General features: G+C 45.1%; 2 protein-coding genes and 1 long non-coding RNA gene across 9 annotated transcripts; all 3 read right to left on the bottom strand.

Annotated features, from left to right (window-relative positions):
- Positions 1 to 2226: 2226 nt before the first annotated feature.
- On the bottom strand, positions 2227 to 8130 carry LOC149361446 (uncharacterized). The gene is made up of 3 exons (XR_016288412.1): positions 7889 to 8130; positions 6900 to 7080; positions 2227 to 2825 (listed from the first exon to the last, which is right to left on the bottom strand). It is a non-coding gene; the product is annotated as an uncharacterized LOC149361446 (long non-coding RNA).
- Positions 8131 to 52204: 44074 nt separating this feature from the next.
- LOC149361445 (uncharacterized) lies at positions 52205 to 120911 on the bottom strand. 7 transcript variants are annotated; one of them, XM_089572682.1, is made up of 6 exons: positions 120660 to 120911; positions 119676 to 119757; positions 119030 to 119104; positions 114654 to 114784; positions 56159 to 56267; positions 52205 to 52272 (listed from the first exon to the last, which is right to left on the bottom strand). In XM_089572682.1, the coding sequence occupies exons 1-6, from the start codon at positions 120673 to 120675 to the stop codon at positions 52227 to 52229; spliced, it is 459 nt and encodes a 152-aa protein (XP_089428808.1). In that variant the 5' UTR covers positions 120676 to 120911; the 3' UTR covers positions 52205 to 52226. The 7 variants fall into 7 exon arrangements, 4 of the variants coding, with proteins under 4 accessions (XP_089428808.1, XP_089428810.1, XP_089428809.1 ...); XM_089572684.1 differs by having other exon boundaries at positions 119676 to 119754; XM_089572683.1 differs by lacking the exons at positions 114654 to 114784; positions 119030 to 119104; positions 119676 to 119757; positions 120660 to 120911 and adding exons at positions 61868 to 61998; positions 66257 to 66331; positions 66901 to 66982; positions 67885 to 69289.
- Positions 120912 to 123790: 2879 nt separating this feature from the next.
- LOC149361444 (uncharacterized) lies at positions 123791 to 133738 on the bottom strand. Its single transcript, XM_089569514.1, has 4 exons — positions 133576 to 133738; positions 125683 to 125780; positions 124743 to 124963; positions 123791 to 123911 (listed from the first exon to the last, which is right to left on the bottom strand). Exons 1-4 carry the CDS (start codon positions 133619 to 133621, stop codon positions 123791 to 123793), a joined length of 486 nt encoding a protein of 161 aa, XP_089425640.1. The 5' UTR covers positions 133622 to 133738.
- Between the last annotated feature and the right edge of the window lie 10441 nt (positions 133739 to 144179).

The following is a 144179-nucleotide window of genomic DNA, read 5'->3' as shown; positions in this document are numbered from 1 at the left end:
TCCATCCTGGGTACTCCGGCTGAGTAGACGAGTGCGTTAACTAATGAGCCACCGCGGCGGCTAGACACGAAGGATCGGGACGCAATTTGTACATACCCTTACAAAAATGTTTAGTAACATTCATTAGAAAGTCTTTCGACAATTGTAATAGAACCTATCAACATTGAATAGAAAGTCTTTTAAACGCCTTTGTACATTGTACTAACAACCTATCAACTGTCTTCCGACAATTGGCCACCGATATCCAAAAGACTCAAGTACATAGAAAGTCTTTATACTTCCTATCATCCCCTTATCGAGTTTGTATACACTTCCTACTGACCCCTTACCGACAATGTCTACCAACACCCTATTAACGGTCTTCCGACAATTGGCCACCGTTATCCAAAAGACTCAAGTACATAGAAAGTCTTTATACTTCTTATCAACCACATACTGACAATGTCTACCAACACCCTATTGACGGTCTTCCGACAATTGGCCACCGTTATCCAAAAGACTGAAGTACATATAAAGTCTTTACACTTCTTATCAACCACATACCGACAATGTCTACCAACACCCTATCAACGGTCTTCCGACAATTGGCCACCGTTATTCAAAAGACTCAAGTACGAAGAAAGTATAATTCATACATCAACTTTTGGAAAAGTGTATGTTAACTACACAGTACAACACTTTTACCAACATAGTTTTATCACTTCAAAATCATTGTGTGAACACTATCCTGGAGTGCTTAAAGAATAATAGAAGCAAAATGCAAATTATTACATTTATTGTACACAAGTGTACATACGCGCTACAACACATGCATGATGCATCAAAATAGTTTATGGAGAACAATAGAGGAACAGAATATTGCCTTCGGCACACTTCCCCTCAGTTCCCTCTGAGTAACAATGACTGACACACAGCAATTGAAAAACATAACAGGTTTTAATTCACGATGTTTCGGCTGGAGGACCAGCCTTTTTCGAGTATAGTATAGCATTCGAAACAAAAGCTGTGTGCTGGAAATGCTGTAGTACACTTGAAAACGGCTGGCCCACCAACCAAAACGTCGTCAATTAAATCCCGTTAGGTTTTTCGTACATATATACGAGGTGTTTCAGGGAAGACTAAGTAATTTTCAAAAAACAGGTATTTTGAGATGAATGTATGTCTTTTTCAGCATAGTATTAACAGTGTTGGCAGGCACCAGAAAACTTGTGAAGAGTCTTACGTAGTTAGCTGGTTAGCTAATTTTTATTAATGAACCTTTTCACTATCAGAAACTTTGTTAAAACATTAATTTGGGCTAGTTGGCAACGGCTTGAAGGAATCATACTCTTAGCGGTAACAACGCACACAACACCAAGACACACACACACAGGACACCCGCTAGACTTCAACTATCTTTCACTTGTAAGACATAAATATGTATCACTGAGCACACGCAGGTGCCTCGTCATCGGCATCAGGTCTAACTACGCCCTCCCCTCTCCTCCAAGGCATACGGTTGCGCCGATAAACAATCCGTTTTTCTGCCAATGCCAGGGAGGGAGTGCTTACACACATGTCACCCGCCTCTTGAATACGAAAGGCCTGGGAGCCGAGAAAAAATAAACAGAAATTATCGAAGTCTTTCGTATTCAAGAGGCGGGTGACATGTGTAAGCACTCCCTCCCTGGCGTTGGCAGAAAAAGAGATTGTTTATCGGCGCAACCGTATGCATTGCAGGAGAGGGCAGGGCGTAGTTAGACCTGTTGCGGATGACGAGGCACCTGCGTGTGCTCAGTGATACATATTTATGTTGTACAAGTGTCCAGTAAAGATAGTTGAAGTCTAGCGGGTGTCCTGTGTGTGTGTGTCTTGGTGTTGTGTGTGTTTCTTACTGCTAAGAATATGATTCCTTCACTATCAGAGTTAGGCGTCTAGTTGCCATTAGAGATTTGTAGCAGTTACATGCACTGGAGGGGTTTCTTTCCCTGTGTGCTTTCAAAAGCGCATGTATTTTCGCACGATGCAGCCAAATTTTGTCGAGCCACAGCGGCGAAAGTAATCACGTTTTGTACATTCCAGAAACTGATATGGCTACTACGAACAACTGACTAAAAGTCTCTAACTGCAACCACTTGCAAACCTATGTTAGTTAAAAAGTTAATTATCAGAAATTAGTTAACCAGCTTACTAAATACACCTCACCGACTTTCTGGTGTCTGCTAACACTGGTAATATTATGCAGCAAAAGCCATATTTTTGAAAACTACTTGTTCTTCCCTGAAACACCTGGTGCATATATATACTGCTCACTTTCCTGTACAACACAGAAACGAAATAATTTCTTCTGTAACATGAAAGTTCCATGAGCCACATAACAAACCCGTGGAAAAAAACAGCATGCATACACACAGATCTCTTCAAAACAGCTAAAAAATCCCACACAGTAAAACAATGCTTACACTGTCTTAAGACCAACATTAAAGGCTGCAAACACTAGCGAATTAAAAGTCAAACAGATGCCAAACATATGCTAAATGTCCCCATGGATGTAGATATTAAGCTATAAGCTGATTTTAATAAAAATGCATCAGCACAGAAATGCTTAAGCGACTTTGTTGGTGCACTATCCTGACACTTGTCCTCAATATCAGGCAGCCTGCTTGTTGTTCATCATCATCATCAGCCTGACTATGCCCACTGCAGGGCAAAGGCCTCTCCCATGCCTCTCCAATTAACCCTGTCGTTACTTGTCTGCATCACCAGCGGAAGAGGTAGCGTCCTAGTGATGAGACGTGTGCACGAACAGGTAGCCTCCTCCATGGCAGAATGCAGGAGCAAGAGAACTGCACAAGAAAACATTCAAAGTATACAGTTATAGTAACTTCTAATAGAATCAAACACGGAGAAGCAAAAATCAGTTAAATGTGCACTAAAATGCAGCACTCCGAGTGAGTTTGATAAGGCTGCTGAGTAATAGCATAAGGAGCAGTCACAAGACTAGAACTAAATGTAATGCGTCCTTGAACAAGAAAAAGCTATAACATGCTGTTGTGTTCAATTCTGCCCCCCCCATTCGAAGACTGAATGATATTCACAGGAACTGGCATTAACCTGTTACACCAAATTAGGCTACCACGAAGAGATATTCAGCCATTCCAGTCATATGAAGATAACATGCAGGCCATCAAATATAAAAATTATTTTGTGTTTCTGATTTGTCTGCACAAAAATTCAGGCAGCTTTTGTTTTCAAAAGTGATGGCACAAAGACATTGCAATATAATGCACATGTTGCTGTAGATAATGTATCATTTGGATCTATACCAGGTGTTAGGGGAAAATGTATGAACAAAGAGTACAAAGGTGAGCAAGTTCGTCAGGGCAAGAGTGGCACACTCTAAAGCAAATGAATCAAAATATTAAGGCACACACTGCGTCAGATACAATACTTGTAAGTAAAGCTGCATAGAACTACAAGCGATAAAAGCCTCAGAAACGTGCCCCTAAGGGCGCGTTCACACTACACCAAAGTTCCGGCGAGCGAAGCGGACTCGCTTCGCTGGAAAAAAAGGGGCTGTTCTCATTACCCCACCCGCGACGGCGGATCCGACGCGGAACTGCGGCTGCTTCTCGCTTTTTCACGAAAGCAGCGAGACCTCATGGCAGTTTCTTTTCCGGTATCGGGAATTCGCGAACGAAGCGAGAGCGCGCGTGAGCCCCGCAGACAGTTCGCGCGCTTTTGTCGCTGGTTGTTCGGCTGCACACTGTCTTGCGCCGTTTTATCGCAGAATGGCGAGCATTTCAGAGGAGGAGGAGATTGTTTCGATTCTTCTCTGCAACTCTGTAATGGCTATGCTGGAAGAGTTGCGAAAGGCAGAAGAAAGACCAGCTTCGCGGCGGAAGCGGTGGTGGGAGCGCTCGTAAGAGCAATATAAAATTTCCACCACACCTGATAACCTGCGCCAGGCGCTGATCTACGGGTATCGCCTTACGTAATCTCGTGTCTTTTTTCTGAATAAGAGCGCGAATACTGGAGATTTTATAAAAGAATGTTTATAGAAATGAAGTGTTGGCATTTATTTCATTAGTGCGCCTTTCGAGAATATGACCCCATGTATCTACGAAACGACATCTGTAGGCCCAAAGGAAAATTGAAACTCCTTTGCTTGGTCCTTTCCTACAAGGTGATTAGGAGAATTTTTTATGAGCTTTACCTCCCACGAGCAGGAACCAAGTTTCATCTCTAAACCTTCGAAGAACTGACTGTAATTGGTTTCCACATAACCGGCGTGGAACTATAAATCACATCTGTTCCGCTTAAAACCAACCAGTTCCACTAAACGAGATGAAAGGAAGCTGCCTGTTTCACATAAATTAAGCTGGTCCATCTAACATGAAGTTAAACTCAAATTTAGATGTGCGTATCACAGGACACGCGCGCGTTACTAAAATTGTGCACAATTGAATATTCATCACATTTCACTATCTCAATACAAACATGCATGCTACCTGCAGGGAATAAAAAGTTAATTACTCCATTGGTTAAAGACGTGTCACATAAGGAGGAGCTCTGGGAAAAGATCGGCAAAGAACTGGGAGTGAGCGGTACGTACAATTGCTTTTATATCTTGCTTCACGCCGATACACGCGAGAATCGTTTTTTTTTTCGGATGCCAGTGTAGTACGTTTCGCGTTATTCTTTTTTGGGTGCGCCTCCTAGCATCACATGATGTTTAAATAAAGGCATTTTGTATTTGTATTTTTGTACAGTTCAGATGTGGTAACTGGGCGCTCACATTTTCCTCGGTGTTATGAAGGTACACGCACGCTCGTAAGCGCACACAACCAAGCTGGTACAGGAATCAAACTGATTATTGAGAGGATCCCCCGGCGGAGCCACATCAAGATCCTTGGCTTCACTTTTCAACAATATTTGGGATTCGACTTTCGCGACACGAAATAAATCGCTAAAAATGCATCGCGCTCACGGTCCGCCCCAGAGCTTGTCACGCATCGCCCAGCGTTGCTACCGTGATGATATACACTCCAAGATATTCGTACGAGCTGAACCTGCATGGGACAGGAGCTGGCAGTGGCACAAGCAAAGTAACGAAAGTACGTCGCGCGTGCTCGCACGAGCTGTGCGTGCATGCGATAGATGCAAAGAGCGGCATAAGCAAAATAAGTGCGCCGGTTTTTCAGTGCGTAATGCATGCGTCGTACGATCGCGCGAGTCCGAATGCGTGGTATAAAAGCTAGCAGCGGCGCGAAAACAACCATCCTTCCCGTATGCTCAAAACGGGAAGACCACGCGAAACGTATACTGTATACGCCAAAACGTATACTTTACTGGCACTCGAAAACAGAGTTCTCAACAGCGGCATGAGCATGCGTCGTACACGATCGCGCAAGCTCCGCATGCAAGGGATAAAAGTTCACAGCATAACGAGAACAACGCGAAACGTACTACACAGGCATCCGAAAAAAAAAAAAAACGATTCTCGCGTGTATCGGCGTGAAGCAAGATATAAAAGCAATTGTACGTACCGCTCACTCCCAGTTCTTTGCCGATCTTTTCCCAGAGCTCCTCCTTATGTGACACGTCTTTAAAGTTCAGCTGCCGCTTGTCGTAAAGGATTTGGTGTTCCTTTATAGCGTCTAGTAGCATCTCCACCGAGAAAGCGCTAGCCCGGCCCGCTGGCATGCTTGCCGCCATGCTAGAATTTGTCCGGACATGACGTCAACGGCCCGTCGTCGCTTCCGCGGCGAAGGCGGAAAAATCGGTCCCGCACCGATCACCCTCTCCGCGCCGCTTTCCGCCTTCGTCGGCGTCAAAAGCGGCCGAATCTGGCCGAATCCGCTTCGCTCGCCGGAACTTTGGTGTAGTGTGAACGCGCCCTAAGGGAGCAGCTGGACTGGTAGTTTTTTATTTGTCCCGCAACACATCCCTCCAGTGCTGAGGCCTGTTAATATCTGTTTAAGTTCAGAATACAAGGGAAACAAGCAAACAAGTGTTACAAAGAAGATAAAATTGTGCACTTAGGTTGTTCTTTAAGAAATTACCTGTCACTAATTGGAGCAATAAATACCTCGAGAAAGTAAATTAAGTTATTTACACAGCTTATTACAAACCTTGATGGCACGGGAGAAAGGCAACATCAAATGCATCAGTTCAAGTAAAGCCAGGGGTCTTGTTAAGGTCGCAGCAATATTTGTTGACTTAGGCTCAGCTAGTGTAATGCAATCAGTAACTGAACGTCGGCATGAATAAAAATAACAATGCACCAATACTCAATTCGAAATGCATTTCAACTGTACAGTGCAGTCAGTTGTGACAAAGGGAGTGTGAAAGAAAACCTCAGCAATGCTCATGACATCGAATAAGCACATTTCTTCTGTACAGCTAAAATATAAGCTTTACAGGGTTTCATGTAATGGAAGGATAACCTGGTAAGGTATCAATTACTGATGCTAGCAACACCTATGCTTCTAAAGCAGAGTGCTACACTTGAACGCCAATATTCAATTATGCATTGCCCGTTAGGTCATGCCTATCACATCACTGGTTCACTTCAAACATGCCATACCTTGTAAGAGGTAGGTACTGCTGTAGTAAACCTATAAAATTTATTTGCTGCTTTTAGACTGCTGTATAAAGGTCATGAAGCAGATAATTGTTTTAATTTGGTCTATACTGTGGTCAAGATTTCCAAGCACGAGAGGCATGAGGGAAAAAACTATAAAAAGCATTTCACACTATAACACAATGCACTTGACTAGGGGAGTGCTTTCATGATGCCCGCAATATATTTTCCCTTTCTCTTGGTCCCCATTTAAAAGAAAAAAAAACGAAAGAGAGAGGGAGCCTGGACCAGAAGATTTTTGGCAGGCTAAAAAAGATAAGGAAAATATACCCACTTGTCTACCTATCCTTTTACAAGTGGCACATGCTTGATATCCAGTGTCAATGGCTGATAGGCTGAACCAGCAGGTCTTGATGTCATTTGCCTCTGGTTGAGGTAGCATTGGCTCGATGACAGATGAAAGCTGGTGCAAAAGTAGCGTGATGATACCGGTGGAGCAGCTGTACAGGGCTTGACTGCGGGTGCATTTGAAGAAAGGCTGCATTAGAGCCATGCTTTCATAAACATCATCACAGAAGCCACATCCCATTACAACCTCTAGCTGTTCAGTCCAATGTGTTCATGAGTGGAGGCTAATGATTAATTACCTATGCCTCCAATAGTTAGCAAAAAATGGTTTACAAAGCTTGTCATACTTTTCTTAAAGCTATTACTCGCGAATCACGTTATACTTTTATCGCTTCAGACTGAAAATGGGGAAATGACATAAATGTAGTGAACGTAAAAAAATAAAATGACAACAAACCTTCCATTGTGCGATTACCTGAGCTGCACTGCAATGGAATGGTTCTGCTATTTCTATTCGTCGTTTCGTTGACCAGAACTATCAAGAAACACAGCACTTGATGTGACTGCGACGTAGAACGGACAATGCTCCTTATCCAGTAAACACTCAGGCAGCAGAATCAAAAGACGCACGCCGCTACAAGCACTTTTCGTTCTTATGGTCTCCTTTCCACGCGCTGCTCCTGTTCAGTCGGAATAACGAATCAAGCAGCACCCCATAGTTCTCGGCGTGCAACCAAATTCTATCACATAACTCCTGCGCCGAGGAGCTGACGCAAAGAGCGTGAGGCGGCGGGTTAAAAGTTGCATAGTTGGCAAGCGAGCGTGTCAGAACACCTTCTCTCGGCAAACTATCGCGTGGTGCCAGCATTTTGCACCTCACTGCGAATAAGACGTGAAGACCAACCCAAATGCATTCGCAGCCCTCAATCATACCCCCGACACATCGCAGAAGTCATTTTCCAGTTCTGTACTTACATTTGTCAACGTTCACGGCAAGCCGTTTCTTCTATCGGGCATCGGGCGCCGGCCGCTCTCGGCGTGGTTGCGTGCAGTACGTCAGAGCAGTTTTTGAGCACTGCGTGCGCGTAAGAACGTCTTCCGCAGCACTGGAGCCATCTGTCACCTTCCGAGTTCGGTCACACTACCTCAACACTAACGAGGCCGCACATTTAACACAAACAAACTGAAGAAACGCACCCACAACTTCACAACCGTCGCACCCCGTCAACAAAGAGTCGTTTCAGCGTCCTAAAAAAGATAGCGTAGCGCGCGGCCAACATGAGACTCGCAATCCGCCGCCAGCGAACGGAAAAGTGGCGCTAATGTCGCCTAACTTTGCACGCGTTAAAAAAAGAATTGATAAAGCCCTTTTTGCCACAAACTTGTTGCATTAAACGACAAAATATTTTGTTTCAATTACAAAGTCAGCAAATTGGAATGATTGAGGTGAAAACAGGAACGGACGCCAAAGAGCTGCGCTCTAAAATGCGACTACTCACAACCATCGGTTCCTGGCGGCGCTGCGAACGAAAGCTTGGAAAACCGGGCAGCATGCCGGGTAAAGCCCCTGGAAATTTTTAAAGTAGCGACAACCTTTGCAGAACGCCGCCTCTCCCTGTCCTGCTCCCGTCGCCTCTTCCCATTGGTCGATGATTTCGCGCGCAAAAGTCCTTTAAACCCGCGCTTTTCGCGGCCGCAGACGCCATATTGTCCGCTCCAACCGCGTACTGTAGGTTCGGCAGGCGTCGTTGCGGACACTGCGCTTTTGCTTGCTGTGAAGAACAGCGGCTTTTGTTTTGCTCGGAACGTGTGTCAGTCACCTAACTTCAAGCCGTCTATCTGTGCGGCATGACGGGCTGCTGCGCCTTCGGGTTCAAGAACCGTCACGACGGTGGAGAGCGGTTCTTCGCGATCCCATAATCGAAAACCGACGCGGGCCGGAGGAAGGTTTCGTTACACAGAATTGGCCGGGCGAAATTTAACGCAACGCCATCGATCAGACTTTGCGAGGTCAGTGACGTGCTTTCAATAGCTGCTGAGTTTTCCTTTTTTTTTCAAGCTACGCTGTGCAGTGGTTTGTTCGCAATCGAGCGTATGGCCGCAGTACGCTCGACATAAGGGCGCTTGCGTTGAGCGCATCGTGATTGCACGCACGCAAACGTGTAACTGACGCGAGGCACACGTCTAACTGTAGAGTGACGTTCATTAAATTTGAGCGCATGCTGCAGTTAGACATACGTGCGTACTATAAGCGCAGATCAAACTGCGCTCTGACATGGTGAAGCGCACGCGTTACATTCTGCAGTCGCGCGCGTGCGCGCGTGCATATTATATACAGATATATTACAGAAAAAGACAAGAAGAGAATTATCGCGCCGATATGCATCGTCAAGGCACCGTAGGCACCGTTGGTGGAAACACCAGCTACCTAGCGCGCGCAGGCTTGCGTTTACTCTCGAAATATGACCAGTAGCTATGGGTATGCGTGATAGTGCCCATCGTAAGTGGGTCGCGCGTTTCCTGACGCATACTTTGTAACATCACTTCCGCGTTTCGCTTCACCTTGACGCCTAACTAGTTAGGAGGAGGCTACGAATGCGAGCAAATCTGTGATAACCTCTTTTATTAATGCTAAAACGTTTTTTTTTGTTAACGTTGCCCACAGTGAGGCCCCCATTATCTCCGTTTTGTAGCCGCTTTTTTTTTAAAAATGAGACCCGTATAACAAAAGGCTTTGGCTTTACCGATGTGCATTTAGTACTCGGGCTGTTTCCGAACCTTAGCCGGGCATGTCTACCTCGCGGGCCGGGCCGGGTTCGGGCCTATATCGAAAAAATCGGGCCGGGCTGGGGCGGGTAACGAAAAAGGTTGACGGGCTCGGGACGCGTGAATAATTAAGGCCCGTGCAGTGCTCTAATAGCGACTATACGAATATGAAAGATTATCGGACAGATGTGTTAAAATCGAGGTAGGTTTTGCTTCTCACTAAATGCCTGATGCCGATGAAACATTTACGTAGAACTTTATTATCCCTTTGCTGGCAGGCGAAGGATGTTTGCGAGGTAGGTTTTGTCCTTACTAAGTAACTATTCCAAAGAAAATTTCAATGCGGGAGTCTATATCGTTACAGTTCATGCACGCGAGAGAACATTAGGGGAGGCACAGATAAGTACAGACGTAGCGTGGACTTCACACCGTATTTCGAGCACTCCCTTAAGCGTCTAACCTGGTCCGCGATACACTGCAGCAGACCAAAACCGAAAGCCACTAGAAGAGCGGATGAACTACAGGCATTTATAATGCCTTCACTTGCAGGTGTCTTTTCGAATGTGAAACCTCTGCATCCGTAGTAGCACGTCCAGCGTTCCGGCGGGGACGGTCGTTCTGTTTGCATACCCCTCTTCACCAAAACAGATCACCGCAAATTCATTCTACGGCCTCGTGATTCACGGTTACGTTCAAAGCACGCTCCACTCTCGATATCAAACTTGGCACTCCGCATAGAGTCCGGCGCTCCCGGACATGGTGCGAGTGCGGCTCGACCAAAACGATCCATCTATGCGTGCTCATTTTTACCTTTAGACGATTCAGTGAAGCATACAAATTTTTCTCCTAAGTCACTGATGTATTTATGCAGCGGAACGCACGGTTAATGCGGAGACATAGAGAAGAACTCGGCAAGCACGGTAATCCAGCGCAACCTATTGAAAAGGGGCGTTAGTTCCGTCGGAGCGGGCTAGAGGTCGCCACTGCAGTCACATGAAATCACAAAGAAAACAAAAGTCGTTCGCCCGGCGCGCGGGGGAGGAGGAGAGAAGAGGGAGGGCGTCTTGTCGGGACTTTAGTTTTTCAGGGGCTTTAATGCCGGGCAGCTACAGGCGACGCATCTGGGGCCAGAAAACCCGCAGCCGCTGCACGGCTGCACTGTCTGCCTAGTTCTAAGGCTATAACTCAGCTCCCCGTAACTGCGTCGCAGAATAAGGAATGATGATGATGTTGCCAAACGCTACTGGTTTCGGTTTTTATTTTCGCATATTGTGTGGCTTAGCGTACTCTACACAGCTTGGCTCATGCCATTTAGTATAAGTACGTATGTGTGCCTTGGGAACGCGAGCATTCGCACGCCGCTCTAGCATGACATGCGAAACTTTCAAGGCCGCGCTGCAGCATCGCCTCTGTTTTGTGTGTGTTTATATCACGTCACTGGACACCTTGCACGCTCTTTGCTCGAGCGAGCCCCGCCGACAGTCGCGCTACCGTAGTGTTTTTGTATGCTTCCTTGATTGCTTTTTGCCTCTGCCTTATGCGTCCTCGGCTCGGCCTCACGTCCGCTGATGGCAGTAAGAAAAGGCGAAGAATGAACACATACTTTCGCGCGTCTACTCCGTATGACTACGTTAAAACCCAACACTTTATTCCAGGATTCCTTAGTCATTGCATTACGGGAAGATAGAAAATACAGCTATCACCACGTTTTCCCTCGCCACAGCTTCGTACCGTGTTTGCGTTGAAGGAGATGCAAGTGAAGATGCGGAAGAGGCACTGCGCCTGTGCTTTAGCGGTGCTCAAAGTGGGGGCTGCTCTCACCCTAGCTTTTTCCATACTGGAAGCTCCTCTGTGGCTCAGTACTACCGAAAAATGTAACAAGTCAAGAATGAGGGCTTATAGTGTTCCAATTGCCGTGCACCTTCCTCATGCAAAGCCCTTGTTACCGCAGTTGAGTGCCGCGGGCCGCTGTTACCTGTTTTGTTTCTCTATACTTCTCTTTATAGTATCGGCCGCCGAACATGAATAAAAATTAATATTGCCTTGCCTGAAATTTCGCATGTACAGTCGCTGAGGAACGAAGCAACTTGAGTTCTCGAAGCTGTAAGCCTGCACACGTTACACAGAATTTACTCAGAGCGCGAAGCGGTGCCGCCCTTTTCGCGCGGGGTTTTTCAGTCCCGTGCGATCAGCCATTGCTGGTCGCTCGAGGAGGAGGGTAGTGCGAGAGTTTAAATTGGGCGCTCCCACGTGGAGTGGCATAGTGTACCGATCACTTTTGCATGGCGGGCAGGGTGCAGGGAAAGTGTGCTTGCGGTGCAGGTTCAGGAAGCTGGTGATATAATTTGGGCGCCATTTGGGCTAGCGAGAACGTGTCATTCAATGAGTGTGGAAACACATCGGTGCAATGCTAAACTTGAATTTTTTTGTAGCTCGCAACAATAATCCCTCTGAAACCTCAGAGCGAAACGCTCTTAATGCTAGTGTGTTTTAGCACCGTCGTACGGTACATCACTGTTCAACTGCACGTTAAAATATGACCTATCAAGAATTACAACAATAGCAACACCAACGTGTTTCGCATTGGCAGAGTTGTTGTACAGCTCTGCTGAAATTCTTTGTTAGTTGTGAAATGTTAAATCTGTTTAATGACTGCCTGAGTACAGAATTTAAGGCCGAATACGCAGCAGAAAGCATTGTTTTCGTGTAGAATGAGCCATCAGCGTAACTGATTCGCTGTAACGAAGTCATCATTGCGCTTATGTAACGCAATATGTCACTAGCTTCTATTTTTTCTTAAGTTCTTTTAATTTCCTTGAAGTGCGAGGCAATAATACTTGAGTATTCTATGAATTCATTCACTTTGTACCAAAATTATTTCGTTTGCTGGTAACTTTTTCCGTAGACTTTATACAATCAAGAACTGTCACTAAATGTCTTCAGTTCAAGGCACGTTTCTGAATTTCGGGATAAATGTTCTGTTATGAACTTTGCCCTTTTCCCCGCACTCGAAAATGCGAAAGCAGTAAAGCTAGTATTGAGAAAAAATTGAAATTTCTAAAAATCCACAGCGTGCTCGGCTATGGGAATGTGATTGCAAATTTTTGTTTCGTCTTCAAGGTTAGTTAAGTTGCCGCTTTGAAGTTGTCGGCTACAGTACTTGATTATTTTAGGCTTTTATTTGTTTATTCGCATCACCAAAATGCTTTCTCGGTTCGTAGTATATTTCTATTGACAGCAGTATATAAGCAGTAAGAAAATTGTATGAACTTTCTATCAACAAATGTTGATAAAATACGCCCTAAGAAAATGTGACTCCAAATGTTTGTTTGGTGTTCACGGTTGCTTTAGTTGCATTGACATGTTAGGCTAGAGTACTTAATTAATTTAGGCATTTATTGTCATTATAAAACGTTCTGTCGGTGTCTAGTATGTTTCTACTGACAGCAGTACATAGAAAGCAGCAAGGAAATTGTATGAACTTCCTATCAACGAATGTTAATAGAATATGCTCGGCTAAGGGAATGTGAGTGTAGTGTTTGTTTCATGTTCAAGGTTGTTTTAATAGCTTTGAAGTGTTCGCCTACAGTACATGATTTGAGGCATCTATTCGCATGAACAAAAATGTTTTGTCACTTTCTAGAGTATTTCTGCTCACAGCAGTCCGTAAAAAACATAAAGTATTAAAATGGAATATATCTTCTGTTTTAAAACGTTTTCCCATATCCTGATTACATTCCAAACGCATTTGCTGCGAATAATGTTGGTCACTTTTCGATATAGTGAAATTGTTGACTAGCTGCAACAGATTCCACCATGCAATCAGGTAAGATGTCGTCACGATTATGCGAACAAGATAGTGTTAATCACCTCGAACACCATGCAGTTTGTTCATTTACTTCTCTCAACGTGTCAAACTGCACCCAGATTTTCTAGTAACTTTCTATTGACAGGAGTAAATACAAAGAAGTAACAGTCTACCAACTTTGTATTGACAAAGGTACATAGAATGTAAAAATTATTTTCTAGTAACTTTCTATTGACAGGAGTACATACAAAGAAGTAACTTCTACCAACGTTGTATGAACAATTGTTGATAGAATGTAAAAGTTACTACAAGGTTACTAGAGTCAATAGAATGTTAATACAAATTCTAAAGAAAGTTGATATCCATTTTTGTAAGGGTAACCTGTTCTACCTGTTGAAGGATGCGAGCCTCGTGCTCAGAAAGATAGCATGACGGTCGGGGCAGAGTTTACGATAAAGGTGGAGAGCGTTGTAACACTTGTTGGTAGCCTGAAGATAAAGCCTCTACTCGCTTTCCGATGGCCTTGCAGAGAAGATCAACGCGGATAACAGTTTCGCTGGCAATCTGGTTCGAAATGCGCCACACGGAAGGGTAACATTATACACAAAGACACGTCCCCCAATCTAAGTTTAAGGAACAACACGCGGACAACGCATTTGAAAAACACGGAGCAAGACAGGAAGCGACTGCTACATCGTAGAGATTAGTCTACAGAAAGGCATCAAATCTAAACACTATAAACAACCAAATTACAAAATGGCACAAATTCAGACAGATCAGGGAAAACGAGTTTGTCGCCAAGATCGCCGATATAGAGGGATGGTGCGATAAATTAAAGAAACACGTGAGCAACGCATCCACCACCCTAACAGACGAAGATGCGCCACCGAACATAGACAGCAAACATTTCAACATGTGGAACAAAACAGAGGATTTAGAAAAGAGGCTCACGCCCAGCGTTGGAGCCGGAGTATTAGAACGCAACTAGCGCGGCACTGCAAGGAAACAAACATACGCGCTGAAACTAAATGAGCAAAGCAGGAGTTCGTCACACTAACGGATTCATTTTTTTTTAGTTTATGGGGGTTTAACGTCCCAAAGCGACTCAGCCTATGAGGGACGCCATAGGGAAGGGCTCGAAAAATTAGACCACCTGAGGTCGTGCACTGACATCGAACAGTGCACGGGCCGCTAGAATTTCGCCTCCCACAAAACTCGACTGCCGCGGCCGGGATCGAACCCGCCTCTTTCGAGTCAGCAGTCGAGTGTCATAAGCAGTGAGACACCGTGGCGGCTATATTCGCTTTGTATACGTATATTCAGCTGCGTGGTGGGCACCTGTTGAGAATGTTGAAGATGACCAGATGCACGATGGAGACGAAGTAAATGCCGTTTATGTTTTCCATGGTATACACACTGACAGGTAAGCCCGTTCGCATTCGACAGCAGCAACGGAGACCACCTACGGCTCTAACGAAGCAACGGATATGACGAAGGAATTGTGAAAGTTAACTTTCACACTGTGGGTGAAAGTTACAAACAGCGGTGAAGAACTCATCCTCTCCTGAGCAGTGCTTGTTGAGTGTCCTTTTTTAAGTCTTTCCTTCTGCTTCCGCGCGCCTTGTTTGAGGAAACATGGAAAATGGCGTCCGCCATATAGTTCTTGCGCTCAGCGATGTACTCTTTTAAGGCGGAAGCCTTTAATGTCTCATCGTTGTAAGCAGCAGTTGTCGACAGAAAATGTCACGCTTTTCAATTGGTGGAAGTGGTCATGACGTCACAGTGCGCGAATTTCAAACGCGGCCAATTGCACTTTGGCTAGTAACCATGCAACCAATTGAAGGGGTCGTATAGTGATGCTCCAAGTAAGTGGGACTGAGCTTAGGTAATTGCCTAATTACCCAATTAGCCTAATTAGCTTTACTTTTCAGGCCATATAAATAAATAAAAGCGATTAAGAAATTGGTCGAGCTCAGGAATCGAACCCCGGTCTTCGGCGTGAGAGACGAGCACGCTATCCACTTCGCCATGCCAGCTTTTTTTTCTTTATTGCCTGACTTTTACACAGAAAATTGGACAAACCAAACAATCAACAAAACATAATAAACGCTATGTACAGTCTTTGTCAAAAGTAACCAGGCTGCACCTTTTTCTTCTCAGTCGTATATTAAAGCTATTGTGCCAGCCCTCAAGCTCAAAATCTCTGTATGGTAAGAAGAACCCCTGTACTCACCTTTAAAGAACTTTTTGATCTTCAAGGAAGCCGTGAGGGCTCTGTTATACAAATGCAAAGCAAACCATCGAGCCTGGTTACTTTTGACAAAGACTGTACATACTCGTGGTCAGCCAGCATAAATCTGGCTTCATCTAATTAAAATTCAGGCAATGTACAGAGCGGCTCTAGTTTTGAGAGCCACTCCGGAGGGTCCGCCGCGGCCTTCTGAATGGCCAGAAACATGTCCATATTTTCGCGAAAGTAAATCCTGGCAGGTCTTGCGTCTCGGTCACAATGGTAGCCTGTCATTCTGGAGCGCCATATACAGTGCAGGCCTGTCAGCATTATTAAGTCGAAAGGCACCCCATCCTCATTTTCAACAGATAAGTACCGAATGCTGTACGGGTCTAGCGGAAATTCTTTCTTTAATGTTCGCTGCAACACATCCCAAAAATAAACCCCTTCCCAGCAGTGTAAAAAAACATGGTATATTGTTTCCGGCTTCCTGGAAATTAAACAGTGAGATCCCCAGGGTAAAAAGAATTCCTTTGCCTCTAAAAATTTTTTAACCGGTAAGGTTCCGGTGTGCAGCTTGAAAAAGAAGGTTTTTGTTCCTGGCAGAACCTGCATTTTTTTCACTCTCTTTAAAACATCTTTGCCTGGGCCTCCACTGTACAAGCCCCTGTACAAGGGCACGGGGAAAACTACATCGCACAAAGCACGGTACAGTTTCTTTCGTTTTACAGTGGACAGAAAGTCATTCGAAAACCGCGCGGAAAGAAACCTTACACTGGCAACGATTTCCCGGTAAAAACCGCTGACCCTACTGTAAAAGAAGACATGGCTGCAGGGGATGCGCCAACGAAACGAGCGCTTGGTTTAGAAAAGGCCCGTGCCGAAAGAAATCAGATTCACGAAATAGAATGGGGAGGTGTTTTAAAAACGGACATCGACCACATCAAAGCAGCTTTTTTCGAGTATTACCAGGCGCTCTTCGCATCGCATCCGGTAGATGCTATCATATTTCAGGAGGCGTTTCTAGCCGAGATGCCGCGTCTGGACGACGAAACTAAAGAAAGATTACACTGCAAAAAAATTCCGTGAATGTTACGTACCTTCTCTCCATATCAGAACAAACGCTTGCTCTGTTGCATCTAAAATGGAGGGTCCATCCGTAACACATTCGTGAAGGTGGCTGGCCGTATTATGCATTTTCTGAAACGTATTACTCGCCGTAACTGTTGGCCCCCGGACTAGGCACCACATGATGTCCCATTTCCGATCTGTGTGGTTTACTCTTGTTCAACAACGTCCGCAAACTAGCATGGCGAAAATGATATTAACCCCGTGTGCAAAGGTGAAGATCCGAGGGGGGGGGGGTGATAATCAAATTAGACCCAAGTGACGCAGAATGTTGCTTCAACGTTGAGGGATTGCTACAAATTGTGAGCAACATTAAATAACAAAGGACTTACTTTGCTACAACTTTAAAAGAAGAACGTTGACTTCATAAAAAAATGTTTTCATCATGTTGCTAGCCACATTACAGGGTAACAATTAATAAATGCATTTAATAAATAATTTAGAAATGCAGCGCAATGAGGTCAAGAGTTAAAAAAACACTTAGTCACAGACAATGGTTAGGCAACTTCTCCAAATTGAAACTGAACACCAGCTGAAAATACATTACAAACATGATGAAAGTGCACAAGGTGAAAGCCGAATTTCGATCTGCCGTTTGATAAGGAAACGAACCACTGGGAAAGCCAAAAGCATGGGCAAACAAATTTGTGAATGCAGTGCAATGTAGCAGTCACATCTTTGCTACACACCCATCAATCAAAAACGCTAGCTCCTTCACGGATAACAAAAGCACAGGCACAACAAAATATTGCTCATTGCAATGTTTAATTTATTAGGTACCTATAGCCGGCCATTCATGCCTGGTCTTCCTGCGGATAAATGAAACGCTGCCAAAAAGCAGTGAGCAGCCATAATTGCTGTAGTGACAAGGAGGATGTGCACCGTTGGTGCTGTTCCCTCATCCTGAGTAGGAAATAATAGCTGTTTTTTCTCGAATGTACTCTGGAAGTATGAATTTCCTATCCACCTTTATTTAGCTTGCACTGACACGACCCATCATGAACTCTGCAGCTTTGACAAACATATGGGCCAGTCGACAGCCACAGAAGACTGTAGAACCCTCCTAACTTGCAAAAAACCAGTGCTCACAAAGAAAAATTTGACAAAAAGATGAGGGGTTCCTTATACACTCTATGTTTTTATATGGTACTAAGAATGCGGCTACGACATGGCATGAATATTGTTTTTTTTCTGCTCAGTTACAAACTTTCTCGCCTGTGCTAACATATTACTGCAATGTAAATAATGAAACATGCCAGCATTGCACAACATGCTGTAAGACTTACAAAATACACCCCCTGCAAGGCTACCACATGCCTCTTACATGCGGTAATGTTTATATCTACCAAACTATCCAGACTAAAATGGGACACCAAGCCTCTGACATCTGGAGATGTGTACCTCCCATGCAATTAGAGTGATTGGAGATGCTCCTTCATGATGGCATTTCAGTTGATAGGTGTGGAATGACCGGATACGAAGGTGTACAACTAGACACCAACTTTTTAGGCAACGTCACAATGAGCAATGTGCCTTGGCTTTTCTTCCATCCAAAAAGTTTTATGTTCCATGTTTACGTAACTGCGTGCATGTGCTCATTTTGGCCTGCTGAGAGGTTCTTTTCTTTGTTAAACTAGCTTTAACTCTGGCCTCAGTCCTCTGCACCTTCTTAATTTTTTGCTAGTGTTCACCTTAAGTCATGTGCAAGCTCACGCAGATCTCTACTTTTCTACGTTTCCAACTGTCACATCTTCTCTGCCTTCGTCATGTCCATCACTGCATCCGACGCCTTCAAGTATGCTGTGTATAATCACCTTAACTAATCCGCCTAGTACACATGTATTTTTGTTAGCCACCCACTCCTCTCTCTGGCGCTGATAGGCGCTGAGAGTAAATAAATGAATTGTAGTCTAAGCTAAGTCTCAGCAAGCATGCATTATGTTCAGTATATTTTACCATGTTGACCAGTAAAGAGTGGACGGAAAAAAGCTGCTAAGTGGAGCTTGACATGCCTCTCGCCCCTACACTGGAAAGCAGCAGGCAAGGCATACATAACCGCTAACGACAAGAGAACATGCCAAGTGTGAAGTAAATCAGTAATGTTCCTCGCATTTATCATAGGGCATACTCTCTGCTCAGTAATTTATTACCCCCTTAGACATACTGCAAGGAGTGTATACAATGATGTGTCACCACAATACAATGAGAATCATTAACCCTGTGCGAATACAACAGCAAAGAAATTTATGCCCAATAAATGCACTGCTTACATGCAACCAAGAATGGGACAACCTGGTACATATATGGAAAATAAGCTCAAAATAATAAAGAATGACATTTGAGCAGCCGCTCATTCCCCCCACCCCCTTCCTCAAAAAAATATGAAAAATGGTCCTCTTCACACGGCACGTTTGAAAGATGCGGCTGTAATGTTTGCGACAGTTCCACTACGTGTGAAAATCAGATATAAATAACGCCAACGCATGCGGTTGGAAGCGAGGCGCCAGGGCGCGGGCAAACAGTAATCGTCTTAAGGTATCGACTGGTTCCACCTCCTGAGGGCCGCTGCTCGACGAATACCACTCATGGCCACGTTCACATCCAACAAGCTTGTAATAAACACTAGACAGGTGTTTATCATGACGCAGCAGCAGCTCATCAGTGCTATTGGCCAGTGCTGAATTTTTGAGCTTGATAAACGAAATCATCCACCGAAACGCGTGTCGACCGTTCCTCGTCAGATTCTTGCAGTCCCACGAGGGTGAGCAGCTTTTCCGCCGGCTTCGTCTGCTCTTTAGTGCAGGGCCACTGTCATTGTGACGCACATTCTGCACAGTCGTTTTACTATGCATCGATGCCGCATGGGACAGCAAGCGGTCGTACACTCCAATGCGGCGTACGGGCCGCACACATACACACACCGTAACGACAATACAGCGCGCAGGACGCACGCAGCGAACACGGAAGAATAAAAACCGTTCTAAAGCACCTGTTCACTCAACACCACACATACTCCGCAACTCCGCGCATGGTTCCGACTGCGGGCTTGGCTAGCGCTTCGACTCGTCATGGCCAAGCTGCATGCTCTGCGCTCTTGTGGTAACAACGCTCATGAAACGAAAAGAAAATTTTAATATGTAAAACCATTCAAGTTGTCAGCTAAAAAAGCTACGGTAAAATTAAATACTTCTGATATGTTTTCAAGGTGGTGCGCTTTTGCGGACGCGAATACGCGAATGGGGCTATGAATTTCCCGTGCAGCTCTGCTAGCCACCATAGCTCTGCAAATGGCATCGTGCTCGGAGTTTTGCGCGGCTGACTTGCCCGCATGAATTTTACTTCCTCCGTGCACACATGCCTGGTGAGGTGAACGGTGGTCGGTGCGAACAGTTCGAAGTTTAATCGACTGAAAATTGGTCAAGGAAAGTCAGCGGCATTGCATTTTTACTGTTTCTGGGCATCACGAGTGACTGGCGGCAGCCACACGGCATCGTCTCCGGTTGGGTGAACTTGTGAGAAGGTGAGCAATTTGTTCTCAAATTTTGAAAGCGGTTTTTGTTTGTATTGTAACCCTGTGTCTCCTCGCATGTTATGTTCACGGTAACATCAGCACAACGTGCATGCGCTTTCTGTCTCTAGTTAGTAAGTTATATTGATTTTAATGGCGCAAAAGCAACTGAGGCTATGATGCGCCAAACACATGGTTGGAGTTTTTGTTAAAGATGAAGCTTTTTATACTTAGAGTTTGTTTAAAACGTTGGCTTCCTTGAGAAACCTAAAAATACATGAGATGTCAACCAGTGCACGATCGCCTAAAAGTAACATGGGGTGTAATGGGAGTTTTTCCCTATAAAATGTTCTAAAATATTTCTTTCTCAGTTCTTCTAGTTTGACACATGAAATTAAAATGTGGTTCACTGTGAGTTCGGCACCACACATATCACAGAGAGGGTTGTTTTGTTTGGTTAGCTGAAAGCTGTGCGTGAGGTGAGTGTGTCCAATGCGGAGCCGACATAAAATAACTTCGGTAAAACGTTCTTGATGCCTACATGATTGCCATTCCCCTAAAATTGGTTTCACAGAATGTAGTTTGTTGTTTACGTCCTCTTGCCATGCAGCCTGCCACTTATTTTTGAGTTTACTGTATACAAACTTTAAACAATCCCTGTGGGGTATGTTCACTTGCTTTATTTGGCCATTCCGGGCTTGTGCAGCGCATACATCTGCTTTCTCATTACCTACAATTCCAACATGGCTAGGAACCCAGCAGAATTTAATGTTATGCTTTTGTTTTGTGATTTTAACTATGTTATGTATGATGTTTCCTATTATAGGTTCAGCTGCATTTCTGGAGTGCAGTGCTTTAAGCATACTCAGGGAATCAGTGTAAATGATGCTATTTTTGATATTCTCTCTTACTATTTTTTCTACAGCTACAAAGATGGCATAACACTCAGCAGTAAAAACCGATGCGCATTCTGGTAGTCGCATTATATGTTTATTTTTTCCTTGGATTACTGCACTTCCAACGTGACTTTCTGTTTTTGAGCCATCGGTATAAAATTCAATGTAGGTGTCATACTTTTCTTGTAGTGCAAAGAATTCCTGTAATATGTACTCATTTGGCGTTTGCTTTTTATCTAAATGTGTCATTGTGAGGTCACATAATGAAGGCAGGCTGTACCATGGTGGTAAATATTCATTCCTTTGTGCAATATTCGGTAAGCAGTCTAGTACTGTTAGCTCTTCACATTTGTCTTCAAAGCGCAATAGTAATGGTCTGATAGAATGTGGTTTGTTGATGAATAATCTTTTACATGGGCACTTGGTGACAACTGGATGGCAGAGATGTTTCGGAAGAGAACGGATTTTTAAGACGTATGTGCATGTTAGTGCGATTCTTCGGTCCTCAAGAGTGGGCTCATTAGTTTCAACGTGTAGGCTGGCTACTGGTGATGTTCTGTATGCTCCAGATGATAGACGCAGACCAAGATTATGAATGGGGTCTAATCTTTTTAAGTAGGATGCTCTTGCCGAACCATATACTATGCACCCGTAGTCCAGCTTGGAGCGCACCAGAGAGCGATATATTTGTAAAAGGCTTGCTCTATCGGACCCCCACCGCTTCCGTGAGAGAACTTTTAAAATATTGAGGGCTTGAGAAACTTTCTTTTTAAGGTTGTTAATGTGTGGTAGAAATGTGAGTTTCTTGTCGAAAGTTAGGCCTAAAAATTTGTGTTCTTGTTTAATTGGTAGTGCAGTGTGATTCAGGTATAGTTTGGGATCGACCTGTAGGCCTCGTCGCAATGAAAAAAGAACAGCTACTGTTTTTTGAGGAGAAAATTTGAACCCATTTCTGTCTGCCCAAGCACCTAGTTTATTCAGTGTGATTTGTATTTGTCTCTCACAGGTTGATATGCTAGAGGATGTACATGCTATTTGTAGGTCATCTACATAAACTGAATACATTATGGACTTGGGTATTACTTTAGCTAAGGAATTCACTTTTACTATGAAGAGTGTCGTGCTTAGAATGCACCCCTGGGGTACGCCGTTCTCTTGGGTGAAAGTCATGGAGAGAGTAGCTCCTAGGCGGACTCGGAATGTGCGGTTAGCCAGGAAGTCGTTCAAGCAGTTCAACATCCTGCCGCGGATACCTAGCTCTGCTAGGTCACGGAGGATGCCGAACTTCCACGTAGTATCGTAGGCCTTCTCCAAGTCGAAGAAGACCCCAATACAGTGCTGCTTGTGGATGAACGCCTCCCGGATGGTGTTTTCTAGACGGACAAGGTGATCTGTGGTCGAGCATGCTTTTTTAAACCCACATTGGTGTGTATCTAATAGTTGCCGAGATTCAAGTACGAAGGTCAGTCTAATGTTTATTACACTTTCGAAAGATTTAGCAATGCAGCTGGTGAGGGCTATTGGTCTGTAACTGCTAGGACTTGGTGGTTTTCCGGGTTTGAGAAAGGTATTATGACTGCTTTTTTCCACTCGTCAGGTAGATTTCCAGTTATCCAGATTTTATTAAAGAATTTTAACAGTGCCTCTACAGCAGCCTCCGAGAGATGAGCAAGCATAGCGTAATGCACGTTGTCTGGTCCTGGTGCTGTCTTTTTTCCGGAAGATAATACCTTATTTAATTCTTGCAGTGTGAGAGGCTGGTTGTAATCCTCATGTATACTTGCTCCGGATGGGAATTTTTGTTTTTCAGTTATTGCTTTGTGTTTCTGAAATGTGTTTGTGTAGTTGGATGAACTTGAGATCTCAGCAAAATGCTCGCCCAATATGTTGGCCTGTTCTTCTAAAGATGTTTGTGTCCCGGGTGTTGTCAAGAGAGGAAGTGTGAAAGGGGTATGGTCACCAGTAAATTTACGAACTTTTTCCCACATTTTCTTTGATGTTATTGAACTATTTATTGTGGAGACATATTTCTGCCAAGAGGTTTTTTCTGCATTTCTTCGGACATACCGCGCTCTGGCTTTTGCCTTTTTAAAGGTAAATAAGTTCTCTGCAGTGGGATATCGACGCAGAGCGCTCCAGGCTTTGTTTTGTTGTTTTTTTGCTAATGTGCATTCTTGTGTCCACCACACTTTATGTTTCTTTTGTGCAAGTCCTGTTGTTTGTGGTATAGCGAGTGTTGCGGCCGATATTATGCATTCAGTAAACTTCTCATTAATTTCATCTGTGCTAAGGTGGTCACAAAATTCCTTTTCCAGAGGGGCACTTTTTGTAAAAAGTGACCAGTCGGCGAGCTGAATTTTCCAGCGCCGTGGCCTTGTGGGGATGATTGGAGTGGACGATGAGAGCCTGATGACGGTAGGTAAGTGATCGCTGCCCATGGGGTCATTTAAAACATCCCATTTAAAATCGTTAAAAAGTAATGGTGATGCGAAAGCTAAATCGAGAGAGCTCATTTTTGCTGAGCTTGGACAGCAATATGGGGCTTTTCCCGTATTTAAAAGATAGACATTATTCGAAAGTATAAAATCTTCGATTGTTTGGCCTCTAGAGTCACAGCGTTCGCTTCCCCAGAACGGAGAGTGAGCGTTAAAGTCGCCAACTACCAGAAATGGCTCCGGCAGTTCATCAAATCAGGCCTTCTAGATCTTGGCATGTTAATGTGATGTGTGGGGGAAGATATACAGAACATATTGTAATGGTTTTCTAGCTGATGACGCTAACCGCAACCGCCTCAAGTTTTGTTTTCAGTTTGATTTCTTGAGCCGGGACGCCGCTTCGGATGATGATTGCGACGCCTCCCGAGAGTCTACTTGCATTCTCGCGATCACGCCTAAAAGTTGTATAATGTTTTAAGATATTTGAATGTTGTGGACCAAGATTGGTCTCCTGGAGACATAGAGCTAGAGGCATCACGGACCCTAGAATATGAGTTATATCACTGTAGTTCCTCAACATTCCTCTACAGTTCCATTGAATCGCAAATATCATGTTTGTTTTTTTGGGTGGGAATGGAACGGAAGAAATTTACTGTTCTGGGCCCGTTACCGGGGTTCTATCTTTTCTTCGCTCGTGAGAGCCGGTCCGCCGCTGCAAAGCGGGCGGAGTGGTAGTTGTATCCATCACCTCACCAGAGGTGCTGCAGGACCGCGAGGCCGCGGACGTGTTGGTGTCGGGCCTCCCCCGACGGGGGGAAGTCCTGCGGGATGCTGACCCGTGGGCCGGCACTCCCTGGCTTGGAGTTGGCAGAGCAGCCTTGGCTGTCTCTGCCTGGGGCGTTGATGGCACTTCCACAGGCGCGGTGGGAGTGGCCGCGGCAGATGCCGGAGTGCTGCGTGGTGCACCGCCCCTGCGCGCCACGTCAGCATAGTTTGGTTTGGCTGTGAAAGAGAATGTATTTGTCAGTGCAAAACGCCTTCTGGCTTCTTTGAATGAAATGTTTTCCTTTGTCTTTATGGTGATGATTTCCTTTTCCTTCTTCCAGGACGGACACGCCCTGGAGTACGCAGCATGGTCTCCTTCACAATTAGCGCAGCGTAGAGCTGCGTCGCATTCCTCAGAATGGTGGTCCTTTGACGCGCATTTCGCGCAAGTTTTGTGGCCGCGGCAACTCTGCGATCCGTGGCCAAACCGTTGACAATTAAAGCACCTTCGGGGGTTAGGGATGTAGTGTCTTACATTTACTTTGAGGTATCCAACGTCGATGGTTTCGGGCAATGTGCATGTGTTAAAAGTCAGGACTAGGTGTTTGGTATCTATTTCTTTGTTGTCCTTGCGGATCTTGATTCGATATACATCAATGACATTTTGCTCGGAAAGCCCTTCCAGCATTTCTTTCTCGGTAAGGTGTAGAAAATCATTTTCTGAGATGACGCCACGGACAGTATTGAGTGATCGGTGTGTAGTAATGGAGACAGGTGTCTCCCCAATATACACTATGTTACAGAGTTTGGTGGTTTGGACATTTTCTCGGAGTTCCAGCAATAAATCGCCACTGGTCATTTTGGATACTTTGTAGCCGGGGCCCAAAGCATCTGGTAAGCATTTCGATACCATGAAGGGGGATCAAATTCTGGCCTGTTTATCTTGAACTTCACTGTGGATGACATGGAATTTGGCAAATGTTGGTTTCTTTTTGGAAAAAAAGTTCTCTGCTTCGTTCCGCACTCTTTTAAGAGAGCGATCAGGTTTGGAAAGGGGGGGGAGCCATAAAAAATTGATGTTTTTCGGTCATGGTGCCAGCCACCCACCATGGAGTCCAACAAGGGGACGCGACAGGAACTTGAAAGAAAGTCCTGCCCACGCCAGCTGTACACCTTAACTATAACCTAATATGACTCAACTCAGGGTAGTTGGTCACACACGGTTAACCCTCGCCGCCAGGAAAAAATGGAAAAACCGAAGAAGAGAGGAGGATACAGGAAAGTTGTAAGAAAGAAAATAGGAAAGTAAAAGATAGAGGGGAGGATAGGAAAAGGCGACTGCCGATTTCCCCCGGTCGGGTCAGGCCGGAGGTGCCGTCTACAGGAAGCTGGGGCCAAAGTGGTGTGTTGCCTCCGCCGAGGGGCCTTAAGGGTCCAAACGCTCGGCATCGGCTCAACCACTAGGATCCCCTTTTCCCCGGACACGGCGATGCCACGCACGGCTAAGCGCGGATGCTCGGGTCCGTGGTGACGCATTGTTCACCATCATCCCCCTGCGGGGATGTCCCTGCGGATGCTCGGGTTAACCCCGTGGTGTCGCCACTCACCAACGTCTGCATGCTGCAGACGCCTCCCTGCGGGGACTTTCTGTCTCTATTTGAAGTAACATTGGTCGGTCAGCGTAAACTTTTCGATTCAATTAAGCACAAGCTGTCCATGTTGGTAGTGCGTGTTGAATGTGCTTGTCCTGTCCGCTCTCCCTGTGTTCTGCGTGTTTTTCTGTGCTCCGTTTTTAGATGGATCGATACCAACTAGCCCAACTTTCTGCTTTACTGAACTTTATTTGAGATCATTCTGCGCTCGAGATGGTCTTCTGATAATTTATTTATTACCAGGTATAGTCTAGAGATTTGGAACCGTTCATTCCACTGCAACAGTGCTGAAAAGCTGTTTTGTGTTCATGCATCTGCTGTCCTTAAACTTTTCGGTAATCATTCGCATGGTTCCTTTGGATCTGGACAACTGGCTACTGTTGCAAGGGACGCCTCGCAGCAGAGCCCCTGGGGACGCCCAGTGGGTCAGCTGTTTGTCCAGGTGCCAAGTTACCAAAGGTACCATTCCAGACATTTTTTGTTCTGTTCATCAACCTCATATTCCTTGAAAAAATTACAGTATGTAATTGGGCACTAAAAAAATTGGTAACTTAGACACATTTCAGGACAGTTCAGAGAAATGAAATGAAAATTGGCTTTTGAGGAAAGAAAATGGGGCAGTAACTGTCTCACTTCTCTCGGTGGTCTCCTGAACCTAAGGGAAGGAATAGACGAGGCAGTCTAGAGAGAAATGCACATGCAGCATCAGTATTCTCTCTGTAGACTTTTCGAGACCTGGATTCATTCCTTCTAGGGCAGTGCCAAGCAGTAGGTGAACTGCACACAAATTTATTTTCCTCTGGTGCAAAGTAAAGAGTGAAAATGTTATAAGACAAGTCTCTACCCTGTTTCATTCTCACTGCATTTGCTCAACCCGGTCAAAAAATCCTTCAAAGTTCCTTCAGGGAGCCAACAGGATTCTTGACTGTCACCTCTACATGCACCTGAAGGTCCTGAAGGAATCTGCATGGATGCTCTGTTTGCAATGGCGCGACTCTGACGGGGCTGAAGGCATCTCCATTAGCAGCTGTGGTTGTACCGGCGCGACTCTGAAGTTGCTGAAGGGATCTCCGTCAGCACGTCTGTTTGTACCGGCACGACTCTGACGGTGCTGAAGGCATCTCCATTAGCAGCTCTGTTTACCGGCGTGACTCTGACGGTCCTGCAGAAATCTGCATGCAGCTGCTCTGTCTGCGGGCGACGTTAGCTTCGACCGTCACCGGTATAGCTGCGAATCGCTTCGGGAAAGTTATAATACTGGCAAGAAGCTTAACTGTACGTTTTAATCGGTTTGTGTAGCACACATCTTGTAGTACCAGCACAACCGCTCACCGGTGGAGATTTATTTGGCCAGAAAGCAGCTTACGAAATTAGCGGGGACATATCTGAAACACACGTACGTATGCTTAAACACATACAATATTCGTGCAAATTGCATGATTCTTGCAAGCACGCATTAAGTATATGTGAGCTGCGCGCCCTTCTGATAGTGCCTGAAAATTCTTTGCACGGAGGCCATGAATCGCTGTAGAGCTCGCGCTCTCGATCATATGCTTAGCTTTCAAGGATCATCCGGCCGGCTTCACTCGATCCTGGCTCATTTTCGGCAAAACTGTACACATATCATATATCAATATTGGACGGCAAACGTTGTCTCGTAGTGAACTTGACAACTGATGCGTACCAACCAAGCGGTTCGCATAACTGAAGTACTTCTGCGTTTCGTGCGAAGCATATATATGGCCACCCATGCAAAGACGGCCGGCCGCAATTCGGCTTTGCTGACTTTTCTTCACTCGTCCTCGGCGCAGACGATTCCAGGCGCACGGCATAAACTACGGCCAGGTGAAAAAAAATGTGTGTTAGCTGCGCAGTTAATTTTAATCTAGGGAGAACCATCAATTGAGGCGAATGAATTTTTAAAAGGTGCTGCACAATTAATTCTAGCTTAACGCGTTTGTGCGCGTTGCGCGCAAAAAGTAGAGCAAATGTGGTATCGGTACGTACGTCGATCATACTTCATACTCAAAACTGATTAGGTTCGACCTTTCCGCTATTCATATGCTGCGCACCGCGTGCAGTGAACCCGCCCGCTATCAGGGCAGATTTGCCTATCTGATAGCCAGTACACGTACGCATGTTTGTGTGCGGCATACACCGGCCAGGAACTGCGCCAGTCGGAATTAACTTTTTCTACTATTCATAGCCTTCCCTCGATCCTCGATCATCCTTTCAGCAAGGTGGAGACGCTGCATGCATGCTCGATCGTCCAGAGCTTCCTCGATCGGGCAACGAAACCAGTGCCCATATTCTACGCGGGGGCGCGTGCCCGCACCGATTTTCGTAGTCACGAGGAATTCATACGCCAGCGCACCTTTCAGTCGGGGATTAAGGTGACTGAATGCAGCGCACAGCGCTATAAGCGCGGCAAAGACGTGCAGCGAATTGCTCGCGCTGAACGACAGCGCAAATATTTTTTTTTTCCATGGCGCGACGTTTCTGTTTAAATAATTTTCACCAAGCAGGAAAGCGCCCTGCACTTGCATTGACTGTTGAAGCCAAGCGTAGTGAGTACACTGAAGTCCCCTCGAGGCATCTGTGTTGTCATGAGAAGCCGGACAACTCATGTGCGGCTCTCCTTCAGTCTTTATCTCCCAAATTCCCCTCCTTACGCAGAGTAGCATGCCAGCGATATTGAAACGCCGGCTAAATTCTCTGTATTTCATTAAAGAGTCTCTCTCTCTCTGGCGATGTGTATCCTTGAAAACATTAAACTCGCCCACCTAGCACCGCGATGTCAAGTGAACATATTCCTTGACGCTGGATTCATGATCTCTATGCAGTTAATTCCCAGCCCCCTGTATGTCACACTAAGTGAATGGGGATTAACCATCACATCACACCAACTGGCCAGCTGCACTGGCTGGAGGACCTTCTTTGAAAGGCATTTGCGTAAAAATTCTTCGTATCACTGTAGGGTATACGGCAACTTAATTGACAGCAGTAACAGAATTTTGGTTCCCGGAACACACCCATGGAACATGTAACGCTGCATCAAAAATAAGTGCAGCCAGTTTTGAGGCTTTGAGGTTTTGAGGATTGTTCTCGCAATCACTCTCCGAAGGTACCATTCCAGACGACTGGGAAGTGGGGAAGGTCGTTCCTGTCCACAAATCAGGTAGTACTGATTCACCCCTTAATTATCGCCCCATTTCATTAACAAGTGTACCGTGGAAAATCATGGAACATGTCATTTACTCTCAAATCATGCAATTTTTGGATTCAAATAATTTCTTCCATCCATCACAGCATGGATTTTGAAAGGGGTTCTCCTGCGAAACTCAACTAGCCATTTTTCTACATGATATTCACGCCAACCTTGATACTAACCTGCAAACAGACTCCATTTTCCTAGATTTCGCTAAGGCATTCGACAAAGTACCTCATCAACGCTTGCTTCTTAAACTCTCCCAGTTGAAGTATACATCCGAACATAATTGCATGGATTAAAGCTTCCCTCACGCATCGCTCTCAGTCCGTCGTCATTAATAACCAACTTTCCAACCCGCTTCCAGTAACCTCTGGCGTCCCACAGGGTTCTGTTCTCGGTCCTTTGTTATTCCTCATATACATTAATGATTTACCCCAGCATGTCTCTTGTCACATCCGCTTATTCGCCAATGATTGCGTCATTTATCGCTCAGTGACTAACCATTCTGACCAAGAATCCCTTCAGGCAGACCTGCGCTATGTGCAAGACTGGTGCTCCCAGTGGATGATGATGCTCAACTCTAACAAATGCAAGTGCATGTCCTTTCACCGCCGTCGAAACCCTCTTGTTTTCAAATACACAGTCTGCAATTCCCCAGTTGACCTCGTCCAGTCATATAAATACTTAGGAGTCACCATTTCTAATGATTTATCTTGGCGTTTGCACGTGACTAACCTGATATCATCTGCTAATAAAACACTAGGTTTCTTAAAACGTCACCTACGGGAAGCCCCACAACACGTAAGACTACAAGCGTACATCTCATTCATTAGAACTAAACTTGAATACGCATCACCCATCTGGAGCCCTTACCAAGAATATTTAACACACGCTATTGAATCTTTTCAAAACAGGGCTATCAGATTCATGCACTCCTCATACTAGTACGACGTCAGCACATCATCCCTCAAATCGTAGTCAGGTCTAGCTAATCTTTCTAGTCGCCGTCGCATAGCCAGTCTTGTCCTGTTTCACAAGTTCTTTTATTCACCACTAAAACAAGAACCATACATTTGCGCACTTCCACAAAGTAGGTCCCACCACATCGGTCGATCATTCTCTTCCAAGTTTTGCGTCCACGTGGCCGTACAACTGTTTTTGCCAACTCATTTTTTTCTCGTGCAGCAGCCGACTGGAACGGCCTTCCCCATAATATTGCTGCCATAACATGTTCATCATCAATTTCAAGCACTGTTGATTCCTGCATTTTGTAAACCCCACCCCTTATGTAACACCCTGGAAAAGGGTCTTTAAAGAAAATAAAGTGATGTGATGTGATCTACAAACATGATTTATTACACACACTAGGCCACAACAACAAAGCAGAGGGAGTAATAAATGTTGGACAGGAACGTGCATTATTCTTTACACTTAAAAGCAGCAAACATTTTAAACACATAAAAAAACAAGGATGACAAAGCATCATACTATCAGGCTGCAAGGCCAGGTATATCCTTATGTCTAGAGACCAGATTTTAGGCAAATGCCTATTTTTTTCAAGGCATCATAGGCGCACCATTTTTACATATGAGCATGAATTAGGCGTTCACGACATGTTTAATACACATTTGATGGTGCCTATAAATGCCTATTTTGGGCGTCAGCGCCTATAAATGCCGATTTATAACGTTGGTGCCTAAAAATGCCCTATTTTGAAGAAAATGGCCCTGATATACGTTGTGGTTTTGTTTTCAGATTCTCTTTGTTTTCGAATCCATTTCGGTTTCGAGTTGAACCCACACATGGCAACATTAAATGACTTCGTCACTTGGGTGTGGTGAACACTACTCCAACGCCGACTGTGTAGACAATGTCAACCACATCAGCCAAAAATATCGAAATAACCTTTTTCCTGCTTCTGCCGTTTTGTAGTGACAGCTTGTAAACTCTAGCCGTTAAAATGGTAGTTGACCAGATGGTGCTACATTTTGGAAAGTACATGAGGTACGTAAGTTTCGTCCACATAATTCCCAGTGGGTTCGAGTTGACAGCAAATTGTTCCATAAGCTGGCTGGATAAAGTTTAACTGGATAAAATTTGCCATATTGGTAATCTGCCTTATGATCATTCCTTGTGCCTCATCTGCATGTCATCCTAATCAAATAGCCTTTGGTGGCAGTTTTCCTGGAGCAGGCCGCACTGGACAGCTGAGAGCCGTGCCAGTCGTGCGTGCATACGGAACACATTCATGCACTCAAACAATGTTTGATGCTTGTATGAATATCACTCTTTTGGCGTCACTCCTATGTCATATTATCTCAACGCTTCAATCGAAATGGTTTCCTAGAAGCACACTCCTGCAACATCTGTTGGTGTGGAGCGTTCCTTTTCAGCTTACAAGCTTGTTCTCAGTGAGAAGAGGCACAATTTTGAGCCCACCAACATGGAGACGTTGCTTGTGTGCTACTGCTTTCATGACTTTAGCAGTGATTACTATATGAACGGTGTTTATTTATTATGAATCCCCAGTGGATGTACGTAGGCCCGTGCTGAACTATATAATTATTTTCGGCATATAAAGCATCACCAGCACTAAGCGGCTACATTTTTAGCATCTCGTACTTATGGTTTCCAGACCCTTTTAATAGCAAGCACCATTTTAAGTCCGCGTGACTTCCGACACTTGGAGCCACTAACTATAAAACGCAGTTTACACAAATGGCGACACATTTATTAATGTTCAAGCACCGTGCATGCCTGCAATAGATAAGTTTAATTCCTATGAGGATGACTCTGAACACATGTCGGATGCTTTAAAGTCACATTTGCGTCAATTGCTAAATGCATGGCCTCTTGTTTTACTATTGTGCACGACAAGCAAAGTGTTTGTTTCCAGGTATGCCAACGCATTTTAAAAGGCTTTGTAACCATCTCTTTTGCTCTGCTGAAGCATGCGTGTTGTACGAAAAGCTTCACGACAGCTTTAAAAAGAGTGCTTCTAAGGTTTGCACACAATGGTTAAGATCTCAAATCATTCCGGCTGTTTTTACTTTATGGCAGATATTGCGTGCTGATGTTCGGATCGGATAAGTGCAATTTTGATGCAGTTTATAGTGCCTATTTTTCTTTTTAGGTGCCTAAAATCAAATCTTAACCACCTATTCTTGGCGCCTAAAACATGCCTTCTTGGTGCCTAAAAATCTGGCCTCTACTTATGTCTTATAAATCCCATCAACAGACTTTGTCAGCATACATGGCAATGTGTTCTCTCTTGCATTATTTGCACTAAATACTTTGAAGCATAAATGTTCCAGGAATAAAAGCAACTTTGAGATTAGTGTAATATTGTCACGTAGTTGTGATGGCTGCAGTTTGACAGTCAGGTAGACAGCAAAACGGCTTCGAAAGAAACACTGTTGGGCTCTTTCACACCCACAAAGAACTGAACGACTTGGCAGCGGTGTAGCAACAAGTGTGCTTGGCGGTCGTCGAAGACAATGTCTGCCGCTTGTGGCCGTGTTGAATTTATAACTGACGACGAACTTTTGACAATGTGACAATATGGAGCAACCTCCCGTCACAATCTGAAGATTGGTGTAATTGCTGCTAACTGCAATGAATTTCATGGCCACAAGTTTGAAAAAAGTTAAACACACTGAAGAGCTACCTTAAAGGAATACAAAAATAAAAATACACTGAAACTACCTTCATGAACTGCACATCATACATCACTACCAGATCAATCTCTTTCCTTCTGGTTGGGCACTTCATACAAGTCTGAAACATTATTAATACTAAAGAAAACACATTCCAGAGACACATCATCAAGGGAGTGCAAACAATTATTCTGATCAGCCGGTGGGTGCTGACACTGTATGATATGTGGACATCAAATACAAGTGGTGAAACAAGAAGCCTTTGGGAGTGAAAATATATACAGCCTGCAATCTCATAAATTCCAAGTACATAACAATATGAGCCGTCTACCATTTTAACATAAGAAGAGCAGGTCTTTTTTGGAGTCGAATAATCCGAACTGTGTATAATAATGCTGCCAATTTGTGCTCGAAAGTACCTAGACATCTGAGGAATGCAGCCAAAGTGTGAATTAAAATCATTTTTACCTGCTCGGGAAATGAAGGAACAGGGTGTGGCACACCTAGAGCACATGTCTGGTAGCTGTTTGTGTGCTGAGCGCCAATATTTTTCTTGGCAAAAGCCAAATGAGCTGGGAGCTCCAAATTTCTTTCTGAGCTTCGATAGCACTGCTGCATTATGCACTGTTCAGCGACCTGCATAGGCACCAGTTTGGCTGCTGACACAAGCCGCAGTGCACGGCCAATCCCATCTTCAAAAGGAAACGTGGACACACCCCATAATGGGCCAAACATGCGCGTAGCCTTAGAAAGGTGCAGCAGCTGGTGAACATTATATGTCATAGCTGCCTCACCATAGAGCCTCGCTGCTTAAGCCCTAGTAGCACAGTATGTTACTGCAACGTTGCCACAACATTGCCAATGTTGTACTATGTTGCGCTAACATTCTTCAACATTAGATAATGTTGCTGCAATGTTACCAAGAAACTTGCTGATAACGTTGCTCTGAAGTGGTCTTTTCACATTGCAGCAATATTGTCAAATGATGAATAAATGTTGAACCACATACGATGGCATTGCTATAACATTCATGCTATAGGTTAATTGTCTGCCCTCTCTGGCTATTTCTGAAGCCCAAATAGAAAAGTCGGTACCAGATCACTTCCCCTCACCATGAGAGTATTAATTTGTTTATTAATTTTTACTTCGATTGCAAGTTTGCATGTGGTGTTTATGCAAATGGTGACACTAAGGTAGAAAGATATATTTCTATCTGAAATATTTTTAAACAGCTGGAATTACTTTGTTTTTAATTAAACAGGCAGACAAAATTAAAACTGCCGAAGAAATTTAGTTCTGGTTTCACTGACGCCCCGCAGTCTAATGGTCATGGAGATCACTATCACAAATCCAAATCTAAACAGCGGCTACTCGCGGCCGCGCCGAGAGCCAATCCTGCGGCGCACGCTGGTCCGAGAACCCGCGTGTCAGCGGCAGTCATGGCAAGATTTTCGCGTTTTTTGTTCTTCTAGTACAGTTTTTTGGCGGTCGTCGTGCCCGCACTGCTGTGTTTCGTTGTGGTTTCACTGGAATTCAGCTGAAACAACAAAGGCTTGCCCAGAGGATGACCTCAATGGTGAGTGATTTCTAGACTTGCATTGTTGTGCTGTGACCTGTGTTGGTTGGCACAAAGCCAGTAGTGTATATACAGGGTGTTTCACTTAAGACTTTCTGCAATTTTTAAAAATAAGCTATTTGAATTAGATGCGCGCTTTTTCTGGCATAGCATTGTCAGTGGTGTAGTACATCATAATGCAGCTAAGACGTGCTAACAGCAGGCTTGTTAACCAATATTTAATAGTTAACTTTTAAACTATTACTGTTGGGCTCCTTAATAATTGAGAGGCATGTAGCCCACCGTAAGTAATGTCCATAACCGTTTTTAGAATTTAGAGAACGCCATTATCCTCGGCGCTGTGGCCCAACAAATTTTGGCTATTTCGACGAGTTAGGTTCACTGGAGAGGTTGCTTTGCCTGCAAGCTTCTCAAACCGCATGCATTTTGGCGCGATGTAGGCGAAATTTGTTGGGCCACAGCGCCGAGGATAATCGCGTTCTCGAAATTCTAAAAACGGTTATGGACATTACTTACGGTGGGCTACATGCCTCTCAATAATTAAGGAGCCCAACAGTAATAGTTTAAAAGTTAACTATTAAATATTGGTTAACAAGCCTGCTAGTTAGCACGTCTTAGCTGCATAGTGATGTACTACACCACTGACAATGCTATGCCAGAAAAAGCGCGCATCTAATTCAAATAGCTTATTTTTAAAAATTTCAGAATTCTTAGGTGAAACACCCTGTATATTACCCATGCCCTTCGTGATAGTTTGATAAAGTGCTACATTCGTTGTATCATGAAGAGAATGAAGTGTTCGCTAATCGAGGTGTCCTTTCGGCAACGACGCCGAAGAACAGCAGAGGCCGTTCACGACCAACTAGAAAACTGTTTTCGTCAAGGGTACCCACGATGGTGAGAGCCGGCTTTTGCGGGTACGCATCACGAAATGCTACCCTGTTTGGCAGTTGTCAGTCTTGATAATGGTCATGGCAGCAGATTGTGCGCTACAGGAGCAGAACAGTTTCAAGATACCTTTTCATCGCATAATGTTATTTTATCCTCTTTATCAGCGCCGGTCGAGGACGCAGTTGAAAGCCGCAATTCTCACTTGTCAGATTTTAGCACCGCTAGCAGCATCCCTGACATAGAAAGTGCAACGTAAGAGTCTAGAGCACGACTTGCGCGTGTGGGCAATTAATAGCCAATTGCCTGCTTCTCACCTGCATTCCCTGCTTAAAGTACTGAAGCCATACCATCCAGAGTTACCCACGGATTCTAGAAAATTACTAAAGACGCAGAGGCATAGTGATCCAGCAGTGATGAGCAATGGTCGTTACCACTACTTTGGAATTTTTCGTTCTCTGGAAGAACAAGTTGTGCATGTTCCTTAACGTCTGCACTTTGTGCGAGGGCATTACACCAGTTCTCATGCATTCTACTGGAAGATAGCATAGATCCAGCGACATTGTAAGCAAGGAACCAGAATTTATTCTTTCACTTAACACTGACGCTGCTGCATCATGCCAGTAGTGTAGTCTTTGCCCTCTTTCTTAATCAGATGTATACTCTTATAACCAACATTTATGGGATTGTGCAGCGATTTGCACCAAGGGTAAGAAAAGTGAAATATTCATTGGTATTCAATCATCCTTCATCATCATCAGCCAGACTATACTCGCAGCAGGGCGACAGCCTCTCCCATATTCCCCAAATTAGCCCTTTCCTGTGCTAGCTGCATCTACTTGACCCCTGCACCCATCATCAGTTTGTGATCTAGCTTATGTAGCCCAGGAAGAATCGGCCGTTAGCAACTATGCGTTTCACATTGTGCACAGCAGTGAGGCTGAAAAAGACTATAGGCTGGGCCTACCCTCTCCGCTCGGTTTACTTTGTCGGCCACCCGCCATGGTACAATTGAGGGAAGACAAAGGGAGTGATGTGCAACCACCTTCAGCCGGCTACGCCTTCATCTACAAACGCCCTTGTGGGTTTAAGCAATTGAATGGCCGTCCCCATGGCTGACACCAGTAGGTCCGCTTGTAAGGCAGGATTCAAGCGAGACAGCAGCACTGGCCATTGCTGTGAGGTGCGGGAATGGGAATTTTTGTTTGTACATTATTTGCTTGCTTTTGAGGAATTTTAGGTGGCATGAATAGTCGATGTCTTTTATGGAATGAATGCATTTTTTAGCCACTTTCAGAACAATTTGTTGCTCAGGCTGTTAAAATATGCTCGCGCTGCCAAGGAAGGGCGGATTTTTTTCTCACTATTTTGGTTTGAGCCAAATGACTGGACATAAGTTCTTTGTACAGAGCTGTCCAATGTCTGTGTTCATTGAGGATTGTAAAAGATTTGTTATTAGACGTGTGCCCACCAAGATGCTTATATTAGGAAATTTTTCCTTCTTTCTTTTTTTGCAGGGATGCAGCTTTGCTTGTCACATCATGAATTAGAAGAGACCATCATCGTGAGCAGCTGGAGGCTACCAGAAGATAAGCATATTTTAGACGTGCTAAATTGTTCAGGCAAATGTTGACAGTACTTTAAATTTGTAGTTTTCCAGTGCAACGGTGCATGACCAAAGAAGGGAAGAAGGATACTTGAAGAAAACAGCGCAGCAACAGGGACAAGAGAGAAGATGAGACAGGTGCTGACTAGCAACTGAAGGTTTATTGAAAAGGAACGCATAAAATATACTCTCTTCACAACCAAGACAGTGCATGAGCTGCGCAAACAACACTGATAACCTGTCAACTTCAGTCATGGTGGTCAGGATACAATAGTTCACAATCATTAACAAGGACGGATGGCTGTTCATGGCTATGAACTGTTGAATCTTGACCACCACGACTGAAGTTGATAGCTTATCAGTGTTGGTCGCGCAGCTCATGCACGCTCTTGGTTGTGAAGAGAGTATATTTTATGTGTTCCTTTTCAATAAACCTTCAGTTGCTAGTCAGCACCTGTGTTTTCTTCAAGTATGTAACTTGCCGTTTTACTGAAGTTGGGAAGAAGGACAAAACACAGCACTCACTGACAACTGGTTATTTAACGGCGCAGACACTGCTTAAATGCCTTCAGACCAGCGGAGCAGGAAAAAAACAAACTTATCACACCTTTATCATAAAAACTATGAAAGAAACATCATTTCTGTGTTATATGATACAACTGAAGTATTGCTCGCACATTGTGAACCAGCTTTTTTAATATGATGCGTCTCTGTCCATTCACAAGTGGCTTGCTTCTGCTAAGGATCTTCACACTTGAAAATCTCTGTACAATCACTGCAGTGCTTGACAAGTTTGGAACCTGTCCTCATTCTTTAGATCTCTTGCATGCAGTTTGCATTTACGGGCCTCTAGCATTTTGCCTCCATCGAAATGCAACCACCGCGGCCAGGATAGAACCCGCGTCTTAACAGGCCAGCAGCCGAGCACCATAACCACTGAACTGCCGTGGCGGCTCATGTATGTGTGTGTGTTCCGTAGGGCTGGAAAACTATGAACTTAAATCAGTGATGCTAACCAAGCCAACAACTAACTCTGCTGTTCATAATACCTCTGCTCCTTGTTTCTAAATGGCCAGTTAGGTGGCACTGCTACTTTGTTTATTTGTTGCAATTCTGTGCACAAAATGAATGTCTTATATTTGGGAAACACAAAGTCCAGGTGGTGCATGTTTTCAAGGTGTGCTATTGTTGTATAAATAGTTTACTGAAGTGTTTTGTATTTATAACATGCCAGTTGAGAGGTGTGTGCGCATTTTCATGCTATGGTAATGTGCCTAGTAACTGTTTAAAACATTAGCTGTGGTTCTTGTTCCTGAGTAGCTCACATGTGTGCTGCTCATCCCTTTTTTCTTAGCTAAGCTACTTCATTAAATTGCATGTTGTAGGTGTCACCATGCATGTATATCTTAGAGCTTAAAGTAAGTGCTCTTGGAAGTCATCTTAAGGTGAATTCACACGGTGGACTGAATTGCAAATCTTGAGGGTGAACTGTGCATTATGTGGCTTGACGTCACGAATTGACGCCAACCAATTGGTGTCTGCAGATGGAAAGAGGAGGGCGTTTTTTTCTATTAGGACAAGATCTGCTGTTTTCATCTCATGTGTGAATGCTTTCAGCATGCGGACACTGCCTTTACTTGAGGTGATGGTATAGATCTTTTTGCGACCTCATCCGTTGTGTGAATATACCGTATAATACGAACCCGAATATAGTACGGGGCTAAGATTTAGAGACGCTAAATGGGAAAAAAAGTTTCACCCGCGTATAATACGAGTAACACAAGCTCATAGAAGACATTTATTCAAATCGCATCCCGCACTTCACTTCAATTACTTTGTTCTTCAGTAGCGCTTTCTTCGAACATTTCTTTGTCCGACAAACCATCCCAAATGTACTCATCTTCCGTGCCATCGAGGGCGTTCGAGATGCCGCACTTCTTAAGCCCGCTTCAGCCGCCCGGTTGGCGTCACTGCAGGCTCACCTGAGCGCATCCACTCTGCGTAGCACCGCCTGACTGCGTCCTTGAACGGTTTGTTTACACAACCATCAAACGGCCGCGAAAGCTTTGTCGCGTTCCGCTGCACGCGAAAAGGGCTTCTTTCTGTTGTGACCATCCACGAATGCTTCCTTCGACGACACCAAACTGCCTCCCGGCCGCACCGTTGCCGATGTTCTCCGCAGCCAAAATCGCTTGAAAGTAGCCGAGTACTGTTTTCGAGACCGTGACATCGTGCTCTCTAAAACAATATCCACTTCACGAAGCGTGCCTTACATGCTAGCACGTGCGTTGTCAACAGGCGCACGGCACACCGCGATCCCCCGGCGCACCCAACGGATCAACAAAGAAACGACGTCGTGACGTCATTTGTCGAGAGTAACGAAGCCAAGCCGTAGCCACGCGCCAATAGCGAGCCAAGCCATAGCCACGCCGCAAAAACGAAACCAAAACATCGAGCAACTTCGAAAATTTTTGTTCGGATCCGCAAATAGTACGAGGCGGAAATTTAGGACACTAATTATGGGACAAAAACCTCGTATTATACGCGGGTTTTTACGGTACGTTTGATGTGCATTTTGGTGTAAGGACATGAACTCTAACTCTACCTAATTCACAGAACTGGCCCCAGCAATGACATCCATCGATGGGGCGAGTGGCAGTGGGCCAGACGAGTTTGGTGAGTGAACCTTCTTGTGATGCATGACATTTTTTATTTTTCATAATCAAATCGGCCTGAGAAAATGTTCACTGCAAACAAACGATTTGTCCAATGAGCGCCTGTTAACCCTGTCCTGTGCCACTTGAGGGCGCCTTATCCCCTGAAACTTCTACTCTCATCCTTCCACCATTTCTGCTGTGCCCCTAACTTTGACTGTATGTGCTACATTGACCTTTTCTTGAAATTGGTTACATACCCTTCCCAGGCCCCATTTCTTTCTGTACTTTTTATCTCTACTTTGTGTCGCTTTCCTACTCTACTGTGTGATTACATCTATACCTTTCGATAGCTTGCCGTCCTGCCTTCAGTTGCATTTCAAGCCTTTTCATTAAGCTTCATGTTTCTTTCCCATAGTTATATAATAATTAAAAGCTTTTTAAATGATTGACATCCCCTTTCTTGTGAATTAACAAAATATATTAGCATTATTTTGGTCGTCTGGTACATTCAAAGTTGTTAGGTGTTGTACTGTGTACAGGTTGAAAAGTTTTCTGGCACAGTGTTCCTGCTGTCCTTCAGCAGATGCGCAGTTAATTGAACCTGACGTCTTTTTTTTTTCTTTTTGCATTGCCTATGAGGCTTGCTGTACTGCCCCTTTCATTTTTGGCAGGATATGCGAATTTTCTGAACTGCTCTCGCTCCGCAGTGTTCTGCTGTGTCTTTAAGGCTCGGTTATGGGGGTTCAACGCCCCAAAGCGACTCGGGCTATGAGGGACGTGGTAGTGGAGGGCTCCGGAAATTTCGACCAGCTGAGGTTCTTTAACGTGCACTGACATCGCACAGCACACGGGCCCCTGGAACTTCGCCTCCATCGAAATTCCATTGCCACAGCTGGATCGAACTCGCGTCATTTGGGTCAGCAGCCAAGCGTCATAACCACTGAGCCACTGTGGCCACGGTTGTCACTTGTCACTTAGCCCTCATTATTTCACCAGTTATCTTTTAAGCCATCAGTGTTAGTGTAGCAGCCGATCAACTCTTCACTGAGATGTGTTTCTCATAGTATTAATGTTTCTACAAGTTTTAATACAGCATAACCCTGCTGACGCACTCCTCACGGGACTAAAAAAAATTGGCTATGGCTTAGCTCAGCTATGCCAGACATACGTAGCGAGAGGTAATGGACCTTCAGAGGCTAGGCGAACTCGTCGAGCTGCATCTTCACGGCGTCGCTTATTGAGACGTTTTGCGCGTTCTTCCTCGGTCTCGTCGCCTTCGCCTTGTTTCGTTCCAACAGCTAAGCCTGGTTTGTTTCAGCCTCTCCGACTCGCTCTCCATCTCTGGCCACAGCAGCTTCAACGAGCCGCCCTCTTATACAGGCCGCTATGTGTGCCTGCTGCTCATTCATTCATAAATCTTTAATCACAAGGATGACCTGAGGCCTAAGGGGGAAGTGGGTTGGTTAGGTGAAGGTGAGGGTGTCGGTCTCTGACATGAAGTCTAGCAGGGCACTGAGCTTGCGCTTGGCGGCGGTACTGGGGGCCGTCCAGTCTTCGTATGTCTGGATGTGGTAGGCAGAGGTGTAGCAGGCGCAGAGGCTCGCAGTGCCAGGACAGGTCAAGATCTGGTGGTGCAAATCAACAGAGTCAGCAGGACAATTGGGGCAGCCGATCCTGGTTCGGTGCCATCGACTCGGGATGTCCGGGGTGTACGCTGCACCGGCTCGCACCTTGTGAGCGAGAACTTGGGCCGGGCGAGAAAGTCCAGAAGGAATGGATGGAGTAATGTCTGGGACAAAGTCCCACGACAAACCCCTCTGCTCTTGTTAAAGGCGTGTGATGATAGAGTCAGGTATTATGAGCGGGATGAGAGAACAATAAGGGTGGTCCGAGTTGGTCGGCTCACGTTAAGGCAATGCCGACGGTCTTCCTCTAGCTGCGCGCCAGCAGCCTCGTGGGTAGTCCTGTTGCCGGTTCCTTGTGCGTGATGTCCGGGTGTCCAGTGAATGCGTACGTAGACTTGGGAGGTCTCTTGCTGTGCCTACTGCTATCTCTGGCTCTCCTCCTCCTCTGACGTTGCACCAGATCGTGTGGCTCCATCTGGCAACGGTTGCTAGGCAACGGCGCAAGAAGCGGTGTGACCACGGCGTGACCACCGCCGCAGTGAAAATGCTACTTTGCGACCAATAGCTCTTGCTACAAAAAAAAAATGCAAGAGCGAGGAAACATTAGAGGCAGGAAGTAGGACAAATTTAAAAATGACAGGAATGAAGAACTAAACACATTTATTGCAGTGCTGGCACTTGAAAAAAATCATGCAGCATTGTCTGCTGCATTTTCTTACGTCCGGTGAGGGCTACTCATTTCTCCAGAATTTACGGGGCTATGTGGCTGTTGCGATCGTTGCAAACATACTGTCTGAAAATGTCTAATGCCGCTACAGCCAACATAATGGTTGGTTCCAGCGGAGGCTAGCCCTCTTCCTCTTTGTTGCCACTGCTGTGTGCATCCAGAAGTCACAAAAAGATGTGATGAGGTGCAGAAGGACAAAATCAATTGCGCCAGCCACACTAACACTAGCAGCACAATTACAAAGAAACAAGGATAGGTGAAGAAAAAATTAGCTGTGGTTTAGCTCTGATTAAACATGGCGAGAAGCGGTAGCTTCATCTGGCTGCGCTTTGCAAAGCTTTGTTTGTTTCTAGTTTCTCGGCTTGTTTAAAGATTGTTGTTTCTTTGGACTTTGCCGCACGTAGCTACGTCAAACTACTGCTTCTCACCAGGTTTAACCGAAGCTAAACCACAGCTGATATTTTCCTATACCCGTGGTGTTAGATTTTCTGCGTGTGGAGCGCTAATCTTCCTCTTTGTATTCTTCGTCTTCCTCTTGTTATTCCTCTTCAAACTCCTCTCGAAATCGCCTGTCACTGATCAATCATGAATCGCTCGAATCACAAATTACCATGATATTGCATGAGCGGCTGTGTAACCTAGCAGTTAGTATACAAGAAGCACATATACAGGGTGTCCCAGCTAAAAGTAACGAAGCCTGTAAAAAAGAGGATGATCCCTAGCCGAGTGAGACCAACTGAGGGTTGTTGCCAGTCGCGTGTCCTAGTCTGCAGTATTTTTTTTATTATGCAAACATGATTAATTAGCAGAGACTAATTAGCTAACTTTTTAGTTATTGCCTACAGGAAGAAAGTGTCAATGCAGGAGTTGTAGATCCCTTAGAAAAATAACCGTTTGCCGTGTTTGCAGCCAAGTACCACTGATACAGCCTCTTTTATTTGACTTAAAAGAAAGCCCGCGAAATACAAACAGAGCCACGTGATAGGGAAGCAGTTTCAGCGCTTCCAGACGACCAGCCAAGCAAAGACATTCGCTTATCTTTGCAACGTTGTCCCGAACGGGGTTCGGCGTTTTGTGATGGTTGCGAGATATACACAATTAACTCTCGCATCGGCGCTAGGACGACCGTTTCTTCAGCGCGTGACGGTGCAAGTTAACGGCACGGCCACATTCCTATCATTCGAGGCGAGGTTACGCGTGAAAAAGCGCTCCATGCGAGCCGCGCTTCACTTCCTTGCAAAGCAGCACCCGCTCACTTTCCATGACGCATAAGCAGTTCCTGCATAGAGTAATATAGAAGTAAAGAGCGGACACTCCCGTAGGCCCCAGCGGCCGACTTTTGTGCACAGCGCACCTAGTGGACCCGGGGAAACGCAGTGGCCTCAGAGATGAGAGGCATAAACAGGAATCTTGGAGGCTCTACTGTCAAAACCTGGTGGTGGGCATCTGCCCTTGACGCAGCTTTGTTGCCTCTTTGGAAGTGCTTAGGAAGAGCCGACGCCGCCGCCTTTAAGGCCGACAGCTGCAGCTTCTTGTTGGACAGTTCACGGGGTGGAAGAAACAACCGTCGCAGCACCACAGCAGTACACAAAACGGACGTGCCCACGAAGCTTGCAGACGCCGCAAAAAAATACAGCCGCTCACACCGTCGGTCCGTCGCACACTGCCGCCTGGGCGTGCTTGCCCGTTGGCTTGACGCACTTAAAAGACGCCGCTGTTGCTGACGTAACTGCGGCCGTAGGCGCGCAGCGCACGTCACTGCAAGCCAAGATATGTCAAGACCATACTCTTTTTCTTTTTTTTATTTGCACGTTCAGTGCCATCTGGCGGAAACGGGGAAGCGCCGAACTCGGCCGCGAAAGGGCCCGAGTGTCCGCTCTTTACTTTTATGTTACTCTATGGTTCCTGGCGCATATCTCGCCACCTCCTCAAGACGCCAAAAGCTGTTCGGGACAGCGTTGCAAACATAAGCGGATGTCGTTGCTTGATCGCTCGTTTGGGAGCGCTGCAACTGCTTCCCTATCACGTGGTTCTTTTTGTATTTCGCGGGCTTTCTTTTAAGTCAGATAAAAGAAGTTGTATCAGCGGTACTTAGCTGCAAACAAGGCAAACGATTATTTTTCTATGGGATCTACAACTCCTGCATTGACAATTTCTTCCTGAAAGTAATAATTAAAAAGTTAGCTAATTAGTCTTTGCTAATTAATCACGTTTGCATAATAAAAAAATACTGCAGACTAGGACACGCGACTATCAACAACCCTCAGTTGGTCTCACTCGGCTAGGGATCATCCTCTTTTTAACAAGCTTGGTTACTTTTAGCTGGGACACGCTGTATATCTCCAGTTTTATTGAATTGTCACACCGTGGGTCTGAAGCTTAGTGGTTAGCGCACCTGGCTCTCGCCCAATGGACCTGAGTTTGAATCCCACTGATTGTGAGGTTTATTTGTTTGTTTATTTTATTTGTGGCAGACTTGAAGGTCATGTTGCGTACATGGCGATCTCAGCCGCGCACCTGTAGCAGTGAAGCTACTGCTTCAAAAAAGTGCAACCACTGTTGATGATGATGGCACAGCCTGTCTGAATGCCGTCTGCCTAACACAGTGGTGCTAGACATGCCAGGCCAAGTAAAGCCGCTTTAGAAGTAAACATATGACCTCCACTGTTTCTCATTTAGGCTGGCATGGGGTGTTATTTCACAAGTATTACTGTGTAGGAATGTGGCCGAAGTTACATTGCAACGAACAGCAGGGTTTATAATGCATGGAACCCTATTATCATCATGCCAGATCCAGACCACTACAATGTGTAGCAGCCAGGAAAATGCAGCACCCATCAACTCAGCAGCGAGGTTCTACTGTGCAAAGCTTTCACTGTTACCTTGAGAGCAAAATACTTAATTTTTTTCATTTACTTGATAGCCCACAATATCAAACTGAACTCAGTTTGCTTTTTGCTTATATGTGCTGCTGAGGTGCATTGATATTTGTGTACTTCCTTTTCTTGTCAAAAAAGTATGCTCAGCGAGGAGATGGAGAGCGCCGCGGACTGCCAGCTCCAGCTGCCTGGTGGGCAGGACACTGTGATACGTTCTGCTAGGGATGATGGAAAGGTGATTGTGCGTGTTCTTAAGTCATATAGTGTATCAAATACCATAGTAGAGTGAGTGAATGATTCTTAATTAAATTGGGGCTGGTACATAGTGAAATGGGTACAGTTTAGAGGATGATGCTAGCTTACAGTAGAAACTTATACTAGTCCCAGTAAGTGTGCCGAAAAGGGTAGTGTGCAAAGCATAGATGTGTGGTTTCAGACAATATCATGTAAGGCACAGGTCAGCATTTCTAGTTTGTCATTTTTGTACTTCATTACCTGACGATGCCATAATGGGTCTGCAGTTATTCTTGTCCTGAGGAAATTATTAGTACACAAATAATTTTTGATCATGAGGAGGCTGCCTTGCTCTGTCAGGTATGCCTAGTTGTTGGTATATGAAATTTATTCTCATTTCTGAAGTTTGTTTGAATTAGGGCAGAGAACATTATTTCAACTTTTGGCGGTATTTGACTCGGAATGAAGAGAAGCTAGAACTGTCAGAAGATTGTGCTATATATTTCATGTTGCACGCAAGCAATTTCTTTTTTTTTCGAATTATAAGGCTAGAAATAGAAAATCTACTGATTTTGGACACTGCTCGCTGTAAAAGAGTGTATTCATGCCTACATAATTTTTATGTTTTTCAGCTGTTTGTTTTAAGCTATGAAATATTTAAAATCCCTTGATTCATTGCTGTTAATGTGTAGAAATGCGAAATTCTCCACGTTTGCTGCAGGTCTATGCAGGCAGTGGGCTCTGGATGGAGCCTGGTGCCTGGCAGATGCTCCTGAGAGCACCAACAGACTCAATGTTCTGCCGCGGTGCTACTCAGGTGTATTGGACACCTGATGAGCTGAAGAGCCGCAGCGTGACTGGCGTGCTTTCAAATAAGTGCCGGTCTCTTGGCAGGACAGAGGCAAAACCGGCACTTACACCGGAAAAAGTCTCTTCTCTGAAAGGTGCTAGTGCTTTTTTTTTCTTTGGTTTGAGTAACACCTAGGCAATCAAACTTTGCTTCAGCCAAATACAGTCGCGCTCACTTACAGAAAGCGTGATAGTCATGGAGATCCTGTTCATTGTATCCGAGGTTTGTAACAACTGCAATGTCCTTATTGCATCCAAAACTGCAAAGTCGGGCAAAAGTGACGTTTAGTTTTTGCAAGGTGTGTTATGCCCATACGTTTATTCATGCAGGCTCTATCACAGCACTTTCAGAGATCTCCACACTGTTTGTGTGGCTCTCGCTAAGATCCGTTCTGCCAGTAACCTGATTTATCTATTTGGTTGTGAAATTAGCGTTCTCAACGACTGGTGGCAAGTCATTGTGCGCGTTCTCCGATCTTGCTGCGACAAAGATAGTGCAATTGACATATCTGCACAGAATGTATAAATAGCATTGCCCGTTCTTTCGAGTAATCTCTGTGTTTGGTTTTCATGCAAGCATCTCAGTGCACCCAACAACACACAGCAGACGCGGAGTGGGTAGGCCCATGTGTCGTCAGCAATCAGAGGTTGCCAGACAAGCAGTCAGTTCGCAAAGGAAACGAAAATCGTTTTAAAGATATCTGCCGCACGGAATCAACTGAAAGTTTTGGGTATTTTAATTTAATGTGTTGGGAATTAAATGCTACAACAAGGGTATGCACGAAAGTAGGCTTCATGACCCCTTTAATGGTGAACATTCGTTTCTGTGTTTTTACAATGAGAGTGGTAATTCTGAATCTCACTTTTGCATTTATCATGTATCTAGTTGTGTTCAAATGTGGCCTATTTTGTGTTCTATTGTGCAGCTCTGTTTCATATCTACATGGGAGACATACCAAAGGAGCTTGCAGAGAAGAGACTGAAAGCCGTGCGCCGAAAAATTGGAGGTCATGATGTATAAATTTATTTTGCCACTCACCTACGCTGAAGCCGTCAGGCGTCCCCGCCCAGAAACGTTCGTTTCGAACCCGCATCCACCGCAGTTGACACCATTTCGTCCTGCCTGGCCACCACCGCAACGTTTCCGTCCATGGCGGACACCGGACAACCTACCCATTTGTTATGTCTGCGGCATTCCTGGCCATGTGATGCGTCCCTGCCGCCGCCAAGTGTTGTCCCCTGCTGCCAATACTGACCCTCGAGGTTACGCCTACGCCCCTCCCCAGCCTTTTCACCGCACTTCGCCTTCTGAGACCACTGCTTCCTCCGATCTCAGGCCGTCTATTCGCCGCCTTGCTCCATCTCCGCGTCGTCACTCGGTTTCCCCGATGCGCCGTCGTCCCTCTTCCCCTTCGGAAAACTAGTGCCCGCAGTTCCGGAGGCAATAACTGCTTGCTCGTCGCCAAGCTCAAGACCTCGACTTTCTCCGACAAATTTGATCGTGGTTTCTGTGGAGGGCACCGATGCTTTCGCGCTTGTTGACACCGGTGCTGCTGTATCTGTACTAAATGAGAAATTGTGCCGCCAGTTACGAAAAGTGATGACTCCGCTATATGGTTTTATGCTTCGTGCCGCTAATTCGCAACTTATTGCGCCTTTGGGGGCATGTACAGCCCGAGTTACTATTCAGGACGTTCTGTATATTGTTGAATTCATCGTCTTCCCATGGCTGTCTCACGACGTCATCTTAGGCTGGGACTTTCTCTCCCAACATGACGTTGTCATCGACTGCGCTCGTTCCGAAGTCGCCCTTCTTCCCTTCGGCGACGACTCTGTGAACGCTTCCACTAAGTTGTGCTCCAAGCTGACTGTGGCTGATGACGTCATGATCCCGCCGTGCTCTGCTGTGCTCGCCGCTGTTCATTGCGACTCTGGATCCAACGGCCCTGTCATCTTCATCCCGTCCGACTCCTCTGCTTCTCGCCACTGTCTACCCCTGCCATTCGCCGTGCTTACCGTCTCAGCCGGCTGCAGCGCCTTGCCCCTGACGAATCCATTCCTGTGCCCCTCCACTCTTCTTCGTGGTGAATGCTTGGGATGTGTCCAGTCTTTCGCTTCCGTCGTCGCCTGGGACCCTTCTGAGGACGACTCCTGCCGCCTGCAACTGTCTTCACTTACTTCCTCCTCACCGTCTCCTGATCCCGTTCCCGAGGCCGTCTTTGTGGTCTCAATCGACGCAAATCTTTCGCCACCGCAGAAGACCCAGCTTGCGGCCCTGCTAGATAAGTTTCGGTCATCGTTTGACTTCTCTCACCACCGTTTTGGTCGCACTTCAGCTGTTACCCATCGGATCGACACTGGCGCCCATTCGCCGTTGCGCCAACGCCCATATCGCGTCTCGGCCACCGAACGCCAGGTTATCGACACCCAGGTCAATGATATGCTGCAGCGTGGCGTCATACAACCATCACACAGTCCTTGGGCTTCCCCCGTCGTCCTTGTCACCAAGAAAGACGGCTCTATCCGCTTTTGCGTTGACTACCGGCGCCTCAACAAAATCACCCGAAAAGACGTCTCTCCGCTACCCCGCACCTCCACCAAGATGTAACGGCCTTTATTGACAGTTGTGAAGGCCGGTTAGAGCGGGCAAGGACAGGTCCGGTCCCGGAACAGTTCACGCTCTCGTCTCGCGCCGCGCGTCGGCTCTGCTGCTTCAGCTGCCGATCGTCGTCTTCTCGTCTCGCGCCTCGCCTCGGTTTTGCTGCTCTGACTGCTGATCATCTTCCTTTATTTTATAATAAAGCTTTCGTTTGCCCTAAATCTGGTTTTCAGTATATATATCGTAGGGCATTACAGACCCTTTTGGCCAGCTTAATTGGAAAATATTATTAGTAGCAGGCGCTGCCTTTTTGCAACAGCTTGCGATGCACTAATCGAAGAAGCTATGTTATCATGCGCAATGTGCAGCACACATTTCTGAGTGATGAAAAAAACTTATCTATGGTGCGCCATTAGGACTGGCGTCCCTCATTAGGCCTAACACTATCCCGATACCTGCAAGCAGGATCTGTGCCAACAGGCCGACGCCATTAGAACCAACAGGTCTGACACCAACAGGTCCATCACCAACAGGCCCATCACCAACAGGCCCAACAGGCCCATCTCCAACAGGCCCAACAGGCCCATCACCAACAGGCCCAAATTACGGGTTCCTTCAGCCTTCAGACCGATAGGCTGAAGGAATTTTTGACTGGGAAAGCATAATATGAAATGCTGTATTTCTTATACCCTGGTGTCCTTTACTTTGAGCAGTAGGTATTGACAATGAACGTCAAGGCAACTCCACTCTCATTGCTTCTTGCTGCTTTTAGGTTTCCTCCATGATTTTCTGTTTGCTCAGTCCTGGCCTTAACATATTTTCTTCTGCTGCTTAGCTTCGAACTATTGGCTAGGTTACATGGTTCTGCTACTTCTATGTTCACTGTGAGGCTTGAGAGCTTGTTGCTTTGTTCTTTTTTTATAAGCATCTTTGTCTTCTCGAGGCTGATTGGCAGTCCGGAACAGAGACGACATGCATTGTTTATGTTAAGTTGATGTCGCACTGGGAGCAAAAAAATTTAGTGGAAGTCGCGATGAGGCGCACTTTTGTTTAGACTAGTGGCAAAGGTTTACTGTTGCTTCGCAGTAAAGCGCTCCCACCTGTTTGCGCACGAGCATTTAGATGGCTGTTAAATACTACTATCAAGGATTTAGCCATTGTAATGTCGCAGATCTGTTGTGTAGGATTTCAGATCATTGTCTTGCACTGTCCCTGAAGCCTGTTGTGTGTCAGTCACGCCACTATGCTGTTGTATTTCTGTCCAGTGTAAAAAATATTTTCTGTGATTATGCTACACGCACAGGTTCATGAGGAAGTAAATATTTTGTGTCGCTTCAACCGCATAAAGCTTCAAAATGAGCACATGCAAAAACACATGCTGTTAAAAGCCTTGGCTTGTGTAACCCGAGTGTGAGGAGAATACTATTATGGCCGGGATTCTTGCATTGCAACCTATTAAATTCCTGTTTTGTAAAATGAATGACGCGAGGTTTCATGAGTTACAGCTCTCTTTCATTGCTTGCTCAGAGAAAGCGTTTATTGTAAGTAAGCAGTGGTCGCTTTTTTCTATTTTTCAAGTAGCAGCATCAGCATGCCTCATCATTTTTGTCTTGAATGACTGAATGTGCTTCCAGAGCATTGCCTTCTTTTTTTTCTTGTTGCTTATTCAGCATGCAATATTGTGTCTATAGATTGCACTTTAGCATTATTTTGCGTTCTCCCAAGCACATTTTAGGCGACCAAATTCAGAAGCACCTTGTATTGGCCGTACATGCTCGCTATTAATGCAGACGTAATTATATGCCACACTAAACACCAAATCTACATCCTTCAGAGTGGGTCTAGAAGCTTGTCTCCAAACTCTTGCCTTCAAGGAGTTCTTACAGGTTTCACATATCTGCTTGGTGTTGGAAGTGACAGCCTTGACTGATAATGATATGCATTAGACAGACGTTATGCATTTACAGTTAGGCCGGAATGAAATGCGAGCATACATGTGCAGTACTTTTCTACTTTGCAGCGAGGTATACATTTAGAAAGGGTTCATATATGTGTATTAGGTAGATCTCTTATCCTGAAACAGGAATCATGCTAGCTGCATACTCAAGCTGAAATCACACAGGTGAAATATTTTGTCTTGTTCATAGGCACTGTTTGCATTTCATTCCAGCCTGATTGTGTACTACTGCCATAGCAGGTAGCCCATCTAAACGAGACACTCTCTTGTGGAAAATCATGCGCAGATGTTTTAGACACGTGTGTGAAGAAATGTGCAGCTACAGACATTGCATACTTGGTTATTCATAATGCTTCTTTTTTCTCATGTGCATAGAACAATGTTCAGCTACATGGCTTGCTTTGTTGTTACTACTTCTATTTTTCCGCTAATATTAAACTACATATTAATCTCAGAGACCCGATGTTCAACTGAATGATCCTTCTGTGCCCCACTAGGAAGGCAAAAGCATCACGCCTAGGGCTCATTCACCGCCCTTCATCCCTGTTTTGGTTTCAGTCCGTCAGTTATGCTATTAATGAATATAATCACTTTATAGCACATGTATATATGAAAATATATTTTGAGCTAAATCAAGTTAAGAAGTTTTCCACTCTGCACAATGGTATGGTTGGTCTTGTGCAGCTTTACTTCGGTGTTAATGTTTCTTTTGTGGTTGCTGTCTAAATAACTTTGCCTGCCTATTGTATCCTAAGTCCTTTTATGCCTGTCTTCCTACTGGCTATCTCCCTTTTCAGTCATTCCTTTTTCCTTTAAACTGGCAATTGGTCACAAACCTGCTGTGGGAATGGCAGCTAGTACTAGGCCCCTTTTTTCATCGAACCTGCACTGCTAATGTTAACACTAATAGTACTGTATCAGTATTTATGTGATACTGCATTTTTTGTTATGCATAAATAGTTGGCTAAGCCAATGGTAGCAGTGTTGAATATCACAATATGTCATGCATATATCTTGCATGCAATATCAGTATCAGTTTATTCATTGTGGATGAAGGTTATACAAACAGGGTGATAAAAGCATCTGGGCCCTTAGCAAGCTGCTAGTTCGGGCCCATGCAATAAGTGCACAAAATAGCGTACCCAGGCGTCAGAATAAGAAAAAAAAGTGTATGTACATTTTATATGAACAGAAGATGTTACACAAAACTATATCAGTATATTCACTATTACCCCAGTCAAAACGCACTACAGGAATTTACGACAGAAAACTTCTGTAGTCTGTCGTATTTTGGGCATGTAGTATTTCTGTAGTCTGTCCTCTGTAGTCTGTAGTGTCGTACTTCTGTAGTCTGTCTTCTGTAGTGTAGTATTTCTGTAGTCTGTCTTCTGTAGTGCAGTATTTCTGTAGTCTTTCTGTAGTGTAGTATTTCTGTAGTCTGTCTTCTGTAGTGACGTAATTCTGTAGTGTCGTATCTCTGTAGTCTGCCTTCTGTATTGCATTTGTGTAGTGTGTTGTATTCCTGTAGTCATTACCAAGTACGCTTTATTTGTCAATTAATATGCAGCTACAGAGCAGCAGTCTGACTCTGAACATTCGATGCATTCCTGCAGTACAGCCAGGTATAAAAACACCTCACTTGGAGCAAATCGACTATTTATTTACATATATACAGAATTTTTCTTCAGCAGGTCTCTCTTGTTCAGACTGTCCTAGGTGAAGAAAAAGAACAGTGATATATATAGTATGCATACACAACAAATGCATGCAAATGTTACAAAAGTCATACAGTGGAATCTTGATTATGCATTCCCCTTTCATGCAACGATCCACATTTAACATCAAATTGGCACGGGCCCGACGTAAACCCATAGGAATAATGCATTAAAGCCTCAATTATACAACTGAAGAATATGCACACGCCGCTTCATACGATGGCTGGCGGGAACCGTCCGGAATGGGAGAGACATTGGCATGCAGAGCACTTTACTGACAGAAGTGACGTCAACCAAGCTGTTTCCAGATAGAAATCGAGATGCAGACGTGCATGCAACGTGTGACCAAGTGCATCATGGCCTGTAATGACTGTTCTGCCAACGGCTCAGAATGAGTCCGTGCATGCAACCCGCATCTATCAGTGCGAGGCGGTCCGCCTGGCCCGTTTTTCCGCGCGCTTCACTTACGAAGATGTTGCGGGAATAAAAACTGCACGTTCATACCACCATAAAGTTATTGTAGAGGCGGTAAAAAGAGTAGACATTTCTGTGATCGCTGGTGGCTAGTTCAAAAGCGCTTCTCGCTACACCTTGAGTAAATCACATGTTAGGCCTACAACACCAAGCAAGCGGTGTACTGTCAGCCGGCAGAACGCACATCACTGCAGAAATCGTGCCAAAGGTGGACATTGCGCTTTCTTTTTTCCTTTAAGATACGAATTCTTAGTACAACATGAACTGGTGGGCGAGTTGGTCTGACATATATTAGTGAAGCAGCGCAACGGCACAAGGCCAAGAGAAGAAGGGGACAAACAGCGCTGAACTGACAACAAGTGTTTATTCCGGATGCTAACAGCATATATATACTCTTTTGCACCTTAGAAAAAACAAAGAAACAGAGAGCAGCAGAAAGTATCAATCCCAGTCATTGTGCGCATGCAGCTGTATCGCGTGTACATCGATCATTTGAAATCAGGAAGTTGTGCTCTTTCACCGAGATGGCAACGGAAGGAGTGCTGATACAATTCACACCCAGCTTCATGATCTCAGATGCCTCAATAATCTCTCGTGTAAGCTTATCCTTGTGTTTGGTAACAACTTGGCTGTTTTTGAATTCTGGGTAACATGAACAGTCACGACAGTGAGTACCTATGTGGCGGGCCGCGTTCTTGACATTGTTTGCGTGCTCTTTAAGTCTTTCATTAAGACACCGGCCAGTTTGGCCGATGTATGACCCACCACACTTCAACGGGACTGAGTACACCACGTTGTCTTGACATGGCACATACTTCATCCTGTGGTTTTTCTTGCAATTATGACCAGATTCCGATCTTTTATCCGGGCGATTAACTCTCGCACACAAGCCACTCAGTCTGACAGGAGCCGAAAAAACAACATCTACTCCTGCCTTTTTGCCTATTCTCTTCAAATTATGGGACACAACACGAACATAAGGTATTACTGCCAGATTTTTTTGCTTGGAATGGGGGACAGCTTTGCCCTCCTTCAGCTTTTTCAATATCCCTTCTGCTACTGATGCCAGAATATGAAGGGGGTATTTTGCGTCTGTTAGCCTATCAACCTGATTGGAGAAACTAAATTCAAACTTGTGTGGGCAGGATTTTTGCATGGCATTTTGAAAGCATGACGCCACAATGCCTCTTTTAACAAGCTTCGAATGGGCTGAACTGTATGGAAGTAAGGGCTTTTTACCCCTAGGATCACAAATGCCCAGCATACATGGAAATCAGTAAAATATAAGGTCAGATCAAGGAACTTAATGCGATCATTCACAGCCACTTCATGCGTAATTTCCAGCGGCGAAAGCACTTCACAGAATATCGCGCACAGGTCATTCACTTCCGCAGCGAAGCTAGCCGGGTCACAATCTAGTAAAATTAGGTAATCATCTACATATCGGAACACTCTTGCAACTGTTGAGCTCATGAGTGATTGTTCGAGTGCCCTGTCAAGCTTAGCAAGGAACATGTCACTTAGCAATGGAGCGACGCAAGATCCTATGCAGATCCCATTCTTTTGAACTGTTTTTATTCAAAAGAATGGGATCTGCATAGGATCTTGCATCGCTCCATTGCTAAGTGACATGTTCCTTGCTAAGCTTGACAGGGCACTCGAACAATCACTCATGAGCTCAACAGTTGCAAGAGTGTTCCGATATGTAGATGATTACCTAATTTTACTAGATTGTGACCCGGCTAGCTTCGCTGCGGAAGTGAATGACCTGTGCGCGATATTCTGTGAAGTGCTTTCGCCGCTGGAAATTACGCATGAAGTGGCTGTGAATGATCGCATTAAGTTCCTTGATCTGACCTTATATTTTACTGATTTCCATGTATGCTGGGCATTTGATCCTAGGGGTAAAAAGCCCTTACTTCCATACAGCTCAGCCCATTCGAAGCTTGTTAAAAGAGGCATTGTGGCGTCATGCTTTCAAAATGCCATGCAAAAATCCTGCCCACACAAGTTTGAATTTAGTTTCTCCAATCAGGTTGATAGGCTAACAGGCGCAAAATACCCCCTTCATATTCTGGCATCAGTAGCAGAAGGGATATTGAAAAAGCTGAAGGAGGGCAAAGCTGTCCCCCATTCCAAGCAAAAAAATCTGGCAGTAATACCTTATGTTCATGTTGTGTCCCACAATTTGAAGAGAATAGGCAAAAAGGCAGGAGTAGATGTTGTTTTTTCGGCTCCTGTCAGACTGAGTGGCTTGTGTGCGAGAGTTAATCGCCCGGATAAAAGATCGGAATCTGGTCATAATTGCAAGAAAAACCACAGGATGAAGTATGTGCCATGCCAAGACAACGTGGTGTACTCAGTCCCGTTGAAGTGTGGTGGGTCATACATCGGCCAAACTGGCCGGTGTCTTAATGAAAGACTTAAAGAGCACGCAAACAATGTCAAGAACGCGGCCAGCCACATAGGTACTCACTGTCGTGACTGTTCATGTTACCCAGAATTCAAAAATAGCCAAGTTGTTACCAAACACAAGGATAAGCTTACACGAGAGATTATTGAGGCATCTGAGATCATGAAGCTGGGTGCGAATTGTATCAGCACTCCTTCCGTTGCCATCTCGGTGAAAGAGCACAACTTCCTGATTTCAAATGATCGATGTAAACGCGATACAGCTGCATGCGCATAATGACTGGGATTGATACTTTCTGCTGCTCTCTGTTTCTTTGTTTTTTCTAAGGTGCAAAAGAGTATATATATGCTGTTAGCATCCGGAATAAACATTTGTTGTTAGTTCAGCGCTGTTTTTGTCCCCTTCTTCCCTTGGCCTTGTGCCGTTGCGCTGCTTCACTAAGAGATTCTTAGTACAGATACTGCTACCTGCTTCTGCGTAGTGACAGCGGTTTTAGAGAAAGTTTGAACAGAAAGACATGTCGCTGGCATGGCCGTATACTGTGCACTGCACATCTCCGAAGGGTTGTAGTAGTCATATTCCTGGTGCGTCGTTCATATTTTTTCGAGATTCATCCGACATCTACTTAATGTGCAGGAACAGAGCGCTCGCCTGCCTTGTCTAAAGCCGCCTCTTCCACGCTGAAAAGCCTGGCTGCGTGCGGTCTCAGAACAGTCTGCTAATGTGGTCCATAAGTGCTGTTCACAGTCTGGTTCATAAATTTAATCTGTGCGTCATCTGAGTAGCAGACTATCCTTAAGCAGAACTTGGGTAAAGCAGTATCTCACTATAGTAGGCAAATTCCAGTGCGATTTGCAGGTTATTCCAGTGCCTAAGTGTACCATACAGACAGTTAGGAAATACAGTCAAGTTACGAGTTTTGTAAGCACATGAGCTTACCCAATCTATTCATGCATATAACAAGAGACTATTGGCTTGAACAGATACTTACCGCCGCAGGCCACAGCACTTCTGTGCCAGGTAGCGCGTCACCTTCTTGTGGCGCTTTTGGAGATCCTCAGCCGAGCAACCCTTCAGCTTCAAATAGTGCCAGAAGGAATCTGCACAGATGGGGTAATAAGTAATGTTAGTGTGGTTGAATATAAAAAATGAGCAGATCGAATAATGAGCATTAATACACCTAACATAGGTTGTCAGTTCGAATCCGTGCTGCAAGAAAGGCTCTAACTTAACTAGTAAGTTTATGCTGCACGACAGTCTGAATCGTATGACACCATCTGGTACATTCATGCCAAACGGTTCACCCACTAATTTTACAGGAATGTCGTGACTAAGCAGCCAGACTTTAATGCCTGCCAGACAGATATACATATACTGATCGATATAGTTTAGTTTCGAGCTGTGGTGCTCGAGCATCACACTGCCACCTGCTATTATTTTATTCCATTATCTAACCACCTCGGCTCCCATGGCAACTACTGGGATACACTGCTGCATTGGAGGCTGCCAACTTGGGTTCTATCCGTGGAATCAGCACAACTCAGGCTCAACACGCAACCAGGCTGAGAACGCAACGCAATGCTCTAAAATTACTACCTCGGGCTAATAGCTCTGGGAGCAAAGCTTCACACACTGGTGCATAATATTATACTTCAGATACACCCAGCAAAGCAGTAGAGAGAAAAGCCCTTTGATAAATAACAAAATTTAGCTGGAGTTTAAAAACCCACTTGCACTCTGCGTAGGTTTGGGACTTGGGGGAAAAAGAGAGGTGCAGGAAATTGCAAAGGTTTTCAAGAAATTTCAACAAAATTTCAAAAATTATACAGCCCCTGAATTAGGGATGGCATACATCAAAGTGGTGACAAATGGAGTGACAAAGTTCCTTACACAGTGTGTGCACTGATGAGGAATGAGGAGGATTTGGTGTTTAACTGGAAGATTAACAGCAAATAAAGTTTATTGCGCATATCTGCTGCCTATGAAAGGCTAACCGCCGAATTCAGAAGTGCGCCTCAACTCGATACTCCGTCTCCACTCTGTGGAGTGGAGAAAACAACTGCTCTTCCATTTGATGGGCAGTTAGGATTGATTGAAGAATGCCACTCGGCATTTCTTCAGACAAGGAGCTGCTCTAGAGACCTTCTTCCAACTGCCGTCCCTCGAGGAAGCATGAAAGGCAAATGATGATGAGAATAAGGCGAAAAATTGCCTTTGGCTACAAAAAAGCATGGCATGGCTATTAAGTGTCTGTTTTATCACGCTGCACCACCTTAAGAACACAAAGAACCTCACCGTTTATTAGCCTAGTAAAACATCTTTTGCAAGCTGCCTGACGAAAGCAACAGAGAAAAACTACCGGAAACGCTTGCACATCTGGCAACCTTTGCCACCAATGATGTAGCGTCTATGTAGGCATTTACGAATGGTGTAAAAACTGCCGTTCGTCAACTTGTGGGAGGTTTCGCTGGCCTGCAGAGGCCAGCGGCGAAGCTGAGAAGTACCAAAATGGGTTTGGATTTATGGGGTTTAATGTCCCAAGTGACTCAGGCTATGAGGGATGCCATAGTGAAGGGCTCTGATAATTTCATCCACATGGGGTTCTTTCACGTGCACTGACATCGCACAGTACACAAGCTTCCAGCATTTTGTCTCCATCAGAATGCGACTGCCGCGGCCAGGATCGATCCTGTGTCTTTGAAGTCAACAGCTGAGCACCGCAACCCCTGAGACTGCTTCATCATCAAATTATGCATTACATAAATGACACTGCATCACAGAAAAGAACTAACAGTCATGGCCAAACTGTAGTTACAGCCAAAAGTTGGCACCGTGAACCTGCTCCCCACATCCAAAAGCTTAGACAGCTTCAGCCAACACACAGGAATCAGATTGTCTCCCAAACCCCATGACACTGCCTCCCAAAGAAGGTGGCAGCCAATAAGTGGGCAACAAAAAAGTAAACTGTGGGTAACAACTTGAACGTCTTGCATCACGCTACAAGGTGATGTGAAATTTGAGGAAAGGCCCCAAGAAACACATAATTTTTAGATTTCCAGAGCACTCTTAGCCCTTTAAATGCCAAATGTTTTCCTAAAAAACATGCCAGAAATTTTAAACAATTTTTTTGTGTACATTATTCTTGAAGCCACTTCATTGCATACACATGGGTAGCTGCAGAGCAGTCAGCTCAATGCACCGATTGTGGTTGACAGCACTCAGACATACAGACAAGGGACAGAAACAAAAAAGATGATGGCACAGGCACTGAACTTAAAACTTTTCCCAGAACTGCCGACATACTGCATAAATACCCACACCACAGGCACCAACACGCAGCGATTTATGCACTCGTGGTAACAAGAAGTGGTATGAGAAGTAGTGGAAAAACAACAAAAGCTAGAAGCAAAAACCAGAGGACACAGCACAGGATAAAACCAGAACAAGGTGAGAGAAAAATTTATAAGCAAGTCATTTTTAAAAGACTGCCAACAGTGGATAGGTTTGACCGAAAGAATATTTAAGAACTGGTCTGATAAAATGGAACTAAAAAACCTTATACACAAACACAGACCAAGCGCAGTGAAAAAAAAATGAAGGAGAAATGGCAAGAAAAAACACGCAATAGAAGCAAAATGGCGATTGGGTAAGCAAACGAGAATTAAGCAACAAGCGAAGGTGAAGTGTGCTAAAAATTAAAAGGATAAAAGGGGAATAAAAACGCGCATGAGCCACAAAGGTGAAGCCAACAATTAAGATGGTTAAAAGTGGAAGATGACGTACAGTGAAGCCGAGAGATAAAATATAAAAAAGTGAAATTCAATAACCAGTATGAAGGCAAAAATCAAGGAAAAACACCAAAAGAGGGAAGTTGGCAGAAGAGGCAAGGCATGTAACACGCATGTAGAACCAGGGCTAGATCAAGTACGTCCACAAAGAAAGGCAATCCTCCGAGTGAAACCAAGCGTGTTCTTTACATTCACCCCGGAGCCTGAAAATCTCTGCGGCTTCCACCATTGCATTGCGTCAGCTTATTACGGGGCTCTATTAACACAGTGGCTTTCTCGAACTTTGGGCAGCATGGCTTTTTTGCGTCCCGTTATCAGCAGTGGACTTGCAGGTACCTAAGAGATGTACCCGATAAATCAGTGTAATGCTCTCTTAGCCTTCCATTGATGCCAATGTATACCTTGCAGCAAGAAAAAGGGATTGAGAAAGCACTTCTTGTGCATGCCACTAAGGGTTTCTGCGCAATGCAGTGCAGCCTGTTTTTTTTTTCTTTTTCATTGACGATCCTAGAGAGGTGTGATAGGTGATGGGGGGGGGGGGCGGCAGCAAAAAAAGCATCTACTCTATCTCTCGAATTTTCTAAAGGTAAATTTCACAGAACCTTAAGAAAATCGGAGAGAAAGCAGGAGTAGACATTGCCTTTTCTGACCCCCTAGCACCTATTGCAGTTGCGGAATCCTAAATGAAAAAAAAAAGACGCTGCACCACGCAGCACAGAAAACCCTTAGCGCCATGCGCGGAGGGCATTTAATCAATCTTTTTGTCTTGCGGCAAGGTATACATTGGCATCAATGAAAGGATAAGGGAGCATAAGATTGATTTATCCGGTACATTTCTCGGGAATCTGCCAGTCGGAAAGAGCAAAACCACAAAACTATCACACAGAGGCAGGTGACAACACAAGGCCGTACTGACAACTGAAAATTTATTGAAGAACAGCAGTGCTTACATAGACAAGTCGCGTGTGTAATCTGCAAACAACCGCAAAGAGGCAAAAAAATTCAATGGCAACCATGGAGCTGAGCAAATATGACAATCACCTGCTCAACAACGAAACAAAAACAACCGGAGGAAACACAGACAGAAACGCTTATTTTCCTGAAAAATGAACACAGTAGGCGTGCTGACACACTTATCTGGCTCTGACCTCAAGATGGCAACAGCCTCAACAATTTCTCTTTCGAACTGCTTCTTTCTTCATCCAATAATCTGTGTGCAGTTCAGTTTGGGATAGCAGTCTACAATGAGACAGTGAGTGGGACGGCAAATGCCTCCGGGTCTACTCAAGGAACACGCATACTCTTGCAAACAAATGTGTAAACATCTACCACTTTGGACGATATAAAACTGGCCACAGCTGAGGGGAATCTCGTACAACATGGCCGTTGGCGGTACTTTTTGAATGCCTCATGCCATGTGCAACGGGGGTGGTGTACACGATTCCTCTCAGCTGTGGTCGATTTTATACCGGCCAAATTGTTAGATGGTGAAACACTCCCTTGCAAGAGTATTAGCATTCCTTGGGTAGGCCCGGACGACCTTGCCTGCCTGTCCACTGTCCCAGTTGTAAAGACTGTTAACCTAAACTGAACTGCACATTATTATTGGATGAATAAAGGGCCAGTTGGAAAGAAATTCTCAAGGCTGTTGCCATCCTGAGGTCGAAGCCAGATAGGTGGGATAGCACGCCTTCTGTGTCCATTTTTCAGAAAGAATTGGAATTTGTTTCCCTCCCTAGGTTGTTTTTGCAATGATTGTTTGCAGATTACATGCGCAACTGATCCATATGAGCACTCATTTCTTCAATAAATGTTCAGTTGTCGTACCGCCTTGTGTTTTGCCTGCCTTTGTCCCATTCTGTTTTGCGGTTTTTCTAACGATTTCCAACCAACTGGTTCACAAGCATGTCCTAAATCTGCAAGACCATTGCCAAAACTGTGACCGAAAAAAGCCATGCCACCCATGTTCGAAAAAGTGCCATTGTGTTAAAAAAGCACCAGAATAAGCCGACATGACGAACTGGTGGGAGCCGCCGGGATTTTGAGGCTCGAGGATTAATGGGCAAGAACACCCTCAGAAAAAAAGATTGCCTTTCTTCAGGATGTTTGACCTAGCCCTGGTTTTAAAAACATCTTGCATGCCTTGACTTTTCTGCCAACTCCTCTATTTTCGCGTTTTTGTTTGCTTTTATCTTTAATACTAATTGAATTTCATATTTTGATATTTTATCTCTCTCGTTTTTACAGTAGCTCATCTTCCTCCTGTAGCCATGTTAATTCTTGGCTTCACCTTTGTTGCTCATGTGCATTTATTCCCCTTTTATTCTTTCAGTTTTTTAGCTCACTTCACCTTTGTAGACCAATTCTTGTTTGCTTGCCCAATCACCATTTTCTTTTCACGGCATGTTTTTTCTTGCCATTTTACTTTTATTTCACTGCCCTTGATCTGTGTTTGCGTGTAGTGTTTTAGTTCCGTGTTATCAGACCAGTACTTGAAAATTTTGGTCAAACCGTTCCACTGTTTCACGTGCTGGTGGTCTTAAAAATGACTTGCTTAAAACTATTCCTTTAACCTTGTTATGGTTTCATCCTTCCCTGCTCTATAGTCTTGGTTTCTGTTTCTAGTTTGTGTTGTTTTCCCACTATTGGCCATATCACTTATTGTTGCCACGAGTGCATAAAATTGCCACCTGTTGGTGCCTGTGTTTTGGTTATAAATGCAGTGTTTCGGTGATTCTGGAATAAATCTGTAGTCAGCACCTGTGCCCTCATATTTTTTCTTTCTGACCCCAGTCTGTGTTTCTAAGCTCTGTCAACCACAAAGGATCAGACCAACTAGACCGACAGCTTGTCCTATTCAAGCTCAATGCGTACTTTTCAAAGAAATGCTATGGCGAAAACACTGTACTTACAGCAAAGCCTGCTTGTCTGAGCGAATACCACTGGCAATTCGCAAATTCCCAGCCTGCTCCTGATTGCTGGCTCAAGCCGCACGCAACTTTGTGGCTTGCACGACTTCCACGCAACTCTTGGTCCCTTGAAACTGAAACATAGAGGGATGAGTGAGAGATATCAGATTTGATATGCTTGTATTGCTGCAATGACAAAGAAAAAACGATATTTTCCATAAGAACAATTATTATTTCACACTAGCTTCGCAGAGTAAACCTCGTTTATCACGACCTCGTTAACACTGACATACTGCACAGTCCCAGCCTGACTGCATCTAGTTCTATGGTGTCATATGCTTGTTAGCTATGAGCCCTTGGCCTTGCACCGGTTAATACAGACAACCACGGAATGGGCAATCAGCTCCGACCTTTTGAGTCATAGATACTCACAAGCTCAGTGGTGCCAGGGGTTCTAGAAATATTGGCAGGGCGACACAGTAACAAGCATTCCGCACCACTTGCTCTCGCTTCATTGCAAAAAAACTCTCACAGCAGACCTGTCCTCCATTTTGCAGTGTGAAAATAATCAAATTCAAAGCATGCACACAAAATGTGGACCTCTCTTCGAACAGAGCTTCAGAAATACGGGTATAATTATTGTAATTAAACCTACCTGCAGTTTTCAATTTATCCTAAAATTTTATGCAACTCGACAAGCAATAAGCACTAAAAAGGAATTAAAATAGCCAGCACTGTTTAAACAATATAGCTACGAAGAAATACGAGACGTATCCACTACTCTGCAGTGGTTCTTTAGCTTCATGCATTATCAATCTACACTTTCTTACAGGCACATTTGCACGCGAAACTTGGGTTTAACCCAATCTTGATGAATCTTTCTGGAATGCAACAATCAGGAGAAACCAGTTTTACTCAAAAACAAAGGGCCCTATACAATGCATCACAAGGCCGGCTAGGCGCACTCAAGACTACAGCCCCTTCCACAAGTCTTCAATTTGCCTGTCCTCTACAAGTTGCAGGATCCCTGTCCACTGCTTGTCGAATTTCGCTATCCCGCCTTGCTAGTTCTCCCACTGCCCTTCTCAAACTCTTGGAATTCTGTTGCTCTAGCAGATCATCAGCTATTGTATTATTTTTTGTTTTAGCACTACACACTCCATGCCAACAATGCTGGATAATGTACTTTAAATATGTTTGTAGAGCGTGCAAGTGGCTTGCAGCTTGACGAATAGGTGAGAAAAAAACGCGGAGCCTGACAAATAGGTGTGAAAAAAACGTGGGTTATTTGGAAGAAATGGGCTTGGGCAGGAGATGTAATGCAAAGGCAAGATAACCAGTGGTCCTTAAGAGTGATAGGGTGGATTCCAAGAGAAGGCAAACGTAGCAGGGGGCAGCAGAAAGTTAGGCGGGCGGATGAGATTAAGAAGTTTGTGGGGACACGGTGGCCACAACTGGCGAAGGACAGGGTTAATTGGAGAGACATGGGAGAGGCCTCTGCCCTGCATTGGGTGTTAGACTGATGATGATGACAACCTGGTGAATTTGCCTCGCAACAACCGCTGCAGCCTGATATTTTGTAGAGCAGCACAATGGCCTTCATTTTTTGAGTGGTGAAGTATTCAGCATTTTGTTTCAAACATGAGTGTAAAGGGAAGACATTTTATGTTGCACAAAATGAAGGAATTACATGCATACTGGGCTTTGGAAGAATGCCCTGTGGACATTACAAAACACTGCCATCCTTGCTTTATCTCTGCCAGGTAACAAAATTCATTATTCTCCAAATACTTTGGACAAAGACAAGCTGCCGTGCACTCATTCGAGCTCAGTGGACTTTCCCTCAAACCAATCTTCAGTAAATAATATCAGGATTAGGCAAAAGTAACTGTAGTGTATTTCAGTGAGTCAATGCCTTTTACAGAAAGTTTCGGAAACAGAAAAGTTTATGAGCTTTGTGAGCACATGATTGCCCAATCTATTTACATAGTCAAATGGGAAATTTGCCTTCCTATTCAATTTATGCACATTCAAACAATATTTACCGCTGTAGGCCACATCAGTTCTGTACCAGGTAGCACATGCCAAAAAAAGCCTTGATAGCGTAATAAGTAATGTGTGGTTGACTATAGAACTTAAAATCTAGGCCATATCTCTTGGATGTAATCTTGACATATTTCTGCATAATACTATACTGCAGATACAAAAAGCAAAGCAATAGAGAGAGACAGAGAAACTTTGCTAATGAAATGAACAAAATATTTACTTAAAATCACTGACCTGTTACTCAGCATGAGGGAGGAAATAAGAGGGAAAGACGAAGGAAAACAGGTGCAGAAAATTGTTAATGTTTAGAAAATAATAAATTTAAACAATTTTTGGAAATGATGTATCCTTTCCTGATGTATGTATTACTTTACTTGGTTTTAAAGGGTTTAATGCCACAAAGCGGCGCAGGCTATACAGGGCGCTATTGTAGAGGACTGGAAAATTCTTTAGGTGTGCTGACATCACACGGTACCTGGGCCTCTAGCATTTCGTCTCCATTGAAATGAGACTAGTACAGCTGGAATCAAAACTGGCTGGAATCGAACCTGCCTCTTCCGGGTCAGCAGCCAAGCACAATAACCACTCAGCCACCATGACGGCTCCCATTTGGGGTGACATGCATCAATGTGGTGACTGACGGGGCTGACAAAGTTCACTTCAGAGAGGGTTTGCATTGATGAGGTTATATAGTTCAATTCTCCCTGTGCCACATAATTAGACAGGTAAAAATTTATTATGAGCATATGCTGCCTATGGCAGGCCAAGAGATGTAAGACACAAAGCATATGTCCATAAAATGAAAGCAAGAAGAGCACAATTTCCTGCTGTGAGTAACCGCTCCACTATCCAAAAGGATAGCCAGCTTCTTTAAAAAATGTATGTCCTGCCTATGTCCATTTATGATTCCCGCTCAGATTTTAATTCGCATTCATTTCCAACCAACTCAGTTCTCTCCCAATCTCCTATCATTAACCCTATGATTTTCCTGAGTGGTTCACCGCACTGTTCTCAATTTTAAGCCCTTTGTAAAGTACCCCACTTTTCCCGACAGCTTAGCAAAGGCAAAGCAGTTTAAAATTTCTTTTTGAGCATACTGCAAGGTGCTGCTCGTAACTTCTGAGTGCATGCCTAAGGCAATAAACCCCTTTCTTATTCTCCCAACCATTTCTTTCAAATGCTCTATATCTGTGCATGACCTGGCCGAGGTGTATTCTGTTTCGACTTCCAGTACCTTACTGCATTTCATAAAAAGGCCTCTTTCCTGATTATTAAGTATTGATTTAGCTCTCATTTTCACACTGAGTATTGATGTCCTCAATCATTTGCAAGAATTCATCACTTATACTACAACTCACCATTAATACTACAATAACATGAAATCAAATATAACTGAGCGGTTCTCCATGAGTCTTCGCATTTCCTGAACCAACCTGCTGCTATGCAGAGAGGGTCACCTCGTCTAGCATCATCACATCTTGTTCAGGGTATGTGGGTTGTGCAAAGTAAACAACCGTTGATTTCAGGTCACTGCAGTCAAAACTACAAAGTAGCTGGTGCAATGAAATGTTAGTTCTAAGAAGGTCTGCTCGTTTTTTTTATGCGGGCCCAAGTGAACACAGGCTAAACAGCATGCTGTTTGATGTCAGTGCAGGATAAAGATCCCCAGGTGGCCAAAATTATTCTGCAGCCCTCTGCTACGGCACCTCTTTTCTTCTTTAACCCCCTCCTTTATCCCTTCCCTTGCATCATTGTTCAGGTGCCTATCAAGATGTGAGACAGTTACTCTGTCACTTCCTTGGCTCAAAAACCAATTTTAAATTTTTCAAGGATACTTTCAAGAACGTAGAGGTACAAACTGTACAGTATAACCACATGCCACAGCAATAAACCAGCAATACATCTGCGCTGACAGGAGCTTGCCAAGTACGCTGCAAGGATGCTATGCCACGCAAGATTTGTTGTCATCATACAATGTTACTTTACTGACTGACATTTCAGTGTACAAGCAAGAAATACCATTAAAGTATTATTGTACAGCACAACGTTTTTAAAAGATAAACGAACATTTTGGCCCTTTTAGAGGACACACATGCATAAAAGGCAACAGGTGTGGAATAGTCACTGCACCTGAAGCAGGCTCAACTTTATAATAACAGCGCAGTGTCAAGAGCTACATGAGCGACTATATTTCGTACAAATTTGCAGTTCATGTAATAAGCTGAGGTACTGCTGTAAAGTGCATGTATAGTTCTGCATGCATTTTTAAACACAGCAGTGAGCCTATGTTGAAAATATTTTTCAAAACAGGCAGGTAAGGTATGCGTAACTGAAAAAGATAATTACCATGAATGGCTTGGAGGGATGGCACAGCTGAAGGCAGGAAGCACGCATGGCCCAGCAGATGCTGGCAGCTGGCAACTGCAGATAAATACGTCCCGACCAACAGCTGTCAGTGCCAGTGTCAATGCCATGAATGACGACAAAACAAACTGTCGACTGCTTCAGAAACTAAAATGAGGTATTAATATAGGAACACAAAAAGCAATGAGGTGGCCCATGACAAAATAAATAAGGAGATTGTATGTGAAACACCCATACACATTCTTTGAGTACATTTACATGACTGTCATAACCACATTGAAAGATGAGCTGGCTGGAATACCGCTTTATTCTTATGCATGATGAAAAGAGCCCAACTATTCGAATATAGCATGCGCAGGCTTTAGTTAATTACTATTAGGGTGCCTTGCACCAGCATCTAATGTATTCTTAAATTGAACATAGCACCCAGTCGACCAGTTTACCTTGCATAAATGAGAAGAGAAAATGCAAAAGACATGCATTCAATACCAAGGAGCCCGATATCTCACGTCACAACTGAGCATGATACGAAAATTAGTAGTGTATTTAACAAATTGCACACAAATAAAAACAGCAAAACATTTGTCGAGTGGTAATGCAAGTAGGGGCAAGAGCAAAAAAAATACCGAAGAACACTGGTGAGTGAGGTGCAGGGAGGTCTGTGGGTAGGGTTCGGTGCCTGGGAACAGTTCCGAGCGCGGAGAACTGCTGCCGGCAGTCAACCAAGAATAAATAAGAGAAAGTGAAAATGAATAACAAACCATCACCAATTGCGAACGACCTGAAAGCGGGCCGCATAAGCGAGGCATACAGCAAAAAGCTTGAAATCCCAAATAAGTGTGCAGTTGCATCCCCAACAGTTCAGTGCCCTGAAGGAGAGGAAGCATGGACGCCTACAGTTCAGGGAAGACACAAGAACGACCTAACTGACATAATATTGGCAAATTCTGTTCCAATGGGGAAGCACAGATAAAAAGTTTACAAATGACTAGTACATATGCGCCAGCCTTCCACATGCGATCACTGTCTTCAAAATAATTTGCATGACGAATATTAAGAAGTAAGCACTGATCCGATGAGCACCAACACCGAGCAAAACCATCCGTCGTCTGTTCGCAGTTCGCCTAGCGCGAGTGCTTCATCGCGCAGCACTGCTGCTCATAATAATCTTCTAAATAGCACAAATCCATCCGATGGCTACCAGCCGCGAGCAAAATCACCCGTTGTCAGTTCCCTCGCCTGTTCTCAGCTGTCCACGCAAAAGCGCTCTCACCCGCGGCACTGATCGTCGTCTTCTACGCAGTACAAATCCATGCCAGTTGAATGTAGTAAACATTGTCTGTAGTTTTTCGCAGCGCTAGCAAGCGACCGCATAACTCTGTTGTGATCTCTGCTGGCATTTTTATTTACCACGGCACCTGAGTACTAAACGCAGACATAGACTATGAAGCAAGACTTGTCACGCAGGCTATACGTCCGTTCTTTTCAGGCAACGCATTATAGCTGAGGCAACCGCACGCAGACTGCCTCCACTGCCATCCCTATATAGCCGCACACTAATAACGCGTGTGAATACAGATCAGTAATAGAGAAGCGGTGACGGTACTCACCAATCATGCAGCTCATCCAGGCTTAGTAAAACCGCGCCGTCGTCTTCATTGCCTTTCCAGATGACAAGACGTCGTAGCGCTGCCTTTCTTCATGGCTTTGCCCGTCCAAACTCGCCGATGTTGACTGGGCGTAATACTCGTCGTTGGCTTCCAAAACACACTTCTGTTCTTCACACATGTCCGCCGCACAAGCACTCAAACAATGCCATGAAAAGCCAAATAACACAAAACGTGAGGCAACGCACGCACTGACATGGCGCCGGCGCCAGCGGCTTTGCCCTTGTTTTTGCGTCGTTGAAAAACTGCAACTCAAATGCGCTTTTTTACTACTAATATTTAAATTATGTTCAGAAGAAAAATATTTCAATTTTTCTAAATTTATTTTTTTATTAAGTGCGAACACTAAAGCGCTTTTAAATACTTTTGTAGAAGCTGCGATCCTGTGATCCCATCACCCAGGGTGCCCCGGATGTTCTAGCAGACGACGGAGCAGACGACGGCGCAGACGACGCTGTTGACGGAATGAAATTTCGTTTGCTGCCAGCTAAAATCTCTTAATTGCGACAAAACGGGCAAAGAAATGCACCGTACCTCAAGCTGGTGCATATCAAGGATATGTTGGACGTGAGCGGTAGGACTGAGAGCAGCTGCGATGCATTACTTTGACTGACGCGGGCATGCTCGACGGAGATTTACACGAAACTGAGGGCTTAACTGTGACCCGTACAAGCGGATAACTTTGATATCAACTGCTTTGCGAAACTACGCCGATAGTTGCGTCACACTTTAGCTGATATGCAACAGCGGCTCGCACTCGCCGCATCTTGCTCGCGTGTACTTTCACAATTGAGCAAGAGCCCACATGGAAGCCGATAGAAGCAACTGTGTTTTCGAGTTCAGATTGTTCCGCGAAATACGAGCAGCTTGTTTTAGCACGCACTCGAATTGTAGTTCTCAGCCAGTGCGTCACGAGCGGTGACGATGGCCTCGATGACGAGCGTAAGAATCACCTTAAGGTGGCCGCAACGAAGCCGGTATCCCAAGCGTATATGTGAGCTAAAAGTTGTTTACCTGTGCTGCAAACGTGGGCTCAGTCGCAGTCCAGCCGCTAGCTGCTCAGTTTTCCAGCCTTGCGAGCCCAAGTCGCTGGCTGCTGAGCATTGCGGGAGCTGAGCTTTCAGAAATGACACTGCCCGCGAGCGCGCCGGGCGACAAGTTTGCACTGCTCCCTGGATGTCGTATTCGTCGCTAAGCCTGGCAGGTTTCATATCGATGCCAGAGCTGAGAGTGCTTTCGAACTGGCTAGCGCTGAGGTGCTACTCTCTTCACTGTACGTTGTACTGTGAACCATGTCTCGTAGTGAAATAAAGATATGCGCGGTTTCCGCGCTAACGGTGACGTCGAGGACGAGCTTAAAAAACGCTGTAAGGCAGCAGATATTCGATGCATATATGTGTGCTAAATTTGTTCACCTATGCTGCATGCAAACGTGAGAATAAAGTCTCGCTCAGTCGCAGGACAGAAGCTCGCTGCTCGATTTTCCAGCCTTGCCTGCTCAGTTCGCGAGCTACTGAGCCAATCATTGAGCGAGCCGAGCTTTCGGCAACGACGCCGCCCGCGGGCGCGCCGGCCGACGAACTGCGCGCTGCTCTCTAGCTACCCTTGTCGTCGCTAAGCTTAGCCGATTGCACATCGACGCCTAAGCTGAGTGCGATTCGGAACTGGCTAGCACTGAGGTGCTACCCTCGCCACCGTTTTACTGTGAGCCCCGCGTCATAGTGAAATAAGCTCGGTTTCCGCGACCCCTTCAGGAGCAGAGCTAGCAGAAGCCAGGCGAGCTGCAATGGGCAGCAGAAGCGGCTGTGGGAGAAAATTTGTTTTGCTGTTATCGCTTCTACCAACCACTCGATATTGGCTAACGATACTCTATCCCAGAGCTTAGTAAATGGACGTGAACAAACAATACCAGTGAATTTTTCTGACGCCGGCTTCCAGGCTGGCAGGCCGGTCCCGAGAAGAGCGCCCTTACGCTTGCATGGCAGTGGCGCACGTCAAAACCGCCCCGACATTCTACTCTTCGCTCAGGTTGTCGTAGCACACTGTTAATAGCGAGGGACCAGAACACTTTAGTGGACCGAGCGTGAGCGACCAGGACACTCTAGAGGACGAGGCGCGAGGGCGCAGGAGACTGAAACAAAGCGCGCGATCGACTGACGTCAGTCCCAAGACTTCTCATTTCACGTGAGAATCAAACGAGCAGGCGAGCTGCAGGTCACTCTTGTAGGTGTGAGGAAGTGTCGTGGAGCTGCTGCCCGATCGCAAGCGACTGCTGGCCGCATGGCCTTTGCTATTGCGAGTGTGAATGGACATTAAACGCACGTTTACAGTAGGGAGTCACAGAGTTCGCGCGAGTTAATTAAGCCCCTTGGTCACGGAGGGGGAGCCCCGAACTAATACATCCTCATGGGGAAGTCACTCACTGACCGAATTCTTGCGGCGCGACTTCATGTCGCAGAACTCGCCACCCAATCCTTGGCGTCGCGGGGTAACGCCACGTCGACTGGCAAATATTCGGGTTCTTGCTCCTCCCGGAAATTACAGCGCAGGCGCGACGCAACGGTCCACGCGCGCGCCCTTTCTAGGCGTCCGTGTTCAAACACGCTCAAGGCTGTACTGGGCCTTAGGATTCGTACGCTGTTCTCTATATTTAGCGAGATGGTTGTGTCACTGTCATGAAATTTTCAATGGAAGCAATGAACGAAGTCATAAGAATATATATATTTTTTTTCATATTTTATGATGATCTTGCAGCATGCGCGGCTAAAAACTGAAACGTGGAAACTTGATATGGGAGTCGCCTTGATCATTTATACAGGCAACAGGTCATGCGTGCGTAACATACATGCTGCCTTCGTGATAACAGGACGATTACTGCGAGTAATCTTCCAGCTTTTTCGCCATCAGGTTACTCTCATTACGTGACGTTAAGCGACGCGTATATGTGACCTTAGCCTTTTCTCCGCATGTGGTAGTGGGTACAGTATGTTGCGAGACGCACAGGTCACAGCAGCCACGAGTACACTGACCTTCAGTAGCGCTATTCGTCATGCTCGCGCCGGATGGAATGAAGACGCTCGCGTGGCTCGCAGCATGCCACTACCGCAAGCACTGCCTCATTCACAGGCACCACTAGCATTCTCGCTGGTGCATATGCTTTCTCTTGAGCATGGTCTTCTTTCGCTCACACTGTCATGTGCGAACTGAAGGGAAGATTCATTGCGAGCGGCGCCTCTCATCCCCGCCAATTTTCGTGCGGCCGGTAGCTAGGTAGGGAAGCGAGTTGCAAACTCGAGTCGCGTTTGTGAATTAACACTTCATTTAATTCCCTCGATGATCGTCGGCAATCGATCAAAGCAAGTCGCATCGTCTTCGTGGCTCGCCAAAGTGCAAGCGATTTAACACGAAATTGGTGAATGTCCGCCTATCACTATCCCACGATGGCGCTACAGAAATTCGAGATTTCTGTAGAAAACCACAATTACCATCGACTGCAACCTCTAACACGACACTTGCCTCGACAGATATTTGTCCCAAGACAGAACCCACGACAGATATTTGTCCCAAGACAGAACCCACGACAGGTATCTGTCGCAAGACAGACCCACGACAGGTATCTGTCGCAAGACAGATACCTCGACAGGCTGTAGTGTCGCGCGACTGAACCCGCGACAGGCAACTCTGTCGAGGCACGCAGGCCCTGTCGCGCGGCACGACTCTCCCTGAAGCACGACAGCACCTACGACAGAAACCTGTCGCGCGACAAATCCTGCGACAGGCACCTTCTGCACACTACAAAATACAGGAATGATGACTGTCGTGCGACAGAACCCACTACAAACACTTTTGTCGCGAGAAAGAACCCACGACACGAGCCCCTGTCGCACGACACAATGCACTACAAGAGAGCTTGTCGCGCGACACAACATTTTGTCGCGCGACAGATACGCGACAAAAAATTCTGTCGTGCGTTTTGATCGGGACACTACCCTCTGTTTCTTTCAGCTCGGCCGTATGGCTGTAAATATTTTGTGCTTCTTTCCTAGTTTAGTCCACTCAAACTAAAACATTGCGTTCTGTGTTGCAGGTAGAATCTACCATGAATGCCGCACTGTGTCTTGTAAGCAGGAGGCGGTGTTAATGGAGCCATGAACTTTTCATGCGGATGACTAGCGTTGGCCTTATTATGTACTGAACCTCAAGTGTGAAGAGGAAAATGTCGTGTTGGATTTCTGCAGAGGTGAGACATCATGGTGAATCTACCAGTGCGAAAGACGAGACAAGAGACAAGACAGGCGCTGTGTCGCGGCCAAAGGTTATAGAAGTGAATAGGGAATACATGAAGAAGCCAAGCAACACCACAAACCACACAATTACAGATAAGCATACATGACAACATGAGTCAATGGCGCTGAGCATTCCCCTGATCGAGATAGTCCAACTCATTGCGTGTTAGTGCGATAGACAACACACTTGCACATTAGTCACGGAGTCGTAAGGTGTGTCTAGCCTCAATAATCTACCATTTAATCTTCTCTAAATTTACTGCCAAAATGTGTTCTGCCAAAAGGAAAGGGTAGCAGCCTTCACATCCTTTGCAATATACAGAAAAGTTAGAACCCCTGCCCTATTGTGCTCCTGTAATCTTACATTGATACACCTTCCAGTTTCACCTATATAGACCCGACCACAAGATATAGGGTCTCATACTCTGTTCATTTTACAAGGTACATATACATTTCACACCACATGTGTACTTTTCTCGAGCCACATTCACAGAATTATTCTTAACAATTTTATATATTTTAACTAACTTATTAGGGGCCAAGAAAATTGCTTTTCCATCATACCTTCTGGCCGCATTTTTCAATTTGTGCGACAATCTATGTACGTACGGTAACACAACCGGTCTTTTGGCATGTTGCTGGCTGGCCCCGGCCGGATTGCGCCGGTCACCGTGAAAAGCTTTCGGCTTCTTTAACAATTTATTGTATTCTCTTGCAATAACCTGGTTAGGAAATCCTGCGTTCATTAACCTAAAAGGTGCTCTTGGAAACTAGTCGTCGTGCTGTGAAAGCATGACTTCATCAATTCTGAGCCCAGGCTTGACAGTCCAATGCTATCTTTCACTAGCTTGGAATAGCCAACCTGTGTCGAAGTAGCAGCTTAACTCTCCTGGGTGAATATCACCAGCGCACATGGTGTGTGCAGATCATCAAGGTAAGGTCCAAAAACCGCCGCTCTTTTTAAGGCGGAAGCCTTTAATGCCTCATCGTTGTAAGCAGGAGTTGTCGACAGAAAATGTCACGCTTTTCAATTGGTCGAAATGCTCGTGACGTCACAGTGCGCGAATTTCAAATGGGGCCAATTGTACTTTGGCTAGTAACCATGCAACCAATCAAAGGGATCGTATAGTGATGCTCCAACTAAGTTGGACTCAGTTTAGTTAATTGCTTAATTAATCAATTAGCCTAATTAAGATAGAGGAGAATGAAGAGGTCAGAAGAAAGAGGAAAATAAAAGAAAGACGTGCGCCGCAGCGACAACAGCGTCCGCGGAAGGAGACGCTGCTGAAAAAAACATAAGTACGAAGCCGCGTTCGCTCCACCACCACGCACTTCCCCACTCAGTTCGACGTTGCTCGTTTCATATACGTTGTGTCGAACATCCTAGACAGTTCCAACAATTGACAGGTGAATGACAGAACACGATAGATAGAAATACAATAATATAAATATGAAATAGCCTAATTAACCTTTCTAGTTAGACCGCATAAATCAATAAAACCGAGAACGAAATTGGTCGAGTTGGGGAATCGAACCAGGGTCTCCGGAGTGCGATACGAGCACGCTAGCCGCTCCGTAATGCCAGCTGAATGGTTTGGAATGAACAAAGGCGCGTCTAGCTAATACGGCGTCTTCGTTCACTCCCATCTTCCCCCTTTCCCTTAAGGCGAGGTGCAGGTGTCCACCCAGATATGCGAGAGAGATACATTTCCTTTCCTCAAAAAATAAATTTACCGTCCAGCAAGGCGTACAGCCGAATTGGCGATGGCATTCTGTGGACTCCCTGGCAGCGTTGCAAGACGCTGTCGCGTTCCACTCTTACAGGCGAAGCTTAACATGTTAACCACACTTCAGTAACACACGCAGACAGCCAATGGACGCGTCATTCGCTGGCAGCACTTGAATCATCATTCACAACCACATTCGTGACAGAATGCTGTACTAAGGCTTTCGCCTTGCACCACTTTAGTCGCCAAAGTGACTCCTAATTTTTTGTGGCGACATTTGCTCCAAGGTAAACCTAAGACAAAGAAGGCCTTGCTCCTTAAACAGCTTGAGAATATGTTCATGTCCCAAACTATCAGAACCTTTGTAAAACACCAGAAAATTATCAACATAGCAAAGATTTTTCCCCCAGTCCATGCAAGTCCTTGACAATAATTCTGTCCACCCTGCTTAAAATATCTCTTAGCACAAGGCCCATCTTCGAACCACTACATATACCAGATTTTTGAACACATACCACACTACAATACTCTACAACCATGCTCTTAAAATAAGTGCTATTCACTAGCGTGCTCTTCAGACAAATTTCAGAAAATGATTCTTTCAAAATTTTGTCTGGTTATTTGCAAAAGCATCTGTCTACTTCACACCTTGAAGATCCGTTTGTTGTACTCAATTCGCAGCGTGGTTAAGTATCTGATGAATGGCAATCTAGCGGATTGTCTGGCGGTTAGTGTCGATGTAGAACTATTTTATTCCATCCCGTATGAGGACCTCTTGAAAAGCTAGTGAATGTGTATATCGGAGCACAATGATGAGCTTGTGTTTAGGAACAGGTGCGTAGTATTTTTTTTTGGACTTATCTCCTTTTATTTGAAGAGCATGTTTGTGGAGTATGGCTGTGCGGCATATGTTCAAAAGTCTAGTATATGTATCGATTTAATGCCCCTGTGCTAAGTAATATTCTCTTAAGCAGGGTGGATGGAGTGATTGCCAAGAACTTGCGCTGGGCTGGGGGAAAATCTTCACTGCGTCTGATTTTCTGGTCTTTTACAAAAGGTTGCGATAGTGTGGGACCTGTGCATATTGTCAAGTTGTTTAAGGAGCAAGGCCTTTCTTTGTCTTAGGTTTTCCTTGGAAGAAATGTTCCATCAAAAAGAGCTGCGGTTTCTGGGCTTCACCTTGATGTTCTGCACATGCCATGTATGCTGCCGATATTCACCCAGGAGTGTCAAGCAGCTACTTGACTACTGGCCGAACCATTCTAAGCTAGTGAAAGATGGCATTACGTCATCTAAGCTAGGCTCGGTATTGATGAGGTGATGCTTTCACAGCATGACAAGTGGTCTCCAAGAGCAGATTTTAAGGCTTACGAAAGCATTATTCCCCAACCATGCTATTGCAACAGTGTGTGATAAATTGTTAAAGCTGAGCGTATAAGATGCTAAAAGTAAGAATGGCACAGCATCATGTAACGAGGACAGCAGGAGAGCACACACGCATTAGTGCCAACCTTGGAGCGGATACAGAATCCAACAGCGTCTGCTTGACATTCAGCATTGGCTGTCAAGGATCGGGCTCATTCAATCTTGAATGTTCAAATCAGTGTTTTCTCATTTCCTTGACTGTCAGTGCTGATTGTCAAGCACAGGCTCTTGGATTTTGTATCCGCTCCAAGGTTGGCACTTGTGCGTGTGCTTGCTGTCCTGCTGTCCTTATTACTTGATGCTGTGCCATTCTTCCCTTTAGCATGTTAAAACTAAAACCCCTTCACAGGGATTGGCAGGATACGGCCGGGGCCAGCCATCGAGATGCCAAAAGATCGACTGTGTTACTGTATATACGTAGATTGTCGCACAATTTGAAAAATGCGGTCAGAAGGTATGGCGCAGAAATGGTGCTGTTGGCCCTAATAAGTTGTCTACAATCTGTAAAATTGTGAAGAATAATTTTGTGAATTTGGTCCGGGAAAAGCATATGTGCCTTGTAAAATATATGTGGTGTATCGGATACTGTTATTTTGGGGTTGGGTTTATGTTGGTCAAACTCGAAGGTGAGTGAATGTAAGACTACGGGAGCACAAGAGATATTTGGATATTGGTAGGGGTTCTAACTTATCTGTACATCGCAAGGAATGTGAAGGCTGCTAGCCATTCCTTTTGGCAACACTCATTTTGGCGATACATTCGGAGCAGATTAACCGGAGAATTATCGAGGCTAGACACATCTTATGACTCGGTGAGCAAATGTGTGAGTGTGCTGTCCATCACGGTAATATGCAACGAGTTTGACTATCTAGATAAAAGGAAAGTTAAGGGCGATCTTTTACTCATGTTGTGGTATAGCTTATCTGTAACTGTGTGGTTTGTGGTGTTGTTTGGCTATGTACTCCCTGTTTATTTCAATAAACTTCAGTTCCGAGTCAGCGCCTGTTTTGTCTCCTTTCTTGTCATTGTCTCGTGCTGGTAGGTTCGTGTACTTGCAGAGTAGATTCACTGAATTGTATACTTGCAGAGGCTTGTGAAGAAAAACCAGAGGAATTTTCTTTCCTTTGTCTGGAATGGAAGTTAAAATTTTTTTCGCAGAGCTGGATGTTTGCAGCATGAAATTCCATTCAGGAAGGGTAAACCCACTAAATTGTACATTTTGTGTGCAAGGGTACTGACGCTTGCGTGAAACTGAAAACATTCGTCCAGGCTATCTGGCTAGCTTCCTTGTGCCCAGATTTTTTTAAACAATACTTTGTCAGATTTATTTTCACCAGAATTTCTAACATGTTAATTACACCACATTTTGTGATCATATACAACAAAATTCAAAACATGATGATCACTGGTATGGTTTAGTCTGGGGTAGAATGATGAGAAGTACCTAGTATATAGTAAAATTTAATATTAATAGTCTAACAAACAAAATTGTTCTTTTTTTTAGTGGAAAATTTTGCTACCAAAGAGTTGGAGTGGCATGGCATGATGAAGACTTGGACAGTGTGCATTCCAAAGTACCTGTATTCATGTCGGCACGAGAACTTGCACACAGTGCTTCAAACAGTTGGTGAGTACTGTAAGGAGATAGCGCCACCCAGCGGCGTTCGTGAGGAGAAGACAAAGCACGAGGAGCGCGTGCGGAGGGGAACGCGGGGCAGGTCGAAGAGGATTACGTGGCAGAGAAGAGAAGAGCGCGGTGGACGACGGACGTGGACGAGTTCTGCTGGCTCCCCGAGTTCCGGGCTTGGGCCTTAGCCGCAGACGTCCGGGCCACCAGACCTGGACATCCATCGTCGAGAGCCTCAACCACCAGGCCCAGGCGCCACTCTTCTCCGTCCATCCGTCAGCTGCTCCACACAGGCCGCCTCTGGCGCCTACGTGACCTTTTCCGGGATACCAGACCTGGGAACCGGGCCGGGTGCCCACGAACGCTGACGCTGCGGTAGCGTTTCATCGACGTTGGAAAGCCAAGAGACTCCTTGACTGCCCGACACCCAGCCAGTCCTCCCCGCTCGTTGCTCGAATAAGACAAGTAGTGTGAACTTTCCTCTTTGACTCTTTTTCCTGCATTTATCATAAGCACTTTGTTCTGTTCCCCCGTGTGTTTTTCCCGTGTATTGTTGCGTTGTTCTCTTGTTCCTTTCCTTTCTTCTCGCTCATATTGTAATTGGTTTCCTTTCCGTTAAAAGCCGCCTCGTTTATTGTTTGTACTTTGGTGTTTGTTGAAAATAAGACCTGCAATCTCACAGAGTCCTCACAAATTTGGCGTCCACGACAGGACAAGGTCGGTTTTTATTTATTTGCCTGTTGTGTTAATTTAGGAACAATATGAGCGCTTCAGATTTGGTTACTTTAGGCGAGCGCATGGGCTTGTGCGGCGCGGAGTTACGAGCGTGGGTGGAGGACGAGCTTCGTAAGGCACGGGAAGAGAGAGCCGCGGAGCGTGAAGCTGCTAAGCAGAAATTGGAATTAGAGGCACGGAATTTAGAGGCGGAGCGTGAAGCTGCTAAGCAGAAATTGGAATTAGAGGCACGGAATTTAGAGGCGGAGCGTGAAGCTGCTAAGCAGAAATTGGAATTAGAGGCACGGAATTTAGAGGCGGAGCGTGAAGCTGCGAAGCAGAAATTGGATTTAGAGGCACGGAATTTAGAGACGGAGCGAGAGGCTGCGAAGGAACGCTTGGAGTTAGAGGCGCGGAACTTGCAGCTACAAATAAGGCTCATGGAGGGTGGCGCAAATCCTCCGAGTGACCGTGGAGAGCGTAGCGTCTCATCGACCAGCTCCATTAACCCGCACAGCCTCATACCACAGTTCAATGAAGCGCGGGATGACCTCGATGCCTACTTAAAGAGGTTTGAGCATGTGGCCACGGGGCAGGGTTGGCCAAAAGAAAAGTGGGCAACGGCGTTGAGCTTGTGCCTTGGCGGCGAGGCACTTAGGGTCTTCGGTCGGCTCTCGCCTGAGGATTCCGTGGATTATGACAAAGCGAAGCTTGCCTTGCTTCAGAGGTTTAGGTTCACCGCGGAAGGATACCGAGAGAAGTTTCGCCAGAGCAAGCCCCAGGATGGAGAAACGGCCTCGCAATATGCTGCCAGGTTGTTTAGCTTCTTTGACCGTTGGGTCGAGATGCGGGGTGAAGGCCGCACTTTTGAGGTGGTTCGCGAGATGGTCGTGAGCGAACAATTTCTGAACAACTGTCATTCTCGTTTAGCCCTTTTCTTACGTGAGCGGGAGGGCAAGACAGTTGCCAAGCTGGCGGAGGCTGCCGATCATTTTCTCGAGGCACAGCGGCAAAATAACTTGTTGTTCTTTAAAGAGGAGGGTGAGCACACGATAGTTAAAGCCAAAGACGAGATTTCAGGTCCACAGTCTCGCCTTCGGTGTTTTCTTTGTGACAAGACTGGACACAAGGCGTCGGATTGTCGGACGAAGCCGAAGCAATTGTATTGCACCTGGTGCCGCGAGGTAGGACATGATGCCCAGTCGTGCAAAGCTAAGAGGCCAGGAGACCGTGAGGAGTCCGCCTGTTGCATGACACCTCGATATTCACATCCCGATAGCACTGCAGTGGTAACGCGCGTAGAGGGCCAGTTGGGGGAGATGGTCTGTCCTTCCAACCCGGTGGAAACTGCTATGCCCGTGGCGCACGGTGAGGTGTTCGGCCAGCCTGGTTCGGTATTACGGGATACGGGCAGCACCGGTATTGTTGTGCGTGAGTCTCTTGTACCGCCAGCGGCACTAACAGGGACAAAGGCTACATTATTCTTGGCCAATGGGACCCGTGTAGAAGTTCCGGAAGCGGAGGTGGTGATTTCTTCTCCATACTTCTCGGGTAAGGCCATCGCGCGCTGCTTGTCTACACCCTTATACGACATTATAATAGGCAATGTCCCCGGCGCTAAACCTCCATTCCCGGTTGACCCGCCAGTTCTCACTGATCAGACAGTTTCCCTTGCCATGACGGGTGCGGTCGATGTTACTTCCCTTATAGTGACAGCAAAGGTTTCAGAGAGTAGTAAAAGCCCCACTCTGAACACACTCCACTTGTCACGGCAGGAGTTTCGCCTCAAACAGGAAGAAGACCCGACCTTAGAGGTGTGTCGCAGGAAGTTGGGGCAAATATTTCGTGGCAAGGGACAGACCGCCCACTCCTTTGATACAGATGACGGTGTTCTTTTCCGGTCGTACCAAGTGTGTCCCGGCCAAGTCGTTGAGCAAGCGGTGGTACCGAAGGGCTTACGCACGCAAGTTCTTAAGTTGGCACATAAGAGTGCATTATCCGGCCATCATGGAATACGGCAAACAATAGCTAGGGTGCTCACTGAGTTTTACTGGCCCGGTGTACAGGCTGACATTAAGACCCTTAGCAAAAACTAATACGTTTGGAATATACGGAGGTCTATTTAAAATGTATTTTAAACATATTTTGTATTCATGAATGCACTAAAAATATGTAGGAAATACGTTTCTGAAATTTCATGCTTGGTATTGGAAATATATTTTTAAAATGTGCCAAAAATACCTCACTTAAAGCATACTTCGAGCACTTTTCAAATACATGAAAAAATATACATGCAGTTTTAGCATCTTGTCAGTGTATTAAAAGTGTATTTTCGGAAATATAAAATTAATTCATCGAAAGTATACTTCAATTCTAGAAAACGGGCAGCCCTTGTAAACGTATATGTATGCAGTTTTAGCATCTTGTCAATGTATTAAAAGTGAACTTTCGTAAATATGAAATTAATTCATCCGAAATATATTTCAATCCTAACAAACGGGCAGTCCTTTTAAACGTCTTTGCACACTTCTAGCTGCCATGAACAGTCGAGTGCTCGAAATCGTGTTTCGGGAAATGGCATTTGCGTGTCGTCAATGTATTTGAAGTGTACTTCCGTAAATACGTAATTAATTCGTCCAAAGAACACTGAAATTCTAGCAAATTGGCAGTCCGCATTAGCATATTTGCAGCGCACTACAAGCTGTCGTTGAACAATCTAATGCTCAAAATCGAGTTTCGGGACATCGCATTTTGGTGCTGGCCATCTATTTAAAGTGTACTTTCGTAAATACGCAATTAATCCGTCTGAAGTATATTTAAATTCTAACAAATGGGTTGTCCGCGTAAACATATTTGCATTACACTTCAAGCTACCGTGGAACAATCTAGGGCTTGAAATGACGTTTCAGCGAAGAGTGAAAACTTTCCCTTTCTTGTCATCCTTTCGTTTATGGTAACTTCTAGCAGGAAGGTGATCACCACTTATACCCCTGCTACACGGGCGCTTCGAATGCCTTCCAGCCGAATGTCATCTAACGATGCTACATGTGTTCTGTCTAAGGGAGCGCTTGAAGATAATATTACGCCAATGAATATTAACCGCGTCAGCATGAAATTTCCCCGGGAGTGCGCCGATGAGGACGACTGCACTCATACTGTTGTTTACATCGCTTGTTTACATAACATAAAACGCAATCTGCGCTTTGGTTCTAATAAACAATCTGTTTTCTTTTTTACTGGTTGTACTCGTGATTGTTTACGCAGTGCTACAATGTGTGGGAAGCGATGATGCGATCGCACGCCTGAGAAAGCCGGGTTGTTGGCATCGCGCAGGACTGGCGCTTCTCGCTTCTTGTCCCGGCTTTCTCCGACGTGACCAGTACTTTTTTTTTAAACTACTTTATCCAGAAGTATGTAGTGCGACTGTTCGCTTTAACTGAAACGGCCTAACTTGTTATCCACAAGCTAGCGACGGCGACGACTGCTGCTGGCCGTAAAGCACGGCTCGGCAGTCTGGGTCACACCGGCGATTCCCGTTCACCGTACGCGTGCCCTGCGATGTAAGCAATAGTTGATTTCAGGTCACTGTTGCCAAAACTACACCTGGTGACCATTTGCATTCGCTAAAGCTTGTGATTCGCTCTTCACAACCGCCGAAATCACAGATCCAACCCTGCGAACTCGCTGGGCCTAGTCGTCGCGGAAGGGAACAGAGCCGTCGTCGATTGAAACTGATTTGGCAAGCGCTTATCGCTGGTGAGTGTTCAGTTATGCACACGTGAAATATAGCCGTTCGTTTCGCTCATTTAGAAGCGCGAGCATGCACACACCGCCGCCTCATCACCGTGCTCTCGCTCAGCCGCCGACAAGGCTGACCGTCCGCCGACCGGATTCGTCGGTGTCGTTGGCCTGAAAAACGTGTCCCTCTAGAATCATATTATAGTAAACTAGATATTTCACTATAATTACATGCTGTTGTTCAGCGTGATATATACTGTCGTTGTCGGACTAGTGTGACCGCCGTCGTCGTCGTCGCTGTACACTGAAAACGAGCTGAGGCTTTCGAATGCGTTTCGAAAGTGTCGTGCAGCACCGCGGCAGCTAGTCCATCGAGTCCGAATGTCATTCCTGATCTCGAATGCCATTCCACTCAATGTCATTCGAACATTTCCGTGTGAGAACGTGATAGCATTATACCAGCAAAAGCGCCTTGGGTACTTCTGGGTCCGAATAAGCCAGCGGAAAGGACCCCGTGTGGCAGGGCAGACCGGCTCCCTTACACGCCCATGTATTTGTTGGTTGACAGTTCGACTCCTGACCTGTGCCTGACGCAAGTTTCAACTAGCAATTCCGTTCTCAATTAATCCCAGATTCGAACGCGACCAGTAGGGTACTTCTGCGATAATTTGGAAGCCCACAGTATTTGCGCAAAAAAAGGTATCACCATGCAAAATAGTGCGTCGCTTTCGCTGGGTATATATACGGCAAGCCAAGTATAGCGCTTGTCGTAGGATTTGTTGTCTGCTGTGTCGCTGTCGTCTTGGTATGCTGTATGTAGGTATCTGCCGTTCCCATTCAATCACGTGACCTTATAATATCAGACTCCTGTTGATTAATGATAAATACCCGTGTACGATTTGTTCTCCAGTTGAAGAATTAACCAGTGTCATTCCATGGAGCCGCCCAGTAGACTTTTTTTTAAGCCCGAGTAAACACATTTTTAATGTATTAAATGTATATTTTTAGTATATTTCTAATGTATATTTTTATTATATTTTTAATGCATTATAAATATGCTAAGCGGGCAAAAATGTACTTTTCACGCATTTTTAAGAACGTTTAAAATATTATTCCTAGTATACTTAGAAGGCATTCGTATTGCAGTTTAAGCATAGGGACAAAAAAATGCGAAATAAATATGAAATTAATACAATACGTTTGAAATGCATTTTTAGCACATCCTCTTTTCGCTAAGGGGAGTTATGTCAGATCGTGTGATATGTGTCAGCAAACTGTGTTGAAGGCAAGGGAGAACAGAGTGAATAACATCGTAGGACGGGAACATGTAAAATCATGGTGGAAACCGAGGTCGGTTTGGAGAAAACGGTTTCACAAAGGAAAACGGAAGTACTAGCCGGAAAAGTTCTCGCGACGGTGAAGTGGTTTGATGTGAACAATGGAATACTGAAGAATGTAGCCCACACCTGTTCTTGTTGGAATTGTTTTTGTTTGTTCATGTTTGTTTTTGAGTGTCGGCTATCTACTTTTTATGCTTTCCGTGTTTCTTCGCCCTCTATGGACGCTTTACGTTGACTTTCCATGTGCTCTCTGTGCTGTGTGTGCGAAGGTCTGTGAACGCTTCGAACATTGACGACCGTCGTATTGTGTGTGATGTGTAGTGTGCGCGCTGTGGTGCGGTGTTCTGTGTTGCGATCGTCGAACGCGTCTGGTGTCGCTCTCCTGAAGTCGAGTTCTTTCCCTTGGAAAAAACTTCCGAAGAGGGGGCCTTCTGTAAGGAGATAGCGCCACCCAGCGGCGTTCGTGAGGAGAAGACAAAGCACGAGGAGCGCGTGCGGAGGGGAACGCGGGGCAGGTCGAAGAGGATTACGTGGCAGAGAAGAGAAGAGCGCGGTGGACGACGGACGTGGACGAGTTCTGCTGGCTCCCCGAGTTCCGGGCTTGGGCCTTAGCCGCAGACGTCCGGGCCACCAGACCTGGACATCCATCGTCGAGAGCCTCAACCACCAGGCCCAGGCGCCACTCTTCTCCGTCCATCCGTCAGCTGCTCCACACAGGCCGCCTCTGGCGCCTACGTGACCTTTTCCGGGATACCAGACCTGGGAACCGGGCCGGGTGCCCACGAACGCTGACGCTGCGGTAGCGTTTCATCGACGTTGGAACGCCAAGAGACTCCTTGACTGCCCGACACCCAGCCAGTCCTCCCCGCTCGTTGCTCGAATAAGACAAGTAGTGTGAACTTTCCTCTTTGACTCTTTTTCCTGCATTTATCATAAGCACTTTGTTCTGTTCCCCCGTGTGTTTTTCCCGTGTATTGTTGCGTTGTTCTCTTGTTCCTTTCCTTTCTTCTCGCTCATATTGTAATTGGTTTCCTTTCCGTTAAAAGCCGCCTCGTTTATTGTTTGTACTTTGGTGTTTGTTGAAAATAAGACCTGCAATCTCACAGAGTCCTCACAAGTACCTTGGTGCTGTGCTTCTGCTTAAATAGATAGGTAGATATTTTATTTTAAATGTGCCTGAACAGCCAATTGGCCTAAACGAGTGCACGCTAAGTCAATACAAACACCATGACGTGAACAGACATAATACAGAAAAATGATCACCAATACGATGATAATAATAGTAAAGAAAAACAAGCATGATGAAATAAACAATGAAAACAGCAAATTAGGCAAATATTTCTGTGTCATAAAAAGTTGAATTGTATTATTTGCAAACGAGTCATTGGTGAAATGGCATGCATGCCAGGATAAAATCTATCATATCATTTGGTGGTTTTTCCCTGAGGCACACGAAATCGCGGTGACATCAATAACTGCTCACAGTAAATAGAGCCGAGCACAACTTTATGTAGAAAATGCATGTCACGCGTGAGTCACCTGTCATAAAGAGGTCTGCTAGAAGAAAGTCGTAGTCTTAGAAACAACAGCGCTCAATATATCTATCACAAAGGATGCATACAATCTTCTGCTGAACATTTTCGATTTCATTGCCAGAGGTAACACAGGCACTATTCCAAGCTACTGATGCAAACCCGAGACGTGGCATCACGAGAGCACAGTAGCCAAATTATATTTTTAATCTGAATAAGAGTGTGTATCTGAAAATTTGAGCAAAAATTGAGTAGCATTTAGGTATTCTTGCACGAAATACCACTGTTAAAATTGGTTATAAATGATGTGTCTCACATGTACACTTATCTGCTGAATATAGTAAGCATGGCTTGCGACCTGAGTGCCTCCGATGTATGAAAAAAAATGGCCAGGTTACTGCACGACGCATGGAGCAACCCAGTGTAGCACATTCAGGCTTCATGGAGTGGAGAATGAAGGCAGTAATAACTTTAAGAACAGAAAACACAGGACCAGGAAGCTGACAGAACACACTGACACTCGGTGCATGAAGGGCATTATGGAGTTGCCTGTCGTGTCATGCAAGATGTAGGTCGCACAGACAGATGTTAAACATGAGTCGATGCAGATACCTTCTTTCATTACGTAGTACTCACTGCAGAACTCGACAAGCAAGAAGAAAAGGTAACAGCTGAGCATGGCCAGACTCTTGTGCTTTCTTCCGCAAGCAATCTGGAAGCGCACCTCTTCGAAGTCTTTTATGCTTTCGCTCGACATATACATCATCGCTGCATGTGTCGGGGAAAAGTACATACCCTTGATGTCAAGTGACAGAGCACTCACAGTGCCCAGTAACAGCTCACTGAGGTGTTCTGATGCATCTACAGGGCACCTCATGAGAGATTCTTAGGCTTCAGAGCACTCAATGTACAGGGCTCCTCATGAGAAATTCTTAGGCTTCAGAACACTCAGCCCTTGTAGAAATTGTTTCAAAGTTTGTTGCCACATGAACCTCTTCGTAATAATGACGCTAAAAGGCGAGCCTTCCTTTAGTGTCACACAAAAAGGCCTAGGACATGGGTCTTTTTTGCTCCTTCATTAGAACCAAAATGTTTGCGAGCGAGATCTTTCACAGATATGGAATGATTTCACGAAATGTCAAAGAGAAGACTGAAGCTGTGCGAAGCAATACCAGCAACAGCCCTGCCGCGGTGGCTCAGTGGTTACGGCGCTCGGCTGCTGACCCGAAAAATGCGGGTTCGATCCCGGCCGCGGCGGCCGAATTTCGATGGAGGCGAAATTCTAGAGGCCCGTGTGCTGTGCGATGTCAGTGCATGCTAAAGAACCCCAGGTGGTCGAAATTTCCGGAGCCCTTCACTACGGTGTCCCTCATAGCCTGAGTTGCTTTGGGACGTTAAACCCCAATAACCAAACCAAACCAAGCAATACCAGTAGCAAACACATCACAGCTGTTGAAGAAGCTGGAAGATTCATGCCTTCATCCTTTTTCTACATCAGACACATGACGACACTTCGTCTTTCTGGGCCATCATTTTGAAAAGGTTAACATGGCAGCGGCCTTCGGTTAAATTTCTGCAAAGAGCCCTTTGTGGAAACTTGAGCATCTGTTCCTCGCGAGGCACACTGCAGAGATATTTGAATACCTTAGTCAGCTGCAACCGGCACCTGTGACTGCATTTTCGTTGACATCAGAGATTAGTACATTTTCTTACAGATGCTGAGATAATGGAAACTATGACTGAAAGCATAAGGTTTCGGGGAAGTATGCTTCCTGATTGCTTGTTGGCAAGTGCTGGGTAACCACCAATCCAATGGGTACAAGCTTTCTCCTCACCTGGTGCTCGCCTTCTTTAGGGTGAAATGCCTGCCAAATGGTTCCTTGCCCCACCTTGAGATGAAGAAAATACCTTGTGCCATAGTGCTCTTTGTCCTCAGATTCCCTCGCGCCATCAAAAATCACAATCATCATCATGCTTGTGGGCAAGCGTCCGGCCTTTTTCAGATGTTACCAATGTTCCTTGCTCGCTAAGTTGTGCATTGAGTACTATGTAATGAAAGGCATCTGCATTGAATTGTATTTGGCACCCATCCTTAGCTACTTTTTATTTCCACGAAACTGTAGACAACCGTAAAGACTTTCATGCACACAGTGGTGTCCGAGTAAGCGCATTTTGTCTGCTTGTTCCTGGCCCTGTGGGTTTTGCTGTTTACTGTTATGAAAAATGAATTTTAGGCAATGAATCATGTTGGTTTGGTTCTCAGTAAATGGCTTTTACAAGCTTCTACGAAAGCCGATTGTTCAATAGCGGATGGTTCAAATGTATTTGTGATATTTATAATTGGTGTTGTGTGGCTACTAAATGAGGATTTTGTTATCTTTTCAGATGAATCCGACAGCAATGTTTAGAGGTAGAGCTTATGCAATTTGTCATGAAAATAAATCGTATGCACTTGTACTCACCCAAACACTTGCCACTCTTTCTTTCTTAGCTGCATTCTTTGTACGTGTGCAGTACATAATATGCATGAAAGTCTTGTACACAATACTTATTTCCTCGGCCTCTGGACTGCTATATCTGCAGTGAACATTCTGGACAGAAGCTATACACAGATGCATGTGCATGTACTACTCAAAGTACTATCGAGAGCAAAAATAACAGACCCCTGCCAGCGCGTGCCGATCTGTGCCAGACTGCATGCAAGCGCCGCTTGACGAAGCACTCCAGATGCTGAGACGAGCGCAGTGGCACGCAATGCGTAGCGCTCCTCGAGATGGGCGCACGCCACTGAGCTGGTCTCGGCACTAGGAGCGCTTCGTCAGGCGGTGCTCACATGCAGTTTGGCGTGGATCGGCACGCGCTGGCAGGGGTCTGTTATTTTTGCTCTCGATAGTACATAATTACAATGCAGATTATTTCCGTTCTAGATCAGATGACTTCCAAGTGAACGGAGAAAGTACGCATACACATTACGGGGCCTTTAATTAGAACACAACAGAAGCATTCATTACAAAAAAACGATTTCATTCTCGTGCATAGCATAGCGTAACTTTCCGTTACCAAGAATGTGACAACCGTCAGACGGAGTCGCTGTATTCATGTTGCGGAAAACCCTCCGGCAACGCATTACCAGCGGGTTTCTCTGTACTGTGGAGCATTTTTTTTTACAGTGTAGAGCAGGAGATAACTCAAGGGGAAGTTGCGCAAGCAATAGACAGTTTGAACCCAGGTAAGTCGCCTGGACCCGACGGGTTCAGCGCGGCTTTCTACAAAGAATTTAAACTGGTGATTTCCCCGGTCTTGAAGGTTATATTTAATGAAGCCTTTAAAATAAAAGCATTGCCTCCATCCTATGGTTCGTCCCATACTGTGCTGATTCCCAAAACGGACGACATTGACAGATTACGATTGGTAACAGCATACCGACCGATAGCACTCACGAATGTTGAGTAAAAAATTTACATGAAGGTTCTGGCGCGAAGGTTGCAGACCGTGATTCATTACTTAGTTGGTCCGCATAAGACCTGCGGGATTAAAGGGCGGTCTATTTTTACAAATATTCACGTGGCGCGCAGTGTCTTAGAATGCTGTGATGACACTAGTGGCCAGGTGGCATTTCTCCAGATCGATTTAGAAAAGGCATTTGACTGCGTCGCCCACGAACTTTTGTTTGCAATATTGGGCCATGTTAATGTTGGTTCTGTTATTCGCGAGGGTGGGGCCCTGGTGTACCGGAACTGCACGACGAGATTGATCGTTAACAAGAGTCTGGGGGCCCGCATTAGCGTGCAGCGTTCGGTGCGCCAGGGCGGTCCCCTCAGCCCCCTTTTATTTTGTATTTATGTGGAGACCCTTTGCTTGAAGATACTGAAAAACAGGAGTATAAACGGATTCAGTTTGCAAGCAGGCGAAGTTAAGCTCTTAGCGTACGCTGATGACATTGCAGTGTTTGCCGTGGACGAGGGAGGCATAAGCGAGGCAGTTAAATGTGTACGCGATTTCAGCCATGCTACGGGAAGCGGGGTTAACAGGTCGAAGTGCCTCGGGCTGTGGCATGGTGGGTGGGCGTCTACGCCTGAACGGTTCGCCAGTGTGCCTTCGACGACGACACCAGATAAGTACTTGGGCGTTCCGCTCGATGCATACCGTGACAGCGAACAGTATTGGACAGGGCAGGTCAAAGAGATACGGGAGAGAGCGGATAAGTGGAAAGGGACGACCTTGTCAATTTTTGCCAAAGCCACTGTTTGCAACCTGTTCTTCGTCAGCAGGCTCTGGTACGTCATGCAGGTGTTGCACTGTTCACGGTTAAGCATTCAAAAGCTGCACAGATTTTTCGCCGTCTTCATCTGGTCGTCTGACTGGGAGCGCTGCAGCCGGACCAACCTGTTCAGACGGGTACAGGAAGGCGGGCTGGGACTGGGCCATTTATTTCGTCGGCAGCTGGTGAATCGTTTCTTGTTTTTTCGGGACACAAGAGACCCGTTTTTGCGCACCGTATGCCAAGTTAGGCTGCGGAGCCTGCTGCCGGAGTACGGAGTCTGAACTGCTCAGGTTTACAGTAGGGTCAGCGGTTTTTACCGGGAAATCGTTGCCAGTGTAAGATTTCTTTCCGCGCGGTTTTCGAATGACTTTCTGTACACTGTGAAACGAAAGAAACTGTACCGTGCTTTGTGCGATGTAGTTTTCCCCGTGCCCTTGTACAGGGCCTTGTACAGTGGAGGCCCAGGCAAAGATGTTTTAAAGAGAGTGAAAAAAATGCAGGTGCCGCCAGGAAAAAAAACCTTCTTTTTCAAGCTGCACACCGGAACCTTACCGTTTAAAAAGTTTTTAGAGGGAAAGGATTTCTTTTTACCCTGGGGATCTCACTGTTTAATTTGCAGGAAGCCGGAAACAATAGACCATGTTTTTTTACACTGCTGGGAAGGGGTTTATTTTTGGGATGTGCTGCAGCGAACCTTAAAGAAAGAATTTCCGCTAGACCCGTACGGCATTCGGTACTTATCTGTTGAAAATGAGGATGGGGTGCCTTTCGCCTTAATAATGCTGATAGGCCTCCACTGTATATGGCGCTCCAGAATGGCAGGCTACCATTGTGACCGAGACGCAAGACCTGCCAGGATTTACTTTCGCGAAAATATGGACATGTTTCTGGCCATTCAGAAGGCCGCTGCGGACCCTCCGGAGTGGCTCTCAAAACTAGAGCCGCTCTGTACATTGCCTGAATTTTAATTAGATGAAGCCAGATTCATGCTGGCTGACCACGAGTATGTACATAGCGTTTATTGTGTTTTGTTGATTGTTTCGTTTGTCCAATTTTCTGTGTAAAAGTCAGGCAATAAAGAAAAAAAAAAGCTGGCATGGCGGAGTGGGTAGCATGCTCGTCTCGCACGCCGAAGACCGGGGTTCGATTCCCGAGCTCGACCAATTTCCTACTCGGTTTTATTTATTTATATGGCCTGACTAGAAAAGCTGATTAGGCTAATTGGGTAAATAAGCAATTAACTAAGCTCAGTCCCACTTACTTAGAGCATCACTATACGATCCCTTCAATTGGTTGCATGGTTACTAGCCAAAGCACAATTGTCCCCGTTTGAAATTCGCGCACTGTGACGTCACGACCGTTTCCACCAATTGAAAAGCGTGACATTTCTGTCGACAACTGCTGCTTACAACGATGAGACATTAAAGGCTTCCGCCTTAATATTGTTACTATCAATAGTCTAACCATCCACAGTTTCATTATCGAGAGTCTTGCTATCGATACCGGTACTATCGCTAGTAGTAGTATCGATAGTACAATCGATAGTATTACTATCGATAGCAGAATATCGATAATACTATCGATAGTCTATCGATAGTAGCACTATCGATAGTTTTTTTACACTATCGATAGTTCCAAAAAAACTATCGACACTATCGATAGTCAATTTTCCGATAGTTTTCCATCACTAGTACAAGGACTAAATGCGGAACTAAATTTACGTGAGAGAGAGAGAATAAACTTCAATCTACAATGGATAAGCTAATCTACCTACGCCCCGACACGCAGGTCAGGGGGCAGATGACGCCGCCTCAGATGCAAGTTGGTAGGCCTCGGGTCCCAGCAGCCGCTTCAGCCAGGTGGACGAGCAGGAGCTGGAGCTCAGGGTTGGAGCTCCGCAGCAGGGTCTACCAGGTGTCTCTACTGTCGATATTGTGCGTCCTCCGGGAGGGTATGGGCATTGCCATATGATGTGGTCGAGGGTCCCTCTCGCGCCTAGAGATTACATTTATCACTCTTGACACCTGGCAACAAGTGGCTAGCCATAACCGCGTGCGGATACGTATAAGTTTGCAGTCGCCTCCAGGTGACTTCTTGTCTGTTGTATAATATCGGGTCCGGAGGGGGTAGCAGTTTACGCTCCAACCTATAATGCTGCGTGATCTCTCTATACTTCAGCATGTGCTCTCCGCTCCCTCGGTCATCGAGGGACCTTGTTACGGCACGGTGGCAGATCTCGAGCCAGCTCGAGACCCGTCTTGTTGCCGGGGACGCATTCGTGCGCCGGAGTACAAATCATTAGAATTTTCCTATCCAGCTTTCTCTGGCCTAGAATTTTGGCCGCTAAGGGTACATGTTGCCTTGTGGCAGCTGTCAAGGAATTGCCCCGGCCGCTGACGACCGTTGCCACCGTAAAACTACCACTACCTCGCGCCGCGTCAATATATGCCACCTCATGTTATAATCCCGGTGGATGTTTTTTGGCAGGGGGGAAGGGGGAACTCATTAGAAGAACATGTATTGTATGGTTCATAACTTTTCAGGAGGACACAGGGGCGCAATAAAAGACACGGACATAGAAGTAGACAGGGACGAGCGCTCATCAGATTTTGTGTGACTTCCCTGTCGACCTCCACTTTTTTGCGTGGGACCGCTATCCGGTTTTGATCCAACTTTAGTCAGAATGGCTGTTCCTGTCCTCGTGATGCTAAGACTCTCATTGGAAACCTTCCCACCGGCTCCTCCAATTCTGGCCATGTGTTGTGTGCCCGTAGAGCCATCAGTCTCTTTATGGATGTGCACATCAGCAGACCCAACGCTTTTTACGCATTTTTTGAGTAGAACCTGAATCTTTTCTTTTTCCGTGCACCGCTATCAAATCTAGAAACGGCATTGCGCAGCTCAGCCAGCTGAAGATGCACGCCTTTACCAGCTTAATCAAATTTTTTCCTTTAACCCTCAGCCCCAGCTGCACGCCCGCCTAATTACGCTCAGGGTCTGCATCGCGTGATTCTCCAGCCTTCTGACAGTCTCGCCATTATGTCCGTTTGACTGGAGAATTAGGCCTAAAATTCTTATTTGCTCAGCTATTGGTACCTCCTTAACCGCTGCTTAAATTTTGATCTCCGACTGTGGCTTGCACCTTAAGTGCTTCGGATTACGTATAAATAATTCTGATTTGCGCGGGGAGCACGCAAGGCGTCCCTCGGCCGTGTACACGACTGTGATGTCGGTGCCGGCCTGCAGCAGGTTTTCGACGGCCTCATCACTTCCCCGGTTGACCCAAAGGGGTGATATCAGCCGCATATATAATAAATTCTAATCCCTCGAGCTTTGCCAATTGCTCGGAGAGCTCTCTCGTAGCCAAGTTGAAGAGTAGGGGCGACAGCACCAATCCCTGGGGCGTACACGTACTCCCTAGCTCAATTGCGGGGGATTCCAGCGTTTGGAACTTCATGCAGGCAGTTCTGCCCGTCAGGAAGTCCCGAATGCACTAATATGTCTTGATACCTACATGAACCTTGTTCAGCCCTTCCAGGACCGCCTCATGCTTCACGTTGTCGAAAGCCTTCGAGAGGTCCAGCCCCAAAATGGCTTTCGCATCTTTAGTTCTTGAGTCTATTAAATAAATGGGTAAATTGGTTTTTGAGCAAAGGAAATGGGGCAGTATCTGTCTCACATATCTCGGCGGACACCTGAACCGCTCCGTAAGGGAATGGAGGAAGGTAGGAGTGCCCTGTTTGATTTAGAGCATGACGTCCTGTGTGCATAAGTGAGGTCGAAACCCGACCATCTCATGTGGCCACAAATCGGCCTACACCGTGAAGCTCACCAGTCTGGTCTAGACGACGCCCTCTATCAATTTCCCAACACATGAAGTTAAGGAATTTGGTCGCAAATTTGCCAGTTGAGGAGGGTTCTCTGGTTGCTGTATTAAAGTACAGTCAAAACTCCATTGAACGAAGCCCGATTTAACGAATGTCACGATTTAACGAGGATATTATAATTCATCCTCAGACGCCCATAGTGTTGAATGCTTTGAATAACCCGAAATAACGAAACCGATTCCGTAATCAGTCCCGATTTAACGACACTTTTCTCGAGAAATAAAGGTGAAAAAGTGTTAGTTTTTAATCTATTTTGTAGAGAGCACCCCAAAATTTATTGAGCACAGCGTGGAAACAGCGTGGAGCACCTCCGTCCCGCTTTTTGCAAACTGCGCAGCGCAAAACAAGAGCTGCATTGTTGAGTCGAGCTCACCAGATGGCGCCAGCGTCAAAAAAAGTGTTTCGTGCCACATTTCGTAGACGGCGCTGTTGCAGTTCAGAGTGTTCATGTTTGTGCTGTTCATGCACAAAAATAGGGGGACGCGCAGAGTATTTGACTATGTAAATCTAAACTGCCTGCAGACTACATGGGTGAAGCTGCTCCAACACCTTCGTCGCAAGTTCGGCTTCTTCAGAAATGAAGTACAAGCCAACAACGCGAGAAAATGGGCCAAAGCAGTTGATGCCCAAGTGCGTGCGCAGGAGCGAGAGGCGTGGAGGGCTGCCATGGAGGGGAAGTCGACGCTGGAAGTGTACCGGGCAGCCAAGCAGGACATCTGCGTGGAGAGCTTCTACTACAACCGTGTAGGCAGCCGCCTGTTGTTTGAGGCACGCGCGGGTGCCATGCCAACGCTTGTGTACCGCAAGCGCTTCGACACTACAGTCGAATACACCCAGTGCAGAGCCTGCGGTGAGCACGACGAAACAACGGAACACATCGTCCTACTTTGCGAGAAGCTGCCAACGACACCGCACGAGGGCGCTACGCTTTCGCCAGAGCTAGGGTGCCTCGATGCGCGCGCCCCCGCTCGAGCGGGGGCGCGCGCATCGAGGCACCCTAGCCAGAGCTGGGTTTCCGTTCTTCGAACGAGGGCTGCACAACGGATGCGGCAAACCGTGCGGCACTTGCAGCGACGAAGCGCCCATTGACAGAGTGGTGGACGCTGGGGCGACATTAGACGAGTACTGTTTCGTCGGTGTTTGCGTGTGTGTTTGCCGCTTCGCGTTTGATAGTGGGGTTTTTATATGTGTGTTTATCCAGCCAGGGCACCTTTGGTAGTCGCCCACCCGTTACAAAGGGAAGGCTACATCATCATAATCGTGTGTGTGTTGTGCTCTGTGTCCGCGCGCCGTAGTCGTTGTGCGGATATTTCCCCGTGCCTTTGAGCGCACGTCTTGGTCAAGGTAAACTTACTTGGCCACCAGTCAGTCTAGCCTCGCTATCGTGAACGCGGGCGTGGTGTGTGTGAACAAGCGCGCCGCTAACCTTCCTGACTAGCAGATGGAGCCCTGCAAGAAACGGAAAAGGCTTACCCTGGACAATAAAGCGGACATAATTCGTGCTCTGGCAAGTGGACAGAAGAAATGTGACGTGGGTGCAGCACATGGCATTCCAGCGAGTACTCTCTCTTCAATATTGAAAGGGAAAGATGACATCCTCCGCGCCACTTCGTCGGGGAATCTCTCGCGCAAAAAAACACTGAAGACTACTCCTCAAGGCAAAATGGAAGAGGCCCTCTTCGCATGGTTTTTAGATTTGCGGGCGAAGAATATTCCCGTGAGTAACAAAAAGCTCGCTCTTTCGCGTGCTTGCTGGCCAACAACCAATTCAAGGCAAGTACTGGCTGGCTGTCGCGCTTCAAACAACGACACGGCATCGTCGGAGAAGTGCTCAGCGGTGAAGCGAGGAGCATAAGCATGGCTGTAGTCGGCGACTGGCAACCTGAACACGTGCTCGACATTCTGGGAAAATATGCCCCCAGCGACGCCTACAACGCCGATTAGGGCGGTCTCTTCTACCAAATGTTGCCTAAACAACGCCCTGAAGGGCCAGGCATGCCACGGCGGCAACCACATCAAACAAAGGCTGACTCTTGCTGTGCGTCAACATGGACGGTACCGACAAAGGAGACCCGCTTGTCATCGGAAAGAGTGCGAGGCCGCGATGTTTTAAAGCCACCAAAAAGCTTCCTGTGAAGTACGTCTGAACTGCCCCGAGGCCAGCTTGATTTTGGATTTCATTCAATTTGGCACCTAACCTTTCCAGATTTTGCATGCTTTTCTCCATAGCCTGAAGAGGGTCGTTCCCTTGAAGTTTGCGTTTCACGAGTGGCGGGAGGGAAGCCTCTGTGACCATCTTACCGTCTCCCTGAGGCTGTTGACGTGCCGTTGGGGAGATCGTTTGTCTGATGGGTTGTTGTGGAGGAAGGACTCTCTGCTTCTCTAGTTTAAGGTTTGGATTTCGAACCGTTGCGATTCGACAATTCCTTTAATTTTTTATTTTTCTCGTCCCGTTTATCTCTGTGATTACTTTCCTGGGAGACGTTCCCCAGAATACACCCTTAAGCCCCACCTCGATGGACACTTCCGAAGCGTACCCGCGAAGCTCCTGCGCGCCCAGCACACGCCGCGATGGGCGTCGAAAAGTGACATGCACCTCCATGCTCCTGTTGCTGGCTCGCTCCCCCTAGCGAGCCGGCTTGTTTGTGTGTAAATTTTTAATGTATCTGTGAAACCTTTTCCCCTAAGGAAGGGAGTATGTTGTATTGTGGTTCATGTGTTTTCAGTACTTGTTTCAGTTCTTGTTTAGATTCTGTGGATTGTCTTGGATTCTGTCTTGTGACGTTATCTCATGTATATATAGGCTGTGTCCGTCCAATAAAGCGTCTTGGTCTTGTTCTCGGTCATGCAGACGGCGGCACGGACTCGACTCTTCTTACTAAGACGGCCAACACCACATTAGCGACGAGGGTTCCGGGAAAATTTTTGGGGAAGCTGAGAGAGCTTCCAGCCACGAAGAAAAGAGTCCCCGAGAGCCCCGCGGTCCTGCCATTGTTATCAACCGCACTGCGCTTCCGACGTGCGCGCTTGCGCCGGTACGCAGGCGCCGACATCTGACATACACAGATATCTGCGCCCTGCTCGCGCCTGCTCGCGCCTCGCGCATGCGCAGACAGGCTCACCCTTACAAAAATTTTTAATGAAATTCTTTAGAAATTCTTTAGACAAATGTTAATAGAACCTATCAACATTGAACAGAAAGTCTTTTGAATGTCCTTATTCTCTGTAGTAACAACCTATCAACCGTCTTCCGACAATTGGCCACCGATATCCAAGAGACTCAAGTACGTAGAAAGTCTTTAGACTTCCTATGATCCCCTTATCGACTGTTTCTATGCACTTCCTATTACCTCCTTACCGACAATCTCTACCAACACCCTATAAACGGTCTTCCGACAATTGGCCACCGTTATCCAAAAGACTCAAGTACATAGAAATTCTTCACACTTCCTATCAACCACGTACCAACAATGTCTACCAACACCATACCTACATTAATCCGACAATTGGCCACCGTTATTCAAAAGACTCAAGTGCGAAGAAAGTAAAATTGTTACATCAACTTATCAAAATTGGGAAAAATGTGCGTTAACTACATTGTACGACTTTTATCAACATTGTTTCATTCCTTCAAAATCATTTTGTGAACACTGTATCCTAGAATGCCTAAAAAATAATACAAGCAAAATACAAATCATTACATCCTTTTATAGCGCACAAGCATACTTAAGGGCTACACGACGTGCAGATACTTAAAAACATTTTACAGTATTGTCTTCGGCACAGTTCCTTTCAGTTCCCTCTTAGTAACAATGATTGACACATAGAAATTGAAAAACATAAAAGGTTTTAATTCACGACACTTCGGCTGGAGGACCAGCCTTTTTCGAGTATACTACGGCATCCGAAACAAAAGCTGTGTCCTTCAAATAAAAACGGCTGGCCCTCCAACCAAAACATCATGAATTATATCCTGCTTAATTGTTTATTCATATATAGATATATACCAGGTGTTTCAGGGAAGACTAGGTAACTTTCAAAAAATAGGTTTTTTAGATAAATATATGACTTTTTCAGCATAGTATTACCAGTGATGGCGGGCACCAGAAAACTGGTGAATTGTCTTATGTAGTAAGCTGTTTAACTATTTTTATTAATGAACCTTTTAACTACCAGAGTTAGGTGTCTAGTTGCAATTAGAGAGATTTGTAGCAGTTACGTGCACTTAAGGGGTTGCTTTGCCTGTATGCTTTCAAAAGTGTATGTATTTTTGCACGATGCAGCCAAATTTTGTTGAGCCACAGTGGCGAGGGTAATTATGTTTTGCAAATTATTAAAACTTGTATGGCTACTACTAATGACCAGCTAGGAATCTCTAATTTCAGCCAGTTGCAAACCTGTGTTAGTTAAAAGTTAATTACAAGAAATTATCTAACCAGCTTACTAAATACAACTCACCCGCTTTCTGGTGTCTGCTACCACTAGTAATACTATGCAGCAAAAGCCATATTTCTGAAAACTACTGAGTCTTCCCTGAAACACCTGGAGTATATAAATACTGCTCACTTTCCTGTACAACCCAGGAATGAAATAACTTCTTCTGTAACATGAAAGTTCCTTGAGCCACATAACAAATCTGTGGAAAAAACTGTGCACGCATGCACACACACCTCTCTAAAATAGCTAAAAATCTCACAGCAAAACAATGCTTACACTGTCTTAAGACCAACATTAAACGCTGCAAACACTAGTGAATTTAAAATCAAACAAGATGCCAAACATATGCTACATGTCTACATCGATGTAGTTGTCAAGCTTTGAGCTGGTTTTAATAAACATGCGTCAGTACAGGATTGCTTAAGTGACTTTGTTGGTGTGCTATCCTGACACTGTCCTCAGTATCAGGCAGCCTGCTTGTCGTTATCTGTCTGCATCCCCAGCAGGAAGCGGTGGCGTCCCAGTGATACAACGTGTGCATCAACAGCCCCAACAGTTAGCCTCCTCCTTGGTGGAATGCAGCGGCAAGAGAACTGCATAAGAAAACGATACGAGGTATAGAGTTATAGTATCTTCTTTTAGAATCGAACAAGGAGAGGCAACAGTCAGTTAAATATGCACCAAAACGTAGCACTCCGAGTGAGTCTGATAAGGCTGCTGAGTAAGAGCATAAGCAGCAGTCACAAGACGAACTAAATTGAATGCTTCCTTGAACAAGAAAAAGTTACAACATGCTGTTGTGCTATATTCTACACTCACATTCGAAAACTGAATGATATTCACAGGAACTGACATTACCATGTTATGCCTAATTAGACAACCACAAAGAGATATTTAGCCATTCCAGGTTTGTGAAGATAACATGCAGGCCATCAAATGTGAAAATTATTTCGTTTCTTGACTTCTCTGTACAAAAATTAAGCCAGCTTTTGTTTTCAAAAGAAGTGGCACAAACACATTGCAATATAACGTGCACATTTCTTTCTCTTAAAGCTTCTATCACTTGAAGCTATACCAGGCGATGGAGGAAAATGTAAGCATAAAGATTACAGATGTGAGCAAGTTTCTTATGGCACCAGAGTGGCACACTCTAAATCAAATGAATCAAAATATTAAACTACACACTGCGCCAGAGACAATGGTTGTAAGTAAAGCTGCATAGAACTACAAGCGATAACAGCCTCAGCGACATGCCCCTAAGGGAACAGCTGGAAGGGTAGTTTTTGTATTTGTCCCGCAGCACATCTCTCCAGTGCTAAAGCCTGCTCATATCTGTTTAATTAAGAATACAAGGGTAACAAGTAAACAAGTGCTCGAAAGAAGATACATATGAGTACTTAGTTTGTTCTTTACAGGCAGTTACCTGTCCCTAATTGCAGCAATAAATGCCTCGAGAAAGTAAATGAAGTGATTTACACAGCTTATTACAAACCTTGATGGCGCGGGAGAGAGGCAACATCAAACGCATCGGTTCAAGTAAAGCAAGGGGTCTTGTTAAGATCACCGCAATATTTGTTGATGTTGGCTGAGCTAGTGTTATGCAACTAGTAACTAAACGTCGTTATGAATAAAAATAGATTGTACAAATATTCAAAGGATTCCAAATGCATTTCAACTGTACAGTGCAGTGAGTTGTGACAAGTGTGAAAGAAAAGCTCAGCAATGCTCATGACATATCGAATAAACGTCTTTCTTCTGTACAGCTTCAATATAAGCTTTACAGGGTTTCATGTAATGGAAGGAAAATCTGGTAGGGTACCAATTATTAATGCTAGCCACATCTATGCTTCTAAAGCAGAGTGCACCACTTGAACACTAATATTCAATTATGTATTGCCATTTCCGCTATGTCTGCCATAGAGTTATCACAACACAGGTTCGGTTCAAACATGCCATACCTTGAAAGAGGTAGGTACGGGTGAAGTAAACCTATAAAAATTTAATCGCTGCTCTTAGGCCGCAGTATAAACGTCGTGAAGGACATAATATATTTATTTAGTATGTACTGAGGTCAAGATTCCCAAGCATGAGAGGCATGAGGGAAAACCTATCAAAAAGCATTTCACACTATAACACAACGCGCTTCACTAGGGAAGTGCTTTCATAATGCCTGCAATATCTTTTCCCTTCCGCTTGGTCCTCTTTCAAAAGATGAAAAATAAATAAAAGAGAGAGGGAGCCTGTACCAGAATATTTTTGTCGGGCTAAAAGCAGACAAGGAAAAAAACGAAAGCCTGGGATACTCACTCGTGTGCCTATCTTTTTACAAGTTGCACATGCTTGATATCCAGTGTCCATGGCTAATAGGCTGCACCGCAGGTCTTGATGCCATTTGACTCAGGTTGAGGTAGCATTCGCTCAATGACGTATGAAAGCTGGTGCAAAAGCAGCGTGCCGATACAGGTGGAGCACCTGTACAGGGCTTGACTGCGGGTGCATTTGAAGAAAGGCTGCATTAGAGTCATGCTTTCATAAACATCATCACAGAAGCCACATACCATTACAACATCTACCTGTTCAGTCCAATGTGTTCATGAGTGGAGGCTAATGATTAATTACCTATGCCTCCAATAGTTAGCATAAAAATGGTTTACAATGCTTGTCATACTTTTCTTAAAGCTATTATTCGCGAATCACGTTATACTTTTATCGCTTCAGTCTGAAAATGGTTTGGTTTATGGGGTTTAACGTCCCAAAGCGACTAAGGATAGACTGAAAATGGGGGAATGACATAAATGCAGAGAACGTAATTCAAATAAAATGACAACAAACCTTCCATTGTGCGATTACCTCAGCTGCACTGCAATGGAATGGTTCTGCTATTTTTAATCGCCGTTTCGTTGACCAGAGGTATTACGAACCACAGCACTTGATGTGACTGCGACGTAGAGCGGGCAATGCTCCTTATCCAGCAAACACTCAGGCAGCAGAATCAAAAGACGCACGCCACTACAAGCACTTTTCGTTCTTATGGTCTCCCTTTCACGCGCTGCTCCTGTTCAGTCGGAATAACGAATCAAGCAGCACCCCATAGTTCTCACCGCGCAATCAAGGTCTACTGCACAACATCTCCGCCGAGGAGAAGACGCAAAGAGCGCAAGGCGGCGGGTTAAAAGTTGCATAGCTGGCAAGCGAGCGGGTTCGGAACACCTTCTCTCTGCAAACGATCGCATGGTGCTCGCATTTTGCACCTCACTGAGAACAAGATGTGAAGATCAACCCTAAATTCATTCGCAGCCCTCGCGCATCCTCCCGACACATCGCAGAAGTCGTTTTCCAGCTCTGTACTTACATTCGTCAACAATCAAGGCAGCCGTTTTTTCTCTCAGGCACCGGGTGATGGCCGCTCCAGCGTGGTCTTGAGTGCAGCACGTCAGCAGTTTTTGAGAACTCCATGCGCGTAAGAACGTCTTCCGCAGCGCAGGAGCCATCTGTCACCTTCGGAGTTCAGTCACACTACCACAACACTAACGAGGCCGCACATTCAACACAAACAATCTGAAGAAATGGCACCCACAGCTATAACCGTCGAAACTCGCCAACAAAGAGTCGTTTCAGCGTTTTTAAAAAGGTAGTATAGCGCGCGTCCAATAGTATTGCTGAGGCGCATCATTCCTACACGAGCGAATGGGAAGGGGGCGCTAAATTCGCCTAAGGTTACATGCTTAAAAACAGCATTGGTAAAGCTCTTTTTGTCACAAACTTGTGCATGACATGCGAAACTTTCAAGGCCGCGCTGTAGCATCGCTTCTGTTTTGTGTGTGTTTATTCACGCCATTGGACACCTTGGAAGCTCTTTGCTCGAGCGAGCGCCGCCGACAGTCGCGCTACCGTAGTCTTTTTGTGCGCTGCCTTGATTGATTTTTGCCGCTGCCTTTCGTGGTTCTCGGCTCGGCCTCACGTCCGCTGATGCCAGTAAGAAAAGGCGAAGAATGAACACATGCTTTCGCGCGTCTCCTCGGTATGACTACGTTAAAACCCAACACTTTATTCCAGGGTTCCTTAGTCATTGCTTTAGGGGAAGACAGAAAATACAGCTATCGCCACGTTTTCCCTCGCCACAGCTTCGTACCGTGTTTGCGTTGAAGGAGATGCAAGTTAAGATGCGGAAGAGGCACTGCTCCGGTGCTTTAGCGGTGCTCAAAGCGGGGGCTGCTCTCACCCTAGCTTTTTCCATACTGGAAGCTCCTCTGTGGCTCAATAATAGTAAAAAATGTAACAAGTCAAGAATGAGGGCTTAAAGTGCTCCAATGGCCGTGCAACTTCCTCATGCAAAGCCCTTGTTACCGGAGTTTAGTACAGCGAGCCGCTGTTACCTGTTTTGTTTCTCTATACTTCTCTTTATAGCATCGGCCGCCGAACATGAATAAAAATTAATATTGCCTTGCCACAAATTTCGCATGTACAGTCATTGAGGAACGAAGCACCTTGAGTTCTCGAAGCTGTAAGCCTGCACACGTTACACAGAATTTAGTAAGAGCGCAAAGCTGTGCGGCCCTTTTCGCGCGGGGTTTTCAGTCCCGTGCGATCAGCCATTGCTGGTCGCTCGAGGGGGAGGGTAGTGCGAGGGTTTAAATTGGGCGCTCCCACGTGGAGTGGCATAAAGTGTAACGGGCACTTTTGCATGGCGGGCAGTGTGCAGGGTGTTGTGAGGGGAACAAGGTGGGCTTGCGGTGGAGGTTCAGCAAGGAGTTCTCCTGAAGCTGGTGATATAACTTGGGCGCCTTTTGAGCTAGCGAGAAAGTGTCATTCAATGAGTATAGAAACACATCGGTGCAATTCTAAACTTGAATTTTTTTTCTAGCTCGCAACAATTATCCCTCTGTAACCTCAGAGCGAAACGCTATTAACACTAGTGTGTTTTAGCACCGTCCTACGGTACATTACTGTTCGAGTGCACGTTAAAATGTGAGCTATCAAGAATTGCAATAATAGCAACACCAACGTGTTATTGAATTGACAGAGTGGTTGTACAGCTCTGCTGAAACTTTGTTACTTCTGAAACGTTAGATCTGATTAATGACTGCCTGAGTACAGAATTTAAGGCCGAATACGCAGCAGAAAGCATTGTTTTCATGTAGAATGAGCCACCACTGAAACTAATTCGCTGTAAAGAAGTCATCATAGCGCTTATGTAACTCAATATGTCACTAACTCCTATTTTTGCTTTGAAAGTTCTTTTAATTTCCTTGATGCGCGAGGCAATAATACTTGAGTATTCTCTGAATTTATTCACCTTGTACCAAAATTATTTCGTTTGCTTCTAACTTTTTCCGTACAATTCTTCATAGAATGAAAAAGTGTCACTAAATGTCTTAAATTCAAGGCGCATTTCTGAATTTCGGGATGGATGTTCTATTATGAACTTTGCCCTTTTTGCCGCACTCAAATATGCGAAAGCAGTAAGGCTAGTATTGAGAAAATTCAACTGAAATTTAAAAAAAAAACACATTGTGCTCGGCTATGAGAATGTGATTGCGAAGTTTTGTTTCGCTTTCAAGGTTAGTTTAATTGCCGCTTTGAAGTTGTCGGCTACAGTACATGATTATTTTAGGCTTTTACTCGCATCACCTAAATGCTTTCTCGGTTTGTAGTATATTTCTATTGACAGCAGTATATAAGCAGTAAGAAAATTGTATGAACTTTATATCAACAAATGTTGATAAAATGTTCCCGGCTAAGAAAATGTGACTGCAAATGTTTGTTTCGTGTTCAAGGTTGCTTTAGTTGCTTTGACGTGTTAGGCTAGAGTACTTAATTTAGGCATTTATTCCCAGGATAAAACGTTCTGTCGGTGTCTAGTGTGTTTGTACTGACAGCAGTACGTTGAAACCAGTAAGGATATTCCATGAACTTCCTATCAACGAATGTTAATAGAATATGCTTGGCTAAGAGAATGTGCCTGTATTGTTTGTTTCGTGTTCAAGGTTGTTTTAATAGCTTTCAAATGTTCGCCTACAGTACATGATTTGAGGCAACTATTCGGATGACTAAAAATGTTTGTCAGTTTCTAGAGTATTTCTGCTCACAACAGTCCGTAAAGTGCATAAAGTATTAAAATGGAATATATGTTCCGTTTTAAAACATTTTCCGATATCCTGATTTGATTCCAAACGCATTTGCTGCGAATAATGTTGGTCGCGTTTCGATATAGTGACATTGTTTACTAGCTGCAACAGATTCCATCATGCAATCAGTCAAGATGTCACGATTATGCGAACAAGATAGTTTTAATCACCTCGAACACCATGCAATTTCTTCATTTAGTTCTATCGGTGTGTCAAACTGCACGCAGATTTTCTAGTAACGTTCTATTTGCAGGAGTAAATACAAAGAAGTAACAGACTACCAAGTTTGTATTAACAAAGCTGCTTAGAAGGTAAAAATTATTTTCTAGTCACTTTCTATTGACAGGAGTACATACAAAGAAGTAACTTCTACCAACGTTGTATGAACAATTGTTGATAGAATGTAAAAGTTAATACAAGGTTACTATAGTCAACAGAGTGTTAACACAAATTCTAAAGAAAGTTGATATCCATTTTTGTAAGGGCAAGCTTACGCCCTTGCGCGTAGGCGCTTCGCCGGTGCGCCTCGGAAGTATCCATCGAGGTGGGGCTTTACGCTCCTTGCTCCTACCGCGTCTCCGTGGGTTGGCAGGATCCTTTGAGCTCGAGGGCCCCTTGGACTGGCACCTGGCACCAGAATCGAAGCGCGCTCTTGGCGGCGGCGGTGGTCTGTCTTCACTCGTGTCCAGATTAGGCAAAGAGTCTTCCCGGTTTAGAAGTCTTCTCTCACTTTGGGTTCGCGTTGTCGACTCTCATGTAGCTCACCAGTCGTCGCTGCTTTCTCCATCTTCTCCCATTCGCGATTCTTTACTTCGTAGCGAATGCGGAAAAGTTCACGACACTTGGGGTCTTCTAGTGCGTGGCCTTTGCCACACTGCAGGCATTTCAGCTCGCATTTGTGCTCACGTGACGGGTTCCCGAGGCCGCAGCCACGGCACTTCATGTTTTTCGGAGATGGGCACACGTCATCGCAATGCCAGAGTCGGCAACAGGCGACGCATACTTCGCATTTTTTGAGGTGCAGCTGGCACGTGTGCGCAGTACCATTGAGATAAAACCGTCTTGGCACTTCTTTCTCCTTAAAGAGAATGAAGATCGACTTGGAACCTTTGCTCAGCCTGCGGACGCCTCGAATCTCAGGGTTATCCTTGCGGTCTAGGTGGCGCAAAATTTCTTCAATAGATTATTCGGGCGGAACCTCTCAGATGACTCGTGGTGTGCACACTCTCCTTGTCTCTCTTCTTGTGTGACTGGTTTTTTTTTCCGTTTACACCCTGACAAGGCTTCAAAGAGTAGGGCACTGCCTCTTGAGTTATCATAGAAAAATTATTTCCTTATCCGCCTTTTCCTCTCTCAATATAGTTCTCACATTATGCTTCTTTTTCACTGAATTAATCCAATTTTTAAATTCCGCGTTTTTAACCTGGCGTTTAGCTCCGTCCTCATGACCGGCATACCTACTGGTGAGTTTTCTAGTTTTTTTCCGCCACTGTGAGTGAACGCTCTATCTGTATAAGTATTTAAATACCTTCGCTGCCTACCTGTTATTGTCCAATTTCCTCAGGCGTTCTTCATATAGTATTTTATTCTTAGCTTCCCGTGCTTCAAAAAATGCCTAGCCCATATCCCCTTGTACTGCCTCGTTTGTGGTTTTGCCGTGGGCACCTAGTGCTAATCTTCTAACAGCTCTCTGATTTACGTCTAATCTCGACTGAACTTCTGCCCTTAAGCACAGAACCGCATTTCCGAATGTAAGCCCCGGCACTATTATTCCTTTCCCAATACCTCTCAGTTCTTCATATCTTTTGTACCCTCATAATGCCCTATGTTTCATGATCCCGGTGTCTCTTGGTCATTTTGCCCTAAGAGACTGTTCATGCCTTTCTGTTTATATTTGCCCTTCGTTTAGCCATATCCCGAGGTAGGGTCTCGGCGTAAAGATTAAAAAGACATCAAGCGCCACCTGCTAGAGGTAGAAAGAAGCTATATACTAGTACGGCTTCTTTCACATGGATGGAGCCACTTGCCAGTAATTGGCAGGGCGACGGGTGCGTAGGAACACACTAATGTAGTGCGCGCCTTCGTGGCTGGACGAGAGAGCTCTACCTTTCGTAGTTCTGCAAACATCTTGTGAGACGGAGTATAGGCACCTTTCTCAATATCCGTCCACTGAGCATGCGTTGAGCACGCGACGAACGCGCTCTCTCGCTCGCGTACGTCGAGACCGGCCGTGTCCAAACAAAGGTTAAGCCAACCGCGTGCGGCTATGCCAGGAAGGAAAGGGGAAAATCAAAGAGAGAGGAGGAGTTCAGGCTGGCAGTTTGCCGAACTAAACAGCCATGTCCCCGAAAGCTGGCTTTCGTTCCTGCGGTGCCTAAAGGCCATTTCATTGATTTAAAGCCATGGACCGTTTGATTCTGCTGAATTCCTCTGGCAGGCGAGTTGGTAAATGGGCAAATTCGTTTTTGAGGAGAGCAAATGGCACAGTATCTGCCTCACATATCTCGGTGGACACCTGCACCACGCCGTAAGGAAAAAAAAGGTGGGAGTGAGAAAAGAAAGAGAGAAAGGGGGGTCATAGTGGAGGTCTCCGGGATATTTCTACAACCTGGGAATGTTTCACGTGCTCAGACATCACGCATCACACGGGCGCCTTGGCGTTCCGCCTCCATCGAATCGCGTCCGCCGCGGTCGGTTTCGAACCCGGGTACTCTGGCTCGGCAGCCGAGCGCCCTGTGGCGAGTTCCTTTTCTGGAGTTTGGCGTGTTGCTGTGTAGTTATTGTAGGGAGAGTTTCTTATGTTCATTTAATGCGACAGCACTATTTCGATGAGCTATTCCCTAGCTAGATCTTGGGATGTTTGTATGCTGACAGTGTATGCGGGCTTTATGCTCAGTGAGAGTAATAAATGAAACTAAAATGGAAAGAAATAACCAGGACTGGGATTCGAACCCGTGGCGGCGCGAACTGATCAGCTTCGCAGGCCGCTCCGTGTGAGCCCTAGACTACAGCCACAGCCGAACATGCTTTGTGTTAAACTGCAACGCACTCTTGAGCTGTGCACTGCAAGTCGTCTTCTTCGACCACAAATACTGCTGTCAAACTAATATTCGCGCTTCGAGCTATACGTCGGTTCTGAAAGTGAGATGTGCGCTGCATGCGTTGTCGTGGACAATGTTCGTGCACAAACACGGCACTGGAGCAACACAGAACTGCCGCAGAAAAGCGGCACTAAAGCACAGGCCACCGGCGTACATGAGGTAAATGGCATTTGCAGTGCAAAAGATGAAGGCACGCATAACTGGTTCCCTCGGTCAGTAGAAATCTCAATCGCGCTTTCAGGTACGAGGCGGGGGTGTCCACCTGCAAAAAAACTGTGCTTTCACACTTTATTTCGTGCTTAGCAATGCTAAACCACCAGCATTTTTTGAACTTCACAACCGCACCTCGTGCTTCGGTCGACAGGTCCCTAGTTTTGCGTTTGAGCTGTGTTAAAGGCCAAACCATGAAAAAAAGAAAAAGAAATTCAATCAATATCTATGACTGCTGCGAGTCCATCCCGCGGCCGCGTGAAAAGACGTCTTTTAAAGGGATGCTGAAGCAAAATCTGGAAATTGAGCAAAAACGCTGAAAATAGATTCTCGAAATATGATTACACCGAAATCTGGTCGTCACTACGCAGATTTTTCAGCGGATGGTTTTATTTTCGATGTTTCATGAGCGCGCGTCAAGCACTGCCGGCCGGCGCGAATGGATTGCAACCCAGTCAAAACGCACTACAGGAATTTACGACAGAAAAGTTCTGTAGTCTGTCGTATTTTGGGCATGTAGTATTTCTGTAGTCTGTCCTCTGTAGTCTGTAGTGTCGTACTTCTGTAGTCTGTCTTCTGTAGTGTAGTATTTCTGTAGTCTGTCTTCTGTAGTGTAGTATTTCTGTAGTCTGTCTTCTGTAGTGACGTAATTCTGTAGTGTCGTATCTCTGTAGTCTGCCTTCTGTAGTGCATTTGTGTAGTGTGTTGTATTCCTGTAGTCATTACCAAGTACGCTTTGTCAATTAATATGCAGCTGCAGAGCAGCAGTCTGACTCTGAACATTCGATGCATTCCTGCAGTACAGCCAGGTATAAAAACACCTCACTTGGAGCAAATCGACTATTTATTTACATATATACAGAATTTTTCTTCAGCAGGTCTCTCTTGTTCAGACTGTACTAGGTGAAGAAAAAGAACAGTGATATATATAGTATGCATACACAACAAATGCATGCAAATGTTACAAAAGTCATACAGTGGAATCTTGATTATGCATTCCCCTTTCATGCAACAATCCACATTTAACATCAAATTGGCACGGGCCCGACGTAAACCCATAGCAATAATGCATTAAAGCCTCAATTATACAACTGAAGAATATGCACACACCGCTTCATACGATGGCTGGCGGGAACCGTCCGGAATGGGAGAGACATTGGCATGCAGAGCACTTTACTGACAGAAGTGACGTCAACCAAGCTGTTTCCAGATAGAAATCAAGATGCAGACGTGCATGCAACGTGTGACCAAGTGCATCATGGCCTGTAATGACTGTTCTGCCAACGGCTCAGAATGAGTCCGTGCATGCAACCCGCATCTATCAGTGCGAGGCGGTCCGCCTGGCCCGTTTTTCCGCGCGCTTCACTTACGAAGACGTTGCGGGAATAAAAACTGCACGTTCATACCACCATAAAGTTATTGTAGAGGCGGTAAAAAGAGTAGACATTTCTGTGATCGCTGGTGGCTAGTTCAAAAGCGCTTCTCCCTACACCTTGAGTAAAGCACATGTTAGGCCTACAACACCAAGCAAGCGGTGTACTGTCAGCCGGCAGAACGCACATCACTGCAGAAATCGTGCCAAAGGTGGACATTGAGCTTTCTTTTTTCCTTTAAGATACGAATTATTAGTACAACATGAACTGGTGGGCGAGTTGGTCTGACATATCTTAGTGAAGCAGCGCAACGGCACAAGGCCAAGGGAAGAAGGGGACAAACAGCGCTGAACTGACAACAAATGTTTATTCAAGATGCTAACAGCATACATATACTCTTTTGCACCTTAGAAAAAACAAAGAAACAGAGAGCAGCAGAAAGTATCAATCCCAGTCATTGTGCGCATGCAGCTGTATCGCGTGTACATCGATCATTTGAAATCAGGAAGTTGTGCTTTTTCACCGAGATGGCAACAGAAGGAGTGCTGATACAATTCGCACCCAGCTTCATGATCTCAGATGCCTCAATAATCTCTCGTGTAAGCTTATCCTTGTGTTTGGTAACAACTTGGCTGTTTTTGAATTCTGGGCAACATGAACAGTCACGACAGTGAGTACCTATGTGGCGGGCCGCGTTCTTGACATTGTTTGCGTGCTCTTTAAGTCTTTCATTAAGACACCGGCCAGTTTGGCCGATGTATGACCCACCACACTTCAACGGGACTGAGTACACCACGTTGTCTTGGCATGGCACATACTTCATCCTGTGGTTTTTCTTGCAATTATGACCAGATTCCGATCTTTTATCCGGGCGATTAACTCTCGCACACAAGCCACTCAGTCTGACAGGAGCCGAAAAAACAACATCTACTCCAGCCTTTTTGCCTATTCTCTTCAAATTGTGGGACACAACATGAACATAAGGTATTACTGCCGGATTTGTTTGTTTGGAATGGGGGACAGCTTTGCCCTCCTTCAGCTTTTTCAATATCCCTTCTGCTACTGATGCCAGAATATGAAGGGGGTATTTTGCGTCTGTTAGCCTATCAACCTGATTGGAGAAACTAAATTCAAACTTGTGTGGGCAGGATTTTTGCATGGCATTTTGAAAGCATGACGCCACAATGCCTCTTTTAACAAGCTTCGAATGGGCTGAGCTGTATGGAAGTAAGGGCTTTTTACCCCTAGGATCAAATCCCCAGCATACATGGAAATCAGTAAAATATAAGGTCAGATCAAGGAACTTAATGCGATCATTCACAGCCACTTCATGCGTAATTTCCAGCGGCGAAAGCACTTCACAGAATATCGCGCACAGGTCATTCACTTCCGCAGCGAAGCTAGCCGGGTCACAATCTAGTAAAATTAGGTAATCATCTACATATCGGAACTCTTGCAACTGTTGAGCTCATGAGTGATTGTTCGAGTGCCCTGTCAAGCTTAGCAAGGAACATGTCACTTAGCAATGGAGCGATGCAAGATCCAATGCAGATCCCATTCTTTTGAACTGTTTTTATTCACGGTTCACCCACTAATTTTACAGGAATGTCGTGACTAAGCAGCCAGACTTTAATGCCTGCCAGACAGATATACATATACTGATCGATATAGTTTAGTTTCGAGCTGTGGTGCTCGAGCATCACACTGCCACCTGCTATTATTTTATTCCATTATCTAACCACCTCGGCTCCCATGGCAACTACTGGGATACACTGCTGCATTGGAGGCTGCCAACTTGGGTTCTATCCGTGGAATCAGCACAACTCAGGCTCAAAACGCAACCAGGCTGAGAACGCAACGCAATGCTCTAAAATTACTACCTCGGGCTAATAGCTCTGGGAGCAAAGCTTCACACATTATACTTCAGATACACCCAGCAAAGCAGTAGAGAGAAAAGCCCTTTGATGAATAAAAAAATTTAGCTGGAGTTTAAAAACCCACTTGCACTCTGCGTAGGTTTGGGACTTGGGGAAAAAAGAGAGGTGCAGGAAATTGCAAAGGTTTTCAAGCAATTTCAACAAAATTTCAAAAATTATACAGCCCCTGAATTAGGGATGGCATACATCAAAGTGGTAACAAATGGAGTGACAAAGTTCCTTACACAGTGTGTGCACTGATGAGGAATGAGGAGGATTTAGTGTTTAACTGGAAGATTAACAGCAAACAAAGTTTACTGCGCATATCTGCTGCCTATGAAAGGCTCACCGCCGAATTCAGAAATGCGCCTCAACTCGATACTCCGTCTCCACTCTGTGGAGTGGAGAAAACAACTGCTCTTCCATTTCATGGGCAGTTAGGATTGAAGAATGCCACTCGGCATTTCTTCAGACAAGGAGCTGCTCTAGAGACCTTCCAACTGCCGTCCCTCGAGGAAGCATGATGAGAATAAGGCGAAAAATTGCCTTTGGCTACAAAAAAGCATGGCATGGCTATTAAGTGTCTGTTTTATCACGCTGCACCACCTTAAGAACGCAAAGAACCTCACCGTTTATTAGCCTAGTAAAACATCTTTTGCAAGCTGCCTGACGAAAGCAACAGAGAAAAACTACCGGAAACGCTTGCACATCTGGCAACCTTTGCCACCAATGATGTAGCGTCTATGTAGGCATTTACGAATGGTGTAAAAACTGCCGTTCGTCAACTTGTGGGAGGTTTCGCTGGCCTGCAGAGGCCAGCGGCGAAGCTGAGAAGTACCAAAATGGGTTTGGATTTATGGGGTTTAATGTCCCAAGTGACTCAGGCTATGAGGGATGCCATAGTGAAGGGCTCTGATAATTTCATCCACATGGGGTTCTTTCACGTGCACTGACATCGCACAGTACACAAGCTTCCAGCATTTTGTCTCCATCAGAATGCGACTGCCGCGGCCAGGATCGATCCTGTGTCTTTGAAGTCAACAGCTGAGCACCGCAACCCCTGAGACTGCTTCATCATCAAATTATGCATTACATAAATGACACTGCATCACAGAAAAGGACTAACAGTCATGGCCAAACTGTAGTTACAGCCAAAAGTTGGCACCGTGAACCTGCTCCCCACATCCAAAAGCTTAGACAGCTTCAGCCAACACACAGGAATCAGATTGTCTCCCAAACCCCATGACACTGCCTCCCAAAGAAGGTGGCAGCCAATAAGTGGGCAACAAAAAAGTAAACTGTGGGTAACAACTTGAACATCTTGCATCACGCTACAAGGTGATGTGAAATTTGAGGAAAGGCCCCAAGAAGCACATAATTTTTAGATTTTCAGAGCACTCTTAGCCCTTTAAATGCCAAATGTTTTCCTAAAAAACATGCCAGAAATTTTAAGCAATCAATTTTTTTGTGTACATTATTCTTGAAGCCACTTCATTGCATACACATGGGTAGCTGCAGAGCAGTCAGCTCAATGCACCGATTGTGGTTGACAGCACTCAGACATACAGACAAGGGACAGAAACAAAAAAGACGATGGCACAGGCAGTGAACTTAAAACTTTTCCCAGAACTGCCGATATACTGCATAAATACCCATACCACAGGCACCAACACGCAGCGATTTATGCACTCGTGGTAACAAGAAGTGATATGAGAAGTAGTGGAAAAACAACAAAAGCTAGAAGCAAAAACCAGAGGACACAGCATAGGATAAAACCAGAACAAGGTGAGAGAAAAATTTATAAGCAAGTCATATCTAAAAGACTGCCAACAGTGGATAGGTTTGACCGAAAGAATATTTAAGAACTGGTCTGATAAAATGGAACTAAAAAACCTTATACACAAACACAGACCAAGCGCAGTGAAAAAAAAATGAAGGAGAAATGGCAAGAAAAAACACGCAATAGAAGCAAAATGGCGATTGGGTAAGCAAACGAGAATTAAGCAACAAGCGAAGGTGAAGTGTGCTAAAAATTAAAAGGATAAAAGGGGAATAAAAACGCGCATGAGCCACAAAGGTGAAGCCAACAATTAAGATGGTTAAAAGTGGAAGATGACGTACAGTGAAGCCGAGAGATAAAATATAAAAAAGTGAAATTCAATAACCAGTATGAAGGCAAAAATCAAGGAAAAACACCAAAAGAGGGAAGTTGGCAGAAGAGGCAAGGCATGTAACACACATGTAGAACCAGGGCTAGATCAAGTACGTCCACAAAGAAAGGCAATCCTCCGAGTAAAACCAAGCGTGTTCTTTACATTCACCCCGGAGCCTGAAAATCTCTGCGGCTTCCACCATTGCATTGCGTCAGCTTATTACGGGGCTCTATTAACACAGTGGCTTTCTCGAACTTTGGGCAGCATGGCTTTTTTGCGTCCCATTATCAGCAGTGGACTTGCAGGTACCTAAGAGATGTACCCGATAAATCAGTGTAATGCTCTCTTAGCCTTCCATTGATGCCAATGTATACCTTGCAGCAAGAAAAAGGGATTGAGAAAGCACTTCTTGTGCATGCCACTAAGGGTTTCTGTGCAATGCGGTGCAGCCTGTTTCTTTTTTCTTTTTCATTGACGATCCTAGAGAGGTGTGATAGGTGATGGGGGGGGGGGGCGGCAGCAAAAAAAGCATCTACTCTATCTCTCGAATTTTCTAAAGGTAAATTTCACAGAACCTTAAGAAAATTGGAGAGAAAGCAGGAGTAGACATTGCCTTTTCTGACCCCATAGCACCTATTGCAATTGCGGAATCCTAAATGAAAAAAAAGACGCTGCACCACGCAGCACAGAAAACCCTTAGCGCCATGCGCGGAGGGCATTTAATCAATACATTGGCATCAATGAAAGGATAAGGGAGCATAAGATTGATTTATCGGGTACATTTCTCGGGAATCTGCTAGTCGGAAAGAGCAAAACCACAAAACTATCACACAGAGGCAGGTGACAACACAAGGATGTACTGACAACTGAAAATTTATTGAACAGCAGTGCTTATATAGACAAGTCACGTGTGTAATCTGCAAACAATCGTAAAGAGGCACAAAAAATTCAATGGCAACCATGGAGCTGAGCAAATATGACAATCACCTGCTCAAAAACGAAACAAAAACAACCGGGGGAAACACAGACAGAAACGCTAATTTTCCTGAAAAATGAACACAGTAGGCGTGCTGACACACTTATCTGGCTCTGACCTCAAGATGGCAACAGCCTCGACAATTTCTCTTTCCAACTGCTTCTTTCTTCATCCAATAATCTGTGTGCAGTTCAGTTTGGGATAGCAGTCTACAATGAGACAGTGAGTGGGACGGCAAATGCCTCCGGGTCTACTCAAGGAACACGCATACTCTTGCAAACAAATGTGTAAACATCTACCACTTTGGACGATATAAAACTGGCCACAGCTGAGGGGAATCTCGTACAACATGCCCGTTGGCGGTACTTTTTGAATGCCTCATGCCAAGTGCAACGGGGGTGGTGTACACGATTCCTCTCGGCTGTGGTCGATTTTATACCGGCCAAATTGGTAGATGGTGAAACACTCCCTTGCAAGAGTATTAGCATTCCTTGGGTAGGCCCGGACGACCTTGCCTGCCTGTCCACTGTCCCAGGTGTAAAGACTTAACCTAAACTGAACTGCACATTATTATTGGATGAATAAAGGGCCAGTTGGAAAGAAATTCTCAAGGCTGTTGCCATCCTGAGGTCGAAGCCAGATAGGTGGGATAGCACGCCTTCTGTGTCCATTTTTCAGAAAGAATTGGAATTTGTTTCCCTCCCTAGGTTGTTTTTGCAATGATTGTTTGCAGATTACATGCGCAACTGATCCATATGAGCACTCATTTCTTCAATAAATGTTCAGTTGTCGTACCGCCTTGTGTTTTGCCTGCCTTTGTCCCATTCTGTTTTGCGGTTTTTCTAACGATTTCCAACCAACTGGCCTACAAGCACGTCCTAAATCTGCAAGTCCATTGCCAAAACTGTGACCGAAAAAAGCCATGCCACCCATGTTCGAAAAAGTGCCATTGTGTTAAAAAAGCACCAGAATAAGCCGACATGACGAACTGGTGGGAGCCGCCGGGATTTTGAGGCTCGAGGATTAATGGACAAGAACACCCTCAGAAAAAAAGATTGCCTTTCTTCAGGATGTTTGACCTAGCCCTGGTTTTAAAAACATCTTGCATGCCTTGACTTTTCTGCCAACTCCTCTATTTTCGCGTTTTTGTTTGCTTTTACCTTTAATACTAATTGAATTTCATATTTTGATATTTTATCTCTCTCGTTTTTACAGTAGCTCATCTTCCTCCTGTAGCCATGTTAATTCTTGGCTTCACCTTTGTTGCTCACGTGCATTTATTCCCCTTTTATTCTTTCAGTTTTTTAGCTCACTTCACCTTTGTAGACCAATTCTTGTTTGTTGGCCAAAAACCATTTTCTTTTCACGGCATGTTTTTTCTTGCCATTTTACTTTTATTTCACTGCCCTTGATATGTGTTTGCGTGTAGTGTTTTAGTTCCGTGTTATCAGACCAGTACTTGAAAATTTTGGTCAAACCGTTCCACTGTTTCACGTGCTGGTGGTCTTAAAAATGAATTGCTTAAAACTATTCCTTTAACCTTGTTATGGTTTCATCCTTCCCTGCTCTATAGTCTTGGTTTCTGTTTCTAGTTTGTGTTGTTTTCCACTATTGGCCATATCACTTATTGTTGCCACGAGTGCATAAAATTGCCACCTGTTGGCGCCTGTGTTTTGGTTATATATGCAGTGTTTCGGTGATTCTGGAATAAATCTGTAGTCAGCACCTGTGCCCTCATATATTTTCTTTCTGACCCCAGTCTGTGTTTCTAAGCTCTGTCAACCACAAAGGATCAGACCAACTAGACCGACAGCTTGTCCTCTTCAAGCTCAATGCGTACTTTTCAAAGAAATGGTATGGCGAAAACAATGTACTTACAGTAAAGCCTGCTTGACTGAGCGAATACCACTGGCAATTCGCAAATTCCCAGCCTGCTCCTGATTGCTGGCTCAAGCCGCACGCAACTTTGTGGCTTGCACGACTTCCACGCAACTCTTGGTCCCTTGAAACTGAAACATAGAAGGATGAGTGAGAGATATCAGATTTGATATGCTTGTATTGCTGCAATGACTAAGAAAAAACGATATTTTCCATAAGAACAATTATTATTTCACACTAGCTTCGCAGAGTAAACCTCGTTTATCACGACCTCGTTAACACTGACATACTGCACAGTCCCAGCCTGACTGCATCTAGTTCTATGGTGTCATATGCTTGTTAGCTATGAGCCCTTGGCCTTGCACCGGTTAATACAGACAACCACGGAATGGGCAATCAGCTCCGACCTTTTGAGTCATAGATACTCACAAGCTCAGTGGTCCCAGGGGTTCTAGAAATATTGGCAGGGCGACACAGTAACGAGCATTCCGCACCACTTGCTCTCGCTTCATTGCAAAAAAACTCTCACAGCAGACCTGTCCTCCATTTTGCAGTGTGAAAATAATCAAATTCAAAGCATGCACACAAAATGTGGACCTCTCTTCGAACAGAGCTTCAGAAATACGGGTATAATTATTGTAATTAAACCTACCTGCAGTTTTCAATTCATCCTAAAATTTTATGCAACTCGACAAGCAATAAGCATTAAAAAGGAATTAAAATAGCCGGCACTGTTTAAACAATATAGCTATGAAGAAATACGAGACGTATCCACTACTCTCCAGTGGTTCTTTAGCTTCATGCATTATCAATCTACACTTTCTTACAGGCACATTTGCACGCGAAACTTGGGTTTAACCCAATCTTGATGAATCTTTCTGGAATGCAACAATCAGGAGAAACCAGTTTTACTCAAAAACAAAGGGCCCTATACAATGCATCACAAGGCCGGCTAGGCGCACTCAAGACTACAGCCCCTTCCACAAGTCTCCAATTTGCATGTCCTCTACAAGTTGCAGGATCCGTGTCCACTGCTTGTCTAATTTCGCTATCCCGCCTTGCTAGTTCTCCCACTGCCCTTCTCAAACTCTTGGAATTCTGTTGCTCTAGCAGATCATCAGCTATTGTATTATTTTTTGTTTTAGCACTACACACTCCATGCCAACAATGCTGGATAATGTACTTTAAATAGGTTTGTAGAGCGTGCAAGTGGCTTGCAGCTTGACGAATAGGTGAGAAAAAAACGCGGAGCCTGACAAATAGGTGTGAAAAAAAACGTGCGTTATTTGGAAGAAATGGGCTTGGGCAGGAGATGTAATGCAAAGGCAAGATAACCAGTGGTCCTTAAGAGTGATAGGGTGGATTCCAAGAGAAGGCAAACGTAGCAGGGGGCAGCAGAAAGTTAGGCGGGCGGATGAGATTAAGAAGTTTGTGGGGACACGGTGGCCACAACTGGCGAAGGACAGGGTTAATTGGAGAGACATGGGAGAGGCCTCTGCCCTGCATTGGGTGTTAGACTGATGATGATGACAACCTGGTGAATTTGCCTCGCAACAACCGCTGCAGCCTGATATTTTGTAGAGCAGCACAATGGCCTTCATTTTTTGAGTGGTGAAGTATTCAGCATTTTGTTTCAACCATGAGTGTAAAGGGAAGGCATTTTATGTTGCACAAAATGAAGGAATTACATGCATACTGGGCTTTGGAAGAATGCCCTGTGGACATTACAAAACACTGCCATCCTTGCTTTATCTCTGCCAGGTAACAAAATTCATTATTCTCCAAATACTTTGGACAAAGACAAGCTGCCGTGCACTCATTCGAGCTCAGTGGACTTTCCCTCAAACCAATCTTCAGTAAATAATATCAGGATTAGGCAAAAGTAACTGTAGTGTATTTCAGTGAGTCAGTGCCTTTTACAGAAAGTTTTGGAAACAGAAAAGTTTATGAGCTTTGTGAGCACATGATTGCCCAATCTATTTACATAGTCAAATGGGAAATTTGCCTTCCTATTCAATTTATGCACATTCAAACAATATTTACCGCTGTAGGCCACATCAGTTCTGTACCAGGTAGCACATGCCAAAAAAAAGCCTTGATAGCGTAATAAGTTATGTGTGGTTGACTATAGAACTTAAAATCTAGGCCATATCTCTTGGATCTAATCTTGACATATTTCTGCATAATACTATACTGCAGATACAAAAAGCAAAGCAATAGAGAGAGACAGAGAAACTTTGCTAATGAAATGAACAAAATATTTACTTAAAATCACTGACCTGTTACTCAGCATGAGGGAGGAAATAAGAGGGAAAGACGAAGGAAAACATTTGCAGAAAATTGTTAACGTTTAGAAAATAATAAATTTAAACAATTTTTGGAAATGATGTATCCATTACTTTACTTGGTTTTAAAGGGTTTAATGCCACAAAGCGGCGCAGGCTATACAGGGCGCTATTGTAGAGGACTGGAAAATTCTTTAGGTGTGCTGACATCACACGGTACCTGGGCCTCTAGCATTTCGTCTCCATTGAAATGAGACTAGTACAGCTGGAATCTAAACTGGCTTGAATCGAACCTGCCTCTTCCGGGTCAGCAGCCAAGCACAATAACCACTCAGCCACCATGACGGCTCCCATTTGGGGTGACATGCATCAATGTGGTGACTGACGGGGCTGACAAAGTTCATTTCAGAGAGGGTGTGCATTGATGAGGTTATATAGTTCAATTCTCCCTGTGCGACATAATTAGACAGGTAAAAATTTATTATGAGCATATGCTGCCTATGGCAGGCCAAGAGATGTAAAACACAAAGCATATGTCCATAAAATGAAAGCAAGAAGAGCACAATTTCCTGCTGTGAGTAACCGCTCCACTATCCAAAAGGATAGCCAGCTTCTTTAAAAAATGTATATCCTGCCTATGTCCATTTATGATTCCCGCTCAGATTTTAATTCGCATTTATTTCCAACCAACTCAGTTCTCTCCCAATCTCTTATCATTAACCCTATGATTTTCCTGAGTGGTTCACCGCACTGTTCTCAATTTTAAGCCCTTTGTAAAGTACCCCACTTTTCCCGACAGCTTAGCAAAGGCAAAGCAGTTTAAAATTTCTTTTTGAGCATACTGCAAGGTGCTGCTCGTAACTTCTGAGTGCATGCCTAAGGCAATAAACCCCTTTCTTATTCTCCCAACCATTTCTTTCAAATGCTCTATATCTGTGCATGACCTGGCCGAGGTGTATTCTGTTTCGACTTCCAGTACCTTACTGCATTTCATAAAAAGGCCTCTTTCCTGATTATTAAGTATTGATTTAGCTCTCATTTTCACACTGAGTATTGATGTCCTCAATCATTTGCAAGAATTCATCACTTATACTACAACTCACCATTAATACTACAATAACATGAAATCAAATATAACTGAGCGGTTCTCCATGAGTCTTCGCATTTCCTGAACCAACCTGCTGCTATGCAGAGAGGGTCACCTCGTCTAGCATCATCACATCTTGTTCAGGGTATGTGGGTTGTGCAAAGTAAACAACCGTTGATTTCAGGTCACTGCAGTCATAACTACAAAGTAGCTGGTGCAATGAAATGTTAGTTCTAAGAAGGTCTGCTCGTTTTTTTTTATGCGGGCCCAAGTGAACACAGGCTAAACTGCATGCTGTTTGATGTCAGTGCAGGATAAAGATCCCCAGGTGGCCAAAATTATTCTGCAGCCCTCTGCTACGGCACCTCTTTTCTTCTTTAACTCCCTCCTTTATCCCTTCCCTTGCATCATTGTTCAGGTGCCTATCAAGATGTGAGACAGTTACTCTGTCACTTCCTTGGCTCAAAAACCAATTTTAAAATTTTCAAGGATACTTTCAAGAACGTAGAGGTACAAACTGTACAGTATAACCACATGCCACAGCAATAAACCAGCAATACATCTGCGCTGACAGGAGCTTGCCAAGTACGCTGCAAGGATGCTATGCCACGCAAGATTTGGTGTCATCATACAATGTTACTTTACTGACTGACATTTCAGTGTACAAGCAAGAAATACCATTCAAGTATTATTGTACAGCACAACGTTTTTAAAAGATAAACAAACATTTTGGCCCTTTTAGAGGACACACATGCATAAAAGGCAACAGGTGTGGAATAGTCACTGCACCTAAAGCAGGCTCAACTTTATAATAACAGCGCAGTGTCAAGAGCTACATGAGCGGCTATATTTCGTACAAATTTGCAGTTCATGTAATAAGCTGAGGTACTGCTGTAAAGTGCATGTAGAGTCTGCATGCATGTTTAAACACAGCAGTGAGCCTATGTTGAAAATATTTTTCAAAACAGGCAGGTAAGGTATGCGTAACTGAAAAAGATAATTACCATGAATGGCTTGGAGGGATGGCACAGCTGAAGGCAGGAAGCACGCATGGCCCAGCAGATGCTGGCAGCTGGCAACTGCAGATAAATACGTCCCGACCAACAGCTGTCAGTGCCAGTGACAATGTCATGAATGACGACAAAACAAACTGTCGACTGCTTCAGAAACTAAAATGAGGTATTAATATAGGAACACAAAAAGCAATGAGGTGGCCCATAACAAAATAAATAAGGAGATTGTATGTGAAACACCCATACACATTCTTTGAGTACATTTACATGACTGTCATAACCACATTGAAAGATGAGCTGGCTGGAATACCGCTTTATTCTTATGCATGATGAAAACAGCCCAACGATTCGAATATAGCATGCGCAGGCTTTAGTTAATTACTATTAGGGTGCCTTGCACCAGCGTCTAATGTATTCTTAAATTGAACATAGCACCCAGTCAACCAGTTTACCTTGCATAAATGAGAAGAGAAAATGCAAAAGACATGCATTCAATACCAAGGAGCCCGATATCTCACGTCACAACTGAGCATGATACGAAAATTAGTAGTGCATTTAACAAATTGCACACAAATAAAAACAGCAAAACATTTGTCGAGTGGTAATGCAAGTAGGGGCAAGAGCAAAAAAAAAATACCGAAGAACACTGGTGAGTGAGGTGCAGGGAGGTCTGTGGGTAGGGTTCCGTGCCTGGGAACAGTTCCGAGCGCGGAGAACTGCTGCCGGCAGTCAACCAAGAATAAATAAGAGAAAGTGAAAATGAATAACAAACCATCACCAATTGCGAACGACCTGAAAGCGGGCCGCATAAGCGAGGCATACAGCAAAAAGCTTGAAATCCCAAATAAGTGTGCAGTTGCATCCCCAACAGTTCAGTGCCCTGAAGGAGAGGAAGCATGGACGCCTACAGTTCAGGGAAGACACAAGAACGACCTAACTGACATAATATTGGCAAATTCTGTTCCAATGGGGAAGCACAGATAAAAAGTTTACAAATGACTAGTACATATGCGCCAGCCTTCCACATGCGATCACTGTCTTCAAAATAATTTGCATGACGAATATTAAGAAGTAAGCACTGATCCGATGAGCACCAACACCGAGCAAAACCATCCGTCGTCTGTTCGCAGTTCGCCTAGCGCGAGTGCTTCATCGCGCAGCACTGCCGCTCATAATAATCTTCTAAATAGCACAAATCCATCCGATGGATACCAGCCGCGAGCAAAATCACCCGTTGTCAGTTCCCTCGCCTGTTCTCAGCTGTCCCCGCAAAAGCGCTCTCACCCGCGGCACTGATCGTCGTCTTCTACGCAGTACAAATCCATGCCAGTTGAATGTAGTAAACATTGTCTGTAGTTTTTCGCAGCGCTAGCAAGCGACCGCATAACTCTGTTGTGATCTCTGGTGGCATTTTTATTTACCACGGCACCTGAGTACTAAACGCAGACATAGACTATGAAGCAAGACTTGTCACGCAGGCTATACGTCCGTTCTTTTCAGGCAACGCATTATAGCTGAGGCAACCGCACGCAGACTGCCTCCACTGCCATCCCTATATAGCCGCACACTAATAACGCGTGTGAATACAGATCAGTAATAGAGAAGCGGTGACGGTACTCACCAATCATGCAGCTCATCCAGGCTTAGTAAAACCGCGCCGTCGTCTTCATTGCCTTTCCAGATGACAAGACGTCGTAGCGCTGCCTTTCTTCATGGCTTTGCCCGTCCAAACTCACCGATGTTGACTGGGCGTAATACTCGTCGTTGGCTTCCAAAACACACTTCTGTTCTTCACACATGTCCGCCGCACAAGCACTCAAACAATGCCATGAAAAGCCAAATAACACAAAACGCGAGGCAACGCACGCACTGACATGGCGCCGGCGCCAGCGGCTTTGCCCTTGTTTTTGCGTCGTTGAAAAACTGCAACTCAAATGCGCTTTTTTACTACTAATATTTAAATTATGTTCAGAAGAAAAATATTTCAATTTTTTTAAATTTATTTTTTTATTACGTGCGAACACTAAAGCGCTTTTAAATACTTTTGTAGAAGCTGCGATCCTGTGATCCCATCACCCAGGGTGCCCCGGATGTTCTAGCAGACGACGGAGCAGACGACGGCGCAGACGACGCTGTTGACGGAATGAAATTTCGTTTGCTGCCAGCTAAAATCTCTTAATTGCGACAAAACGGGCAAAGAAATGCACCGTACCTCAAGCTGGTGCATATCAAGGATATGTTGGACGTGACCGGTAGGACTGAGAGCAGCTGCGATGCATTACTTTGACTGACGCGGGCATGCTCGACGGAGATTTGCACGAAACTGAGGGCTTAACTGTGACCCGTACAAGCGGATAACTTTGATATCAACTGCTTTGCGAAACTACGCCGATAGTTGCGTCACACTTTAGCTGATATGCAACAGCGGCTCGCACTCGCCGCATCTTGTTCGCACGCCCAGTCAAAAATTCCTTCAGCCTATCGGTCTGAAGGCTGAAGGAACCCGTAATTTGGGCTTGTTGGGCCTGTTGGTGATGGGCCTGTCGGGCCTGTTGGTGATGGCCTGTCGGGCCTGTTGGTGATGGCCTGTCGGGCCTGTTGTGATGGACCTGATGGTGATGGACCTGATGGTGATGGACCTGTCGGTGTCAGACCTGTTGGTTCTAATGGCGTCGGCCTGTTGGCACAGATCCTGCTTGCAGGTATCGGGATAGTGTTAGGCCTAATGAGGGACGCCAGTCCTAATGGCGCACCATAGATAAGTTTTTTCATCACTCAGAAATGTGTGCTGCACATTGCGCATGATAACATAGCTTCTTCGATTAGTGCATCGCAAGCTGTTGCAAAAAGGCAGCGCCTGCTACTAATAATATTTTCCAATTAAGCTGGCCAAAAGGGTCTGTAATGCCCTACGATATATATACTGACAACCAGATTTAGGGGAAACGAAAGCTTTATTATAAATAGAAACCTGTAAAGAGGAAGATGATCAGCAGTCAGAGCAGCAGAACCGAGGCGAGGCGCGAGATGAGAAGACGACGATCGGCAGCTGAAGCAGCAGAGCCGACGCGCGGCGCGAGACGAGAGCGTGAACTGTTCCGGGACCGGACCTGTCCTTGCCCGCTCTAACCGGCCTTCACAACTGTCAATAAAGGCCGTTACATCTTGGTGGAGGTGCGGGGTAGCGGAGAGACGTCTTTTCGGGTGATTTTGTTGAGGCGCCAGTAGTCAACGCAAAAGCGGATAGAGCCGTCTTTCTTGGTGACAAGGACGACGGGGGAAGCCCAAGGACTGTGTGATGGTTGTATGACGCCACGCTGCAGCATATCATTCACCTGGGTGTCGATAACCTGGCGTTCGGTGGCCGAGACGCGATATGGGCGTTGGCGCAACGGCGAATGGGCGCCAGTGTCGATCCGATGGGTAACAGCTGAAGTGCGACCAAAACGGTGGTGAGAGAAGTCAAACGATGACCGAAACTTATCTAGCAGGGCCGCAAGCTGGGTCTTCTCCGGTGGCGAAAGATTTGTGTCGATTGAGCCCACAAAGACGGCCTCGGGAACGGGATCAGGAAACGGTGAGGAGGAAGTAAGTGAAGACACTTGCAGGCGGCAGGAGTCGTCCTCAGAAGGGTCCCAGGCGACGACGGAAGCGAAAGGCTGGACACATCCCAAGCATTCACCACGAAGAAGAGTGGAGGGGCACAGGAATGGATTCGTCAGGGGCAAGGCGCTGCAGCCGGCTGAGACGGCAAGCACGGCGAAAGGCAGGGGTAGACAGTGGCGAGAAGCAGAGGAGTCGGACGGGATGAAGATGACAGGGCCGTTGGATCCAGAGTCGCAATGAACAGAGGCGAGCACAGCAGAGCACGGCGGGATCATGACGTCATCAGCCACAGTCAGCTTGGAGCACAAGTTAGTGGAAGCGTTCACAGAGTCGTCGCCGAAGGGAAGAAGGGCGACTTCGGAACGAGCGCAGTCGATGACAACGTCATGTTGGGAGAGAAAGTCCCAGCCTAAGATGACGTCGTGAGACGGCCATGGGAAGACGATGAATTCAACAATATACAGAACGTCCTGAATAGTAACTCTGGCTGTACATGCCCCCAAAGGCGCAATAAGTTGCGAATTAGCGGCGCGAAGCATAAAACCATATAGCGGAGTCATCACTTTTCGTAACTGGCGGCACAATTTCTCACTTAGTACAGATACAGCAGCACTGGTGTCAACAAGCGCGAAAGCATCGGTGCCCTCCACAGAAACCGCGATCAAATTTGTCGGAGAAAGTCGAGGTCGTGAGCTTGGTGACGAGCAAGCAGTTCTTGCCTCCGGAACTGCGGGCACTAGTTTTCCGAAGGGGAAGAGGGACGACGGCGCATCGGGGAAACCGAGCGACGACGCGGAGATGGAGCACGGCGGCGAATAGACGGCCTGAGATCGGAGGAAGCAGTGGTCTCAGAAGGCGAAGTGCAGTGAAAAGGCTGGGGAGGGGCGTAGGCGTAACCTCGAGGGTCAGTATTGGCAGCAGGGGACAACACTTGGCGGCGGCAGGGACGCATCACATGGCCAGGAATGCCGCAGACATAACAAATCGGTAGGTTGTCCGGTGTCCGCCATGGACGGAAACGTTGTGGTGGTGGCCAGGCAGGACGAAATGGTGTCGACTGGGGTGGATGCTGGTACGAAACGAACGTTTCTGGGCGGGGACGCCTGACGGCTTCGGCATAGGTAAGTGGCAAAATAAATTTACACATCATGACCTCCAATTTTTCGTTGCACATCCCCCAGCTTCTGTGAGAGGTGCATGCGCACGGCTTTCAGTCTCTTCTCTGCAAGCTCCTTTGGTATGTCTCCCATGTAGATATGAAACAGAGCTGCACAATAGAACACAAAATAGGCCACATTTGAACACAACTAGATACATGATAAATGCAAAAGTGAGATTCAGAATTACCACTCTCATTGTAAAAACACAGAAACGAATGTTCGCCATTAAAGGGGCCATGAAGCCTACTTTCGTGCATACCCTTGTTGTAGCATTTAATTCCCAACACATTAAATTACAATACCCAAAACTTTCAGTTGATTCCGTGCGGCAGATATCTTTAAAACGATTTTCGTTTCCTTTGCGAACTGACTGCTTGTCTGGCAACCTCTGATTGCTGACGACACATGGGCCTACCCACTCCGCGTCTGCTGTGTGTTGTTGGATGCATTGAGATGCTTGCATGAAAACCAAAGACAGAGATTACTCGAAACAACGGGCAATGCTATTTATACATTCTGTGCAGATATGTCAATTGCACTATCTTTGTCGCAGCAAGATCGGAGAACGCGCACAATGACTTGCCACCAGTCGTTGAGAACGCTAATTTCACAACCAAATAGATAAATCAGGTTACTGGCAGAACGGATCTTAGCGAGAGCCACACAAACAGTGTGGAGATCTCTGAAAGTGCTGTGATAGAGCCTGCATGAAGAAACGTATGGGCATAACACACCTTGCAAAAACTAAACGTCACTTTTGCCCGACTTTGCAGTTTTGGATGCAATAAGGACATTGCAGTTGTTACAAACCTCGGATACAATGAACAGGATCTCCATGACTATCACGCTTTCTGTAAGTGAGCGGGACTGTATTTGGCTGAAGCAAAGTTTGATTGCCTAGGTGTTACTCAAAGCAAAGAAAAAAAAAGCACTAGCACCTTTCAGAGAAGACTTTTTCCGGTGTAAGTGCCGGTTTCGCCTCTGTTCTGCCAAGAGACCGGCACTTATTTGAAAGCACGCCAGTCACGCTGCGGCTCTTCAGCTCATCAGGTGTCCAATACACCTGAGTAGCACCGTGGCAGAACATTGAGTCTGTTGGTGCTCTCAGGAGCATCTGCCAGGCACCAGGCTCCATCCAGAGCCCACTGCCTGCATAGACCTGCAGCAAACGTGGAGAATTTCGCATTTGTACACATTAACAGCAATGAATCAAGGGATTTTAAATATTTCATAACTTAAAACAAACAGCTGAAAAACATAAAAATTATGTAGGCATGAATGCACTCTTTTACAGCGAGCAGTGTCCAAAATCAGTAGATTTTTTATTTCTAGCCTTATAATTCGAAAAAAAAGAAATTGCTTGCGTGCAACATGAAATATATAGCACAATCTTCTGACAGTTCTAGCTTCTCTTCATTCCGAGTCAAATACCGCCAAAAGTTGAAATAATGTTCTCTGCCCCAATTCAAACAAACTTCAGAAATGAGAATAAATTTCACATACCAACAACTAGGCATACCTGACAGAACAAGGCAGCCTCCTCATGATCAAAAATTATTTGTGTACTAAGAATTTCCTCAGGACAAGAATAACTGCAGACCCATTATGGCATCGTCAGGTAATGAAGTACAAAAATGACAAACTAGAAATGCTGACCTGTGCCTTACATGATATTGTCTGAAACCACACATCTATGCTTTGCACACTACCCTTTTCGGCACACTTACTGGGACTAGTATAAGTTTCTACTGTAAGCTAGCATCATCCTCTAAACTGTACCCATTTCACTATGTACCAGCCCCAATTTAATTAAGAATCATTAACTCACTCTACTATGGTATTTGATACACTATATGACTTAAGAACACGCACAATCACCTTTCCATCATCCCTAGCAGAACCTATCACAGTGTCCTGCCCACCAGGCAGCTGGAGCTGGCAGTCCGCGGCGCTCTCCATCTCCTCGGCTGAGCATACTTTTTTGACAAGAAAAGGAAGTACACAAATATCAATGCACCTCAGCAGCACATATAAGCAAAAGCAAACTGAGTTCAGTTTGACATTGTGGGCTGTCAAGTAAATGAAAAAAATTAAGTATTTTGCTCTCAAGGTAACAGTGAAAGCTTTGCACAGTAGAACCTCGCTGCTGAGTTGATGGGTGCTGCATTTTCCTGGCTGCTACACATTGTAGTGGTCTAGATCTGGCATGATGATAATAGGGTTCCATGCATTATAAACCCTGCTGTTCGTTGCATTGTAACTTCGGCCACATACCTACACAGTAATACTTGTGAAATAACACCCCATGCCAGCCTAAATGAGAAACAGTGGCAGTCATATGTTAACTTCTAAAGCGGCTTTACTTGGCCTGGCATGTCTAGCACCACTGTGTTAGGCAGACGGCATTCAGACAGGCTGTGCCATCATCATCCACAGTGGTTGCACTTTTTTGAAGCAGTAGCTTCACTGCTACAGGTGCACGGCTGAGATCGCCATGTACGCAACATGACCTTCAAGTCTGCCACAAATAAAATAAACAAACAAATAAACCTCACAATCAGTGGGATTCAAACTCAGGTCCATTGGGCGAGAGCCAGGTGCGCTAACCACTAAGCTTCAGACCCACGGTGTGACAATTCAATAAAACTGGAGATATACAGGGTGTCCCAGCTAAAAGTAACCAAGCTTGTTAAAAAGAGGATGATCCCTAGCCGAGTGAGACCAACTGAGGGTTGTTGATAGTCGCGTGTCCTAGTCTGCAGTATTTTTTATTATGCAAACGTGATTAATTAGCAAAGACTAATTAGCTAACTTTTTAATTATTGCTTTCAGGAAGAAATTGTCAATGCAGGAGTTGTAGATCCCATAGAAAAATAATCGTTTGCCTTGTTTGCAGCTAAGTACCACTGATACAACTTCTTTTATCTGACTTAAAAGAAAGCCCGCGAAATACAAAAAGAACCACGTGATAGGGAAGCAGTTACAGCGCTCCCAAACGAGCGATCAAGCAACGACATCCGCTTATGTTTGCAACGCTGTCCCGTACAGCTTTTGGCGTCTTGAGGAGGTGGCGAGATATGCACCAGGAACTGCTTATGCGTCATGGAAAGTGAGCGGGTGCTGCTTTTCAAGGAAGTGAAGCGCGGCTCGCATGGAGCGCTTTTTCACGCGTAACCTCGCCTCGAGTGATAGGAATGTGGCCGTGCCGCTAACTTGCACCGTCACGCGCTGAAGAAACGGTCGCCCTAGCGCCGATGCGAGAGTTAATTACGTATATCTCGCAACCATCACAAAACGCCGAACCCCGTTCGGGACAACGTTGCAAAGATAAGCGAATGTCTTTGCTTGGCTGGTCGTCTGGGAGCGCTGAAACTGCTTCCCTATCACGTGGCTCTTTTTGTATTTCGCGGGCTTTCTTTTAAGTCAAATAAAAGAAGCTGTATCAGTGGTACTTGGCTGCAAACACGGCAAACGGTTATTTTTCAAAGGGATCTACAACTCCTGCATTGACACTTTCTTCCTGTAGGCAATAATTAAAAAGTTAGCTAATTAGTCTCTGCTAATTAATCATGTTTGCATAATAAAAAAAAATACTACAGACTAGGACACGCGACTGGCAACAACCCTCAGTTGGTCTCACTCGGCTAGGGATCATCCTCTTTTTTACAAGCTTCGTTACTTTTAGCTGGGACACCCTGTATATGTGCTTCTTGTATACTAACTGCTAGGTTACACAGGCGCTCATGCAATATCATGGTAATTTGTGATTCGAGCGATTCATGATTGATCAGTGACAGGCGATTTCGAGAGGAGTTTGAAGAGGAATAACAAGAGGAAAACGAAGAATACAAAGAGGAAGATTAGCGCTCCACACGCAGAAAATCTAACACCACGGGTATAGGAAAAAATCAGCTGTGGTTTAGCTTCGGTTAAACCTGGTGAGAAGCAGTAGTTTCACGTAGCTACGTGCGGCAAAGTCCAAAGAAACAACAATCTTTCAACAAGCCGAGAAACTAGAAACAAACAAAGCTTTGCAAAGCGCAGCCACATGAAGCTACCGCTTCTCGCCATGTTTAATCAGAGCTAAACCACAGCTAATTTTTTCTTCACCTATCCTTGTTTCTTTGTAATTGTGCTGCTAGTGTTAGTGTGGCTGGCGCGATTGATTTTGTCCTTCCGCACCTCATCACATCTTTTGTGACTTCTGGATGCACACAGCAGTGGCAACAAAGAGGACGAGGGCTAGCCTCCGCTGGAACCAACCATTATGTTGGCTGTAGCGGCATTAGACATTCTCAGAAAGTATGTTTGCAATGATCCCAACAGCCACATAGCCCCGTAAATTCTGGAGAAATGAGTAGTCCTCACCGGACGTAAGAAAATGCAGCAGACAATGCTGCATGATTTTTTCAAGTGCCAGCACTGCAATAAATGTGTTTAGATCTTCAGTTCTCTCATTTTTCAATTTGTCCTACTTCCTGCCTCTAATGTTTCCTCGCTCTTGCATTTTTTTTTTTGCAGCAAGAGCTATTGGTCGCAAAGTAGCATTTTCACTGCGGCGGTGGTCACACCGTGGTCACACCGCTTCTTGCGCCGCTGCCTAGCAACCGTTGCCAGATGAAGCCGCGCCATCTGGTGCAACCTCAGAGGAGGAGGAGAGCCAGAGATAGCAGTAGGCACAGCAAGAGACCTCCCAGGTCTACGTATGCATTCACTGGACACCCAGAAATCACGCACAAGGGACCGGGAACAGGACTGCCCACGAGGCTGCTGGCGCGCAGCTAGAGGAAGACCGTCGGCATTGCCTTAACGTGAGCCGACCAACTCGGACCACCCTTATCGTTCTCCCATCCCGCTCATAATACCTGACTCTATCATCACACGCCTTTAACAAGAGCAGAGGGGTTTGTCGTGGGACTTTGTCCCAGACATTACTCCATCCATTCCTTCTGGACTTTCTCGCCCGGCCCAAGTTCTCGCTCACAAGGTGCGAGCCGGTGCAGCGTACACCCCAGACATCCCGAGTCGATGACACCGAACCAGGATCGGCTGCCCCGATTGCCCTGCTGACTCTGTTGATTTGCACCACCTGATCTGGACCTGTCCTGGCACTGCGAGCCTCTGCGCCTGCTACACCTCTGCCTACCACATCCAGACATACGATGACTGGACGGCCCCCAGTACCGACGCCAAGCGCAAGCTCAGTGCCCTGCTAGACTTCATGTCAGAGACCGACACCCTCACCTTCACCTAACCAACCCACTTCCCCCTTGGGCCTCAGGTCATCCTTGTGATTAAAGATTTATGAATGAATGAGCAGCGGCCTGTATAAGAGGGCGGTTCGTTGAAGCTGTTGTGGCCAGAGATGGAGAGCGAGTCGGAGAGGCTGAAACAAACCAAGCTTAGCTGTTGGAACGAAACAAGGCAAATACGACGAGACCGAGGAAGAACGTGCAGAACGTCTGAATAAGCGACGCCGTGAAGATGCAGCTCGACGAGTTCGCCTAGCCTCTGAAGGTCCATTACCTCTCGCTACGTATGTCTGGCATAGCTGAGCTAAGCCACAGCCAATTTTTTTTAGTCCCGTGAGGAGTACATCAGCAGGGTTATGCTGTATTAAAACTTGTAGAAACATTAATACTATGAGAAACACATCTCAGTGAAGAGTTGATCGGCTGCTACACTAACAGTAGTAAAGCTTTTTGACGGGCTAGTTGGTACATATTCATATTTGAAAGGGTGTGCGCTAAAAAAGACGTACACAGGAAAAAGATAGAGACGACAGGAAAGAAGCGCAACTTCCAACTTTAATGACGACAAAAGAAGCCAGGCGCACATATATATCCACTGATAAACAGATATGAGCTGCGTGATGGAGCGTGACCCCATCAACCAAACATAAGACAGCGCAAAAAATGCATATCTAAGTGACATTAAAAGAAACCCAAGAAAGTGAACATATCAAACACCTGCCGAGGTAAGGTAAAAAAGTGGGATTCGTATCGGCTGACAACAATGCATAACAACATGGGAAAACAGAGCTGTATGAAAGACGACACTGAAAAAGAGGATAACACCATAAAAAAGGCTAACAACATGATGAAATTTTTAACAAAGAACAAGTGAAAGATGGAGATAAAAACCGTGTAAAGGGTGGTAAATAAAGGCACATTGGAACATCTAAAAGGACAATAAAACATAGAGAGGCGAATGGGTTAATAGTCTAGATGTACCCATCCAGAAAGGCAAGTTCATTTCTAGACAGGTTAATGGAAGGCGTGCTAACACACTTGTCTTTCCTGAGGTGAATAAAAAAGGCCTCGATTACTTCTCTTTCTGTCTTGTCCTGAGCCTTAGCTAGAAACTTGGTTTCATTAAACTTGGGGTAGCAGTTCTGGCAACTGCTGCAGTGTAACGGAAGGTTACCTCCAGACCTGTTCTTCATGGTGACGTTGTGCCTGCGGGCGCGCTCATTGAAACATTTCCCGGTTTGACCCACATACACTTTGCCGCACGTCAAGCGAATCTCGTACACAACATTGGCAGTGCATTGTGTGTACACGGTTTGATGCTTGATATTACAGGCCTTCTTAACACGCTTCCTGGTCACCATCGGACATAATTTCGCCAGTTTGCAAGTAGCCGAAAAAACTAGCCTAACCCCGTGACGAGACGCAACTTTCTTTAAATTGTGTGAAAGACCATGCAGGTAAGGTATAACCTGCACAGGTTTCCGTTCTGTTTGATGTTTAGCATGCTCCGAGGCGGTCAAAGGAGCTGAGACCGGATGCCTCGAAATATTCTTTTCAGGTAAAACGCATAAGCCTGCTTGTCCACTACGTGCCATTGTGTCTGAAAGGGATACGTGGCAAAAAGTTGTGGGTGACTTCCTTCGGTGCCAACTGGACAGAATAGCTGGCGCTTACCCTTACCGCGTTCGAAGCTCAAAGGAAGTGGTGCAGGTACTGGAGGGAGGCAAGGTATCGGCCACAACTGGTTTTTCAATTGACGTTGAGGACTTATTTTACTCTGTGCCTCACGACGGGTTGTTGGATGCTGTTCGTGAACATTTGGAAGAATTTGGCGAAGTCAGGTTTCAAAATTCTGCCGGTGTCACAACTGAAAAATTTCTGGACCTACTATTGTTTTATTTGGATTCCACTGTTATTTGCTTCCAGGATGAGTTTTAGTTGCAAAAAGCCGGAATTTGTATAGGTTCCTCAGTCGCACCGGTCTTATGCGGAATTTTTCTGGCGTCATTTGACCGGCGCCTTGAAGCTAGCTTGAAGGACACAGGGATAACACGTATTTTCAGATACGTCGACGATTATCTTGTCCTTCTTAACGCACCTTCATACTGTGCTTCTGATACACTTGTAGTCCAAATTCTCACTACCTTCTGTTCTTCATCGAGGGGTCTAAAATTCACGCATGAACGAGCAGATCATGATCGACTCCAGTTTCTTGACTTACAGCTTATTTTTACAAATGATCATGTGTGTTGGTCTTATCAGCCGCACTCAAAGAAGTCACTTTTGCCCTATGATAGTGCCCACTCCAAGCTGGTAAAGCTTGGCATAGTATCTCTTTGCATGAAATCTGCATTAGAAAAATCCTGCGGCCACAAGATAGGTGAAAGTTTCCAGTGCCAGATCGACCGAATTTCTGCTGCAGGTTACCCTGCAAATCTGGTCACGAACATGTCTGAAAACCTTTTGCAAAAAATTAAAAACTCGGAGCATGCTAAACATCAAACAGAACGGAAACCTGTGCAGGTTATACCTTACCTGCATGGTCTTTCACACAATTTAAAGAAAGTTGCGTCTCATCACGGGGTTAGGCTGGTTTTTTCGGCTACTTGCAAACTGGCGAAATTATGTCCGATGGTGACCAGGAAGCGTGTTAAGAAGGCCTGTAATATCAAGCATCAAACCGTGTACACACAATGCACTGCCAATGTTGTGTACGAGATTCCCTTGACGTACGGCAAAGTGTATGTGGGTCAAACCGGGAAATGTTTCAATGAGCGCACCCGCAGGCACAACGTCACCATGAAGAACAGGTCTGGAGGTAACCTTCCGTTACACTGCAGCAGTTGCCAGAACTGCTACCCCAAGTTTAATGAAACCAAGTTTCTAGCTAAGGCTCAGGACAAGACAGAAAGAGAAGTAATCGAGGCCTTTTTTATTCACCTCAGGAAAGACAAGTGTGTTAGCACGCCTTCCATTAACCTGTCTAGAAATGAACTTGCCTTTCTGGATGGGTACATCTAGACTATTAACCCGTTCGCCTCTCTATGTTTTAGTGTCCTTTTAGATGTTCCAATGTGCCTTTATTTACCACCCTTTACACGGTTTTTATCTCCATCTTTCACTTGTTCTTTGTTAAAAATTTCGTCATGTTGTTAGCCTTTTTTATGGTGTTATCCTCTTTTTCAGTGTCGTCTTTCATACAGCTCTGTTTTCCCATGTTGTTATGCATTGTTGTCAGCCGATACGAATCCCACTTTTTTACCTTACCTCGGCAGGTGTTTGATATGTTCACTTTCTTGGGTTTCTTTTAATGTCACTTAGATATGCATTTTTTGCGCTGTCTTATGTTTGGTTGATGGGGTCACGCTCCATCACGCAGCTCATATCTGTTTATCAGCGGATATATATGTGCGCCTGGCTTCTTTTGTTGTCATTAAAGGTGGAAGTTGCGCTTCTTTCCTGTCGTCTCTATCTTTTCCCTGTGTACGTCTTTTTTAGCGCACACCCTTTCAAACTACACTAACACTGATGGCTAAAAAGATAACTGGTGAAATAATGAGGGCTAAGTGACAAGTGACAACCGTGGCCGCAGTGGCTCAGTGGTTATAACGCTTGGCTGCTGACCCAAATGACGAGAGTTCGATCCAGCTGCGGCAATGGAATTTCGATGGAGGCGAAGTTCCAGGGGCCCGTGTGCTGTGCGATGTCAGTGCACGTTAAAGAACCTCAGCTGGTCGAAATTTCCGGAGCCCTCCACTACCACGTCCCTCATAGCCCGAGTCGCTTTGGGACGTTGAACCCCCATAAACGAGCCTTAAAGACACAGCAGAACACTGCGGAGCGAGAGCAGTTCAGAAAAATCGCATATCCTGCCAAAAATGAAAGGGACAGTACAGCAAGTATCATAGGCAATGCAAAAAGAAAAAAAAAGACGTCAGGTTAAATTAACTGCGCATCTGCTGAAGGACAGCAGGAACACTGTGCCAGAAAACTTTTCAACCTGTACACGGTACAATGCCTAACAACTTTGAATGTACCAGACGACCAGAATAATGCTAATATATTTTGTTAATTCATAAGAAAGGGGATGTCAATCAATTAAAAAGCTTTTACTTATTAGATAACTATGGGAAAGAAACATGAAGCTTAATGAAAAGGCTTGAAATGCAACTGAAGGCAGGACGGCAAGCTATCGAAAGGTATAGATGTAATCACACAGTAGAGTAGGAGAGCGACACAAAGTAGAGATAAAAAGTACAGAAAGAAATGGGGCCTGGGAAGGGTATGTAACCAATTTCAAGAAAGGTCAATGTAGCACATACAGTCAAAGTTAGGGGCACAGCAGAGATGGTGGAAGGATGAGAGTAGAAGTTTCAGGGGATAAGGCGCCCTCAAGTGGCACAGGACAGGGTTAACAGGCGCTCATTGGACAAATCCTTTGTTTGCAGTGAACATTTTCTTAGGCCGATTTGATTATGAAAAATAAAAAATGGCATGCATCACAAGAAGGTTCGCTCACCAAACTCGTCTGGCCCACTGCCACTAGCCCCATTGATGGATGTCATTGCTGGGGCCAGTTCTGTGAATTAGGTATAGTTAGAGTTCATGTCCTTACACCAAAATGCACATCAAAGGTACCGTAAAAACCCGCGTATAATACGAGGTTTTTTCCCATAATTAGCGTCCTATATTTCCGCCTCGTACTATTTGCGGATCCGAACAAAAATTTTCGAAGTTGCTCGATGTTTTGGTTTCGTTTTTGTGGCGTGGCTATGGCTTCGCTTCGCTATTGGCGCGTGGCTACGGCTTGGCTTCGTTACTCTCGACAAACGACGTCACGACGTCGTTTCTTTGTTGATCCGTTGGGTGCGCCGGGGGGTCACGGTGTGCCGTGCGCCTGTTGACAACACACGTGCTAGCATGTAAGGCACGCTTCGTGAAGTGGATATTGTTTTAGAGAGCACGATGTCACGGTCTCGAAAACAGTACTCGGCTACTTTCAAGCGATTTTGGCTGCGGAGAACATCGGCAACGGTGCGGCCGGGAGGCAGTTTGGTGTCGTCGAAGGAAGCATTCGTGGATGGCCACAACAGAAAGAAGCCCTTTTCGCGTGCAGCGGAATGCGACAAAGCTTTCGCGGCCGTTTGATGGTTGTGTAAACAAACCGTTCAAGGACGCAGTCAGGCGGTGCTACGCAGAGTGGATGCGCTCAGGTGAGCCTGCAGTGACGCCAACCGGGCGGCTGAAGCGGGCTTAAGAAGTGCGGCATCTCGAACGCCCTCGATGGCACGGAAGATGAGTACATTTGGGATGATTTGTCGGACAAAGAAATGTTCGAAGAAAGCGCAACTGAAGAACAAAGTAATTGAAGTGAAGTGCGGGATGCGATTTGAATAAATGTCTTCTATGAGCTTGTGTTACTCGTATTATACGCGGGTGAAACTTTTTTTCCCATTTCGCGTCTCTAAATCTTAGCCCCGTATTATATTCGGGTTCGTATTATACGCGGGTTTTTACGGTATATTCAAACAACGGATGAGGTCGCAAAAAGATCTCTAGCATCACCTAAAGTAAAGGCAGTGTCCGCATTCTGAAAGCATTCACACATGAGATGAAAACAGCAGATCTTGTCCTAATAGAAAAAAAACGCCCTCCTCTTTCCATCTGCAGACACCAATTGGTTGGCGTCAATTCGTGACGTCAAGCCACATAATGCACAGTTCACCCTCAAGATTTGCAATTCAGTCCACCGTGCGAATTCACCTTAAGATGACTTCCAAGAGCACTTACTTTAAGCTCTAAGATATACATGCATGGTGACACCTACAACATGCAATTTGATGAAGTAGCTTAGCTAAGAAAAAAGGGATGTGCAGCACACATGTGAGCTACTCAGGAACAAGAACCAGAGCTAATGTTTTAAACAGTTACTAGGCACATTACCATAGCATGAAAATGCACACACACCTCTCAACTGGCATGTTAGAAATACAAAACACTTCAGTAAACTATCTACACAACAATAGCACACCTTGCAAACATACACCACCTGGACTTTGTGTTTCCCAAATATAAGACATTCATTTTGTGCACAAAATTGCAACAAATAAACAAAGTAGCAGTGCCACCTAATTGGCCATTTAGAAACAAGGAGCAGAGGTATTATGAACAGCAGAGTTAGTTGTTGGCCTGGTTAGCATCACTGATTTAAGTTCATAGTTTTCCAGCCCTACGGAACACACACACATACATGAGCCGCCACGGCAGTTCAGTGGTTATGGTGCTCGGCTGCTGGCCTGTTAAGACACGGGTTCTATCCTGGCCGCTGTGGTTGCATTTCGATGGAGGCAAAATGCTACAGGCCCGTAAATGCAAACTGCATGCAGGAGATCTAAAGAATGAGGACAGGTTCCAAACTTGTCAAGCACTGCAGTGATTGTACAGAGATTTTCAAGTGTGAAGATCCTTAGCAGAAGCAAGCCACTTGTGAAGGGACAGAGACGCATCATATTAAAAAAGCTGGTTCACAATGTGCGAGCAATACTTCAGTTGTATCATATAACACAGAAATGATGTTTCTTTCATAGTTTTGATGATAAAGGTGTGATAAGTTTGTTTTTTTCCTGCTCCGCTGGTCTGAAGGCATTTAAGCAGTGTCTGCGCCGTTAAATAACCAGTTGTCAGTGAGTGCTGTGTTTTATCCTTCTTCCCAACTTCAGTAAAACGGCAAGTTGAAAACAGCGCAGCAACAGGCACAAGAAAGAAGATGGGACAGGTGCTGACTAGCAACTGAAGGTTTATTGAAAAGGAACACTTAAAATATACTCTCTTCACAACCAAGAGCGTGCATGAGCTGCGCGAACAACACTGATAAGCTATCAACTTCAGTCATGGTGGTCAAGATTCAACAGTTCACAGCCATGAACGGCCATCCGTCCTTGTTAATGATTGTGAACTATTGTATCCTGACCACCATGACTGAAGTTGACAGGTTATCAGTGTTGTTTGCGCAGCTCATGCACGCTCTTGGTTGCGAAGAGAGTATATTTTATGCATTCCTTTTCAATAAACCTTCAGTTACTAGTCAGCACCTGTCTCATCTTCTCTCTTGTCCCTGTTGCTGCGCTGTTTTCTTCAAGTATCCTTCTTCCCTTCTTTGGTCATGCACCGTTGCACTGGAAAACTACAAATTTAAAGTACTCTCAACATTTGCCTGAACAATTTAGCACGTCTAAAATATGCTTATCTTCTGGTAGCCTCCAGCTGCTCACAATGATGGTCTCTTCTAATTCATGATGTGACAAGCAAAGCTGCATCCCTGCAAAAAAAAAAGAAAGAACCAAAAATTTCCTAATATAAGCATCTTGGTGGGCACACGTCTAATAACAAATCTTTTACAATCCTCAATGAGCACAGACATTGGACAGCTCTGTACAAAGAACTTATGTCCAGTCACTTAGCTCAAACCAAAATAGTGAGAAAAAAATCCGCCCTTCCCTGGCAGCGCGAGCATATTTTAACAGCCTGAGCAACAAATTGTTCTGAAAGTGGCTAAAAATGCATTCATTACAAAAAAGACATCGACTATTCATGCCAACTAAAATTCCTCAAAAGCAAGCAAATAATATACAAACAAAAATTCCCATTCCCGCATCTCACAGCAATGGCCAGTGCTGCTGTCTGGCTTGAATCCTGCCTTACAAGCGGACCTACTGGTGTCAGCCATGGGGACGGCCATTCAATTGCTTAAAACCACAAGGGCGTTTGTAGATGAAGACGCGGCTGGAGGTGGTTGCACATCACTCCCTTTGTCTTCCCTCAATTGTGCCATGGCAGGTGGCCGACAAAGTAAACTGAGCGAAGAGGGCAGGCCCAGCCTATAGTCTTTTTCAGCCTCACTGCTGTGCACAATTTGAAAGGCATAGTTGCTAACGGCCGATTCTTCGTGGGCTACATAAGCTAGATCACAAACTGATGATGGGTGCAGGGGTCAAGTGGATGCAGCTAGCACAGGAAAGGGCTAATTTGGGGAATATGGGAGAGGCTGTCGCCCTGCTGCGAGTATAGTCCGGCTTATGATGATGAAGGATGATTGAATTCCAATGAATATTTCACTTTTCTTACCCTTGGTGCAAATCGCTGCACAGTCCCATAAATGTTGGTTATAAGAGTATACATCTGATTAAGAATGAGAGGGAAAATACTACACTACTGGCATGATGCAGCAGCGTCAGTGTTAAGTGAAAGAATAAATTCTGGTTCCTTGCTTACAATGTCGCTGGATCTATGCTATCTTCCAGTAGAATGCATGAGAACTGGTGTAATGCCCTCGCACAAAGTGCAGACGTTAAGGAACATGCACAACTTGTTCTTCCAGAGAACGAAAAATTCCAAAGTAGTGGTAATGACCATCGCTCATCACTGCTGGATCACTATGCCTCTGCGTCTTTAGTAATTTTTTAGAATCCGTGGGTAACTCTGGATGGTATGGCTTCAGCACTTTAAGCAGGGAATGCAGGTGAGAAGCAGGCAATTGGCTATTAATTGCCCACACGCGCAAGTCGTGCTCTAGACATTGAGTAGCGGAACCAGACTCAGGTGTCATCCTATCTTCATAACCCACCAACTCCTCATTGTCAGAAATTCGCGACAACTCTTACGTTGCACTTTCTATGTCAGGGATGCTGCTAGCGGTGCTAAAATCTGACAAGTGAGAACTGCGGCTTTCAACTGCGTCCTCGATCGGCGCTGATAAAGAGGATAAAATAACATTATGCGATGAAAAGGCATCTTGAAACTGTTCTGCTCCTGTTGCGCACAATCTGCTGCCATGACCATTATCAAGACTGACAACTGCCAAACAGGGTAGCATTTCGTGATGCGTACCCGCAAAAGCCGGCTCTCACCATCGTGGGTACCCTTGACGAAAACAGTTTTCTAGTTCGTCGTGAACAGTCTCTGCTGTTCTTCGGCGTCGTTGCCGAAATGACACCTCGATTAGCGAACACTTCATTCTCTTCATGATACAACGAATGTAGCACTTTATCAAACTATCACGCAGGGCATGGGTAGCATATATACACTACTGGCTTTGTGCCAACCAACACAGGTCACAGCACAACAATGCAAGTCTAGAAATCACTCACCATTGAGGTCATCCTCTGGGCAAGCCTTTGTTGTTTCAGCTGAATTCCAGTGAAACCACAACGAAACACAGCAGTGCGGGCACGACGACCGCCAAAAAACTGTACTAGAAGAACAAAAAACGTGAAAATCTTGCCATGACTGCCGCTGACACGCGAGTTCTCGGACCAGCGCACGCCGCAGGATTGGAATTTGTCTCTCGGCGCGGCCGCGAGTAGCCGCGGTTTGGATTTGGACCATTAGACTGCAGGGCGTCAGTGAAACCAGAACTAAATTTCTTCGGCAGTTTTAATTTTGTCTGCCTGTTTAATTAAAAACAAAGTAATTCCAGCTGTTTAAAAATATTTCAGATAGAAATATATCTTTCTACCTTAGTGTCACCATTTGCATACACACCACATGCAAACTTGCAATCGAAGTAAAAATTAATAAACAAATTAATACTCTCACGGTGAGGGGAAGTGATTGGTACCGACTTTTCTATTTGGGCTTCAGAAATAGCCAGAGAGGGCAGATTAACCTATAGCATGAATGTTATAGCAATGCCATCGTATGTGGTTCAACATTTATTCATCATTTGACAATATTGCTGCAATGTGAAAAGACCACTTCAGAGCAACGTTATCAGCAAGTTGCTTGGTAACATTGCAGCAACATTGTCTAATGTTGAAGAATGTTAGCGCAACATAGTACAACATTGGCAATGTTGTGGCAACGTTGCAGTTACATACTGTGCTACTAGGGATAGCAGCGAGGCTCTATGGTGAGGCAGCTATGACATATAATGTTCACCAGCTGCTGCACCTTTCTAAGGCTACGCGCATGTTTGGCCCATTATGGGGTGTGTCCACGGTTCCTTTTGAAGATGGGATTGGCCGTGCACTGCGGCTTGTGTCAGCAGCCAAGCTGGTGCCTATGCAGGTCGCTGAACGGTGCATAATGCAGCAGTGCTATCGAAGCTCAGAAAGAAATTTGGAGCTCCCAGCTCATTTGGCTTTTGCCAAGAAAAATATTGGCGCTTAGCACACAAACAGCTACCAGACATGTGCTCTAGGTGTGCCACACCCTGTTCCTTCATTTCCCGAGCAGCTAAAAATGATTTTCAATTCACACTTTGGCTGCATTCCTCAGATGTCTAGGTACTTTCGAGCACAAATTGGCAGCATTATTATACACAGTTCGGATTATTTGACTCCAAAAAAGACCAGCTCTTGTTATGTTAAAATGGTAGACGGCTCATATTGTTATGTACTTGGAACTTATGAGATTGCAGGCTGTATATATTTTCACTCCCAAAGGCTTCTTGTTTCACCACTTGTATTTGATGTCCTACATATCATGCAGTGTCAGCACCCACCGGCTGATCAGAATAATTGTTTGCACTCCCTTGATGATGTGTCTCTGCAATGTGTTTTCTTTAGTATTAATAATGTTTCATACTTGTGTGAAGTGCCCAACCAGAAGGAAAGAGATTGATCTGGTAGTGATGTATGATGTGCAGTTCATGAAGGTAGTTTCAGTGTATTTTTATTTTTGTATTCCTTTAAGGTAGCTCTTCAGTGTGTTTAACTTTTTTCAAACTTGTGGCCATGAAATTCATTGCAGTTAGCAGCAATTACACCAATCTTCAGATTGTGACGGGAGGTTGCTCCATATTGTCACATTGTCAAAAGTTCGTCGTCAGTTATAAATTGAGCACGGCCACAAGCGGCAGGCATTGTCTTCGACGACCGCCAAGCACGCTTGTTGCTACACCGCTGCCGAGTCGTTCAGTTCTTTGTGGGTGTGAAACAGCCCAACAGTGTTTCTTTGGAAGCCGTTTTGCTGTCTACCTGACTGCCAAACTGCAGCCATCACAACTACGTGACAATATTACACTAATCTCAAAGTTTCTTTTATTCTTGGAACATTTATGCTTCAAAGTATTTAGTGCAAATAATGCAAGAGAGAACACATTGCCATGTATGCTGACAAAGTCTGTTGATGGGATTTATAAGACATAAGTAGAGGCCGGATTTTTAGGCGCCAAGAAGGCATGTTTTAGGCGCCAAAAATAGGTGGTTAAGATTTGATTTTAGGCACCTAAAAAGAAAAATAGGCACTATAAACTGCATCAAAATTGCACTTATCAGATCCGAACATCAGCACGCAATATCTGCCATAAAGTAAAAACAGCCGGAATGATTTGAGATCTTAACCATTGTGTGCGAACCTTAGAAGCACTCTTTTTAAAGCTGTCGTGAAGCTTTTCGTACAACACGCATGCTTCAGCAGAGCAAAAGAGATGGTTACAAAGCCTTTTAAAATGCGTTGGCATACCTGGAAACAAACAATTTGCTTGTCGTGCACAATAGTAAAACAAGAGGCCGTGCATTTAGCAATTGACGCAAATGTGACTTTAAAGCATCCGACATGTGTTCAGAGTCATCCTCATAGGAATTAAACTTATCTATTGCAGGCATGCACGGTGCTTTAACATTAATAAATGTGTCACCATTTGTGTAAACTGCGTTTTATAGTTAGTGGCTCCAAGTGTCGGAAGTCACGCGGACTTAAAATGGTGCTTGCTATTAAAAGGGTCTGGAAACCATAAGTACGAGATGCTAAAAATGTAGCCGCTTAGTGCTGGTGATGCTTTATATGCCGAAAATAATTATATAGTTCAGCACGGGCCTACGTACATCCACTGGGGATTCATAATAAATAAACACCGTTCATATAGTAATCACTGCTAAAGTCATGAAAGCAGTAGCACACAAGCAACGTCTCCATGTTGGTGGGCTCAAAATTGTGCCTCTTCTCATTGAGAACAAGCTTGTAAGCTGAAAAGGAACGCTCCACACCAACAGATGTTACAGAAGTGTGCTTGTAGGAAACCATTTCGATTGAAGGGTTGAGATAATATGACATAGGAGTGACGCCAAAAGAGTGATATTCATACAAGCATCAAACATTGTTTGAGTGCATGAATGTGTTCCGTATGCACGCACGACTGGCACGGCTCTCAGCTGTCCAGTGCGGCCTACTCCAAGAAAACTGCCGCCAAAGGCTATTTGATTAGGATGACATGCAGATGAGGCACAAGGAATGATCATAAGGCAGATTACCAATATGGCAAATTTTATCCAGTTAAACTTTATCCAGCCAGATTATGGAACAATTTGCAGTCAACTCGAACCCACTGGGAATTATGTGGACGAAACTTACGTACTTCATGTACTTTCCAAAATGTAGCACCATCTGGTCAACTACCATTTTAATGGCCAGAGTTTACAAGCTGTAACTACAAAACGGCAGAAACAGGAAAAAGGTTATTTCGATATTTTTGGCTGATGTGGTTGACATTGTCTACACAGTCGGCGTTGGAGTAGTGTTCACCACACCCAAGTGACGAAGTCATTTAATGTTGCCATGTGTGGGTTCAACTCAAAACCGAAATGGATTCGAAAACAAAGAGAATCTGAAAACAAAACCACAACATATATCAGGGCCATTTTCTTCAAAATAGGGCATTTTTAGGCACCAATGTTGGAAATCGGCATTTATAGGCGCTGACGCCCAAAATAGGCATTTATGGCACCATCAAATGTGTATTAAACATGTCGTGAACGCCTAATTCATGCTCATATGTAAAAATGGTGCGCCTATGATGCCTTGAAAAAAATAGGCATTTGCCTAAAATCTGGTCTCTAGACATAAGGATATACCTGGCCTTGCAGCCTGATAGTATGATGCTTTGTCATCCTTGTTTTTTCATGTGTTTAAAATGTTTGCTGCTTTTAAGTGTAAAGAATAATGCACGTTCCTGTCCAACATTTATTACTCCCTCTGCTTTGTTGTTGTGGCCTAGTGTGTGTAATAAATCATGTTTGTAGATCACATCACATCACTTTATTTTCCTTAAAGACCCTTTTCCAGGGTGTTACATAAGGGGTGGGGTTTACGAAATGCAGGAATCAACAGTGCTTGAAAATGATGATGAACATGTTATGGCAGTAATATTATGGGGAAGGCCGTTCCAGTCAGCTGCTGCACGAGAAAAAAATGAGTTGGCAAAAACAGTGGTACGGCCACGTGGACGCAAAACTTGGAAGAGAATGATCGACCGATGCGGTGGGACCTACATTGTGGACGTGCGCAAATGTATGGTTCTTGTTTTATTGGTGAATAAAAGAACTTGTGAAACAGGACAAGACTGGCTATGCGACGGCGACTAGAAAGATTAGCTAGACCTGACTACGATTTGAGGGATGATATGCTGACATCGTACTAGTATGAGGAGTGCATGAATCTGATAGCCCTGTTTTGAAAAGATTCGATAGCGTGTGTTAAATATTCTTGATAAGGGCTCCAGATGGGTGATGCGTATTCAAGTTTAGTTCTAGTGAATGAGATGTACGCTTGTAGTCTTACGTGTTGTGGGGCTTCCCGTAGGTGATGTTTTAAGAAACCTAGTGTTTTATTAGCAGATGATATCAGGTTAGTCACGTGCAAACGCCAAGATAAATCATTAGAAATGGTGACTCCTAAGTATTTATATGACTGGACGAGGTCAACTGGGGAATTGCAGACTGTGTATTTGAAAACAAGAGGATTTCGACGGCGGGGAAAGGACATGCACTTGCATTTGTTAGAGTTGAGCATCATCATCCACTGGTAGCACCAGTCTTGCACATGGCGCAGGTCTGCCTGAAGGGATTCTTGGTCAGAATGGTTAGTCACTGAGCGATAAATGACGCAATCATCGGCGAATAAGCGGATGTGACAAGAGACATGCTGGGGTAAATCATTAATGTATATGAGGAATAACAAAGGACCGAGAACAGAACCCTGTGGGACGCCAGAGGTTACTGGAAGCGGGTTGGAAAGTTGGTTATTAATGACGACGGACTGAGAGTGATGCGTGAGGAAAGCTTTAATCCATGCAATTATGTTCGGATGTATACTTCAACTGGGAGAGTTTAAGAAGCAAGCGTTGATGAGGTACTTTGTCGAATGCCTTAGCGAAATCTAAGAAAATGGAGTCAGTTTGCAGGTTAGTATCAAGGTTGGCGTGAATATCATGTAGAAAAATGGCTAGTTGAGTTTCGCAGGAGAACCCCTTGCGAAATCCATGCTGTGATGGATGGAAGAAATTATTTGAATCCAAAGATTGCATGATTTGAGAGTAAATGACATGTTCCATGATTTTGCACGGTACACTTGTTAATGAAATGGGGCGATAAGTAAGAGGTGAATCAGTACTACCTGATTTGTGGACGGGAACGACCTTCCCCACTTCCCAGTCGTCTGGAATGGTACCTTCGGAGAGTGATTGCGAGAACAATCCTCAAAACCTCAAAGCCTCAAAACTGGCTGCACTTATTTTTGATGCAGCGTTACATGTTCCATGGGTGTGTTCCGGGAACCAAAATTCTGTTGCTGCTGTCAATTAAGTTGCCGTATACCCTAGTGATACGAAGAATTTTTACGCAAATGCCTTTCAAAGAAGGTCCTCCAGCTAGTGGAGCTGGCCAATTGGTGTGATGTGATGGTTAATCCCCATTCACTTAGTGTGACATACAGGGGGCTGGGAATTAACTGCATAGAGATCATGAATCCAGCGTCAAGGAATATGTTCACTTGACATCGCGGTGCTAGGTGGGCGAGTTTAATGTTTTCAACGATACACATCGCCAGAGAGAGAGAGACTCTTTAATGAAATACAGAGAATTTAGCCGGTGTTTCAATATCGCTGGCATGCTACTCTGCGTAGGGAGGGGAGTTTGGGAGATAAAGACTGAAGGAGAGCCGCACATGAGTTGTGCGGCTTCTCATGACAACACAGATGCCTCGAGGGGACTTCAGTGTACTCACTGCGCTTGGCTTCAACAGTCAATGCAAGTGCAGGGCGCTTTCCTGCTTGGTGAAAATTATTTAAACAGAAACGTCGCGCCATGGAAAAAAAAAATATTTGCGCTGTCGTTCAGCGCGAGCAAT

The sequence above is a fragment of the Amblyomma mixtum genome, chromosome 2 (genome assembly GCF_055824585.1).
Source record: "Amblyomma mixtum isolate Tamu chromosome 2, ASM5582458v1, whole genome shotgun sequence".
In the NCBI taxonomy this organism is placed as follows: Eukaryota; Metazoa; Arthropoda; class Arachnida; order Ixodida; family Ixodidae; genus Amblyomma; species Amblyomma mixtum.
This window is presented reverse-complemented; position numbering and strand designations above follow the sequence as displayed.

Bases quoted from the DNA above. Each gene is read 5' to 3' on its own strand.
- LOC149361445 (XM_089572682.1), bottom strand. The intron at 114,785-119,029 runs GTAATTATCTTT...TCTATGTTTCAG, and splicing joins ATCCCTCCAAGCCATTCATG to TTTCAAGGGACCAAGAGTTG. The intron at 56,268-114,653 runs GTAAGTACATTG...CCATCTGTGCAG, and splicing joins TCAGTCAAGCAGGCTTTACT to ATTCCTTCTGGCACTATTTG.
- LOC149361444 (XM_089569514.1), bottom strand. From the start codon at position 133,621: ATGACATCCATCAATGGGGCTAGTGGCAGTGGGCCAGACGAGTTTG. The intron at 124,964-125,682 runs GTGATTGTGCGT...CGTTTGCTGCAG, and splicing joins CTGCTAGGGATGATGGAAAG to GTCTATGCAGGCAGTGGGCT. The intron at 123,912-124,742 runs GTGCTAGTGCTT...TCTATTGTGCAG, and splicing joins GAAAAAGTCTTCTCTGAAAG to CTCTGTTTCATATCTACATG.